Source organism: Fringilla coelebs, assembly GCF_963513975.1.
Source record: "Fringilla coelebs genome assembly, chromosome: 10".
Lineage (NCBI taxonomy): Eukaryota > Metazoa > Chordata > Aves > Passeriformes > Fringillidae > Fringilla > Fringilla coelebs.
Genome location: NC_140036.1, coordinates 6,580,203 through 6,694,384, shown reverse-complemented (window position 1 = coordinate 6,694,384; position 114,182 = coordinate 6,580,203). Strand labels below are relative to the sequence as shown.

Below are 114,182 nucleotides of genomic sequence, written 5' to 3'. Positions count from 1 at the left end.
CGGACAGCCCCTCCCAAAGCTCTCCCCGTGCTCCCAGGCTTTAATGAAATGCCGCGAGCACACCCTGCGGCCCAAGCCCCACCTGCCGTGCAGCCCCCGCCCCGAAGGGCACTGTCGGGGCGCTGAGGCCGGGCCGTTCCCGCTGCCGAGCCCTCAGCACCCCCGGCCCGGCCCGGCCCCCCTCCATTCGCACTGCCCGGTAACTTCCTCTCGCCTCTCTAACACCCATCAGGCACGGGCAGTGTAGTGCTGCCCCTGGGATCTCACGGAGATGTGCGAGGGGAAAGTGTCTGTCACGAAACCCATCTTGTCATGTATTTGCTCCAAGCTGTCTTCAAACACAGCAGGTCTAGAGATGCCATCGCTCCCGGAGCGCAACCCTCTCCGGGAGCTGGCGAGCTCTTTGCAAACAGAGTCCCGCCACATCAAAGCCGCGGAGTCAGGAAATTGGATCTGCTCTCCCCCAGCGGTAAACAGGAGGAGCAGGCCACAGGTCTGACTCGGTAGATCAACATAACACCAGAACCAGAAGAAAGGGAAGATAAAAGGCAAACAGTTCTAGCTAGAGACCTATTTTCTGCTGACAGAAGTCAGCATCTGCTGGCTGAACGGCCGGAGAAAAGTCCAGCTTGTCCTGCAAGACAGGGACCTGCAGGAACTGCTGAAAACCCTCATTGCTCTCTGAGCAAATGACCAGCATGAGCTGAACAAACAGCATCTCAAAGTGCTTTCCCAAGCCTGGACAAAAGGACAGATTTAACAACCATTTAACAACCATCTGGTCCCCACTGTTCAACAGAGGGCACTGTAATTTTGTCCCACTTAGCTTACAGAAGTCATCACCACAGCTGAATTTGAGAGGAAAGTCAGGCAGCAATAGAGGCCCCTCACAAAGTTGACATATAAGAAATTAAAAAAAACAAAAAAAATTAATCCGATCTCAGAGTTTACTGGTCCCATACTTACAGGTCCAGTAGCCAGAAACACTGAAGGAAACACCTTTGTGGAGAAAGATACACTTTGAAGTAAGACCTGTGCCCCTCCTTCTCTTACATCTTAAAAAGGATTTTCTGAACTCCTGCTCTTCAGCATATTCACAACCAGTAATTTCTTCAACCTTTCAGTATCTTCTGTATATTCTCAAGCCACCAACAGATTAGTAATAAAAATACCAGGGAAAAGCCTTCCCAGACATCCAGGTGCAAATGATTGACCCTCCCCCAAAGCTGAAATCACACAGAAATTATCCTGATCACAAACACCTGGAACTGGCCGGGTTCCTTTAGCAGCAAAACACCCAGTGCAGAGCAAACATTGTGCCTCTTGCAATTCAAGCTAAGGCGAGACACCTGTGACTAACGGACAGCACTGAGGAACAGGTGTGTTAGGGGAGAGCACTGATGGAACTCTGAAGTCAGCTGTGGTCTTAATTAACTGCTTCCAGCATCTTAATCAAGACCAGTTTACAGAAGCAAACAGATATAAGTGTGAAGTTCTTAATTCTATTTTGCAGAGTGTGGGGTGGGAAATGTAAGTGTATATTAATAAATGTGGGCATTGCGTTCCAACTTTCCAGGGAAATTTAAATCAGGGACACTGAAAAGCAGATTTAAAGTAAAAAAGAGAAAAATAAAACACAATTGGTTTTACATGCAAAATATAATTAGCTGATGCAACTCACTTCAGCAAAAACTTACATGAGATTCAGGAAAATATCTGACATTTACATGGATAATGAGAATATCCAGATCAACAAGAGAAAACAAAGTTTGCAGAAAGCAATCTCATTTCTTAGAGCATAAACCAACTGCTGCCAGATGGATGTTGGGAAAGGCTCCTCAGGGAAGGCTGCGCCATAATTTCCTCCTTAATTTTCCTGCACCTTCTTTTGAAGCAGTTGCCTACAGGAAACTAGATTAAATACAGACTCTGTCTGGACTTGTATTTCTGTTTGGCATTCTATATAGGGAGCTTTAAGCAATTCATTGACAGTGCACATTTATCTCATCTTTAATAATGGTTATTAAGCATATTGCTAGAAAGCTAACACTGTGTATCAGCATTGTCTATGGTGTGGGAGACAACTTGTAAGACATTTAATGGTACCGAAAGTGAATGTGAAAGCCACATGGGGACAGTGCAAGCACTGAAAAAATTCACTGGCTGAATTTGGTAAAGCATCAATGCAAAAGCAACCAAAAGGAAATAAAATCAGTTTTGCACAGTCTGCTGAGAAACTTTGATGAATCACCCATGGCTGCAAGCCAGCCTTCCAGGCTAGGATTTTGTTCACTGGCACTTCAAAGTCACAGACTCTGACACTGAATAAGTCCAGGCAGGCTGCATAAACCCTCATTTAAGCTCTCACCAGTGCTGAAAGCAACCAACCTTTTTATTGGGCAGCCCTGAAAGCAGAAGTCATGATATGGCAGACGTCCTGTCATCCTCTGGTAGCTTGAATAGGATCCAGGTGTTGTGTTTGCCCCATTCAAGGTGAATCTTGTAATAAGCAACAGAGATTTCTGATGTCATGTCCACTGACCTCAGGGCTGATCCCTGGAAGACCATGTATGAACTGAGAATATGCAGATTACTAGAAACTTAGGTGCTACATTTGTAATTGAAGCCAGACAACACAGCTCCTTTGTCAGCCTGTTCTTTTAATCACTCATCAGTTGAGGGTGAATTCTTGTCCTCTTCATCAGGTGTACTTTTTAGCTTCTGACGAGCAAACTCCTCAAATACAAGCTCTGCTTCACTGCAATAAAAGAAACACAGGTCTTGCAGAAAGATGTTACCCTGTTTTTACACCAGTAGGCTGTAGGCAACACATAGGATGAAAAGAGAGGCCCACAACAGACTAGTAGTGTTTCCTTTGTCTCAAAGTGATTTGGATCACATTGCCACAGGCACCATCTTCACTGGTGCTATTCTAGCTAAAATGAAAGGCAGTTGATTGAGCAAGCCAAGGCACAAACTGAGGACATTTTTCATCTGTACTGAATCATGTCCATTCCAGATACATATTTATCAGCTAGCTGAACAGCCTAGAGCTTGCAAGGGGCTTTGTCCAGGAATAAAATGTGAAACATTTCACCCTTATTCCTTATATACTAAAGTAGAGGCACATGGTCAAACCTAGTAAGTTCCTTACACTTCCAGCTATAAAGTACAAACACATCCCTCCTGGGTGTGTTTGTGCTGTCAGGCAAAACACTATCTCTTAATCTATCTTCACACATTCACTGCTGTTTAACTCAGAGCAGTCATTTGTCAGGCCACAGTAACTTGCTCACTTTGAATTTTAAGCTGGGGATTTTTGGACAGTTTTGAGGAGTTTTAAAAAGAGTCAATGCACAAGTGTAGCTAGAATGTGAAATACTAAAAGAAACTTACCCATCCTTCCCTGCAGTCACGAGCATGCAGCAAAGGAGGAAAAGAGACACACCGGATAGTCAGAACAGCAGATGGCTAAAACACTTGCAAAATGTTTAATGCAAAAAACGTATAGACTGACAAGTCAGAGCAGTGACAAGAAGCAGGATTTGCAGCAGTACAAGTAGAATTCCAGAAAGTCTCAAAATGTGCATAACTACACCTGATGAGGCAAATCTCGATCTCCCAAATGGAAAAGCATTCCAGCAACACTGCCCAAGCTATCTGAAGGGCTGAGGAACAAAGATTTTCCCATCTACACTTGCTCATGGTCACAGCTGTGAGAGACATCTGTGCACACACCTGGACTCTGAGGTGACAGTGCTTGCATCACCTGATGTCAGCTTTAATTGCTCTATCACTGTTACTGAACAAGTCAGCTTAGACTTAGATGAGAAGACAATGCTTTTGTTCAATAAACATGAAGGCATTAGAGGTCAAAGTACAGAAACACCTCAGGGATCTCTCATCAGATGGGTTAAGGCTTTTGGAGCAACACTCCTGATTTCATCTTGCCCTAAAAATGGTTTCAAGACTTTTGGCATTTGTGTTTCTTTAGTGGGATCTTTCCTAACCACACTATAACAAATCCTGCTTACTAGCAGGACTCCTTCAAAGCTGTTTCAGCACAGCCTAAAATAAGCAGGAGACTGTATTTGCAGGGATTTTATTGTTCTCACAGTTATTTTAGGAAGGCATAGTCACTTAACTGGCTTACTTCTCAGGGCTTTGGGTCAGGGAGCAGAGCACCCTTGTTCCACAGAAGCAAAAATCTGGGGCACTTCAGTGACTGGATAACTCACTACCTGGAGACTTCCCATCCACAACACACACTGACTGCAACCAAGGGCAACACACACTGCTGGAAAAGTCAGCATTAGAAGTATGCCAAAGGGGGCCACTCCAGCCAAAATGCCTCAAAGGATGGCTCATGTAAAGACACTCCTGATGGAATCTCTCCAGACCAGGACAGAAGCCAAGATCAAGTCTGGAAAGTCTCAGGGCATGTATGCTTGATTGACATGGATTTTAAATGAAACATTTAGAACTTCTAAAATTTCCAACATATAAAGCATCATTCTCATTCCATTTTTTCTCCTGTAGTCTGCTGTCTTTTCCCTCTTGGAGGTACTTTCATTACTATGGGAACAGTGATATCGGAGATGTGGGTGAAGCTGAGCAAGATCCCCACCAGTGATATGAAACTGATTTTACAAAATGGAGTGAGGGGGGAAATAGGTATTGTTTCAATTGGGCATATACTTAACTGTCAGATAAATGATTACTGAGTCAATACACAGACAGTGTGGCAAAGAGTAGTGCTTATAATGTACCTCAGATGGAATATTACATTCAAAGATGCACCACTGCACCTTCAGGCTGTAACACTAACTCCAACATGCTCCAATTGCTAGCAGGAGTTAGGTCCACTCCAGAGTTTTCTGGCTGTCCTGTGGCTTATTTAATATTATAATATTGAAAAATTCTCAGGAAATGGGTAGACTTTTGCTTCTTTTAATTAGCATTCCAGCAATTGTTTTGAGGGTTGGGAAGGGAGGGGGATTGATGAGGGTCCAGAATACCATCGTCCTCTCAGCGGAGGGTTTTCTGGAAGCTTTTATTATGCAGCCACAGAAATTATTCCATATAATTCAAGTCATAACATGTGGTAATTTTCAGTATAAACTTTCTTTTAACCTCTCTTAACTTGATGGGGGAGAAGAGAAAAAGAGTGGGTTTTGTTATTTTCCAAGACATTCAGTGCTTTAAAGTGTCCTAATTTCTGAAAGTCACAATACCAAAACAGGGAAAGTATTCCTTTACTTTACTGTTAGAGGGACAAAGCATTCCTGGGTTTCTTGAAAACAGCCTTTTTGTGCAAGTTTAATCAGGGAGCAGAAAAATGACCATTTGTTGAACAACAGCCAAAACAAAGGCCAGTGTCCAAGACATAGGCCCACAAAACGTAAAACATCAGAAGATTGTCAGGAAAACCCCAGACCAAAGAATTCATGCTGAGACCACAGCCTTGAGGAAAACTCAGCAGGAACTTCTGGGCTAACTGCTGACCAGGAAAAGTCTTGGAAGCATGAAGAGACACAGCCCAGTTTGAATCTATCTTTAAAAGAAACAGATCCTTACACGTTTTTTGTCAACAGGCAGAACAGACAGACTGCCAATGTGACAGGAGCTGCTTTGCCTAAAAATAACCACATGTGAACCACATGGGTCCAAAAACAGTCACAAAACCAGCACACATGAAACATGCAAATCCTGGCCTAGCAAAACATGAAGAGAAGGAAGTAATAAACACAGGGAAGGAAAGGTAGAGAGCTGCTTCTTTTCTGTCTCCTGCAGGCACAGGGAAGAAAGATCAAGCAAGCTGCAATAGCCATGCACTGTGACAGACCTGCTGTTTACTGAGTGATGAATGCTTCAGAGCTTGCTCACAGACAGCTAGAGAGGGCAAAGCCATCTGCTGTGAAACAGAGCATACAGCACTTGCTCACACTTGCCCCAGCTTGGCCCTGAAAAAATTACCTCATGTTCTTGGAAAGCTTATGTTTCTGAGGTTCCCTGTACTCCAGTCAGCCCTGCATGATTAAATGCATTGATGCTACACATTTTAGTTCTGCCATAAATAACCTTGCCTAGAGAAAAGGATATTCCCCCACTGCAAAATAAATCACAATATGTGGCATTTTTTAATCCCACTCCAGCTTTAATTCTATAAGATGGTTGCTCTGACTTTCTGTTCTTCCAGCTGTGCCTTAAGACAGTCAAGTGAGCAGGAAGGTGCAGTAGGCAAACTGGTCACTACTGACTCATCAATAAAAAAAAAGGGAATAGAAAAAGAAGATAAGGAGTGATCTCAAAACTCCCAGTGCATGTACCTCTGCCTACACTCACTGCAGAGGCTGCTGAACAAACCAACAAAGAAAAATTCCATCTTTTGGGATCTTCGAGATTCCAAACACTGTTTGTTGAAGCTCCATCTCTGCAATTAAGCCTGGATTTGCTTGATTCCAAATTAGATGGTATTTCACTAATTAAACACATTATGTTTCTCAGAGTTCATGAGCTAAAGTGGTAGAAGAAAAAATTTAAAAGCCTGAACTCACAACTGGGAAAAGTGATAAAGCACAGTGCATGGAAAACTACCAACCAATAAAGCTGAAAAGTGTTTCAGTTTACCAGCTTCATATGGGAGACTGTTTTATTCCCCATAATAAGTTCAGACACCACATTCCAGCACAGTTTTCAAGTCAGCTATTCAGGCTTCAGAGGAATTTTCTGTTGTGTTAGAGTATCTGTTTTTAAGAGAAAGCATTTATTTCCTGTGTTAACCATTTGCAGGGCTTTCCCATGGGACAGCTCCTGAAATTACCTGCATTTTTTTCAGTTTATAAGAAACCTGGTATTTCCATCTGTACAAAATGCATGGAACATAGCTGACAATTCTGACAGCAGGCTCCTAGAAGACTTTGATGTAGCAAACAACACGTGGGCTGTGCCTCTAGTAAGAGGATGTGCTGGGGGAAGTGATCTGAGAAATATTGCAGGTCTCCATTTTCCTGTTAAAGTCTTCTGCTCACATCCTTTTGAGTGTACTGTATAAAGGAGTACATCATCCTTCCTTTGAAATGATCTTAGATGGGAGAATTGCCTGACTTCCATTTTTCCTCATATTACAAATGCTTCTGCCAGAAGTATAAAGTAATAAAAAGGGGTTGTTGACATTTTTAACACCAAAAAAGTAGTGTAATAAAAATTCACACCACTCTAAAAATGTAAAATTCTTTACAGTCGCCAAAACCTTTGGATGAGCCTTGTTAGAAGTTTTCAAGCTTTCCTTGGTGTCCATGAAAGCTCCTGAGCTGTCCAGAGGCACTAGATGGTCCTCACCAGCCACACTCCTGGGATCACCAGTGCCATCCCAGCCTCCACCACTTCTATGCCAAGAGAATGTGCTGGCACTGTTCACAGCAGGGGCTTTAGCTTCCAATAGTGCAACTATTACAGGAGAGATAAAAGCTACCTTTGCCCACTCCAGCACATCCTTAATTAGCAAAGCCTGATTCCCAACCAGAGCATCTGAATGTGGAGTGGATCACCAGCTCTCTTCTCATTGCTCACACTTGATTCCTCCAACAATTTCACACAGTAAGGACTCAAGTCACCCCCTTCTAATGCTTCCAGTATAGACCAAAGCATTTATCTCAGGATAACTCTTCTCAAAGCTTCCACTGTCAGTTTCATGTCAAAGTTTCAACTTCTTAGAAACAGCAGCTTTGAGTCAGTTTGGGCACAATGAGAAAATGAAAGGAAAAAAAAAAAAGAGCACAAAAGCAGCCATGGCTTTTGTTTGAAACCCACTAAACTTTGTCCCAGTATAGAGAGTAGGACAAGATAGCTCATCTGTAACAACCCCAGCAGGAAAGGGCTGAGTGTCTGGTGGTCAGGAGAGGCTTCAGATGCTGTACCGGAGCTTCTGATTTGGTCTGAGCACCTTACAATCTCTGGTGCTCACCAGTGGTGAACAGAGCCAGCCAGGGCCTGAGGAAGTGGGAGGATGCTCTGACAGCCTGTGGTTTTGGCATCTGATCCCAAGCCTCAAGATGCCTGGGTAAGGCTTGCTCCTCACACTGTTATAGAGGTCCCTCACTTCCACACAGAGACCTAACATTGAAGAGATGTTGGTCTTGGATAACCACTGAACAAGAAGGCCACATCACAGACACCATGGCAAATGCCACATCAAGATAACAGGGACTCAAGAATCATCAGTAGTTTTATCACCTCTTCACTTTGCTTAAAAGTATTTGGCTTTTTACAATGCTCATGAGTGCTAGGTATTTTCTGTGTCAGATTCTTTATTTTTGCTTATACTGCAATCTGACTGGGAATTGCTGACAGCTTCATATAGGATATTTTGCACTGCAGTCACAGGATTTAACTGTGCAGAGCCTCCTCAAACCCCTGTTCTCTGAGCTGTGATTCCATCCATGAAAGATGAAAGGGAACACGACTCTTTTCCATTTTCTCCTATCTTTGCATCCCTGCTCTCTGTTATTTAGTGCCTGGAGGTTGATACATACATACACACACACAAACACACACATATAGACACACAAACACACAGAACAGGTCCATACTAAAGCCTTGTAGGCTCTGAAGGCTTCCTGTAACACAAATCACTCTAAGCCTTACAGTGGTAAGATCTCACCAGAGCCTGTTAATGAACAAAGGCAAAAACCAGGTGTAACTGACCTGCTGGGTTCTTTTCCTCAGGTTTGGGGTGCATGAGACGAAATGGCAGCTCTGTGCCCACTTCACTTTAGGGAGAAGAAAGAATGCATCAGATCCACAGCTCCACACACATGCCTGGTTCAGCCTCCTTCCTTCTTAGGCCAGCCTGAGCCCTCAGCTCCAGCTTCACCCATTCTTCCATATTTTTCTAATCATAATTTTCCTCTCAAAAAAAATTAAGCTCAAATTTCTCCACAAATATCCCAGGCATATTCACTTTCATAGACTGGGTTTATTTCATGCTGAATGTACTTGCATGTATATAAAATCAAAAGATATTTTTGTAATAGCTTCATTTTCACAGGAAAACCACAACTGCTTAAGGGACAGTTGCTTTTTTTAGGGAGGTGAGAATGGCAATAAAAAAAGAGTATAAAGAGATGAACTAATAACTAGGACTGCATGGTCTGAAAAGGAAGATGACATTTACCTGGAAGTGAGGTCTCCCAGTATGCTACAAAAGAAAACAAGGAGAAAAACAAATAATATTTAATGTCTCTCTATTCTGGTGCTCCTAAAAGTGCTGTTTAATTGGTGGACTACTGGAATAACTTTCCTCTTGTACTGTTCTCTACTTGCCACAAATTCAACTGAACCTGTTTTTGAAAAAGGTAGCCTTACTTTTTCATGTCATTCCCATGGACAAAGAGTCTAAGTTTTTGAACTCCTGACCAAGTGTTGGGCATGGCCCTTTTCCAAGAGCCAAAAGGCAAGTGGATGACCACAGAAAGCAGCAGGCATTTTATCACACTTTAGGCAAATCTTTGATGCATTTTTATACTAGAATAAAGCATAGATAAATGAAATACAAAGGTAAACAGTGACTAGCATCAACTGAGAGTCACTATCCTGGTCCTTTTTTTTGCACTGTATCCTGGATCTAACTCATGTTGATAACATCAGCTTTACCCAGAAACCCAGAAAGGTTCTCTACTGGCTGAGTACAGAACCTGAGCTACAGTATTTATGACTCTCAGGCAGATGTTTTCACCTTCTGCTCTGGGAGAACAGCAATGCCAACATAAAAGGTTCACACCAAGTTTCACCTCACTTCTCACAAAATAGCTTATAGCTTTGAAATAAAAATTGCAATACAAACCAGTAACACAAACTGTTTGGCTCAGGATAAGTTCTATGGATAGGCCAAGGCTGTTTTCCAGGCAATTTATGCTTTACAGGGAGCTTCATATCCTATAACATGGGCCCCTTCTCTTGGGGCGGACTGTTCTGGTCTCTCCTCACCCATCAATACAAACACACTCCCCCCTCACTTAACTCCTGGCACATGTAGCAAAAAGTGTGTTACACTTACCCTGGAACAGTGAGCTTCACTTTGATCTTGTAGGAAACCAGAATCCCCATCACTGTCTTGTCTATTCCATCCTTAATGCTGCCAGAGGAAACAGAGAGCAGGGTGAGGTGGCACAGCAGTATAGCAACAGCACACACCTGGAGCAAGAACTAGGGGAACATCCTGGAAATGGGAGGGCAGGCAAGCCTCAGGTACAGCCAATACCTCTCCAGATCTGTGACCCTCATTCACCCTGAAGGAACATGATGGCTTTAGTAATGGTGCTGCATGTATCCATCTGGGCACAACAAAGTCCTGAGGGAAGTGTCTCCTCCATGCTCCCCTCTTCTCTATAACTCTCCTACTACCTGGGGCCATTTAAAACTCCACTTACATGGTACTAGAAGCCAAGTTGGTGTCCTCATCCTTCAGTTTTCCATCCAGAGCTATTTCCCGTGTCTCCCGGTTATTTGCAAGCAAGGGCAGAACTGTCAGTGTCTTGGTCAGGCTACTGTTTGGCTGCACCTTTTCGCTGAAAATAAGAAGGGAAGTGATACACTGTGGTTTGTTACACACCCAACTAGGAGAATTTCAAAGCAGATTACAAAGCTGCCCAAAAGGAGAGCAATTTATCTGTGCAAATTCAGTGGTCCACCTCTAATCTAGTCAGCAAAATTCCCTTTCTAATCAACAGAGAAAAACAAGCACTTATAGAAAATGCCTACTTTCACATTAAGGCAGAAAAGTAGGTCAAAACCACAGAATAATGGAATAGTTTAGGCTGGAAAAGCCCTTTAAGATTATCAAGTCCAACCACTAACCCAACACTGCCAAGGCCACCAGTGAACCATGTCCCTAAGTGTCACATTGATTTTTCCTAATATCTAATCTACACCTCCCCGAGTGCAACTTGAGACCACACCCTCTGTGCTGCAAAGCTCTGAATTTGGACAAAATGAATCCTAGTTGAGAATACCAATACTGAATGGAAAACATGTTCCTAAGCTACAGAGCAGAACACCAGACAAATATAAAGTACCTGGCTATACTGAACCCTCCTCACAGTGTGAGCTTCAGAGCAGTACTGCCAGTACAGCAAAAAGAAGCAAGAGGCTCTCTGTAACATCTACAGACTCAAGGTTTCTTTGGGCTCTGTCAGGTCAGAAGAAACCAAATGAAATGCTCTTGCTCAAGCAAGCGTGTCCATGATGTCCAGTCAAACAGCAGCACCTTTCAGAAAAGTTTTGCATCTCTATTTAAATATTTCCAGCAATTGGAAACCTTCTGCTGCCACCACTAAGCTCGTCTAGCAGATAATTATTCTTCAAACCTCTTCTGCAACATCCCCATTCCCTGAAAAAGCACGAGGATCTCTGCTACTCTGTGAAAAGGGACCAGCTGCATCTAAAGAGTATGAGTGGTGTGGCACACACAAGGTAAGAGGAGAGAAAACTGTAACAGCAGGAGACTGCCAGACCTCTCATCACTGATGATGAGGGTAATTAAAATTGTGTGAAGGAGCAGGAGCATTCACTCACTGTGCTTCCTCAGCAGCTACCACTTTGGTGTAGAAGTCACTGGAGTACAGCACAACATTGGCCACCTGCTCCACTGTGGGAGAGAGAAGAAAGCAGACACTCAGGTGTGTGCATGCACCACAAACAACACAGTTGCCCCCACCCAAGTCCCAGGAACAGGAAACATGGTGAAGCAGAAAACCCCATCCATTTAGAGTCTGAAGGGACCATCAGGACAGAAAGCCTGACCTGGACAGAAACCAACAGCACACCAATGGCCAAAGTCTGTCTTCCCTGAAAGGCACCTGGCCTTGATTTGGAGACAACAGAAAGTCAGTAACACACAGTTTCTCTTGGGATCCTCTCTTTCCATTATAAAGCTGTCCCTCTTCCTTCTCAGTTTGGGTCTGCTTTTATCTCTGGTCCTGATATCTCTTGTGTGCCTACAGCCCATGCATGGGCATTCAGGAAGCAGCATCAGCACAGAGCCTGGGATAACAAATGGCTTATGTTCTCCAATCCTACACAAAAAATCCCAGGGTAATTCTGACTGAAATACTGAAGAGGAGAGAATTCTGGACCAACAAGGTCTTTTTAAGCCTAACAGAGGCATAAAAAAGAGCCTAAAAATATTTGGGAATCACAGTACATCCCAGACTGGCAGAAAAACAGCTTTCTCTGCTACAGTTCTGTAGGAGCCTCAGCCATTTTGTTCTCTCCCTGCCTACTTTTCTCTTTCCCATCCTTTGTCTTCCAGACTGTCCTCCCCAGCTCTGCAGCTTGTGGGATGAAAACATGTAGTGTCACATATAAAACACTGGCACAGCAATGAAGCTCAGCCCCTACATTCAGCTTCCTCAAGAGGAACAACACTGTTGCTGGCAGAGTTTCTCACTCTGCCAGAGGTTTCTGAAATGCCAGGCAAAGCTGTGTGTTATCTAGGCACATTCACAGTTAGCAGGAGCATCACACTGACAGGGAGCCCTTCCCACTGACCTCCCAATAAGAATGCATTTCCCCCCACTTTTCCCACACCTGCATTGCCTACTGCAGGAGCCAGACCCCTTCTCTTTTTCTAGGGGGGAAAATCTGGTGCCTCAGATTAGGACATACAAGTAACCACAGGAATCAGGAGAAAAGCTACAGCACTTCACTTGACGAACAGCAAAGAAACAACACCACACAGGGGGGAGGGACAAATTCCTGATATCCCCAACTGCCTTCTTAAACTGTTACAAGCACTAAATTCTGTCTCTCTTTCAGACCTATTGCACTCAAAGAATTCCAAGCAACAGTAAAAACATACCCTGAACTTTGATCTTCTTCACTGTTTTGTCTGTGCTGTTGTTGACAGTGACAGTGACTGGAATGGGCTCACCATGGTAGTATACCTAGAAGGAATGTGATGCTCAGAAATCCAGCCAGGGGACTTCTTCTAAGCCCTAACCCCTCTAGTTCCCCCAGATTACACCTCACAGAGGCCAGACAGGGGAAATGACCCCTCCCAGCGATTCATGACCCCTCCTTCAATGACTTCAAATGTGTTTGGTAGGGCTTCAACCACCCCTAGCAGTAGCCACTGACAGAAATTACATTAGAGCCCTTGAGTGCTGGGACAAGTCAGTCTCAGCTGAGAAAGCAGCAAATGCCCATTGGCCTGCAAATACCATGACCCTCAGCCCCAGGCAAATGCCCCCTCACCTCTTTACTGAGGCAGGCTTTCAGGTGCAGGGGCTTGTTGGACATGAAGAACTGCCAGGTGGTCTCTGCACAAGGCTGGGGTCCTGGTTTCTCCGGAGCATACTGCACCTTACGGATCAGCAGACGCGCAGAGTTCCTGGGAAGGAGCAGAGGACACCATGGTGACACCCAGTGCCTGGCAGAGGCAGGAGTTCTGCATTCCCATGTGCTTACACCCAGGAAGTCACTGACAAGGGGGCAAAGCTGAACAAACAACCAAGGGGCATCACTGGACCACCCATCCCCTTAAGGCAAAGCTGAAGAGAGACACATCCTGTTACCTCCTATGAATTCTCTCTTCCACATTTTCTGTTGAGAAAGCTTTCACCTCAAAGTCCACCCCACAAGTCTGCCAGACAGAGAAAGGACAGCTGTGAAATCAGGATCAGAAGACAGGAACATCTGCAGATGCATCAGTGTCTTTCTGCACACAAGAAATTGGCAGACTCCTGCCAGCTGCAAATTATTCTGGCCTCCCACCACTGTCACAGACATCCCTGACAACTAGTGTTGGCACATTCACCTGTTCTACAGTGCTTCTGATAAATGAGACCTAATCCCAGCCTCTGAGAGATGACATCCCTGCTCCTGAAAGGCTTCCTGTGAGAACAGTGCTGGAAAGGTCACATCATAAGACTGACCAGAGTGCTACACTCTCTGGCCCATCCTGGGTTTCTGAACTGAATTTCTGAAATGGCTTTGTAATGCCAAAACCAGCATGTGTGGAGTGGAAGCAATCATGCCAAGCTAACCTTTGCTTTAACAGGTTTATAGCATCATGGGGCACCTGTGTGAGTCCCAGCTAATTCTCTACAGAGACATTTTTGCAAGAATATAATTCCCTGGCTTAAAAGACAGGTTATCCTTTTTGCACTAGATTCTATGACTCTCATACCACTTTGCCTGGCTGATTGCCTAGTTCTGGTGTCCAGACAAGCATCCAGTCAAGTATAAAAGGAATATTTTTAACAGTATCAGAAACCTTGCAGAACATGTAATTATTTAGTGACTTTTACTACAGGGTTTTTGTTCTGTCTACTCATACGTACAAGCCAGCTCTTCTCTGCATTTAATTCAGGGCAGGTCTCAACATATGTTATTTATAGCAATCTGTGAGATTTTAGGCACTTGGTCTCCTTTTCTTTCATGCAGCCTCACAGCCACAATCATTTTATGTGCAGCCAAACCACAAATCATGTGATAGCCTTAAAGAAGCTACAACACTGCAGATTTTGTAGTCTTGCTGCTATTTGTTTAGATTCCCTTTCTTATTCTGAGGATTTCAACTCCAATTCTGTGACACATACTTGTAGTCCTAAGTTCCTGACATTTGTAAAATCAGTATCACTTTCTCCTACTCTCAAGCTAAACAAATTCCCATGTTTTTTTCCCATCTAACTTTCCTTAACCACAATAAGCACAAGTGTCCCACTGGCCTTACCTTATCAACATCACGAGGTGCAGGCTGCAGACAGACTGAGCAAGGCAGGTAATCTGGGAACTGTGGGAGGAAGAAGAGGAAGCAAACCAATGGTACACAGATGTTTTAGGTAACATAGTGCTCACAAAAGCAGTGCTGAAAACAAGGGGTCACTCATTGTAATGCTGCTGTAACCCTTTGGAATTCTGGCTAGTATACTTGCCTTGTATGAACAAATCCCTTTCTTCCAAAAATACTTTAAAAGTCAAGGAAGAAAAAAAAGTCCATTCACAATGTGAATCTTCCTCAGGAACACTAAGACATATGACTGACAGCACTAGAAGGATTTCCTGTTAGAATTTGGCACTCAGCTGTCATTTGTCATCAGCTGTCAAAGACCTCTTCATCTCCTTATTTGATCCAAAGTTTTTAAAGGAAAAGGATTTGGCACTGGAACAATGGTAAAAAGTATTCCAGCCCCTCAGGAACAGGAAGGCAAGAATATATGGGGCTGTTGCTAGCATAAAGCCATTGCAAATTCCCTTGCCTTTTTTAAGCAAACACTTCTCACAGTGGTGTGATCACTGCACAGTTAGGATCTTCTTGCACTTTACCTCTCAGGAGTGCAAGGAGTAAGAAAAACATTGATAACACCACCTGTCACTCAAAACTGGAACTTGCAGAACATGAATTCATTGTAAATTCCCATCTTCAGTCCATCACCAGGCCTCAACAGCCTGGTAACTACAAACAAGAAGCGAATCAGAGGCTCTTCTGAAATACTTACTGTGAAGAAAAAGGGATAAGCATTTTTCCCCAGCTTCTTTAGCAGAGATTCCTGCAAGAGGGTGAGAGACTCTGGCTTGTCAGCAGGCGGGTACACCTGGACCCTGGAGAAGAACAGGTCCCGGCGGAAGGCGAGGCCGATCACGTCGATGTCCTCCTGGCCGTAGCGGAACACGCAGGTCAGGGACACAAACACTGGGGAGAAGCACAGGACAGGTGAAACAGGCAGTGGGAAAACGGTGAAGCCAGGCTGGGATGGGGACACCTCCTGCCTCAGGGAGACATGAGAACCCATTTCAACACTTGCATAACCCAGTGAGTACTCATCCCACCTGTAACAACAGACACTGCATTGATAAGAAGCCCATTCACTGAGGCAGAGTTACATTTGTACCCTTCAAATGTTCTACCTTAGCATCTCGCTCAGAAGGACAAACAATTTCTGAGACATACATTGCATAAAACCTCAAACCTTTTTTCCCCTTGATAATAGCAGGATCCACCAATACAACGCCATCTGAAAGAAAGGGAAAAAAATGAAGATTAACATAGATAAAAGCAGGGTTGAGAGCAGGAAGAACAGCACATAACCTCTTGGACTTACCTACAGGTTCTACATTCCCTATGTTGTCAATGTAGTCCCGCTTTCCCAGGTAGATGGTCAGCTGTGGAGAGAGGATGACCACAGCTGAACTATAAAATGTTTGTGGTTGTTGAGGGAAGGGGGACACAGACATCGGAGAGCTATAAATTTTGCAAGATCATTTTAAATGGAATATTTTTTTTTCCAGCAAACATGCAATCCCCACCAGATCCAACAGGATTACTCATGTGCAGTACATCAGAACTGAACACCTGATCTAGACCAGCTCCCAAAGATACAACACAAATACTTGTGCATGGGATAAAGAAGTGTAGATTTAAAGATTTTTGGTGCTGTCAGGTTGGAAAGACAATGAATCAGGTTTGTTTTAAACATTTACCAACAGAAGTACAACCCAGGAGGAGAGTGAGGTGAGCTGCCTTCTCATGTATTATAACACATGAAAAGTTTGCCCTAAAAACTGTTTACATCATCTTCTCAAACTTAGTAGTAATATGGGTCACCCTCCTTCTTAAGGAAAAAATAAAGGGGACAGGAAGGAGCTTTCTAATAAGTCTTCAGTCTGACTACAGGTAAAACTCAAACCTAAATAAGCACATTATTACTGTACTCACAGCTTTGTCACGGGTGCTTTTTCTGAAGATAACTTGTTTTTGAGGAGAATCAGCATTCTTCCCACCAATCCCAGTCTTTTGAGACTCAGGGCAGCTCATGGTCAAAGACAGGGATGTGACTGTGGGTGAATGAAGCTTTTCTGTCCCAAAATATCCTGTGCCAGATGCCTGGGAAAAATAGGTAGATGAGATAAAAGCAGTAGGTAAAGCACTGTACTCCTGTGCTGTTTCAGACCCCCTCACACATCCAAATGGTGGCTCTGTCTAATAGCTACCAAGGTAGTTTGTGTTGATAAAGAGTCAGACCAATCCCCAGGTAAGAACTCATCTGTGCTGTAGCATTTTTCTCAATCAGAACCCAGTGCAACTCATTATGGGCAGAGCAGCACTGAGCTCAAACCAGAATGCACCACAAGGATAGAACAGTCCAGCCACCTGCCCAGAAAGGCAACAATTATACTTAGTGGTAGGGAACTGCTTGCACCTGAGGGGTAGAAAACATATGGAATAAAAAATATGGAATAAAAATTATTCAGGAGGAGAAAAATAAGGAGGGAGAGAAAAGAGCAGGGGGGAAGAGAATGGGGGGAAAATAAGAGAAGCAGTGGAAAAAAGAAGAGAAGAAAAGAAAGGGAAGACAACAAGGGCACAAGAGATAGCCAGAGAGACAAGTCCAGAAAACCTAAGTGGTACAAAGTAGAGAGATGAACTTTTCATTATGTTGTAAGTCACAAAATAGCATCCAGTTAATGATCAGACAGCAAATTTAAAATAAGGTGAAGCTTTTCCCCAGTTAACAGAAGATTCAAGGTGGCTCTGATAATCACAATATGAATTGAATCACAGGAATAGACACATTCACAGGGAAAAAGGCTTTTGGCAGGGGTTGGACAAGGATCCCGAAGCAACCTTAACCCTGTAAGATTCTGAAGCAGAGGAGCAGCATCAGGAAAGGATGATGCCACACAGGCACCATGCCGTCCTTACACTCCTCACCATCAGAACTGTGTGAATGAGAGCACTGTGTTAGACAGACCCCAGCTCTGATGGAGTATGACTGTCCTTGCAATTTGCTCCAATTCTATTTCTCAGCTTGCTTTCTCATTTTAAAACTGCTTCAAGAGTAAAACAGTTTCTAGGGCCTATTTGCAGACAACAAACCATAGAAAAAGGAAACACTTGGCTTCTTGGAAAGCTGAAAAAAATGTAAGGCAGACATTAGAAACAGACCATACATATGTAAGCATTTCTATTTTCATTAAGTAGGTTTTTCAAGCCCAGACCAGTATTTGTTGCTGACTAGACATGCTGTAGACTCAAAGAAACACACCAGCAGATAACATTAAATACCTTGCTGTGTTCCAAGCGGCACAGGAACTTCCAGGGACAGTGATGGGAACTTCTAAATTATTGAAGAAAGATGAATTTTCCAAGGCAGCTGTGTCCTATGCTTCTTTGCACCTACCAGAGGGAATTACTGCCCTCTTCACAAGCAAGGAAGACAATTTGTAGGGGATTGGAAAGCTCATCTCTAGTTGCGTCCATCCAGGATTTCAATAATTAATCCCTCTGCAAGAGCAAATATTGTACCTGGGCTAAGATTCAGCTGGGAAGTGGTTAAGTCAGCAACAACAAAGCATTACCTAAGGACACTCAGGTAGTCAGTGAAGAGGGCTACAATGTCCTGTTCACAGGTTTTGAAAAGACTACAGACTTATGTAGCACAGGACAGCTACTGAAAGCAGTTTATTCTAAAGGTCTATGTCCTCCTTCCTAGGGCTGCAAGACACACAGCCTAGTAAGAAACTGAACAGACAAGAGCCATTTATGAAAAAGGGAGTTTTATAAAACACTAAAATGGCATTTTGATGGCCTGTCAAACACTGAGAACAATGCACAATTCTCATGATCACTAAGCAATTTATCTATTAATGCTTCACCAGCAGCTGACATGCTGATGCAAAACAATACACTGCTGGCTTGTACAATCCCCTCCTCAATTTACTTACAAAAGCACAACATCAGGGATTTAAGAAAAACAGATATTTCAATTAACTTCAGCTTTGCTGTTCCTTAATCTTCCAAGAGTAGCTTCCCCCCACCAACAGTGAATTTGCCCCTGGTATTTTGCACAACAGTATATGTTAACTTTTGGCTTGTGAGCTACAGGAACAGCTGTAGCTTTCCTCTGGCTGCATCTGTTCATTTGATTACAAGGATCACATGGTATCCTGTCCACTTGCCAGCCTAATAGCTCCCTCCAGCTCAAGCAACCTTGCAAGTCACAGATCAAGCTTGCTTTTCAATAACAATCACTGACATTTGCCTGAATATAGCAGCCAGGGCTACACAAATTACTCAAAAAAAATGAATAACAAAGCCAATGTTCCTCAGCTCTTTCAGGGTTCCAGCAACATTTTATTAACTGGAGGTGGATTATTTGGAGAGCTTAATCAATACTCTGTCTAATCAACTCTAGCAAACACAAACCAGCCAGGCTGGAACCACAGAAATTCACACGTGCCTGTGCTGCAGAAGGGAAGCCAGGTCCTTATTGTAGGAAGTAAGGAAGAAACTCCAGAGATGAAACTCAGTCACACTTTGCAAAAGCAAAAGGGAGGGAGGTGGTTTTGTACAAGTCTGTGCTGCAGCCACTGCAGGGTTATTAGTTCTCCAGGAGAGGATGAGCATTCCTGTTGGCACATGTACCACTGCAGACATCTTCAGAGGATCTTGGAAACAAGCTTCTCTGTAACACATGCTCCTAGTGCACCCTTGATCTGGAGAAAGATGCCCAACCCACCCCCAATTCTACCTGAAGGGCAGCTCCACCACTGGCAGCAAAACTGCTACCACCACCTCTGCACTGTAGGTTCCTTCATTTGCTCTTCTCTCTGCAGGCTGAAGCAGAAAAGGAGGCAATAGAAATAATCAAAATATAGGAAAAAAAGAAAAGCTAAAATTGGTCACTAGAATTTCTTATATACCTTGGTGCTAAGGAACCTTAATCTAAAATGCTAAAGGATTTAGCTAGCTGGCTTTTATCCTTCAACATTATTAACCTGCTTCATAACAGCAGTAATGGACCTAACAAACCCCTTTGGGTAAGATCTGTGTCCATGCTCTACAAAAACACAAGTGCAGCAGCCTAAATTATAAACATCCTAAACCCATTCTGATCCTCCTCAGCAGAGCCTGCAGTTTTTATTATGCTAATCTCTCAATAATCTTTCATCATGCTGACTTGCCACTTTGTGATCTGCTTTACTGCAGTAAAACCAAGGTCACCTGGACTCGTGGCAGGTGCCTTTTCAAAGACCATATGCCACTGCAAGAGGCAGAAGAAAAAATACCTTGTCCTTAGAAACTGTTCAGAATGCCAACTTTCCATTTCTGCTACAGTTCTCACATCCATGAGCTGAATAAAAACTTACTTTCTTATGAAGAACAGAGGGTAGCCAGTGACAGCTATTATGAAATTTGTACACTGAAGAGCTGAAGACTTTGCTTCATCACTCTGAAGCTGGAACCAGAGCAACATCTTCAACAGGGTTTTTGTGTTTTTAAAGAAATGTGCAATTCCTATTCCTGTCTTATAAACTTGACAAGCTAGCAGTCAAAGCCTCACAGCAGAAAAAGAGACCTATTTTTAGCAGTGTTTGAAATACAGACCCTGATTTCGTCCGTTCAGTCATTTATCTAAAACATCCAACAATACATCAACCTTTCAAGGACAGAGACAGAGGCACTTGTTCAATGAGGCAAGACTTTCTTCAGTCTCAAGGCAGGACTACTGAGACAGTGCAAGCCCAGGCTGCACCTGCAGGACATCTAGCCCCAAGCTAAGAGCATTATCCTTTTTCCCCCTCGACACCAAATTCCACAATTCACAAGGAAAATGGTATTTCAGATCCCCCTCTGCACTTATTCCAAACAAGATCTCGCACACAGATGCACAAATAAATAAATCAGAGCAGTGTGGGGTTTTAAAAGCAGAACACAAGTTTATTTACAATCAAGTTCTTAAGGGCAGCTGAATAAATAAAAACTTTGCCCCACGTACTCTAATTCCCCTCTGCAGAAAGTGTCTGAACGAAAGGCTGGGTTAGAGGGAACCTGTCAGACCAGCTCCCCCAACCCAGCCCCTCCAAAGAACACACTTCCATAGTAAAACACTATTGGGAAAGAAGAAAATAAAGTGCAAATAAAAAGGCAGTAAAACGCTGGTGGCTTGTCTTGAGGCCCAGATGATGTGGAAAGGTTTGGCTGGATAGATATGCCAGGTAGCTCACACTCAGACACATCATGGTTTAGGGTGCCAGAAGAGGGACAGAGCTGAGACACCGCTCCGTACCACAGAGGGCTCCAGCGCAAATGGGAATATTGCACGTGTGCTCAAGAACGGGGCAAGTGGCCTGGAACTGCCAGCACCAAAACAATGGATTTGGGATTTGACGCCACTGCTCCCCTGTGTACTGACAGCCGCCAGGACAGGACGGATGAACAGAAAAAGGAACCAAACATCTGTATTCCAGGACTGAAGTCACAGGATTACTACATTCCTCATCACTGCAGCACAACTTCTAGAACAACCTCATCAAGCTTAGCTCTCTCCTCACACCCACTAATCAAACTGCCTGTGGTATAAAAAGATTAAAAACCTCCTATTTTGTGATGCCCAAGCTATTGAAGGGCATTTCAACACAAGGGTGCAGAAGTCCTGAAGAATAAACCGTTGCCTCAAGAACCGATACACAGAGTTCACAGGACAGTGCTGGAGAGCCTGTGCCAGGATCAGAACAGACCTAAACTGAGTTGATGACTCAAAGGCAGAGCTGTCAGAGCCATGGGAGACCCTCCTTAAAAGCTGTTTCAACACTTCAAACTGCCTAGGATGTGTTTCAGGATCTTCTCACCCCATGCCTGAACTAGGCCACCAGAACAGAACACAGGAGACAGAACATGCTTTAAGTCAGCATACACAATGACTTCTTTCCAAAGTTTCCACCTCAGAAGTGCTGTAGATACATTTGTGTGACAGGATATTTGGCACAGCTGTCTGGTGAGGAATCCCGCTAGTATCTTCAGCTCCACGTGGTGCACAGATACTGCAAGTAAAGGCATGACTAAGTAGAATTCTCCATCTACAACAGCTAATCCCATTCTGAGTCCAAGTGCCACAGTGCAGTTAGGGCCATGAGAAGTCTCTGACTCAGGCTCCTTTCTCCATTGCTTTAGAACTTCCCTCTGGAAAGCAAAGCCCATGTGCTTGTCAATATCCTGACTCTGGATGGATCTGGGCTCAGGTCTCCATGCTGTGCAGCCACGGACCAGCACCACCACATTCAGCCTTTCACCCTCCGTCAGTCAGAACTCAGACCACAGCACAGCCTTGTTTCCTTTGTCCACACTGACCACGTGGGCACCCGATGGTGACCATGTGACTGCATTGATAGAAGAACTGAAAGGGAAGGCAAGAGTAAGTTTAAAAAAAGCTGAATTCCACAACAGCACTTGGCACTGGAATGAAATACCGTAATACTCTTACTAGCAATTTTTAAAACCCCCACTTTCTCACATCTCAAGAGATTTGGGCTTTTAATAAGTCTGAGGGAGGTACAATTTTTACAAAACATAGTGAATGCACTTTACTAAAATCATATTTCAGTTTAACAACAAATCTAATCTTAATTCAATCTAGAGAATAGTGCCATGAATCCACAAAGACTTTGCATATTAATTATTCTCACATGCCAATAAAAGTTGCAAAGCTGTACAACTCCAACTTTTTGATAGCTCAGCAACACCCACAACCCAGATCCCCATCCTAGGCTGCATGTCCCACTTCCCTCACCTGTGATGCTTTGCAAGAGTCCTCTCCAATTTCCCAGTAAGCACATTCCAAATGTAGAGGGCCCCATCAGCTGAGCCAGCAGCCACATAGTTACCATCAGGGCTGTGAGATCAGACCAGGTGCAGAAGGCAAAGAACAATTTGCAAGTCAGCAATTTTCAGCACACATCATCATTCCACCCACAAATTCCTAAGCAAGCAACTTGGCATTAAATAGTCTTTTAGGAGTTATGTGTTATCACCTGCTAATACTAAGAAGTGAAAGCACTTTAAAATCAGAGCATTTCCAAGACATTGGATTAATATTTACAGATACACTCTGGCTTCACCAAGAGGTAACCTGGGACAAATTACAAACTCTGCCCCATTTTTCTTGCTGTAACTGGGGACCATGGCAGTCAAGCATCAGGAATCACTCCGTTTAGCTGGGGAAAGGTTTATCAGGTATCTTGTTTATGTCTGACCTTACCTGAACACAACTCTTGTCCAGTCAGAGCCACATTTGAATCCCTGGGCACTAAAAAGTTAGAATTAGATAACTGTTAACTCATTTATGAGAAGAGATACTTACTAAAGACAATGCTAAGGATTTCTGCATGGTTTAGAATAAACTCCAGCATCCCTTTATCCCAAATCATGTTTCTCATACACCCTTCTCTCAATGGGACCTGACGAAATTCTTTCCTTTAGAACACAGACTTCTAAGCCAAGCTCCCTTCTTTAAAGAGAAACATGTGAAGATCCATTAGAGCAGATCTTTGCTGCTTCTAGACATTCTAGAGAACTTTGCCATGTAGAAAAAAAAAGTAAGGAGACTGCTCTCTTCACAGAGGTCCTGGAAACCACTCCAGAACTAAGGGTATCCTTAGGTACAAGGTGCTGAAATTCACAGTGCTCCAGTGAGGAATACACCACCTGAACGTCTGCTTGACAGCACCGATGCGCAGATCAATGATCTTGAGTAGATCATCACGGGAACAGGTCAGAAGCTCTGTTCGCTCCGGGTTCAGGTCCAGAGCTGTGATTCTTCCAAGCAACTCCAGTTCTTTTACTATGCTTTCAGTCCTAAAGACGGAAAGAGGAAAGAAAGAAAGCTCTGAACTAGGGTCCAGAAGCCAAACTAGTGCATCAAAACGTTGACTTATCCCAATGTGTAAGAGAAGAAAAAGGATTACTGGTTTATTCTTACATTTCGTTTCTTTCCCAAGCTAGATCCCACCTTGTGGACAGCATTTCCAGCAAACAGTTAAGACATTACTTTCCTCACAACCCCACCCTAGAACAGCAAGTACTGACCAATGAAAAATACTTCCCAGCAAGTAGGCTGTCTTTTCAGAAAAGAAATGGCATCCCAAAAAACAAACAAACAAAAAAAAACCCCAAACCTATAATACCAAACAGCCAAAAGGAGTAACAAGAGTCTCTTTAATGGCTTTTGCCGCTTTTGTAACAGTCTCCCCAGCAACCAAACTCAGGAAGAAGAGCTCCCCACTTCAGATTAACTTGACAGCAAACCCATAACCACTAATACACCATAACCTCTCCTACAATAGTTTTACCTGATGTCCCAGAAACGAATTTTCTTATCAAAATGTCCACTCATTACACACTGCTCAGTACACACGATGTCATTGCAGCTAGATCCTGCAAACACTGTTTTTATACCTAAAAAGGAGAAACCAATGGCGACATGCTTAAATTCACATTGTCCAAACTGATGAAAACTGAGACAAAAAATAATCCCTAAACCCTCCCCATACAGTGGCCACACAGAGCAGTGCCCAAGGAGTGGCACAGGACAAACAGTCTTAAAATAATCCTGATTAAGTCTTAAACCTCTCTGCCCTTTCTCAATCTCCTTTGCTGGGACTTGAAAAGTTCCTATGACAGCTGCTTTACTTCCATTTCATATTTAGTCAGCTATAATTTGCTACTATTAAACAACATGAATCTGTCTCCTTGACCTATGTTTGCAATTCAGGTATCAAGGTAACTTTGACTCTTAAATGCTCTCTCAGTGCAAGCAAGTTTAAGAGCCACCAGTAGGAGAAAAAACCAAGGAAATAAGGTGTTGCTTCCAAAGAAAAACCTCTATCTAGAAATTCCTTCATTTGAGATGCTGAAATTTTTGGTATGTTTCCAAGAGACACTTCCATCCACCTCAGAGTTAAAAACCTGGCCTGGCTCCAAGTTTTCAGTGGAAGACTAAAATACCCATTCCCACACTGGTAAACAAAGAACACTCCCAAAAACAGCTGCCCTCAGTGTAATAGCATTAACAGTGCTTCCTGCACACAGGATTTCTTAATCCAGGTAACAGGCAGAAAGAATTCAGTTACTAAAAGAATAACAGAAAATGGGATGACTGCTAGCATTTTCTATTTTTATACTGGCAAGAAGATTCAATAATTGATCTGACACCAGACTACCAGGAGCATTCAGCAGAAGCACAAAACATGGATGAAAGGCAGAAGTTAGGCTTCCTTACAAACTTTGCTGCGGAGGTCCCAGAGCTTGAGGGTCCGGTCATGACTTCCCGAAACAATCCGTGCATTGTCCAGCAAGAACTTGGCTGACAGCACTTTACCACTGTGACCTGTAAGGGTGTGCTGGGGACACAAGATTGACATGAAAATGAGTATTTCTACTTTCTCAAATTGTAATTTGCATGTCTCCTGCTTTGCTTGGAAGAAAAAAAACAGCTATTACAGGTAAACAGAGATCACCATTGAGTAGGAGTGTTAATTATCAGAATCCAGCCTGGAACTAGGAAACACAGGTCACCTTTTGCTGCAGTTTCCCCAGTTACTCAGGAACCTGCCAGCTCCTTCCTCAACACTCTGAACACCTACATTTCATGGACAGATGGCAACTGCAACACAGCCTTGCAGGACAAACCAAGGGGATAAAGTATGCTGAAAATGGAAATTGTGCCTTTCTGCTTCCATATGGAGCTTCCCTCAAGGACACAACAGGGTATCGAGTCTCAACTGTTATTACATCTCAAAGCCTGAAAGCTGAGACAACCAGGGATTTCAGAAAAACTCCCTACAGCAGCTTCTTTAAGTGCAGAAGGAGGCTCTCTGGGGCTGAAAACATGAACCACATTCACTCAGAATTGCTCAACATTTACACAATAAATCACAAAATAGACAATGAATTACTAAAGTAAGAGTTATGAAAAACAAGACAGAAATCTTTGTAGATAGTTAAGATTTTTTTTTTTAAAATACTCAACAGAATATCAAATTACACAAAGCAATCTGGGCTTGGGGAAACACAAAATAAAACCCCTTAAGAATGGAAAGAAATGGGAGCTAAGTTTGGGGAAAACACCCAAAACCTGATACACAAAACACCATCCCAAAAAGACCACCTTGCCTTAAGGAAGGAACACAAACTCCAGCAAGGAGGATCTATCTTTCACTCTGCATCTCTCTTCTGCCCCTGCTGCACAGACATCACATACAGGTGTTGCATTTAGGCAGGGAGTTTTGGCAAAACTTACAGTGATTTCAGCTTTACTACCTCCTGTTTATGTGCAAGCCCTGAAGAGTCCACAGTGCTCACACTTGAATCAGAGAGGACTACTTCATCTTAGAAACAATGAGTGCACTCCAAAGAATTACAGGAAGATTATGTGAATGCCTGCAGGTGTAACTAACCTTTTGCAGTGAGTAATCTATGTCTGCTAAACTTGTATTCACTATAATCCACATCCAATCGTAGGTTTTGCAGCTAAGGAGAAGGTGCAAAAGAACTGATACTCTTCCCTTTCCTGAGATTTGACATCTCTACACTGAGAACTACCCAATGAATTACAGTGCATCTGCTGGTTATAACCAACACTGAAATCTCAGAAGATTTGAACATCAAAGTAGTATCTTACTAAAATAAAAAGTTGAGGAAAAGTGTACAAAGGAAATGACCATTTAAAAAGGCTCTTGGAAAGCTGTGAAACTTTTCTTTTGGTCTATCAAATGACTATTTTCAAATCAGAGCCAACTGTTAGAGAAGAATATGAGTACAAAGCACTTGGGAGGAAAGGAGGAACCTTTCAAAAGACATTCAGGATGATGTCCAACATGTTGAGGCTTGCTGTCTTGGACAGCCAGGCAGAGGGCTCCTTTTCAAGAATGCTGCTCCTGACTTAAAACAGAAGTCCCTCATTGTCTTCTGCAAAGCCCTTTTCAGCAGCCTGTCCTTTGAGAGGCTGAAACATTGAGATGGCTCTCCATAAATCTTAAGAAGCATTTAAAGTTTTGTACCCCCCAGAGGGGTACAAAAAAGTGTACACACACTTTATGTGGCAAGGTTTTTCTAGTGGGGGGTTGTATTGGGAAAATACACAGTAACTGGAGCTTCCTGCAAGGCTGTGTGGAGATCAACACTGTATTTTAGGTCTTGCTGTGAAGACCTTCAAGAGATAAAGAACCTCTCAACAAAAAGAACTATTAAAAGTGTCTGTAAATGCCCAACTTCCAAAACTGCCATGTCCCCATTAGACAAACTGAGAATACAAGACAGAAACAACCTTGCACTGCTTTACCTCACAAGACTCACCCGTAATCGATTGTCATCAACTGTCCAGATTCTGCTGGCAAAGTCATTTGAAGCTGCTAAGAGGTAAGAACCCTGTAAACACAAGATTCCTTTCAAATTCCTTCTGCTAGTCAATATGCAAACCAAATTAAAATATTTCCAATAAACCATTAAAACCATATTAGTGCTATTTTGTCAAAGGAAAAAAGGAATAAAACCAAAACCACAGTAGCAAATGCCACTATGGAAAGCTAATGTAACCCTCACCAAAGGGCTATGGCACCTGCTTCTCCTCAAAACAGAAGGGTTTGTACATGGCTATATTAGATTATAAAAAGAATAATGTATACCAATAACCAGACAGAAAAAGGACTTTCTCTTTATCTTTCTCTTCTACAAGAAAATGTGTTCTAGTTTACCCTCATCTGTTGTTGAGTTGTTTTCCTCTTTTTTGTATGTTTCTTTTTCTTTTTCAGAGGAAAAAAAGCCCTGCATCATCTACTCCCACTGCTTAGAAAGGTCTCAGAGTGGAATTAGCCTGATTCTTGCCATTTTTGTTAAAAGTCTAGCATTTTAAGCTAAGATCTCAAAAATTAAACCTGCCTGAGGAGAGAGAAATCAACTTCTTCATGGCTTAGGGCTTCCACAAGTCACTCATGATGGAGAATGGCCGCCACAAAATTTATGCTTGCACTCCTGTCCATCACAAAAGAATTTCCTGAATCCTTGTAAACCTTTGGTATCTCATCCAGGCAATTCTCATAGCAAGTGTGCTCAAGCAACTTGCCAAACCTCAGGACTAGTTTCTCCTGCAGATTAACAGCACATCTCTAATGAGCTGGTCAGTGTCCAAAAGAAGGATCCTCTTGGGTGTGTACCATAATTTAGCACATAGAATCACCAAGTGGCAGAAGTCGTATCAGTTTTGTGCTATGGAAGAGGTCTCAGCAGAAAAGTCAGATCACATGTCCAGTTAGACCAATCCAAGACCCCAAACTCCTTCAAGCAGGACTATTGGATGCTGATCTCAGTCATGTCTCCGCTGCTCCAGGTGAACATGACCTGAGCACATCTCATACTGTCAGCAAACACTCTGCCAGCCATACCATTGCTGTGCCATGGCTGGGGAGAAACTGCTGGGAGAAGAGGGCATGGAACTGCAAGTCTTGGGATAATCAGACCTTTTACTATTCATCACAGACCTCAGTAAAGCACTAATGGAAAAAAAAACTTCACAGAAATAAAGCCTCAGTGTATTTCATTCTTCTGTGCTGTTATGCCAGCTTCAGTGGAATGCTAATTTCTTACTTTAAACAAAAATCCTTAACATCCAATGTCTGAGCTGCATATCATCATCTGAATTGTAAGGCAAGGATCAGAATTACAGACTGCATCTTATCAAATAAAGGTCTTTTGTACAATTTCAGCTACTTTCATGTTTTAACTCATTTCCTAGGTAACTTCAATTAGAATGAAAACAATAGTAAAGAATATAATTGCATTAATTTATTCCCAACTACAAACGGTGGATATTGCACAGATACTCACAGCACTATCAAATTCTATGCTTGTAATCCCAGCGTTACTGCCAGAGAGGGAACCTTTGGGCTCACACCTATCTGCACAGAGAAAGATGAACAAAAACTTGAGCAATGGATTAGAGCAGAAGTTGATACAAAGTGACCCAAAATACGAATTTTTTTTAGCATCCCACCAGGCCCCAAAGCAAAAAGGTTTACCTCCCAAGACTTCCCAAAGCTTAACCCTCCGGTCCATGCCTCCTGTTGCTAGTAACCGGGAGCCAGGGCTGAACTGCACCGCATTCACCTCCCCATCATGTGCATCCTGAGGAGGGGAAGGAACAGAACAGCCACCCAAAAGGGAATTAGCATACACACCCATAACCCACAGATCAGAAAGCTACAGAACTTGAAGGTTACACAGAATCACAGCTGTGCATCTTTCAGAGGAAATAAAGCCACAGACTGAAACCCTGCTGTGGCTGGTGGGCACAGACAACAAAAGGGCTGATCATATCGAAAGAAAAAACAAAGTGAAGAAAAAACAGCAATAAGGACTCAGCAGCAGTAACAAACTACCAAAAGCCTTATAATGCTTCCTAAGCTTAGGTTCTTAAGTCACACAAGAAAAAAAAAAGGAAAGAACAGGACAAAAACCAGTTACAGGTGATGTGCTGCAGAAGGAAAGTAACTTTTCATTCCTCCATCTAGAAACAGCTATGGAACATGATCCAATCAGTTCATGCAACCATGGAACAATCAAGTCAGGCATGAGTTAAGCAGGTCTGCTAGGAAACAGCACAGCAGATGCACTGCATTCACTGGGTGTGTTGGTGATTCTGCAGTACAAGTGTGACAGCACCTGACTGGGTGTGTTGGCGATTCTGCAGTACAAGTGTGACAGCACCTGCTTGCAGAGGACTTGGGCTTAAGCTGTGCCTCCTCTCTGCAGATGCACTGACCCCCCAGCACCCCTGCTTCTCACAGCTTAATGTTCTGAATTCTTGAACTTTTAAAACCTATGATAATTTTAATAATAATTCATTTTTTATTCCTCTATTCATTTCACAGCTTTATACTACTTACCTACACAGTATTACCACCACAATTGTAATTATTCTTTAAGTATTCTCAGGGCCTGCTCTTTCAAAACCAGCTTTTCTGGAAACCTGTACTTTTATGGAACTTGTGGCTTGAATGTGATCTGCCAGCTCATATTTAAGGCTAATCACACTTCAAATCTGATTTTTCTGCAAATGCAGAGGACCCACTCACAACAAAACTGGTGAAAGGCCTTGCCTAGAAGCTATGCCTGAAGTGACTATCTTTTCCACCTCCTACTTGCCTCTCCAAAGGTAAGCCCAGTCTGCTCCCTGCCACAGAGCCCTTGCATTAATTCCTAGAATGCTCTGCCAGACCTAGATGTGTCTTGACCCTCCACCTGGGCTGAAAACACTGGAGCTAAAGCCTAATACCTCCTCACCTGATGCCCCCTATTCAAGCCAGCTCCAGCTGCCATTTCAGTCATGACCCTGCTCTCACCTGAGGTGACATTGCCACTCCCTCCATCCACAACTTCCACTACAGAATATGGTAACAGGGCAGGCAAAAATACACATGCTTCCCTGCTGCAGTGAGCCATACTGATACTCTGGATGACGAAAATCAGTCATTTAATATCCATGAAAAATCCAGGTCCAGCTCTGGAGTGCCTAAGAAAGCTCCAGAGGCATATTCAAACAAGCAGCTGCATTACAAGACAACTTCCTTTCAGCCACAAGACAATGCCCTGCACAGAAACTTAAGTTTTGTTTTGTAAGGCCAAAGAACACACAAAGGAGGTCTCAGCTTGAAAACCTTTGATCATGCACAGCCAGTGAGGACACCCCATCACCATGAGCTCCTCTTCACCAGGTTTGTTGGATTACATTTGGTGCCACAACTCCTTTTTCTGTGGAGAACTGGAACTGAATTAATCCCAAACTGTCAGCAATCTCTTCCTCCATCACAGCTCTGCTATGGCATGATAGAATAGGGACTGCTGGGAGCCAAAGGGTAATGGGGTGGAATTTCCCTGTGCCCTCAGAAAACTTCTTTGTCATCATCGACCTCAGTAAGACAGACATTGAGCACACTGGCTCTGAGAAACATGTGGGGTAAGAATTAAATGGAATAGAATGAATGCTTCTACCGAACCAAGAATTCCTTCCTGTTTGGCAGCGCTAACAGAAAGAGTCTCAGGATATCAGTTCCCACACAGGGGATTCGCTTCCTCCAAAACCAAAACAAAGAATGGCAGAGCAGAGAATTCCTTCTGTACTCACAAAGACACAAATGGCAGTAGTGGGCACTCTCACTTCTTTACTGGCACCTGGATGTGGCTCTGCATTATCCTGGGGTGCAGGGAATGAGGACAGAGAACGCCTCCTGAGAAACAAAGCAAAAACATTTTAAAATGAGAAATGAACACTGCTTCTCTTGAATTCATCCTGATGTCTACCTGTCAATTAACTACTCTGTACAGAAAGTAAAAAATGGGGAAGGTTCTTTTAACATCTTTTTTTTTCATCCCATCTTTCAAAAATTACATTTGTCATGTAACACTATATTCACTTATGGCTTTAGATATTTCACAGTTCACCACATAAGTTACCTAAACTGATTACTGACCTCATTTTGGAACAGTGTTTTAATGTTCTCAACAGGAAGAGAAACATGGGACTGGCTGCAGCTCCATTGTTACATCTAGGAACACTCAATACCATTTCAGCACTACATCCTAGGCAGCAAAATGCTCTGTTCCAAAATTTGGGCTGCTCTATTTAAGCAAAGACATCCAACTACTGCAGAGCTTAGCTTAGAAGGACTGGCTCCACTCTGGATACAAAGCACAGAACTCAACGACTAATTTTAATTAACCCTACTAAAGGAGCAAAGTGCAGTGGAAAGTAAGAGCAAAGCCCATATATTCTCCCCAGAAAGAGGGGCTCATTCCCTCTCTCACTGTTGATAGCTTCTAACCAGAGTTATCAACTGCAGAATCTAATCAGCACAATGCAGCTGGGTTCCATGTTACTTCAATGGAATACAATCACATGCTGGACTAAGAGTGGATAATGTTTTCACCTGGCAGTATCAGAAGACTGATGTCCCAAAAGGGGAGACTCAGACAGACTGGAGGGAAAGGTCAGAGGTCAGCACACGGCAAGATGGAAGAAACAGGAAGTTGAGGAGAACAAAAAAGAAAAAAAAAAAGAAAGGCAGAAGCTAGAAGGAAGGCTGGAAATACTTGTTTGCATTCCCTGCATCACCAAGATTTTGGTGTACATTGAAACCAATAAACAAAACAAGGAGGTGAAAGTGTTCTAACCTACCCAAAGATATTACTGATAGAGTCCAGAAGGCCTCCAGCTGGCTGGGAGAGTCGCTTACTGAAGGAGGGGAGGACAGGTTTAAACCTTGTGAATAGCTTCTCCACATAAAGATCAATACAAACACATTTCATAGCAACATGTCTCCGGAAAGACTCCCTCCCCTCAGACCCAGCCCAGAGACATAGAACACCAAGGCAGGCACCAGTGCAAAAGTCATCAGTAACTACCACTCAGAACACATTTTGTGGGTGAAGTTTCTTCAGTGTCCCTTGACCTCACCCTGTGAGTTGCTGGGTTTAGATAGAACAGTCTGCCAAGTCTAAAATTTCAATCAAATTAATCCATGATCTCACATAACTACCTCTTACTTTCCACTCACTGCTATTTTAGAGAAAGAACAAGATGCAGTTAATCTAGGTGAAGATTATTTTCAGCATTTCAGATAAACCCAGCTATTTGCAAATAGCTATTACTATTGTGATATCAATATTCACACTGATATCTTGTAAGGTAATGGAGGCATAAAACAACAGACATTGTAATAGCCACATTATTAACTATAGTTTTTAAATATTTGTTTTAAAGATTAAACAAAAATTTTTCAGGCACTAGGGTAATTCAGTTAAAACAGCAAAGGAAAACCAGCATGGCACAGAGAGTACAGTACATGAGTTTCCCAGTGCTCTGGTAGAAGCACTAAACTGTGTTCCATCTAAAGGCCACTAGAAACCTAAGTTACATTCCCAACATTGTTCCAGCTCTACTGTGCCCCTTGTTCTTCCTCAGTGACATGCTACAAGAACGTCCTGGTCACAAACCTGGACGTCCGGCTGACAGCTCGCACTGGAGACGTTTCCTCAGCTGTGTCAGAGGTTTCATCTGCAAGCACTTCGATGTCATCATCCCTGCTGAAGTGAGAGAAAACACCTCCTTTTCAATCAGCCACTGACAGCAGCAACTGACAGGATGGCACTGTTCCAGGGCCTGTCAGTTCCATGCCCAGCACACCCCAGGTTTCTGGAGCTGTAGCAACACACAGGTGGATCCAGATAATACACACTGATGCAACTGCCAGTGATGTAATTGAACACACAGTGTCTGAAAACAGATATAGACAGCAACTAAATTTCAGGTTTATTCTTTCCAGCTGCCAATTCCACTTCACTGACAGCAGTGCTGGATTTCCACATCCCCTTGTTTCTGTTTTCAGACCTCCTTTTCAGGTTCTCTTTACTACAGGCATCCTATTTCAGCCTGTAGCACTAACTACACACAGCATTGTAACAACCCACCACACTGGAGCAAGGCTTCACTACAGAGTGAATGATATTTGCTGGAGCAGTTACACAACAACAAAAGCATGATTTACTGCAACACCAAGTACAGGTGATATCAGCACCTTTTTTGCTGTTTCAAAACAAGCGACTGTTAAAGAAAGCACAAGAGGTTAATTGAATTTTCCTGCTTCACCTACACCAAAGACACCCTGATACTTTCTACACTGTTGTACTTCAGGTAGGGCACCATTAAGTCTGAGAGATGTTTTTGTTCACTCCATTAAAGTGTTGGTGGTCAGCTGAACACAAGTGTGAGGTTCCAACCCACGTACAATAATTTAATCCAGCTAAATTACCATGGGCTCTGACAGCCTAGTATTTTTCCCTTCAATGATGATTTTTCCTCCACTGCTGATTTTACAGGACAAACTATTTATAAACACACTTTACTAATGCCAATTCACTGAAGAGAATTCAGCATTTCAATAACCAATTTGTGCCATGAGACAACACTCAGCTGCAAAAGCATTTAAAAGGACAAAACCAACTAATCTCTCATTTCAGAATATAGCTGCACTTTCAATTCTAAGATTTTGGAGGAGAGTATACGTGAAAAGACTATAGAAAATATCAGGCTGGTGTTTCAAGAAAATACTATCAAGTTCTGCCAATATTCATTTATTAAAATCTAAAGTTTCTGCTATTAAAACTTTGTGTACCAAAAGAACTTTCCAAGTTAACAATGTATTTTTAAGTAAATATAAACACCAGGGCACACCCCCTGAAATTGTGCAGTTTTTCCCTTCAGTAAGCAGCACATTTACACAACACACTCTCAAACTAAAATCATCAAGAAGAAATCAAAGCCATCTCTGAAGCAGAGTTTGAGTAGCATCCAGAAGCAATTATGCTATAGGGTGTCTCATACTCCCTTTCCACATGCCCCTCCTCCCTCTCCCAGCCTTTTACACAGCCTCCCTTCCAGAGGGATGCACTGCTTCTGTCCTTTGCAAGGGCTTGCAGCACAGCACTTAATTTGACTCTGATGTGAACATAAAGAGAAAAGATCTCCAGAAAAAGCTTGCAGGCTGCTCTGGCATCACTCAGCAGGGCCCAGGAGCAGAGCATCAGATGCAGCTGTTCTACACTGGGAAAACACAAACACCCCGATCAGCCCAGCTCAGAGCACCCGCAGCTCCCACTGCCCCCTGCAGCCACCTGGTCCCAACACCACCCAGAGCCAAACACAGCAGGGCAAGAACAAGGGACTAGAGGGATTTCTTTTTATCTTGCCAGGTAAAGTGCTCCACTGTTTTTGCCTTAGACAATAAATCCCTGCCAGTATGGAAGCTGTGTATTTTCACCCAGGTTAAATCACTCAGTACCATTCCTACAGGAAACCCTTGAGCATGTTTGCAGTCTAATATTTTAAAATCCAGGCATCTCCAGAGTAACTGTTCATTATTTCACTGTTTCAGGAAAAGCTATCTTAAAGACCAAAGGCACATATCTCAGTATAAAAACATTCTTGTAACAACGTCTACTGACCATATGAACCATTCCTGGGACTTTCAGTCCAAGCATCTATTTTCAGTCCTAAAAGAGCTCCTTCTTCTGCAAGTTCAGGTAGGGAGAGTTACTGCACATTCCTGACTTTACACAAGAAGTGCAAACACTCCTCTACATCACCCAATTTAGGAGTAACAAAGGTACCATTTATCATGCTTCTGCATAAACCTGAGGCATAAACTGATGAAAGAGACTATAAATCAAGACTGCTTACGGTTCAACGGGCAAGGGTTCTTTGGCAGCTTCTGCCAGCTCCTTCTGCAGCCTGGCCTGGCGTCTCCTAAGAAAGAGAACCCAAGGTTATTAAAAAAAAAAAAAAAAATCCTTAATCCCATTCCAAAGGCTACCCTGCACAGTTTTGATGGGCCTCATAAGATTAAAGAAAAAAAAAAAAAAATCAGTCCCCTGCTCTAATTTTATCCTGATTTTCAAGATACTCTGAGCAGGAGAAACAGTTTTCTTACTGTGAGTAGCAAAGGACAAGATCACTCAAGTGAGGCAATGAGGCAAAGTGAACCTATAGCCCTTTATGATCCATATGAATACACATTAGCTTGGAGGGTAAGAACTTGCCAAAATAATGATTATGTTAGTGAGGCTAATACAAAGCTGCCAGCTACTGTGAGACTTGTAATATAGATCAGTCTCCAGGTATCATTAGCTGGCAAGTAAGCTGAAACAATTCAGAAGAAAAATTATTTTTCAAGTAAAAAAATACATAATTACAAATTACTTTTACAGTAAGTTTAACATAGCTAAGTCTCATGGCAGGTGCTTATTCTAGAGGAATGCAAAAAACACTGGACTTAGTCAAGTCAAAAAAGGGTAAAACTAGGAGCAGTATAAGATGCAATATGAACAAGAGAAGCCCAAATCTAATAGCAGCAAAATTCCACAGTTTCTATCTGATTTATGCTGAAGAAACAAAAGAACATGTTTTATTCATTTAAAAGACAGGAATGTTTTAATGCAGCGTCAGCCTGTGTTGGCTGGAAAAAGCAGGACTCTCACTGTGTTGTGCAAGAACAGAGATCTCAGAGGTCAAAACTAAATCTGGTTTTATCCTATGCACTTCTAACTGAAAAACATATCAGTTTTATCAAACAAAGGTCATGGATCTCACCTTGAATCCTTTTCATTTTCTGCATTCAAACGATTGGCTTCTTGTGCTTTCTCTGCCATCCAACGTGAGACCAGCTCCTGGTTGTCCTCAGTAGTTTTCCTTAGTTTCTCCTCCAAGGCATTGAAGGTGATCTGGAGAGCATCATATTCATCTTTCAGTGTCTGATTAGCCCGCTCAAGATCTTGCAGTTTGCTACGCAATTCCTGGCACTCTGTTTCCAGTTCGGAAATCTTTTGCAAATACTCTGCAATCCTGGAATGGCAACAAAACATACAAAACCATGAGGATCTCCTTTGGGACCTGTGCCATCTTCCTTGTGCTGTTTGCACAATGCCTCACAAAGGCATTTTTAGCCCTGGGCTAAGACTCCTAGAGAATATTATAACTCCAATAAAAAACTCCATCAGAAGTCTGGTCACAGACAAAACAGTTCTTACTCACTTGGCTTCATTCATCTGCATCTCTTTGTCCTTCTGCTGCATTTGGTTGTTCAAATCGATTACAGACTGGGCCAGCTGGGGAGAGGAGAAAACTTTCTTTACAAACTGCAGGGATGTCAGTGGACAACATACTGAGCAGCCTGCAGTACAAGCACAGACTAATCTAGCATTAAAAGCATGGATCACACGTTTCAGGTCTTTTTTACCCCAGCTTTCTATGCAGATCTGCTACACAGGTCATTAAATCAGAGAATCCACTTTCAAAAATAAATTGTCAAGAAGCTGCTGTCCTTTGATGTCTCGCTCTCTTCCCTCAAAAAGTTTCATTAATAGTCAGATCAAACAGAATGTATATTAGGAAGAAATTTTAGTAGTGGAAAAATCAATACAGAAATTAAAAATTGTCAAGTAAGTAAACAAATGAGTACTGACAACCAAGAAACAAATTAGGCCTGTTAGGGCCAGGACAGCCATTTCAGGAGAGACATAGCTCTCACTGTGAACACAGGTGCACCAAGAGTTTTCTCACAGAGGAAGTTGCTGGTGGAGTGCCTGCAGAGTACAGGGAACAGAGAGGCAGAGGCCAATACTGCCAAGCTGCAGCTGCCAGCTCACACTTTACCCAGCAGCACGGCCTCAGCTGCCCAGGAAGAAGGAAGATTGATTTCTGGGAAGAGTGCCTGCCTGTGTAAGTGGTTTTAGGACACCAGGTTGGAAGTAAAGAAACTATTCTGAGTGCCCTAACCACTTGGTGCACACCTCCTAGAGAAAACAGTCTCCTCTTTGGAAAGCTCAGAACTGCTGACAGGAGTTTCTCCACACCTCCAGTGCAGTGTAATCCAAGGAGCATTTTCCAGGCTATCCACACCTTTTCCCTATGAAAGTGTGCAGTCCCATCAGCTTTCAGACTCATTCAGTCCACTGCTGTGCTTTAAAAAACCCAATTCTGCTGCTGAAATTCCCTATCTCCTGGTCAAAAAAACTCCAAAACAGAAATCCAACACGCCTGGCTTTTCCTCTCCTCCAGGCCCAAGTTACAGAATGTGTCAATGTTACAGAACTCCTGGGCTCTGAACCAGCACTCCCCTTCCTACCTAGCACCATGGCTCTTTCAATCTTGGCTGGTGCTGCAAAGTGAGACCAGTAAAACCACAGCCCCCTATGCCCCACTCATTCTAAGTCTTTCCAAGTTACTAGTGGTCATATACAGCTCTGTGGCCCAGAGCTGTATATGACCTCTCCTCCTCTAATAGAACTAAGAACCTATTAATGAAGCAGAAAATTCAGACTTAATAATCATGCTATGCTGACAATAGAAGCTCTCATCTCCTGGTGACAGTATTACAGACCAGCCTCTGTCTGGTTGGTTTTAATCATCAGAAATTGGGGAAGCTTAAAAAGGCTCTAGATGAAAGGAGGAAAAAATGATGATTAATGAGCCTGGTAAAATCATGGTCAGGCTCCCAAAAGGCCACATATGGACCACAGAGAACATGAAACTTTCCAACCTCGCCACGTTTCTTGTGCAGCTCAGTCAGCTCCTCTTGGTGCTTTATCTTCAGCTGGGCCAGTTCCTGCAGCTGAGCGTCGTTCCATGTGCTATCGTGTCCTGGGCTGAAATTGGACAGAGAAGAAGAGGAGATGTCCCAAACTAGAATCCAGTCCTTTCTGTGCCTTTGCCAGGGTCCAGACATTGCCTCCCTTGGAAGCTCTGTACACCAAGGACACAGGTGATTCATAACAAACCAAATCACACAGTACTGGAAAGTTACATCTTCTGAGCACTAGATTCACTTTTTGTACATTTATAAACCGGTATTCAAACTCCAAAGGAAGATAACTAGCCTTTGTTTATATTTGCATGAAGATGATTGAGTCTTAAAAGCACACTCTCTAAATTCTGGAACAATTACAAATATTTTACCATCCTGATTTGTTCTGGAGGGAGCTGGTAGACCTTGAAGATGGAAGATGTCTGGAGAAGGTACAGAACCAAAAGTCAGGAAACCAAGGGAGTATTCCCAGGCTTTGGGGCTTACAGTCTCAGGTGTGGCAAGTCACTCCTCCATTGGACTGCCTATACTCTTTTTGTGCATAAGTTTTGAAGTGGTTACTAACTGTGTTTTTCAACACTATTACTGTGAGATAATCTTGAATTTTTACATATCAGAACATTTACATCACCCTTCAGCACAAGTGCTACTCCCAAGTTAAGGAGGAAGCTTCCCAAGAAATCCTATTAAAAAGCAGGCACAAAACACCTTCCTTTTGACATCTGGTGCTTATTTAGGACTAACACTTTGCAATCATGGTTTATTCTGTTCTACCCTTTCATGTGATGACACAGATTGAAAGAAACTAAGCCATTAAATCATCCTATACTCAATAGAGCAGAAAAACACTGGAAGTGTTACAAGGCAAACAGACCAGGAGCAGCAGCTCATTGTGGTCGACCTCTGTTCCATGAGTTTATGATAAATCAGCTTCCTTCCCAAACCTGGCCAGATCTTTCTGTGCTACATACTCTAAACCTATTGTAACTTCATAACAAGCTTAGACACAGTTGTAAGCTATATTTAGTCCAAGAGAATTTCAGTTTGTTGTGTGCCAAGTCACTGTAGGGGTCTGGGAGCTGTTTGTGCGCAGCATCAAACAGTGGTTTAGGTTACAAGGTGTACAACAAACTGCTGTTGACTAAAAAGGAGCGTTACATACCTGATCTCATGTCTGCCCTGCATGTCATATTTTTCTGCTTGAAGTTTATCAGCCAGCACTGCATGAAGGTCGGATTTCTCCAGCAGCTTGTTATCTGCAGGAGCAAAAAGTGCACTTAACACAACCAGAAAGCAAATCCAGAGACCCATCTTCTCCTGCCTAGATCACTAGCTGTGATCTAGTCCCTTTAATTACTGTGACACAGCCAAATGCTACATGAGCCTCCACCACATCACTGTGTTCTCTCTCCTCTTTGATCTTAACAGGTTAAGGCACCATCCACCTACAACCCCAGGAATTCCTCATTAATCCAGATGCTGTGTGGGACTGGTCTTATGAAAGCTTAATAGAGAAAGAGAGAGCAACCTCTCAGGTGCATTTCTATCTGCTAAGCAGAGAGAGTTCAAAGTTCACACTCTAGAGATCCTCAAAGGATGGCAACCAGGAGAACAGGCCTGGCAGAGAGGCCAAACCAGCTCTGCTGTTTGTTTTCTCCCACAGTGTGTGGGGACCCCCCCTGCCATCCTGACACAGCTGAGGCAGGAGAGGGGCAGGCAGGAAAGCCCTGAACAGAGAGTGCTGGCCCCTGGATAGCTCCGAATTTTATAAAAGACCATGAGCAGGGTCAATAGCAGCATTGTTCTCGGTTCCACAAGCAACTGGGCGGGAATTGTGCAGACAATTCAGACATTCAATCACTGTCCAGAGCACAAAGTGCTTCAGCCTCTCAGAGAACTGAAACAACTACATATTTTCCTCGATAAAGCAGAAATTCCAGCTTTCCTGTTATTACAAACATGTCTCAAACAGTCCCGTGGAAACGGCTCGGCCGAGGCCCTTGGGACCCAGGGCGACCACGGATTTCCCACTTTTGAAGAAGAGGAGAAATCCCAGAATGATTCGGGCTGGAAGGAAGCACAGCGGGTCCCCAGCTCCCACCTCCCTGCTCAAGCACGGTCATCCCATAGCACACGGCACCGGACAGAATCCAGTTCTGGAAAACCTCCAGAGAGGAAGACTCCACACCCTCCCCACTGAGCAGACTCTCCCTGCACATACTGATGGGCATCGGTGAGGGAGAAGAGAAGCGCTACTTCGGCCGCGCCCCCGCCGGGCCCCGCTTACACTGGGCGATGATCTCCTCGAAAGCCTGGCGCTGTAGCCGGTCCCGCCGCCGCAGCTCCTCCGCGATGTGCCGCTTCCAGGGGGGGAACCCGGCGGCGCGCAGCCCCGACGCCATCTCCGCGGCAGGCTGGGGCGGAGCAGGCCGGGGCGGGCGGAGCGGACCGGGGCGGGCGGCGCGGGGGGGGTCAGAGAAGCGGCGGGAGCCCCCTCAGAGCCAGAGCCAGGCCCAGGCCCGCGGCCGTGCCCCCACACCCGGCATGGCGCCGCGCTACGTCAGGGGCCCTCGCGTCTGTGCGGCGCGCCGCGACCGCGACAGAGGCTGCCCCGCCACTGCCTGACGCCGTCCGCCCGCCTCCGGCGCCGCCGACCCCAGCACCGGTGTGCCCAGGCCGGAAAGCGCCGCGCGAGATCGCGCTGCAAACGCGGAGGCGGGGTCGGCCTCAGGCGGGAGAACAGGCGCTTTCTGAGGCGAGGCGGTCCCGCGCCACGCCATTTTGTGCCCTCTGTTTAGGCGCCATCTTGAGAGTGGCCCTACGACCACGTTGAGCAGGGCCCTGTCGCCATCTTGAGAGTGGCCAACCCACCATGTTGAGGCCCCGGCAGCCCCGCGGTAGCGCATGCGCACAGGCTTCCCGCTGTGGGGGGCGATGGCCGGGCCATGTCCGCTGGGCCGGGCCGTGCGCGTGGATTCACAGAGCCCGAGCCTTCCGCAGGGACACCGCTCGCAGCTCAGTGTCACCGCAGGACCGGCAGCGCTGTGTTGTGCCAGTGGCACCGGCGGGGCTTTGGTGAGGTGAAGGGCTGGTGTCCACGTGACAAGGGGACTGTCCGGCCTCGGCAGCTCCCGCCACACCTCTGCCTGCCACTGTTAAAACACGGGTGTTACTGTGAGCGAACATTAAACATTTATTAAGGGCTCCGCAGAGAGCAGGAGTGTTGTACTACACTATGCAAATACAACACGCCTACAGTGCCATTTGTTGAGTGGTCTTGTGCTCTTTCTCCCCCTTTACCAGACACCACTCCCATCGCCTGCCAGGAATTGCGGAATAACGGGATGGGGTCAGGCTGGGAGGGGCCACAGTGACTCATCTGGTCCCACCTCCCTGCTCCAGCTGGGCCATCCCAGAGCGCAGGGCCTTGGATTGTATCCAGAGGACTCTGGAATATCCCCTGTGAGGACAGTCCACGTCCTTTCTGGGCACTCTGTTCAGGGTTGGAGCACTGCCCTGGGAAGAAAGCTCTGACTCCTGTGTAGGGGGAACTTCTTGGGATCAGTCCCTGCCTGTTCCTCTGATGCCATTGCTGGGCCCCCCAGGGCAGAGCCTGGGCTCTGCTCGGAGCCCTCCCTGTCGATAGGGGCAGACGGGTTTGAGCGCCCCTCTCGAGGCTGAACAGCCCCAGCTCAGCCTTCAAGGAGGGTGGTGGTGAAACTAAATGGAGCATGAGGCTTTCTAGGAAAAACGACCGATTTGGAACACAGTAGAAGCTACTATACAGCCCTTCCTGCACTCCCACCTTCTGGCCAGCTTCGTGAAAAAGCCACACGTTCTCTGCCAAATGTAAAAATCCATAACAACACTGCTCTACTTTCAACTGCTTAATGAGAGAAAAGATGTGTGCTTATGTCTTTACAAGCAATTGGATGGCTGAATGAATGGGTGTTAACATCTTCAGAATGGGCCTTGATGTCTCTACTGACTTTGGGGAGCTGGTTCCTTACCAGGCCCAAACAGTTTGAGCTCCTGGAACAGACAAGGGGCTGCACAAGGCTGAACTTTGGCGTAAAATGCCAGGTTCAAGGGGGGAATATGGGGTAAGTGGTTTGGGAAGGCTGAACCTTCCTAGCAGCTCAACCGATGGGGAAAGGAAGAGGGACACACACGGCTGGAGGTTCAGGATAAAAGGGAGGCTGTGCCTCTGAAGCCTTGAGAGAGAAAAGCCTGCGGATGTGTGGCCCTATAGACTCTCTCCCTTTATTTGAATAAAGTTGAAGGACTCCTCTGTCTCCTTTTTGGACATAAGCCTCTGGTGTTTGTGGATTTTCCTGACATTAACTTCCTAAGTAATGTGTTAGGTAACCATATTATTGTAATTTAATTAGAAGCAGGGCAGAACTCATAATGCTTTTTGTCTTGGACTGCCTAAATTGCTTTGTTTTTCTTTTGAGTAAGTAAATGAAGATGCAATTATGAAATCGTAACAGCGTGAAATAGATGATTCACTACATTATTAGACTGGAGGAGAGTGTGCTGCTGGTTGAGTTAATAATAGTTCATGCTCTGTCTTACAAAGTACACAATGCACGAGGTTATGTGCATTCTCTGTAAAGCTGATTTGGCCAAGTGTAAGCACACAGCCTATTTCATTCTACTTATACATCACAAAATCAAATTAGATGTTTATAAACTTAAAATTACCTGTAACTGTGTGAGAAACAAGTTAATAGGAATTGGCTTTCACAGGGTATTATATGAATTGATAATAAATATTATAATGTTTAATATTAACGGTATGTTATAAAGTGGTTGATATTGTTACAATGGCCTAGTTGTGAGGATGGTTTTGTATGTTTTAATGTGGTTTTATGAGTTTACATTGGACAAGACTGTTGCTAGCCAAATCTCTGAGACCTGACCTTAAAAGGAGTAGATCTCCATCCAATGATAACCTTGATGACCACAGTGACAAAACTTTCTCAGTGCAAAAAAGATGGGGCAGGACAGTATAAAATCAAAATAAATATGGGTAAAGCCGATGCAACACCAGGGGTGTAAAAGTTGGATCCGCCCTTTTGTGCACGAGCCTCTGGCATTTGGCCACACTCCCAGCGCTGTCCCTTTTGTTTTGTGAATTTTTTCATTGTTCTCAATAAAACTTTTGTAACTCTTTGCCACTCAGGGTCCGGGTCGTTTATAACAACTGTAAGGTTAAGTCCTAATTCTACAGCTATAGTTACTGAACTCCTGAAGGGCAGTGCTGAGAGAAATTCATCCTGTCAAATCTTTTGTCTATGTCTTTATCCTTTGCAGAGAAAGAGGAAAACAACTTGAAGCATGAGGAAAAGGGAAAGTCAAAGATACAAAAATACAGAGATCAGACTCAACTCTTGTCTTGAGGCTTCTACCTTGGCTTTAATATATAATCAGCCCCAAAGTTCCTCACTGAGTTTGAACTGCCAACCCTCTGCTTTTTTTTAGTCCCTCCAGATGAAATCCTTCAGCTAATTTTTGAGAGCAGGCTTTTCTCATTAAAACTGAGAAGGAGAATAATTGTCCCTTATTTCTTTCAGCAGGGCAGGAAAAAGAATCAGTGTGAATAGAAAAGACATGGGGGAAAAAAAAACTGTGTCCTCAAGCATTAAATAAACGAATTATAGCAAACATTTCACCTTTTACTGTTTACAGCAGCTGCTAGAATGTTCCAAGGGAAGGACTTCAATTAATTGTCATCTGTACATGTTTGAATTTATAAAAATCACACTACATTACGTATGTCTACCTTTCTGTAATCTGGGATTTCTGTAGTGGGCAAGACATTCTCATTTTCTTTACAGTACCTGCTAACAATGCTTTTCCCACTCCAATATAATATTCTTAAATATATCTGAGGTTTCTGGAATTCTTTCCAATAGCACATCCCTGCTCCATGTCATCATCTATCACCCTACTCTCCTCTTATATCACCAAGAACTGTAAGAATGTGTGACAAAACAGCTTGTTTTGGCTGAAAGTGGCTTTTTCACTTGAAGCACCTTTCTGCCACCAGCAGCATCAAAATCTGGCAATTTCTTCAACACTTAAATTCAGAGGTAAGAATTTCAGGCTACCAAATTAGCCTGCTTGTCAGAAAGCTCCTTCTGCAGTGAAGAAACAAAAACTGCCTCCAATGAATTTGGCACTCCACATCCATAGAGGGAAAAGCAGGACTTCTGGTGGAGACATGTCCAGCTTTAGCCAGCACGTTTCAGGAAGAACCGAGAATATCAAAGTAGCCCAGCAGGAATGACAAATGAATATAGGAGATTTGATCCAGAAGAAAGACTTGGACAGTTGGAATTGTTTACCCTAACAAGGATAAGACATATGGGAAACATGACAGCACTATGTAAATATGCATGTCAGAAAATTGAGACAATGCCCTGATCTGCTTGTTCATATGGGACAGGATTACACTGAAAGGGCCTAAAGGTAACTCAAAAAATGGCCACTAGAGATTAGGAAGGGCTGGTAAAAGCTGGTAAAGCCAAAACAGGCTGCTTGAGGCAGATGAGAATCTCTGCTGCTGGAGGATTATAAGGCCACTTGAAAACATGGTGAAGGGTTTTGTAGTTTACTCTTTGCTGGAGTGATGAATGGATTGCAGGGTCCCTGCTCTGAGGTGAGTGCTGCAGGATCTGATGGGATGTTTCCCTGAAGCTTGGTGCTCAGATTCACTTACTCCCTTCACTGCTTCCTGACTGGGAACCAGAAATGCTACTTTTCCAGGAAGATACTGGATAGTGTTCTTCCCAAAGTTAGGCACAATTTTTGAATTCAGCTTTGTTTTGGATCTTCAGTTTACCTTTGAAAAGAGGTAACATGTCCCACACCTGGTCATTTTTTTTATTCTGCAAGTCATAATGTCAAGATGCAAATTACTGTGAAGTATGGAGTAGACATAAATTCTGTGAAAACTTTCCATCCTTTCTGTTGCAAAGGCCTCTTTTTATTTTCCCGTCTCTTTGCTACCTTTACTTTCTTCCCTTGTCTGACCTTTTTCTATGAGAGAGCTTTTACCCACCTCCCTTTTCCTGGGTTTTCTCTCCTTCCCCAAAGTCTTTGTTAGTTGCTTTTCTGTAACCTTTCTGCATGTTGCCAGACTCCCTTATCCCTTTCCATCTATGCATTCTCTTTCCAGCCCAACATTTACTAGCTTATTCTGTGCCATCTTTATTAGTTATGATATAATCTAATAATTCATGATAAGAGAGACTAATTTGTTTTCTACGTAATCTAGACCAGACCCTGGGAAAAAATGCAGTAAAGTGTTAATAATAACTGTAATGTGTAGCAGATTACCATCCCTGAGACAGAATAGTCTCAGTTAAATAGAACCACACAAGTATGGAACAGCTGAGTCTGGATGGGCCTCTGGAAATTCTCCAGTCCAAGCACCGCATTCAGCAGACCCATGCCATGTTTTTGTGATGGCTTCTGCAATACTGGGGTTTGTAAAACAGTTCTGATCACAGTTTTCTGAGAGCTACAGAAAAATGTCAGTTAGTTTTGATCTAAAAGGGTACACTGAAGTATCCTTTAGTTTAGCTGACTTGGGAGCTAGAGCAAAGATTATCTGCAAATAAAATTAATGAAACTGAATAATGGTAATGAACTAAGAACGTAATGAACTAAGAACAGAAGTTCAGGGAAATTTAGTGATGCATAATGAGATAATGCTTTGTGATGATGCATAATAAGATAATGAAGAAAAAATATAGCAAATTACAGTAGGCAAAAAGAAATCTCACTCTTCTGTCAACCTGGGATTCAACTCTGAAAGAATTTCTGAGAAACTTCAGTAGTTTAACACAAATGCAATCTTAAAATACTTCTTATTAGAAGCCTCATTTGAAACAACACCATGCAACACACTGTAGAGTTGGGAGGATCTTTTTCATATTCATGTGAGTAATAACTTGATGTTTGCTTACATATATATTTAGAAAGAACATCTCGTACCTCTGCAGCTAACACCTTTCCTGCACATTGAAAGGAGTATTTGGATTATTCTGTAGCACTTGCATAACAAATCCTTCCATAGGCCTTGCAGGAATGCGCTGGGGACTGCAGCAGCCTTTTGGTGGCAGGTGTGACCAGCATGTGAGACAGTGCCAGCTGGGCACAGAGAACAGGCTAAGCCATTGACCCTGTCACTAAATCTTTCAGCCTCAACCACATGAGCACCGCACAGATGCAGTTGATGTAGTTGATAATCAAGAGGCTTTGCAGCACACATCACTTCCCCAAGCCCAGCCCAGTGGCTGCATCTTTGATCTGTGTTATCAGCAAGGAACGTCACAAGACAGCAGGGACAGAGTCTTGTTGGCAGATGTCCCACAAGGGGAAAGTGCTGATTTCTCTCAGGAAGAGATTACAGAAGTAAAAATGAAATACCTGGCTATTGTCTATTTCCAGTCCACATGCTGATACTGGTTAGGAGGTCTCTGGGAACTGTCCTGCGTCACCTCAGTCAGTTAGTCCCGACACCCACAGTTTATTCACACATAACTATCTGAGCCTTCACAATGTTATAAAAATAAGGAGCTTGGTCTGGGGGTGAATCAATTAATTTCTAGACCATGTGTCCCTTCAATCACGTGGGCTACTACTGTATTATCACAAGGACAACAGAAAAACATAGTAAAATTTTAGCAAACCTTTCATTTTAAAAACAAGTGGGAGGATACTGACTAAATGGTTAGTTTTAAGCTGTACAGAAAAAGGGTGCTTGGTCCCAGTAGATAACAGGCTTAAACAACATCATTTCTAACATCAAAATTATCCCCTTGCTATTTTGGAGTGAGTAACTCGCCTTAATTTGATTTTCCTTCTGTTTTTCCTCTTCCTTGAGCCCTTTTCTCTAAGACCATGTCTTTATCAGGAAGAAAATGTGTTGCCCACAACATCTTAGGAAAAGGCTTAAAGGTGCCCTGTGGTGGTTGTACACTGAGAGGACAAGGAAACCGGTGTTAGGTGCAACAGGTGCAGGCAGGAAGTGGAGGGTTTAAAACTTACTGTGTTCTGCAACATAACATCCTATAGCTGGGAACTTCAAGCATTTTTGACAGCTGGGTCTCCATGGAAATAAGTACAAAAGGACTCCAGCTATTTTAAGAACTTAAAATAAAGGATGCCAGAAGGTTATGGATAGATAATACATCTGGGGGAAATCAGTACATTTTTGGACAATTCATATCCTTCAGTTTATGTCTTTTGTACCAACTTAACTGGTCAACAGCAGAGAGGGTAGAGAAATGTGCCTAGTTTGGCAAGAGGGAGTCAGACTCAGGGATGTCAGAAAACGTAGCAGCTTATGTTCAGTTCTGCTTTCATGTGGTTCAAGACACAGGCAGTAAAACCAGTAGATATAATCTTAGAGGATTTGTGACAAAAATTAAAAATTAAATATAACAAACAGAAGGACCAGATTCATTCGTTAAATTCAATTTTCTTATATTCACATCTGCCAAGCTCCCACAGCTGTTGTTATCACTTCTTCCATCCCAAGGCACAGCCAGTCTGGCCACAGAGGCAAGTATTAGGTAGTGTCTCACCACTTGTCCCACTTCTCCACTCTGTGTCTAAGCTGCTCACCTGAGAAGACTCTCATCCAGAGAGGCTTCAGAAAGCTCTTTACAGAGTCTTCTTTTGAACACTGTCCACTTGCACAAAGCCTGTTGGCATTTGCCACCATTCCATCAGACTGTCTTTGGAACACCAAGTGGGCAGGCAATCCATTTTTAGCATAGGAATAGGAATGTATTTTTTTCCTGCTGGAAACTTGGAAGAGAGCTGCTTTTCTTCCCCAGCAACATGCCTTTCTAAAGGACAGGCCAAATTAAGTACCTGGATGGATTTTTATGCCTTAGCAAGTCCAGTGTTCTCAAAATCTGTTTGTCTGCAAATCTGTGCACAATTTAAGCAGCATTCTCAATTAGGAGAATGTTTACACAGGAAGCTATATTTGTTTTATATCCAGCTTTTAGTTTCTAAGCTTTGGGGAATATATTTTATTTTTTACAGTTTAGAGAGTCAGGGATAAAACAAAAAAATCTGAGCTTGTCTCATTGTTGAGAAGATAAATTTTTTTATAGAAAGCTCATCCCATTTCCATCTCCACACATAGAAGAACACAGCCCAAAATTACTGAGAGCTGATCTAACTCTCTGTATTGGACAGAAAGCTCACCTGCTCCAGGGAGGTTTGACTCGATGGCCACACAAGTTCTTCTGTAACCTGGAAAAGTGAAATGCTCCTCAGGGCCAGTAAAATACCACAGCTACTGAATTATGGTGATTACACAGAGAGGGTTCTTCCGAATAAAGCAAGAGGAGTGTAAGCTCAGAGTCTCTCTTGCTGATTTGTAGGTTGTAAAGCCAGGTGCTTCAGTAATGATGCCTTGAAACTCCAACCTGCATAGAAAAAAAATCATCTTTTCTTGAAAGGTTTCTACCTACAGGTTGTCTTCTTCCACCCATTCTCACAAGCCTGTGCTTGACCCCTTCTCCTCCAGTAAAATTACTGTACCTTTTCTACACTCACACAATTAGTAACTGTACCTGCTAGCAGGTCCTGTAGTTTTCAAAGCAGCTATATCCACAAAAGGTCTGTGCAGACAGACAGATGCATTGTCAGTCGTCCATGTCATGCCTTCCCTGCTCTCCTTGGTGCCTTTGGTGTTTTCTCTGGGCAGGGACTATTCTCACTGAGCAAGCTGGTGTAACACCCATCTAAAGCTGAATCATGTGACAGGTAGTTCTGAATTTTCAATAAAGAATGACCAGAAAGGTGACTATTTTATTATTTTTTAAGTAATTAACATGGAAACAATAACAGTGATTAAGTCACAACAGGCTTAGTCTAATAGTAACCACAGCATTAATACTTAACATGAATATGTTAACATTATTCATTCTCAGTTGATGAACAAAAAGTGTACAGTAAGGTCAGCATTAGTCTATTAAGAATGCTCCAAAACCAGCTGGCCAGTGTCCTCCAAAGCAGAGTGCTTGATGCCAGGCAGGCTGGGGTGCTGCTATCTGCCCCTGCAGGCAGTTTTACTCCTGGGCTCCCATGGGCCCTTCCTCTTCCCCTGTTTCTGCCTGTGGTTCTGATGTTTCCCTCTGTTTGCTGGGCTATCAAAGAAGGGCCTGCTTGAAGGAAAAGGAGCCATGGGCTGGCCCTCACTTGCTGTGTCCCCTGGGTGGTGCAGGGATGCAGCCCCAAGCTCCAGGCAAGGCTGGCTCCACTGAGGGTGTGTGACATGCATCAGTATTTGCTGTTCAGACTCTTTCCCCACCCTCCCTGACCTCCTTGCTCCATGGATAGGACAGGCTTTTGGAGCTGTACCGCTTTTAAGATGCTTTTTTTTTACATATCATTCTTTACAGGAATCCTGTAATACAAAACAGAAATCTTGCTTTTATAGGAAGGTTTTTTTTTCAATGCACTCTTTCCATCTCCTAGTCCTTGTACCGTACCATCCTCTTTTCCAAAACATTTACTAATGCATGTACTTGGCCACCCACCTTTACATGGAAGTACCAAAGTGACACTCAAAAGAATAACTTGCATTTGGTATTGTAGTCCTGGCCCCTCTTGGTCTGAGCAACATAGGATAAGTTTCTCAGCTAGAACATTTTCATAATCACAGGGAGGGCTGCACCCTCAAAAATAAAATTCCTCAGTCTTTTTTTGAACCAGACTAGAGGACATCAGTGTGAACAAAGCAGTAATCTCCATCGTTCTTCCCATCAGGATTCCTTCTAGAGTACCACCAGCTGCTGTGTTGTGTTCACTGTAGAGACAAGAGAAGACATCAGCTGTATATTGTCAAAGTTTTGATGGAGATAGAAAAGAACAACTCCTACAGCCTGCTCAAGTAGGCTTTTTCTCCCAAATGCACTTACTAAGGCCTCCCCTACTCCTTCTCATACAGCTATTATGTTCTGTTAAGAAAAAACCCAAAAAACAACACAAAACTAAACCAAACCACAGCAAATAAACCCATCAGCCCAGGAAAGTATATGTCTGATTATTTGGTTATTATAATGGTTTTGGACACACTGTTCTAAGTTGCTAAGCGTTTACCACTAACTACTAACTACTTTTAATCATCTGTTTATTACTTACAGCAAAGCCCATTGCCCAATACTACAGATTTGTGCTGTCTGGCCAGGATCAGCCACTTTCAGGAACAGCACAACATGCCCAAAACAAGACATGGCAACATACTGACTACTTGCATTCCTCTTGTGGACCACCAGGCTTAAACTGTCCAGAAGGTAAAAATTCCTGCAAAGCTAAGACCATAGTTTCACAACATGCCATCCTCTGCAGCAATATTGCTTTAGGATATTCCCTGACACCCCTTGCTCTGCAAGCCCTGTAGGTTTGTGGGTTGGATAGGAACCATGGAGTGAGGACTTAGTGACTGAGCCGATAGTACTGCAGTCGCAGTGACACCTCCCACCCCATTCCTTCCCCCGAGTAACGCACCGGTGTAGTTGTCCTGCTGACCGGGCCCTCCTCCATCCGGTGCTTCCCGGAGTGCGGCAGCTCTGAACTGTCCCGATAATCGCGGCCCTTGGAGTTCTGCATGTCCAGCACTGCCCGGCTCTTGGAGGGAAGGGGTGGCTTGTTCTGCTGTCCCTGGATGCTCAGGCTGACTTCAGCCCTTGGTGGCTTCACGAGTTTTTTGAGTGGTGCCGAGCTTTCCAATGGTGTTGTCATCTTTGGTTTGCCTTGACTCTTTTCCCCTGTATTCTTTTCTTCCAACTGGCAAGATGAAGTGTAGGACCGGAATCGCTGTGTGGGCACCAGGAAAGGTGGTGATGGCTGTTTGCCAGAGGTCTTGCTGCACTCAGACTCCTGTGGCTTTGTGAGATGAGAGCTCTGCTCAGGAAGTGGCGGCTGCTCTTTCCGTAAGGCCTTGGGATATTCTTGCTCTTTCTTGGGGGCCACCTTGCCCTTGGAGCTCATGGAGCCATACAGTGGGTTCTCGAACATCTCTGGCCTTTGCTGCCCCTCCTCCTGCAGCACAGGCTCTGCTGTGGATTTCCCCACATCAGGCGGCCTACAGTCATGGAAGTAGAGTGAAAAGGAGACTTGTGAAGAGCAGGCAAGAGATCACTGACTGATTTAGAGGGGACATAAATAGTAAATGAGTGTGAGCAAAGTAAACTAACTGCCTGAAGGGGCAACAGGAAAACAATTAAAATCAGGGAGAGAGAACAAAAGTGTGTTTAACAGAGAGAACAGAAGTGAGTTTTACTTTGTTTAGTCATTAGTAACATGATAGCAGAGAGCAGATATGCATAGCATTGGGTAAACTCCCTGCTAGATTGCAGTCCTGTCAAAGTGGTGTTTGGCTTCTTTTTAAACACCGATAAACTACTGAGCCAAACTGTGCCAGGTCCTTTGATGACTCTGCGTCACACACAAATCTGAATTTGAATATTAATCTTCAGATCTCACAGAGAGGATGGAAATTGTAGTCTAGATGCTTAAAATAAGAGCTCACATCATACTGTGGCATTTTACAACTAGGTCAATCTCCTCTGCTACCAATGCAGCATGGTATTCCTAAGGAAGGGATAAATTTTCTTAATGCACCCAAATGCACAGTGTAAGAGTAATAGCTCTGTATGTGAGACAATCCATATGCATCCCCAGCAGAGCCCTTTGAGCTGCAGCTCAGCCTGAAATGACAGCACAGCCATACAATGGGACACAGCAAGTCCTATGAGTTTGGGTCACTTGACCTGATTTGGCCACACTTTCACCTGCAAAGTACTTAAAAAATCAGCCACAATATCACTGAGTAGAGTCAAATAGAGGTGAGTGGCACATGTTCTTTCAGTGTCTTCAAATGAGTTGTGTTCCATGTCTCAAGCTCTTCTCTGGCAGTCAGCGCATGCAGGAGCAGAGAGCTCAGCCATGATGAAGCACTGCCGGGTACAGAACAGACTCCAGCAGTGCTGGCAGCTCTGACTACTGTGAATTTTGACTTCCAGAGTGCCACACCCATTTACCAGGGAGCTCCAGCCCAGCTCAGAGAGCAGCTGTCTCTTGGCTGTGAAGAGGTCTGTAACAAGGACACAGATTGCACACAGGGTGCACTAGGGTGAAGTAGCCTTGTCACCTCACTAAGCTGGGAAGGGATGGGATATTTTCAGTTGCCAGATGGAAATTCTGCATCAAGGCTTGTTCAGATGGGAGAAGACTCCAAGGAGTCTTCACTGCAGCCTTCCAGCACCTAAAGGGGACTGACACAAAGGAGGGAGAGTGCGAATAGTGACAGGAAAGGGGGAAGTTTTAAAACAGAAGAGGAGAGATTTAGGTTAGATGTTAGGAAGAAGGGTGCTGAGGCCCTGGCAGAGGAAAGCTGTGGCTAGCCCATCCCTGGAAGCATCCAAGGCAGGTTGCATGGGGCTTGAAGCACCCTGGGATAGTGGAAGGTGTTCCCTAGCCATGACAGGGGGTGGAATGAGATAAGCTTTAAGGTCCATTCCAATCTAAACCATTCTATGATTCTAAGATTCAATTATTTAATTCTAAGTTTAACTCATTATCTTTGGCTTTCCTTTCACAAAAGTCTGAGGAACTGCTACACTAGTTTTCTTTGAGAATGCAATGTCTGTACTTGTGACCTTCACTTATCTTTCTCATTCTAGAGATAAAATATGTAAAGAATATGCTGCACCTTGAACTCTCTAAACAGATAATGAAACAGTGACTGTGCAGAATGACAGGAGAGAGGAGCCCAGCCTCAGTGCAAAACTCAAACACTCACTGGTACTCTTGACTCCAATTACAAATGCTTCTGTTTGCTGTAGGCTGGAGGGATGGTTTTGGAGACAGAGGTGACAAGGAGGGTGATGTGGAGGCTGAGTGACTCTGCCCCATTAGGGAGGTGTTCTCTTTGGACTGCTGCTCATAGTTCCAGAGGGAAGGTGCCTGCTCTGATGAAGGTGTCTGCTTAAGCTGGCAGGTTGCAGAGGGCTGCTGAGAGAAGGAAGCCATGCCCAGGTAGTTGGGGTTGCTGATGTCTGTGGGAGTGGACCTGCTCAAGAGAAGAAATATTGTTAGGGAGGCACATGCACAAATATGTTTGGGGTTTTTTGTCTCCCTGCCAGCTACAAAGGAGTTAGTACCCACTGATTGCTTAGATTCAATACTACCTGCTTTTTTTTAACTCATGGGGTTTTTTTGTTTGTTTTGGTGGGTTTTTGTCATTGTTGTTGTTATTGTAGTTGGGTTTTTTTTGTCACTGTTGCTTCAGAATCGGAGAAAAAGTGGGAGTCCTGTTAGTGCCTCACTCCCCTTTGTCACTAGAGAAGAAGCAGCTGGGTAAAGACAACCTCCCCCACCCCCAAAATAGTTTCTGTAGCTGTAGCAGATGCTTCCCTTTCCAGGCTGCAGAGAGCACTCAGCTTCTCCAGCCACATAAAGGGCTGTCATGGGTTTCTGGGCCCAGCCAGAAGCTGTCTGCAAGGAAAAGCCCCAGTGAAAAAAGGTGAAAGGACAGCCTTACTCAGACTCATGCTATGACTCTTGGAAAGGAAAAGCCAGGCAGTTTGAGCATAGCTTCCCACCCCAAGCTGTCAGAGGTATGGTGGCAAGGTTACCGTAAAATATCCTCCTTTCCCAGGCTGTCTGGAGAAGTGACAGCACTCCCCCAGTAGCGAGCGATGGCTGCTGCCTCTCTGGCCATCAGATGAGTAGATTTTGACTTTCTGTTGGAAATAAAAGGGCCTTTTTTAAGATGGTTCAGGGACCCACTCTGGCTAATGCATTCTCAGCTTTTGAAGCTTTGGGCACAGGAGCATTGACCAGTCCTGACCAGAGAGCCACAAAGCAGCTTCCCAGTGCTCAGCAGCCCTGTTGATGCTGTTCCCACAGCAAGCCCAACTTTGCATTTATGGTGCCAACCATTTTCTTGGAACTCACTTACCCACTTGCCCTTTACCTGTTAGCTGGATCCCAGTCTTTGTTAGGCTCTAAACTGCTGATGTTCTTTGGTTTCTGACCAGTGATTTCATCACGTTCAATCTTGACAAAATCTGAAGGAAGGAAGGGGCACACATCTCTCCAGAGTCTGTCTGCTCAAGTTTTCTGTGTTCCCGTGTTCATTAAAGCATCTCTTTTTGTCCATTAAGGGATCTCTTTTATCATTAAGGCATCTCTTTTTGTCCCATTTAAAACTGTCCATCAGAGTGATGGACAGTTTTTAACTGTTGTTGCTGTTATGTTTTCAACGACCCACTGATACATGCCATATCTTCTTGACAGAGGAAGAAATGTGTCTTGAAATGCAAAGGTCATGACCCACCAAACAGCCACATACAGTCATTTTACTATGGAGGATAATTGTAAATATCATGAATAATTGTAAATAGCTGCTTCTGTACTCTGAATGAGAACAACAGATAGCGAGGTGAAAAAAGCAAAGTTTGTGATCTTCTAGCTAAGACACTACTCACTGAGAGCCTGACATACTCTTTGCTCCCCAGGATGACTGGAGCAAGGAGAGCTTGGCATGGAGTGTGCCATGTCACAAGTGGAAGTAAGGGATCCCCATTTAATAAAACCAGTGTGGGTGACAGACAGGGGGCTCTCTCAGTCTGCTGAATTTACTTGAATGATGAAAAACCCCACGGAATCCAATTGTTCTGTCTTCCTGAAAGAGTACAGGTATGCTCCTGAGAGAGCATACTCACACCTCCTTGCACTCAGCATCAAAAGCATTCTCTGTGACTACAGGCACTGCAGAGATAATTTTCAATTCCTTGACAGTTATCAGAAAGCTTTTGAGGTGAGCATTCTCTAGTGTGAGCATTGCAGAGATGATGATGTTCCTTACCATACAGTTTCTCTCTCTGTTTTCCTTGAGATGTTTGTAACTTGATTTCACCTTGGAAGATCCCCGTTTTCTCTCCATGGTGTGTGAGCACAGTATGGATAGGAGCTAAGGATTCTGTTGCTTCTATTCGCAAGGCAATGCAGCCTTCCCCTAAAAGACAACAAAGGAGACAATGAGGCTGGGACTCAACGAAGCACTGAAATGTTTTGTGTCATCTACTACCAATGCACTGACAGGTATGTAATTACTGGGAGAATCTGCTTTGGATCACAGTAAGGAGCATAATATCTCCTCAGAAATTAGGGGCATTTATTTCACTTCAGGTATGTGTGAAGGATTTGGGCATCGAAGTTACCTGTGGTAACTTCAGGGTTCTGAGCTTCCACTCCTGGTAAGGAAAACATGAGCCTATGCCTGATATTACTGTTAATGGGATTTAGGCAAAGAGCATGCTGTGGACAGGACTTCATTCTCTGGCTGGTGACAATCTGGGAGCCATAAGCACAGCCAAATACTTTTCTGTAGCCAGGAGAAATGCCTCAAATAAGTGCAAGTGAAACAGGATTTCTATGTTCTGACTAAATGCATTTAAACATGCTGACTCCTGATTTAGTTCCTGTAAAGGACTTTCTTTTTAAACCACTGCTCTTTCAGAACTGGTAAAGCTCACACAGGTTGTTGCTTTGAGTTCATATTCCTTTAATCATAATTACTTCACAAAATATTGCCCACAGTGAATGTATATTTCTGTGTATGTTGAGTTCTAAATCATAGATGTTCAGTCTATAGGAGTTACTTCTAGTCTCTCCCACTCTTTCAGTAGTTTGGAAGAATCTAAGTAGATTTTGACTCATCCAGAACTTTAGAGCTAAACACTTACCATAAGATTCATCACTGTCTGACGACTTAATGCTGATCAGGATATGTTGATCCAGTAGATATTCTGGGTCTGAAATAATTGGAGTCAGCTGCAAAGACAAGTTAAGGTGGGTCAATGCAACCCATGGTTGACAGGAGCACACTTCTCCCTGGGACTCAGTCCCAAATGAGAAACCCTCATGGTTTTATCCAGCAGGGTTTATCATGTCACCTCCAGGATCAGCCTCTGATAATATCTGGATATCTGTGGTAGAAGGCTGCACTCTTTGAGTCCCAGCACAATAAATGGAATGCTGCAAATCTGACACTCATGGGATGAGCTGCAGTTTTCTCCTGTAGTCCAGGACTGAAAAGTCCATGCCTGAGGAGGAAGGCATCTGGACCGTGATTACAGTCTGTTCCCAAAAATCTGCCTGGCTGTTATTGCAATTACTTATTGTAGAGCCTTTTCCCAGTTTCTCAGTGTAAAGCACTCTTTCCAAAGTCAGCACTTCTGGACTATTTAGAAGGGTATTGACATGCACATTTGCTCCAAATCCAGGAGCTTTCAACTTCCAGTTCTTTCAACTCCCACCATGCCAAAAAATTAAGAACAACTCTAATCTCAAGGACAGGACTTGTGTCTGACACTGACACTCAGAATACAACTTCTGGACACTGATGTTCTGTTTAACACAGGTAAAAAATAAAAAAACTAAATCAACTTTTCTAAAATATTCCAAGTTTTATCTGACCAGGCAAAGAAACTCCAGGGCAGAGTTACTCTTTAAGATGTTTTATTTTCCATTTAAAACTTAAAAAAAAATGGTCCTGCTCAAACCAGCAATATGTTCTCTTAAAAGGTGAGAAAAAAAGTCTTGGTCCTGAATGGCATAATCACATCAGTAAAATTCTTCATAGACATGTAAGGACTTTCATGTCAGTGTACTTTCCTGCTTACAACATACTCTGTTTAGCCTAAGCCCATCCTGCATTCTTACAGTCCCTTTAAGTATAAACAAGACCACAACAATGTTCCTAAAAGTAGTATTTATGAAAGGAAGAGAGCTAAGGTTGCTTATGGGATGAAAGTGGAAGCTTCTCTTCCATACAAATATGGAGGTATTGTCCCAGTTTACCTTTGGAAGTGCCTCGACGAACTTTACCACAAGCTCCCCTTCATTTCCATCCTCATTTTCTCCTTCCTGGCTCTTTACAAAGCCTGCAAAGGGACAAGAAAGGAGTTTACCAGGAGAGAGACAGCAAGAACTGGGCTACAAATCCTCTTCACTATGTCTCCAAAAAGCCTACCATTATTTTCCTACTTTTTAAATTTTAAAAGTATTAAGAAGCTTAAAGTCTGAGCTTTGGATGAATTTTTACACAGTAAATTTGCAAATGGTTTTGCTAGAGCATTGTTAAATGGTTTCATTTTGAAGTTAAACTTGGCACTGAGGAGATCAGTGCATACATGGACTGGAGGATAAGAACATGACAGCTCTTCCTACGCCACTCAAGATAGCATACTTTTGAAATTCTAATTTAAGATTCGTAATACACTGTTTCCATAGAAATTTATGCAAATTTTGATACAGCCAAAAAATAATCTTTTATGGAACTGTCTTTGACACAGCGCTCTGACATGCGATAATGTGATGAAGCATCCACCAAAGGCTTGCTGTCCCACTTACAAGAGCAGCTCTGTGATGGGAGATTGCTTTAAAAAACCCACAGCAAGGGCTTGTAGGCTTGTGTTACATAAACAGCTGAGACTCAGCCCCACAGCATGGGCACAGGCAGTGAAATCTGTGGTGCTGCGGGGTACACAGTCCCACTTACAAAGTCACATCACTAGCATTCATTTCCCTTTCAGCTGATCCTCTGACTTATTTTTTGTTAAACCAGGTAAATACAATTATTTAAAATTATTTTTGCTAGGATAATGCAGATGCTTCATTTTGAAATCACCTGATCATTTGTAGGAGGCACAATTAGAAATTTAATCAATCATATCTTTACTACGTAGGCATTTTCGGTGTGATAAGCAAGATATAGATGTTTCCCATCAAGAAAGGAATTATCAGACTGACAAACAAGGTGGAAAAACTGTTGGAAGGCTACATGTCTAAGCATGGATTACAGCTACCTTGGCTGTGGGGTTTGGAGTGTATTGCTGATAGTATAGAATGTCTTGCAAACTACAGCAGATCTTTAGGACATCCCTTTTTTTTTGCATTGGAATGAATGATCCACATAGCTAGTTTTTTAGATCAAAGAAAGAAGAAGGAGAACTAATCCAAACATGCAGAAAACTTTGACAGAAACAATAAAGATGGGCAAATCCATACTTTCTAAGCAGGTAGAATGAAACTCAATGTAGAACTTGGTCTGGGACTTGGTCTTCAGAGTAGCATAGCAGTGCAGGAACTCTATCTCCCCTTGGGAATCTGTGTACTTGGAGTCTAGGAAAGAGGAAGGGAAAATAATGTCACTTTCAGTAGGAGATAAAGAGAGGGCATTTTTGAGTGGACTCTTAAAGAATCAGCTTTTTCTCTCAGCATATACGAAGTAATGCATTCTGTATCCAAGGTGAAGATGGCACACATGCACCCAACCTGACTGACCGTTCTTGGAAACAAACTGTGAGGTGACTCCCACTTCAAAGGTGGCAAACACAGGACTGTGGTCACTTGTCATGATATCAGTGGTGCAGCCTGCCAGGAGAAAGGGAAGACAGTTACTGCCCTGCTCCAGGGAAATCACTGCCAAAGAAATATTTCAGTAATTTTCTAGAAAACTTAACATCTCTCTGGTAACTGTGTCTAGTCAAAAGTGTTTTTCTCTACATAAATTCCTGTCAGTACACATGAATGCAACTTTTCTGTCAGAATACAGGAAGATTTGGTTAAGGGACACCATTTTACTGTACTGTTTTGTAGATGATTGTCAGCGTTAGATTCCTCCAGTACAAAAAGCCCTTACAGGCTTCCTGGTTACCTCTGACATGCACAGCTAAGTATAGCTCTAATATAGCAGGAAATCACCCAAGAATACACTGGTGCTGCTTCAGTGCTACAAAGCAACTTCTGGCCCAAAGTTAACAGTGGGTGACCAAGGCCTGATTGGATCTAAACACACACAGAGTTCCAGCAAACCCAGTCATTCCAGAGAGGCCAGTTCAACCCCACACCTCAGCATCATGGGCTTTGTGATCAGATCAGCCTGCTTTATCCCTGAGAGACTTTCACAGCCCTGCTCCCAGTCTATGCATAGGAAACCATAAACAGCATACTCAGATGCTCAGTCCTACATATAGTTGATGACATTTCAGGAACTAGAATTTGAGTCTTTTATTAACAGGTTTTGTGGGCTTTTTCTCTTTCCTGAACTGCACTTTAGTGATGCTTCTCAGCAGGAAAGGGAACAGGCTCTTGGTACCACACCGTTCTTCTGGAATATGATTTGATACAAGAGATGTGTTTGCAGCTCCAGTCTCTGCAGACTGGACTGTGCACACAGGGTCTGTCCTGCTGGCACTCACTGTCAGGAGTTCCTGGTAGTGACTGCACAGGAAAAGTGGTGGTTGCTGCCAAGAAATTACTGATGTAAAATGATCCTACAGCGAGGTCTAAAGTTGGACAGCTGCAACTGTCCAGGTGGTGTTCTGCATATAAAAGAATAACAGAATGAATTCCCAGCCTGTAAGGTTACAGGCAGGGGGATTTTGGCTACACTCTGCCTCGTTTAACATCAGGTCCCTCTATGCTGAGTGCCTGGCAGTGCAGGGAGATCCTACAGACTCTGTTCTGAATCATTTCCGTTTCAGACTGGTTGCCTTGCTATCGACAATCTGTTCTCCACCCACCATAGGACTGACACACAACGTGCACCATGGGGTAGGATTTCCAGAGCACTCGATCACACCAGGATGGCAAGTTGTACTTCATCTGCAAACCAAAGGAGAAGTAATGTCAAGGAGAATGGAAAGGGCCAGTTTACAAAAGAACAGGAAAATCATTCACCCAAGCACCATATATTTGTGTCAAGACTTTTTGTTTATATTGACTCCTTTCAAAACACAAGGGCAGAAAACACAGAGATTGGTTTAGGTCACTTTCTTCTGCAGGAGTTACTGTTGCAGCTAAGCAACATAACTCTGAAGGGAAATCAGTTTTAACTTACCCCTGTGGCTTTTTGCTTGGTGTAAACATACTTCTCCCGGGTGCCTCTCTCAAAGCGGTAGGTTGGAGCAAAAGTAATCTCCTCTTCCTCTAAAACAGGAAAAGAGCTTGGTTACAGCTTGGCCATTGGGAACCCTCACCTGGGCAAGAGAGCCATTGCCCTGTGCACCCTGCCCCATGCTGAGGCTGGCAGAGAAAGCTGGTGGATGTAGCATAGGAAACTGCCAGCCAGTACAGGATCTCACCGAACTGCAGGAACACCTTTTGGTCTCTTCTCTCAAGGAGAAGCTGGTCGAAAGCCAGCAGCTCCGGATACTGCTGCTGCCTGATCTTCTGGATAATATTCTCTGCTTCCTGCCAACAGGGAAACAGCAGAGCTGCAGATGATGCAAAACCTCTTATACATACTCCCTTCACAGGTTAACTGGTGAGAGCTCCTGAACTGTTTGACAGAGCTGTAAGCCCCTGGCACTTCCCTGTCCTTCCCGTCACTGAAAAGCCCCAGCCTTTTTTGTGTGGCTGAACATTTGTCTATCAAAGCAGGTATTGAAATGCCCACACACCCCCTACACAAGAGGGCACACACTCACAACCATATGCACATCAACACCAAGCTTAGTGTTTTCTCCCACATACTGAAACCTATCCAGTATTTATGAGGGCTTGCCTGATCCTGAAGGCCTCTTTCAGCTATTCCAAGCTCACTAACCAGAGCAGAAAGGCAATCTCTGGATTGAGCCATTCAGGGACAGATGCTTGTTCACAGTGGGAAGGAAAGTCGGGAGGTTTGGGGAACCAAGGCTGCCTGAAGCAGCGAAGTGTGCCAGATGGCATTCCTGGGTCCATTAACCCTTAGAGAGGGCAAAAGGGATTTCCTTACTCTCCTTCAACTGGGGCCACACTCATGCCCTAGGGATCCCTTCTGTCTCCCCTCTTTTTGTCATGTTGCCCTAGATTGGAAGAAGAGAGCACTCCTATAGCAAGAGAGTGTGCTGTCCCTGCAGGGCTTCCTGCAGCGTCCCGCACCGTCGGGGGCTGTTCCACACGGTAGTTCAAGTCTCCCAGCCAGAAGAGATGAGTAAAGCGATGAGTGATGTTAAATGGACTCAGTTTCTTATCTCCCAGTGTCAGGAAGCGCAGGATGTTCGTGTAGTTCTGGTTGCGTCTGTTAAGACAAGAAAACATCTGCCTGACATCCTAAATTGCTGTGTAATTTCCAAATGCCTGGGATGGCAGAGGCTGCAGCTTTACCAGGAGGGAGCTGCTCCAACTCAGAGCTATTGAGGAGCAGATCAGAAACTGAGAACTTGCCACGCCAGCAGACAGGCCCAGAGAATGTGCTCCTGAAGCCACTTCTGCTGCCTTCTGGGGCTGTGCTTTTCTGAGCTATATGTCCTAGAAACCCAGCATTAGATTATTTCCTTCAGATTTCAGCATCAAACACATAACTAGATTTTGGCAGCTCTTCCAGGCCCTGAGAAACCCTTCAATAGAAGTTAACTTCATCAGTAGCAAAGACCCTGTGCAGAAATCCCGCACCATCTGTTTCCTGGACTGGGAAGGGATGACAAGGCCAAACTCTTCATTTCAAGTCCTCTTCACTTTCAAAACCACTCCTTCCAACTGCTCCAGCTCCTCCCAGTGTGGACACTGATTTCCCAGTGGTGTCAGGATCTTTGCCTTCCAGTCCTGTGCTGACAAGAACCTGCCTAATCCACAAACACTTATTTCGCAGCTGGGTATAGAGAATTAGTCACCGTGGGGATATTCCTGTTCTACACCTCCCTCCTGGTATTCCTGAGGGATCTTTCTCAGCTGTGTCCTAGGGCTCACAGGACTGCCTACAGTGAGAAGGAAAACAGTGCCCTTCAGCACATTATTTTGGGATGGGAAAAGCCTTCCCACATTTCTCCAAAACACTGTAGATCATGGAAGCGTTTTCCTCATGCGGTGGGTTTTCATGACACGTCATGAATGTGTTGTGTGAGGCTTTTACACTTGGCTCTGAAATAATTTTTCCATCCATCTCTCCTGTACCCGTGTACTGTGATCACATAGCAGAAGTCCCTTGTTTAAATGCCCTCCCAGGAGACATTGAACAATTTTTTTATGGTCAGGAAAACATGTTTGTGCCTGTCTGGTGGGCCCTCCTTCCAAACATGGCCCAGAGAATTTCACCCTGGCTCAACAGCCATTTTCAAGAGGGGAGGATGTATCTTACCTGTGTTTTTTTTCACTTCCTGAAGTCAAATGGCTGTTAACAAACCCAAAGGAGGTTCCATTAAACATGAATGACACGCCCACTGCTCCTTTATTACCTGGCAAAAGGGAGGCCAAAAATGACAAAAAAATTAATCCACCTCCAGGCTGAGTCTAGCAAAGATAATAAAGCACCTAGCACATGTGAAGTAAAGTGGAAGATGAAGAAGAGAAATTCAATCAACAAATCAACACAGAAAAAAATAGTGCATACAGCACAGATTGTGGGAACAAATTTTTAAGGGTGCTAAAAAATTAGTTGAAGGGAGAGAAGTTCAACTTCCTTGTGAAACCCAAGAAAGAGCAATCCAATAGCCAGTCAAAAAATGTTTGCTGGGAATGTAAATATATATATGTGCGTGTGTGTGTGTGTGTACACCTAGTATAGACACATACATTAGTATACACAAATAGATTTCCTCTCTTATAGGGTGAAATATAACCAGTGCTAGTGGGATATAACTTTAGGAGTGTCACATAAATGTTGGCCCAGGAGTGTTGTAGCAGAAGAGCTGTTCCCTGTGGGCTGAGCAGATGGCAGCTGCCTGGGCAGGCCCTGCCCGTGCCTCACCCAGCGTGTTTGCGATGCCTGTCTTCACATTGGCTGTGCAGATGTGGCTGATGCGGTTCTCATGCTCTGGCTTGGCCAGGACAACGATCCTGATGTTCCAGAGGGTATGGATGGCTATCTGCAGGAATGGGAAGGGTAGAGCTTGTATTTCTGCAAATACTTGCCAAGCTGCACTGTGGCTGCAGCCTTCCTGACTCCTTCAATAGCACGTCTACAGAAATTTTCTTGCTGTGCTCAGGATATGTTTTCAGTCATTTTAATCAATGCTGGAACCTTGCTATTTTCTAGTATTTTTTTCTAGTTAATCTTTGGATTATCTTGCTTGCACAAAATACTTTCCCAATCACAGTGAGAGTTAGCTTTCCAGATATGCTTAGATTTGTTTCTTGACATCACTGAAACCCAGGAATGTCCAAAGCTGGTCTTAATAAGGTTCAAGTTTCTCTTATGAAAAAGTTTCTCTTCTCAGCCTGTACTGTTACATCCTACTTTGAAAGTGCAATAGCCTAGGATGAGATTAAGCTACAACTGGCTCAGAAAGTTTAACAGTCTCCTCCTTTTTGAAAGTCAAAATAACACCCGCACTTGACTTGAGTGCTCAACATCTCCCTTTGCTCCTAGGCTGGCAGAGTCCCTGCTTTGGCCAGAGGGAGGTCACTGTCCATAGCAACAAGTCCATCTAGCCAGCTCCAGGGGGGCATCTGGTGGAGCTCACAGACATATTTAGCTCATTCTCCTTCACCCAAATGCAATGAAAATAAAGGGAGAGAAAGGGAGGAGGTACAGGCAAAATCCCACTTATTCTCATCTCTTTTATTTGTACAACATGTACACCCTCATCTCCTGTGTTCCATGCAATAGCTGAAATAACCGCTCACCACTTTGAAGCTGATACTGGTGATTTCCTGTAGAGACTGCCTTAGGGTCTCCAGCCATTCCTTCTCCCCCTGGGGATCCTCCTGGGTGCCAATCACATAGATGTCATGAGGGATGTAGTCAGCAGTGTCATCACGGGTCCTCCCCTGCCCCTTGGAGAGGAACCAGGAGGTGATCTTCTTTGGGGCTGGGGCTGCACCTTTTTTTAACATATCAAACACCAAAGGAAGTCAGAGCATGTCCTGTCAAAACCACGATGAAGATAACACACAGGGACAGAAATGATGGGCTTCATATCTCATATCACTTTTGTATCAGCCAGGGCACACTATGACAATGATGTTACCCCTGCCTGAGTCACTGAGAAAGAAGTGATTCTGCTTTCACCACCTTCCTCTTGTTGATCAGTTTTCCAAGGCCAAGGCTAGCCAGGAGTTAAGGCAGAGAGCTGGCCTAGCACTGCCTTGACCTTTTTCCTTAGGGAAGGTCAAACACAGATGCTCAACTCACAGCAGTTGAACCAGGCTTCTGTCCCAAAAGGGAGAAAAAAACCCTACATTCCAACCACACCTTGTCCCCTTCTCTAAGTACCACAGACACTGAGCTGTCTTCCCAGGCTGGACATGAACTGTCCCTAGTCAAATGACAGCAGCTGATGGGTGGTTTTGTCGCAGCATAGGTCACAGCATATGTGGCAGTTGAGACAGCCACGATACACAGAGCATCACCATACAATTTCAGAAATCTTCAACCCTTACACAATCACATCACCTCAGAAGGCTGCAAGCATCTGCCCTCCTTGTTCTTTAGCCCAACCTTTTATACCTCTATGTTGATGCACTGCACCTGCGTGCCCTCTGTTCCCTCTGGTGGTTGGTCAGTGCACCTGGGCACTCCCTGGCTCATTGCTGTCAGTGCTGCTCACCTGCTGCTCACAGCTGTGCCCACTGGGGATGAGGCTCAGCTACAGCCCCACTCCCAATTGCTCCTGTCCTTTCTGCAAGGTGGACAATGATGTGCACTGCTGCACCAGCCACACTTCCCTGTCACTTCAGCAATCCTTCAGAACCCAACAGAGAGAGTCTGGAGCTCATCATGCCAGCTGAGCACACATTTAGGCAGTGTCTGAAGGAGTACCCATGGCAGAAGGGAGCCCATACCCATATTCCAGGTGCCAATGAAGATGGTGATCATATCAGGCTCTGGTTGCTCCGAGTGTTTATTCTTCATCTGCTGCAAAAGCTGGCAGAACCCTTCTCTCTTCTAGACAGGGAAGAGCAGAGAAAATTAATGAGATACTTAACTCCTCTGACATGACCTCTTGAAAAACCTAATGAACCAGGAAATGCCCAGCACACTTGAAGGGCAGATTAGCTCTGCACTATCCTGAAACCTTCCAAGAGGCTGCCTTTCCTGTGGAGCTTTTTTAAGCATTTAGCTTGTGCACTGCTTTAACAAATGCTGAGCTGGTTAGGAAAAAATCTTTACCTCCCTCATTGTCTATAAGAACCTTTTCATAGTGGCCATCTTGACGTCTTGCTTCTCCCCAGTGCTTGCTCTGTCCTCCTGCCTGAGTGACAGCATTTAGGTGTCTAGTATCTCCCTTTAGACAGTATACTTGCTCATTTTCTGGATGTTTCCAGAACAAAGGAGAAATTTATTTTTTACAAAGGCAACTACTGGCCTTCAACAGTTCCACTTTCTACCAAGGAATGCCCCATGTTCCACTCCCACCCAAGTACCTGCTCCAGGCCGGCAGGAAACAAACACCATGTACATACCTTGGAATCAGAAAAAATATATTCCTTCCGCTGTGTTTTTTCTTTTTCTGTTTCCACAACAATAACCAGCTTGTTTGGAACCTTCTGGGACTTGATGAGCTGCAAGACTGAACACAGGCTGGGTGTCACGAGTTGCAGTCACTGAAATAAGGGTCCCACCAAAATGAACAGAAAGAACTCTGCTCAGAGGATTGGGATTTCCACGGTCTTTTCTGTCTGTGCAGTTTGCCTTGCAGACCTGCATTTCAAAGTTGCTTAATCCTGTTCCCAATAGGAACAGGTTTGGACTCCAAGTGAAGAGGACCCTCAAAACTCTTCTGCTTGGAGCTCTTTTCCATCCCAAGCCTGGCAGTGTGAAATAAAGCCTTAACTTTGTGCAGGCAATCCCCCTGTATCCTGAGCCAGCCTACATGTGTTCCTTCCCCATCTGTGAAAGAGGATGTAAGACCTCATTTGGTGGTAAAGGTGATTCCTCCCATCTAAAATAGCAGCTAATTATTATGAACACCAGGTGGAGAAAGCCATGCATGAAAGCTCATCGTTTCAATTACTGCCAGCAACAGGTTGATTTTCTAGCAGGAAAGAGCCCAAGGGTATAATCTACTCTCTCACAAATCTCTTTGTCTCAACTTCAGTGAGCTGCCTGTTCAGAAAGAAAACAGAAAAAAAGGAAGTTGTTTGAATCAGGCAATCACAGACCAAACTGGCATTGCTTGTGATGAGAGATACCAATCTATGTACAAAAAAATCAAGGGAAAGTCACTGAAGAATGTTACTGAAACTGAATGTCTGGCTTTTTACCATCAAAAATCATCACTGAAGTCAGCATGTTCCTGCAGAATGTTTTTTTTTTTTTTTTTCAAGTGGCATTGTTTTTCAGAACAAAAATGGTTCTATTGCAACCAGCTCTTTGGGGAATCTTCTACCAAAACCTGCTCCCTTGCAGTGCTGATTCCAATGTCTTCATTTACACCTGGAGACTGGGTCTAAAACAATCTGTGAAAGCTGGTAATCCCAGTACAGAGATATCTGTGTCTGGCTGACTGGTGCTCATGCATCACCCAGGACCTAGCAGAATTCCCAGAGCATTTGTTCAGCATTTGTGACATTAAGATGACATCTTACTTTTCTTGTGGGTATAAAACTTGTCTTCTGGACCATCCTTAGATCTCTTGATAATCAGTTTTCCCATTTCAACGTCCACTTTGAGTTGCATCTTTGAGAAAATTCCTAGGGAGTCAGTTTTTACCTAGTGGAATACAGAGAGGTTTTCCATGAGGGACCTTCTACACTTCAGTCACATGTATTACAAATGCAGCACTTCCCTCGATTCCTGGACACATATCATTATGCCAATCTCACCAGACATTTTCATGGTGCCAAACACCAATCTCTTAGGCATTTTCATGGTGCCAAACAACACCCAGAAATAGCTGTTATCTTTGTGGCAGCACAGCAGACTTCCCAGGAGCTGAAATACTGACATAAATCTGCATTACTGTCCTTCCACCTTATGATCAGCATCATTGAAGGAGTAAATTTACCTCAAAAGTGACAGGGGGGATAAGGGAGCGCCGGTGTGTTGAATCAGGACCTTCAATCAACAGTGTTTTCACCTGTAAAATAATTATGTGTAATTTATTGCATTTGGTGATTCTGCACTACACTGAGAGTCATAAAATCAGAACAAAGAAATCTTACTATGGCAGAGCACTGCACTGTTGATGAACAAGAAACACACTAGAAGCAAAGGAGAACTAGAAGATGATTTAAAATAGCTTGAAAACTCTACCTTTTCTTCAATAGAAGACAGCAAAGAAATCAGCTGATTGAGTTTCAGTACAATATTGACTGGACTTGCTTCACCAAGCATCTGAAACCACAGCACAGGAACAAAAAGAGAGAGGGAGATTGGTGATTACCAAGCTCACAGAGCACAGCCTAGAGTGCAGTCCCAGGAACATCTCACACACACCAAGGAGCAGCACCTTTGCCACTCTGATCTACAGCGGGCACCACAAGACCATGGAACATGCAGAAGTGTGGGAGGCTGGAAGGACAAATCTGCAAACATGTTCCATAGGGTCAAGGCAGCTGGCCATGCATGGGAGTCAGCTTGCTGCTGGGGGCAAGCTCACATGACCAGGCCTGGGGCTCAGCATACAGAAGTCCTGGACTTTTGTTTTTCTGTCAAGGAGAGGAAAGTCATGGGACTTATGTGGGCTTGGGAAAAGGAAGGCAGTGAAACATCCTGGAGTGAGGTTTATGGAAAAAGAAGTGTGCAGTGCCAGTCCACATTCTGAGGGAGGATAGGGAGGTAGGAGTCCTCAGGCAGTTGGTGGCACTTTCCTCTAGGACAGGAAGGGGGAGCAGGTGGAGAGGGCTATGGGATAAATGATACTGCGAGATAGAACTCACTGTGTGCCCTCTGCACTGCAGCAGAATGAGGCTAAAGAAAATACAAATGGCATGTGCCCAGCTGCACCCCACTGGCCATGGCTGTACACCAGAGCCATCCCTGCCCCCATTAACAGCCACCCACACACCTGTCCTGCTCTTCCCACCTCCCAGCCCCCTTACCTGGGAGCGCTGGTGGGCACCGGGATGCAGCTGCTGCTCAAACACCTTCTGGATGGACTCCAGAGATGGGAGAGTCCTCGAGGCCTCACTGGGAACACAGACACAGCACAGGACTAAGGCTGTGGCTGGCTCCCTGGCTCTGTTCACACTGGGACAACGCCACACAGACGAGATGACAGGCACATGTCCACAGTGGGCCTGCCCTCGCCAAGTGCCCCCTGAGCTGTGGCATGTGTGATGGGAGCAAATCTCAGCTACTTGGTGACATGATCAAGAGGGCAGTGGGAGTCAGACAGCTGACTTTGCCTTGCAAAGCTGGAACATGGCCATACTGGCTGCTCCTTGGGTTTTGCTTTGGAGGTTTTAACTTCCTAAATCTCCCCAGAAAGGTATCCCAGTCTGGGCAAAACCTGAAGATATGGTGTACAAGCAGCATCAACCCAACTATGCCAGCTCATACATCCAAGTGCACTCAAATGCCTCAGAGCCCAGCACAGTCTGGTGCCACTGAATGCTGCAGCTGTGGGAGCAGCTCAGTTCTGTACAGGACCTGTGCAGCTCCTGAGGACAGTGCTGGGGACTCCCTATGAAGAGGAAACTAATTCACAGATATTTCATCTCACATGACAAAGAAGGGCCAGGCCCAGCAAGGGGGTGGAAGAGGGAAGAGGCAGTCCTTGATCTCCTGAGCAGAACCATTTACAGGTAACAGTGACAATCCTCCAGCACTTCCCAATGAGATTCCACAGGATGCTCATTTGTTGAAACTCTGCTGTGTGAATTTGGCACAGAAGCTGCATGCTGATAATGACAAGACTTATCCCAGCAAGAGCAGCCAGGGAGCACAGGTCAAAAGGAAGGTGATGGTGGTCAGCAGCACTGGGATGCTTGCACTGTGTCTAGTCAACGGTGGATATTAATGATTTCCCTGACTTTCCTAAGTCTGAATGGACTGGATTTTATTCCATCTTTGTTAGGGAAAGTGTTCCAAAGCAAAAGCAGGCCTGCCTGAAGATATTTCTCTAGATGCTGAACCAAGGATGACTAATTGCCTAAATTAAACATTCATGTTTGACATTTCAGTCTAAAAGATTTGCTGTGGGACACACAGGAGTACAAGGCACATGTACGAATCTGGTTCTGGTAATTTTATTCCTCCAATGCCACTATTCAGCTCTGGATCACCTAGGGCCAGTGTCACTGCAAACAGTTCTGGCCCCAAATCCAAGTGTCCCGTTGATTTCTGCAGTCATGGAGTCAGACCCCAGGAGGCTGCAAGCAGTTGCAGGAACATTGGGAGAAGTTTAGTTTGAGAAGAGTGAAAGGATATTTACTGTGATGTGCAGGCCATCTCTTGAAAACACAGCAACAGCTGTTTGAAGCAACTCAGTGCCTGCAGATGAGAGAAGGCTGGGACTGGGTCTCTGGTTTGTTTGTTGTTGCTGCTGTTGTTGTCCTTAGCTTGTCTTGTTTTATATATTTATATATATATATATAAAGAATGTGTAAGAATATATATATATATATGTACACACATATATATTTGAGTAAAGAACTGTTATTCCTTTTCTCATATCTTTGCCCAAGAGCCCCTTAATTTCAAAGTTAAATAATTTGGATGGAAGGGAATCATATTTTCCACTCTAAGGGAGGTTCTTGCCTTCCTTGGCAGACACCTTTTTTTCAAACCAAGACGTGTCCCTACATTCAGGCTTGCACCAGCAGCAGAACACACCCAGCTCTGCTTTAGGATGTCACTTTGCAATGTCCAGTTACCAGAAATCGTACAGAAAATCCAGAAATGTTAAAGATGTCCTGGCAGTTGAGGGAATTATAGCCTTGCTGCATCTCCTTTCTTTCATTTCTCCACGTGCATTTATGAGGAATAGGGTTGTGAAACCCACATAAACTTCAGTAGAATAAGAAGTTGGAAATGGGAGAAACCAAACATGATTACAACAGCAGCATCAGAGGTATTTTAGTAACACAAGACTCTCACTTGTGATTTCATTCGATTTGAGCTTCCACTCTTCAGGTTTATTATTAGCTGGCCACCTGGGTCTCCCCTCCCTTGCATGTAGAGAAGCAAAATGCTCAGGCAGGGCGCAGAAGGGCAGCTATTGGAACAATCTCTCTTCTGTCCTCACAGGGGCTTGTCTGTGGGCACCTGGCTTCTAGGAGAACAGGATCAGGCCAGCAGCACAACCAGCCTCACCTCTGCATACACCAGAGAGAAGGGTATGGCAAGCCATGGAGAGAAGTGTGGAAATACGTGCCCCCTGCTACAGAGGGCTCCAAGAGCTCTGCACAAGTTTGGGCTGGTCCCTTTGCTTACAATCAGCAAGGGGGAAATAACATCCTTCCACCAGAGTAGGAGGGAACTCTGCAATGTTCTAGCACCCTGTCAGAGTTTTTCTATTTGTGACATGGAAGGTCTACAAACAGGAAAGGTAAAATTTGTAGAGTCAAGAGTCTAGGCTTTTTCCTTTTTTCATTTCAGCTGGCCTTCACCAACATCTGTGGAATCACTCCAAGTTCACAGTGCATTAGTGGGAAGGAAAATCAGTGTTTAAAATCTAGTTATACACTAATTTGTGCTTGTTTCCATAAATGGCTTGTGCCTGACAATCCTGTGGGTGTCATTTATGCATTACCAAATTATGCAGTTAATCGGTTAGTGCAATTTTTTGTTTTGTTTCTTTCTAAACAAAGCATAAAATATAACACTCTGCTGTCTGAAACCACCTAGAAGAAAACTTGATTGTCAGAGCTGTCTATTCTATATAGATTTCATATCTTTGGACCAGAGTCACAGGTCATGACATCTAAATATACTGGTTTTGAGGGCAAGGCAATTTCTTATGCCAGAAATGAGGGTTCTGAATGCATGCATGTGGAACATTTGTTAGACTACAGTGTTATTGCATTACTCTCTGAAAACCAGCTTCTAGTTACCTGAAGAGTCCTTTGCAAAGAGCTGTAAGTAATTTCTTCAGTTGAGGAAGATTGCTTGAGCCAGTCTGCACCATCTCAAAGTCACTGATGATGTGAACTCTCAGGTAATCCTGGATGAGTTTAAGATGCTCATCAGAGACACTGTGAAGTAAACAGATAGGTCAAAAGCCATCTCTTCTCTCCACTCCCAAATATCAAAGAGATTTCTTATTTTTCTCAAATTCCCACTGTTTAGACACATGGCTAATAAGCCAAGTTCTCTCAGATATTACTCATCCTTTATATTAGAAAACTATACCTCAGTGGAGAAAGTGTATGGGTGATTTTAATAATTCAGAAATGTATTTTTTCTAGACAACAGCTGGACTGTAAACAGCAGTCAATGCACTGTTGATCCGATTCTGTTCTTTATTTGGTAGTATAAATGAGGAGCAGTCTTGTTGAATCAAACAGATCCTCAGCTGTTCCAAACACAGAGGCCCAGCAAGCACAGAACTGGGCTGAAGGCTGGTTCAGCAGCCCTGTCACTTGCCCTTCCTTACCTGCTTGTGTCCTGGTACTGCAGTCGCTGGAGTAGTGTCTCAGAAAGGGACAGTTTATTCACGTCTGCCACCCGTGAGTTTTCGGGGAGAGAAGAGACCTCCTTTGTCTCACTGCCCGGCAGTGCCATGAGGATGTTGCGTGGGGGCAGGACAGGAGGTGTGGGTACCAGGTCTAGCAAAAAGGAAAGGAAAGGCACAGTCATTTCAGCACAGAAATTGGATCCCTTGTCCCTCGCCCCAGGCAGGGCAGAGCCCCCCCTGCAGGGGCAGTCTTTGCAGAAGCCATCTCTTCTGAGGTCTGTGGAGGGCTGTCAGAGCTGGGAAGCTCAGGGCTCAGCACTGGTCCAGCTGTGTTTCCAGGGATGGCAGTGGTGTGAGAGCAGTGGGATGAAGTGTCAGGCTTGAACCTCACATGCAGGCAGCACATGCCTCTGTGTTTGCCTCTGCCTGCAGTGAACCCCAGACAGTTTTGACTCTCCCATCTGCACAGCAGCTGTGAAGGTTAATTTGTTAAGTTGAATATAATGCTTAGAGAACATAGCTGTACCTCACCCATGTCATTCCCATTATCATGGGGATCTGCTACTGAGGCAGAATGGATAGAGGGACATGATGGAAGAAGCACCAGAAACTCCTAATAGAAAGAAGTGAATGACAAAAGTAAGCAAACAGAGATGGAGAAAATAGACCCCATAACCCAGTGCATATGGGCTGAATATCCTGCCTTGTCTTGTGGACATTGACTTGGAAGAAAAAAGGATTTTCCTGCTGCTCATCATATTTCCCTCTTCTGAGAGAAGAGTGGGTTCATCTCCACTGATCCCAACCATGGTTACCTTTCTTTTCATACCAATTGCTCCAACAGCAATTTGTTACACATGTTGTATTGTAGTAGCTGGTTGAGTTGTGAGGTTTTGTTTGGTTATTTCCTAATGGTGGAATTTGCATTACAAAAAGACCCCCAGGACTGACCCACTGCTTCTGGGCTGCTGCTGTGATTCAGAGCCACCACAGCACTGAGCCATGGGTGGTTGATCTGCAGGGTGCTCATCTTCCACCTTTCACATCTAAGATGATCAGACATCTGTAAGCCCTACATGGCTCCACCATGATGGCACCAAGTGCCTTAACAAAACTAAATTCTGTACATGAGCAGCCTAGACCCAGTGCTTATCTCTCTTCATCTGAAGGCTCTTAGTCTTGGATAGAACTTCATTCCCTGCCGCTTGCCTCTCTCTGTATTATTTTTGCTGTAGTTCCTTCCTCAGCCCTGGGAGCTGGAGACTCAGTACAACTGGCCAAAAGCCAGGAATATCTTTCCTGAGCAGCTTTGCAAAATATTGTTATATTTCTTCCAGAAAATTGCATACCAAAATCTTCTAGCTCCTGTTAGATATACAGTGGATTCCATCAAAGGGTTACACAGACTCTGGGTTGCACAGGCACATCAGTCTGCCCTAGTTCACAGGGCCTGTCTGCCTGTCCCAGGGATTGTGTCATTTAGACAAGTTTGATTGCAGTGCTTATCATTTCCAGACAGACATCACACAGGACAGGAAGGATGGCACTGTGGACATGACCTTCCTGCAGGAGAACTATGACGTATCCAAGGGGTGATCCAGGAAAAATCCAAGGAATTATCTGAAACCAGTGAGTGTTAGTAACCCACAGTGGCATTTGATATAAAATAGTTGGGACGATGCCAGTCACACCTCTTCATCATACACCTGCCTCTGTACATGGAGTTAGACTGTCTGCCACTGCCAGAGCTGTGCCTGCTGCTTTGGACTGTCAAAAATGTCCCCTAGGGCAGAGCAGCTGAAGGGTTTCAGATGCCCCTCAGCAGCTGCAGGTGCATGGCACAGCAGAGAAATGTGCTTCAAGCCCCAAGGGAGCATCTCTGTTTTGAGAAAGGCCCTACAGATGCAGGGCAAGGAGAGGGTGCAGAGGTTTGGGAGATGGCTGGACATAAACAGTTGGAGTCCAGATAAGGACACCAGATTAACCACCCCCACACCAGATGCAGTATACTTCCACAGAGGGTCTCAGTGTATCCCCTCAGGTGAGCTAAACTGATGCTCCATGTGCTATACCACAGGACACATGAGGGTTCACTGCCACAGGGCCTTGCCAGCTCAGACCTCTCTATGCTCTGCTCTATTTTATGGCACAATATGTTCTAATCTCCTGCCTGCACTGCATATCTCCAGTCAAGAGGTATGAGTCAAGGGTCTGCATCACCAAGTCACATCATGGGTTTCTTACCAGTGTCCTCCTCCAGTTCGTCAGCAGCCTCCTCCTCTTCCCGCGGCACTGGATATTTGAGGTGCCATACCAGACCCATGTTCTCCTTCTTGTAATACTCTATCAGTTCCTCCAGGTTCTGAAAATACTTCACAGGAACACCTTCCGATGCCTGAAACAAAACACTGAGGCAGTCATGGCTTGGGATTTCCTACCACACAAACATTGCCCCTTGCAGAAGGAAAAACAAAGGCATAGAGAGAGGAAAAAGCCACCGCTGCTGCCCAGAAGAAAACTTGCCCTGGTCTTGCTGCCCATCTGACCACAGGCTCTATGCAGAACAAACAAACAGATAAGCTCACACATTCCAGCCAGAGTCAGCACAGACACCAACCTCAAAGTCTCACTGAAGCCAAATGGAAGAGCTCTCTCACTGGGTTCAGGGTGATTGGGTTCACAGCAAAGGAAGATTTTAAAAACAAATAATTCTACTGGATTAATCTTTGTATTCTCTCCTTTACTAATCTCAAAGCCTCTAGACTGTGTTGTATTTTGTGGTATCCAGGAAGATTTTTCTGTGAAATTGCAAGGTAAACATGGCTAAATCCAGACATTAGCATCCCTTCCAGGATTCGAAGGCTCAGAACTGGGTTCAAATGAAACAAGGTGCCGCCCACACAGAAATGCTGGGACGGAGGTTTAAAGAGTGTCAAGGACTGCAAACGCACATGGCATGACACTGTGTGTGTCAGCTGAATTCTGTGACCAAATCTGTCTCAAGCACACCCTTGCCATTAATCTCAGCAAATGGTTACCCACAGAGGCCAAACATAGGGATAAGGTTTTAGAGGTGTTCAGAGCCAAAGCTTCAGTGTAATTATATCCATACATTGGCACAGTAACTCAGCCAGCAGGAACAGCTGCTATCCCTGCAGCTCTGCCCCCTTGCTTCAACCACAGACCCTACCAAAGACAGACACGGTCTCTCATGGCTCAGTACAGACCTTCTGACCAAGGGAAAGGACCCTGCATCACCTTCAAACTGCACTGAAGTACTGTCCAATCCCAAGGCTATAGCAACACACAGCCAAAGCTCTGATCCCTTTCCTTGAGGCACCCTTTTCCTGGCAGGGTGCTCCTTCTGGAAAACAGGTTTTCCCACAGAAACCAAACCAAGAAGGCCCTGTCAATATCTGCCATAAAAGAAGAGGGGGCAGAATGGTAGAGAGCATTTGTTTTCCATCCCTACAAGGCTGTTGTTCTTGACTTAAAAGATCAACACTGGGAACTGCTCACAACTGGGCAATCTGAAGGAAGACCTGATCACCCCAATGGCAGGCACTGTTTTGCATGCATAAAACTAGATTTTGCATAGGAAACATGGTTAATTAGTAAGGAATTAAAGCTGTGACTCCAATTTGACATAACATGTTACACAGACATTCTGCCTCTGACTAACAGGCAGGGTATTTAAATTTATTTTGGGATTGCAATGATTGCTGGTAAAAAGTAACACATACAAAGCTTCAATACATGTTTGAACAAGATTATTTACTTGCCATTCGTCTTTGCTTGGTTTCTTATTCTCTGTGAACTTTTATGTTTGAAAGGCAAATGTAGAAAATCCAAGAAATTAAACAGGCAAGATGTGAGCAAAAACCACGGCAGAACACAGGAAAATGTTCTTCAGTGAGTCCTAGCACCAACAAGATTTCTTTTTAACTTTTCCTAAAGAATAAAATCTCAGGCCAGAAATTGGGGCAGTGCTTTCAATGGTGAACTGCATTTGAAGTCATCAGTGCCCTCAGGCCTGCCATTAAAAATACTTTTCATTTTTAGCTATACCTGAATGTCTTTAAAGGCTCAGCAAGGCACATTTTCACAACAGACATGGGTGATGTTTCTGAGAGCTCTGCCTGTAAAGCCTCCTTTTCTGTCTTCCACATAACTGCTTCTGCATTTAACAAGATTTATTATTCTCATGCAGTGGAAAATGTCATGTTCAGCATGAAGGCAATGCTTGGGCAAACACTGGATTATATTTTTGTGAGGCCAGAGATGTTGAAACAAATCATTGGTTAAAACATCTCATGATCCTACCCAGTATAGGCCAAATCTTGCTCCTCTAGAGCAGCACATTCAGAATGCAGATTCTAGACCCTGCCCATTCAGAATGACTTCTCATTTACACCAATTAATGCAAATAGTGCCTGGGTCCTCCCAGACTCTACTGCTTCTTGGTGCCAAGTGTGAAGGTTGGGAATCAGGGAAAACCATAGAGAAAAACCAGCTCTAATCCATTGTATGAAAGGCTCCTGAAGTCACAGTGCTGCACGGGAACAGACCTGGAATAATTCAACCAATCTTTCATGTTTCCCTGTTCATCTTCCAGGCAGTACCTTCTTCTCTGAAATCCCCATTTTTGTGATTATTCATTGTCCAGCACCTCCCCCCGCCAAGCAGCCCAGAGGGCACTGTAAGCAACTCTGGTGACGGGGTGGCAGCACACTCAGCCTCTGTGACCTGCCCATGGCAGTGTTACCCACACTTCACCCCTCTGGATTCCTTGCCTGGGCTGCCTTCTGCCCACCTGCAGCCCCCACAGACGGGCTGGTGCTCATGAGGGACAAGGCTTGGGGTGGCTTGCTTTGTTGCCCTAAGCTTCCCTAAAGGGCACCTGGGAAAAGGCATCAGCCCCATCAGAGCACACACAGAGACCCTAAAACACAACAAGGACAGAGTCAGGGTTTGCCATGTGGGAGAAAAGCTTTGCTGTCAGTGCTCTCTCACCCCTGGAGTCACTGCAGCCTACTCCACTCCTCTTTCCAAACTCCTCCTTCACTTTCCTTTGCTACTTCCCCACCTGCCTGCTTCCCCTGGTCTTGCCTGATGGTGCCTGAAGGCCTCTGTCCTGTTACTGAACAGCGTCCCTGCCACCCTCAGTGCCCAAACAGTGTCTTCTTAGCCTTGTTCTGCCCCTCAGCTTCTGCTCTCCCAGGGTGCCTGCAGGAAGACAGACAGCTGTGAACAGTGCTTTTAAGGCCAGAGTCTTGATATACGTGGTAGGAAAGGCTGAATTAGCACTTTTTGCTGACAAGGATAGTTCAATCTCTGAAACTGTCCTGGTCTCTGTAGTAAGCAGAAGAAGGAGCATTTTGCAACAGGCCTCCTTCCTCTAACTCACTGCACAGTCCAAAGCCTATGTTCCAGCTCAAATTCCCCGGCATGGTCAGCCCTAGCTCTCGTGCAGCCTGGCTGGATGCCCACATGAGCAGAGAAGCCCTGCTGTTACACACCCCTTCTACTCTGTTAACTTGACCCACTGCACCCAGCCACCTTTCTTGATGAAGTCCTCCTTCTCCACCCTCAAGGAAAAGTAGAATTTGAGGCCATGTCAAGAAACTGGGCTTTGCATGCACCTGAATCCAAATGCTCATTCCCAAAGAGAAGCAGCCTCCATTCCAGCAGTGCCAGCTCCTCTGACAGCTCACCTTCTCCAAGTCCAGTCAGGAGAAAAAGGACCAACTCCCCATGGCACATAGTAAAATAAAGGACAGCATTTCACATTTTAAGACAGAATTCAATAAAGAACTGAACATGCAGCCCAAGCAGCTGCACAGAGATAGGTGAGAGCTGAAATAAGAAAATGGGGAACTGGCAGGGTCAGGAGCTCCAACCAGCCATGGCCAAGTACAGAGGGAAGGATCAGCAGTCTCAAACCTGCTCAGCATACACTCATGGTGGGGGTGCTTGAGGGTCCTTCTCCACACCACAAAAAGGCAGTGGCACCACCTTGCTACACATCAGCTCAGCTACCATGAAAGTCTGAAAGTAAAATCATTTGATTATTCTAATTCATTTACTTTTGTATTATAATTGGTATTATTTGCAAGGACCTCAACAGAGGAAGTGTATGAGAAGGGCTGCACCCCTGTGCACACACAGCTGTGCCCAGCTGCCCCCTCTGCCTTTTGCCTGCACTATGAAACAAGCTCCTCCCACTTCAAACACCCCCCAAACATCCCCACTCCCCACAAGAGAGCAGGGCACCCTGCTTTGTGCTGCCTCCCTTTGCACAGAGGCACAGCAAACACTACATTGCTTGAAATGGGAGAGAGAACAGTAAAAGCAAGACTTTGTTGCACTGGCTTCTCCCCTTGGGGAGGGGATGAGACCAAAGCCTACATGACAGACAACAGTCATGTTGTTTGGCACACAAGTGCAAGGTACTCAGATACTGCCTGTGCTGCATGAGCCCCTCCAAATCCAATAGCTCATTATTTTGCTCCCAGCCACAGAGCAAGAGGACCATGGCTGAGGCTGTGGTGTGACTCCAGCCAGCGCTGCCTGGGACTGCAGGGATGATGCCTGAGCAGCATCAGTTGAACCAGTTGAAAGTCTGGTTCAGTAACGTTGTTGTGAGTGCAGAGGTTGCTGGATGACCCCCCTGAGGGCTGGTCTCTGCCAGCAAGGGAGGAAAGCAGCCCAAATCTAGGACATCTGCTTTCTTCCCACTTGAACTTGTGGCAAAAGTTTATAGGTAGGGAAGGAAAAGTGGTGGTGGATAATGAAGTACAGGTATTGAGTCAGGTTGTAGATGGTTGCAGAGCACATTACCAAAAACTGGATTGATGGTAAACTATTAATAAACATCTCCAAACAACTGCCCTGGATGACAGGAGGGAGGCAAAATGCAGCCTAAACTTTACACAAGCTTGTTCTGGATTTTGAGACAGGAAGCAGAGACAGAACAGGGCACTGTGAACAAATCAAAGCAGGATGGCGCAGCACAGAGCAAGCTGGAGCCACCCCAGCAGAGCCAACAATGAAATCCACTTCCCGCCCCCCTGCCTGGATTTATTAAGTAACCGTTTCCTCAGGGTTATCACAGGATAGATCTTGTTTTAATTGCACAGTGAATTGTTTCAAGTCATTATAAACGGGGATGGCAAGTGTCATCTCCATGGCAACACACCACATCCCCAGAAATGTGCTCTCAGGGCCCATGGGACACTAGAGAGGTGTGGAAGGCAGGCTCTCCTTCCGTGGGGATTCTTCCATCATCCCTGCTGACACCTCAGCTTTGTGCGGATGGCAGCCACAACATATGGAAAGAAAACACCTAGTGAATGTATGCAATTTAGGGAACAGCCCACAAAACAGCAGAGCTGTACACAGGAATCTGGAGAACAGTGAATCAGAGACTGAGCAGCAATTTTATAGTGGGAAGCTACATCCAAAGCAGAAGTCTCTCCAAGATCTATTAATGAGAGCGTCATATAAGATGCAAGAAAAAATTCTTCTGCTGTACTTAGTTCCATAAAGCTTTAGCTGGATTGCTGTGGCCAGCTTGGGGCACCAATTCTTATGGAACTTATAAGTACCATAAACTATGGTACTTATAAAGTACCATAGAAAGCCCCAAGGAAAATTTCCAAGAAAGACTGAAGAGTTGGAAAATGGGTTTCACACAGACAGCTCAGAAGAAAGGGACTTGTATGGTCTGGCAAAGGGACAGCCTGGAGATGCCCCAGCAGCAGTCTCACAAGTTTTAAATTCTCTTCTAAAGAAGATGGCAACCAGAGGGACAGCAGTGCCATGCACCCAGGCACTCCTCACAGGCAGCTAGCAAGTGTCTGATCCTGCCTCAGCCCAAAACCGGGGCAACACTGGGCTCAGACACCTGCAAGGCCTTCTGCCACTCCAAACTCTGTGACTATGGGAAGCCCTCTGCAAATCTCCCAGTTTCCTTTTTCCAGATCTAGAACCCTTGAAGAGCATGGCTAAGGCTGAACGTGACCATGCTTTTCACCAGCAGCCCTGCCATTTCAACTGCATCCCTAACCACGACTTTCAGACCTTCCACTTCTGACTCCAGCCCTTTCAACTGTGAACCTTCTTTCCCATGGGATGTCTTGGTGTCTCCTGTCCCCCAGAGCCTGCCCCCAGTTCTGCATGTCCTTCCAGTTTTCCATTTCCTCCAGTCCTCTGTATGCTCACAGTACAATGGCTGAGCACAACTAGCTACAACTTGCAGAACTGGCTTCTAGGCTGTTCATTTCATAAGGACAGGTACAACTAATGCCTTTAATCACTAGCCTTTGGTTAAATCTTGAGACCCCCTTTCCAAATTCAACCACCTGAACTTTTCAACAGGTTTTTGTATAGCTGTTGACCAGATAATCTGGTCTTCCTTTGTATCTGGTGTATTCCAGTAATGCCATCTGGCCAAGAGAACTCCTTGCCAAAGATGCTCCAAACACGAGTTTAGTGAAGAGCAGCTGTGAACATGACTTTAAGAGAAGTTGCAAGTGGATTATAAATACATGAAGTAAAAAGATGAAAAGCCTATGCTAAACCAGGAGAGGAACTGGTTAACTTGGGGTTCATTACAACAATTGTATAAATAGATGGCACAGGAAGTCTGGGGCCCTCAGAAGGAAGAGGAAGTGTTTTCCTTTCCTGCGCCAAGGCACAAGGAGGAACTAGGAAACTGATCATCTGGTTATATTGCTTGAGGCCAAATTTTTCTAACTAGAGTACCTTAAAACAGGTATTTAAACACATACATTGGCATTTCAGTAACAGACAATAAGTTTTCAAAGTTACAAAATTCTTGCAAATAACCACCAGCTTAAATGGAAGCAGTAAATCAGGTCAATTCTACTGTGGTAAAATAGGCTGGCAGAAACTCTTCTTTTAGATTTGAAAAAATATATTAAATATATTATGTTTTGAGGTTTGGAAAAAAAGTTGTCTTCAAAACTGTCTGTTAGCTAGGACATCTAGGTGGCATTTTTAAATTTATATTTGGCTCTCATGTAGACAAGCCTTTAGTATTTCACTAAAGAAGTGAACCTAAGAGCTAAGGAATTCCTGGTAAATTGTTTTTAAAGTGTTTTTTAGCAAGTTGGCTGTGTTTCACTTTCATTTTGTTAGCAAACCTGCCTTATTTTTAAATCGAATCTTGTGGTAAGAAGTTTCAGGAGCATTTCACAAAAATGGGATTGTAGACAGGAATCACAGCTACTTTCCAAAATATAAGCCACCCAGAAATGTACTCTAATCTGAATACAACACCTGGGGCTTGGAAGAAATGGAGCTACCTAGGAGCACAGAGGGAGAGAAGCAAGTGTGTGCCTGAGGAAAAGAGGGCTCCTGTAACCTGGAAAGTCAATAAAGAAATGAACTTTTATAAGAGGTGAGAACTTGTGGGTTGGCAAGTTCTGCTGCTGGAAAAACTTCAGCAAGAGGGCTTCTGCCAGGGAACTAAGCATGAGAGAAGAGGTAAGGGGAGGAATCTAGGGAACATGGGCAGAGGATGCTGGTTGGTGACCAGAGCAGCACTTCCACACTTGAAAAAAGATCATAAAATTTTGTGGAGAATAGCACAGTGTAAGTGCAGTTATAAGCCATACACCTTGAATAAGGCTGGAGGGAATGGAAGGCAAACAGTTGCTGTCTCCTCCAAGGTGAGAGATGATGGAGGCTTTTTGTCTCATTCCACATTTGGTTTGGTCCTGATATTCAAGTTTGTTAATACATGTCACTTCTGCTACAGTGACCTTTTAAGACTTTGGGTGAAAATCATGGAATTCATAGAGTGCTGGGAAAGAGGGATTCAGAATTTCTGAAAGAGATGATTCATGGAAGGAAACAAGGAATTACAATTTAATAACAACTAAGAACATCTTACTCTAGCTCGTGATCCTGGCTGAAAATCAGACATAAAAAAAAAATCTGAGTTAAAGAAGGAAAAAAAAATTACTGTATTGTCAATCCTATAAAATTAATAAAAATCCTATAAAAATCCTCTGTTCCTCAAGTGCAACTGAAGGATGCCAGTACATACTACCACAAGCTCCATTTCTTTAAGCTGATACTGACTTAAGATACTCCGTGCATTAATTATTCACACTGCATCACAATTCTATTCTTATAAAAATTAGAAAAAATGGGACTGCTGAAGGTTTTCAATTTTGGGAAAGGCCATCTCACTTTTTTCCTATGTGCAGTGTCATGGAAAGGACTTGAGAAGCACAATGCATTCTTCATTTCAAATACTTAACATGTTCTCTGTGTGTGGAATGTGAGCCCAGTTGCAGTTAATCCTGAAAAAGATCCTGACTCTCATATCTGCCACTGTTGATTTCTTCTGGCTGTGCAAGAGTTCTCCTCTCTGTGATCCCATCCAGGCTTCATCCTGGCAGCCCAAAGACTAGTCATGTTCACAGGTAGGGAGTGCTCCCATGGCAGAATTGGGACATTTGCAAATTAGGAGAGTCTGATGGAGGAAAGGAATATTGAAAGGAGTTCTCAGTAGAGTATAATTGGCTGCCAGATTTTTATCTCAAGTTCCTTGCTAAAATTCTACATCCTAAAGAAAAATGTATTAGAAGCTCTCTGGAAGGTAAAGGATTTGTGAAAGTCTTTTGAACTGGCATTCTCAACCCATGTTAAAGACATAAATCATAAAACCAGTGTACTCAGATCCTACTTAAATACCCCATTCCACTCTGCTCCAGCACTTCACAGTTCACATAAAAATACGTTAATTGCCAAATATCCAGCTAATATAGTTAGACAGAAGCCAGGAAGAACACCAAACAATTCTGGAAAGCACCAAGACCATGTACTTGGGATAGTTCTTCACATACTTCACACTAAATAAACCATTCAAATTCTGGCCTTCAAAAAAGATTTTGCCAATACAGCACACAATGATTCAGCTTGTAGCACGAGGAGAACCCTGCTGAGCAAACAATCCTTTCAGCATTTCTCTGTGTTATAATAAATAAGATTTACATCAACAAAAAGCAAACAACAGTACAGTTCCATGATGGAACATGAAGGACTGGTATTAAATTTAGCTACAGGGTGCAAGTCAGATGAATTGATGATGAATGAGCAAGGACTGCAGATCCATGAGGATCTGATGCATTTTTTTTAGCACTTCTGTAGTGTGTAGGTGGAATTTAAGTTAAAGTTTTGGAGTATGCTACTTCTAAGAACTTTTGTGATTTTATCACAAGCCTTTTGCTTTTTGGTTTTCCACTGAAGAGCTTCAACACTTGAAGTTAAATGAAAAATTCCATTTTAATTTCTTCATGAAGTATCTAGCTCTAGTGCTTCCCAGGATAAGTTTGAAAACATGGGTCCCCAAGAGCTATCAAGGCACTCAAGACAGCAAATGTAGAACAGTCAGTTTTTCTGAAGGCACTTAGTGGAGGTCATCGTTGTGATTCTGTCAGTGCTCTCAGCTGACATTACCTGGACTGGAGAACTATTGCAGGTTACTTGTTTCTCGTAAGTTCCCAAGATCCCTTCAGCTTTTCCCTCTGTAGAAGGCAATAAATATGTACCCAGGCAACCGTGTGTGGTGTTCAGAGTCCTAGGAAAAAGAACTTTTCCCTGAAGCAGGTGAAGACATGCCCACAATGGCCGTGTATGCACAGATGGGCAAGATCCCTCAGCCCACAGCAGTCTTACACTGAGCTCCTGGGGATCTCCAACGTGTGCAGCAGACAGTGGAGGATCCATAGTCAGCTCTATGCTTTCCCTGTTGTCCTCTTGGCTGAATGAATCCCAGTTTCAAGTGTCACCAAGCACTAAATATGCATAAATTACAGAAACTATCCAGTGGGAAAGGAAAAACACAAGATTAAAAAGGTAATACTTATTGAAGATATACTGCTGAAGCAAAGTAATGCAGGCAGAAGGTACATGGAAAGCAGCTGCATGCACCACATTGTACTGCATAATTTTATGGGATTGCATAATTCAAACCCCTAAGCAATGCACAGTAAAGGTAGAAGCCTTAGTTACAATTTCCTGTCTTCAGTCTGCAGAATTTCTCAGGCTTTAGCTACAGCAACTGATTACAATGTTTGAGACACTAACGATGACCACTTGTCCTTTCTTTCAAGGGACTGTCCCTTATTTCATTCAGTTACTGCAAACTCTTAATCAGTTAGAAACTGTGAGCCATAGCTGCTGACTGAATAGATACAGAATCCAGTCTGAAGAAGCACCATAATTTAGCAAAACTAACCACAAAACTAAAACCAGAAAGAAAACACCCTTCAAACTCTCTACTTTTATGTTCTCCTCTGAACCATACTTCTGGAATAAAAATAGTGGATGTAACATTTTCTGTTACACTTTGGCCCCTAAAATTGGACTAAGGATTTCTGGGTTTGCATGCACAGGAATGTACAATGACAACAGGCTACCCAGTGCCTCTGTGAGCAACCAGTGCCTGCCTGTGGCTCCTGCCATGTCTGATCACAAAGAACACTTGGTACTAAGCCTGTTAAACAGCACAGGTCAGTACAGCCCCATCAAGTTTTGGAGAATAAGGCTTCATGCAGAGTTGCCTGGAAATTTTAACTCAGGCTTACAAGTCTGCTAACTGAGAGCAACCCCAGCCCGCAGGGAGCTTCACCATCCTTTGTCCATTGGGTTTGCTGAACCCAGCTGGGCTCTATGTTAATTTAAAATACTGCCGAGGGACAACTTCAGAATTCTGGGATGGAACAGACCTCAACCAGTTTAGACTTTCAGAGAAGAACCAAGACTGAAAACTCTGACAGAAGCACAAACTGAAGATATAAGAAGTCAGACAGCTGGGCAAAGCTCTGGGAACAACCAAAAGCTGCATTGTGACTTCATTCTTTCAGAGGGACTGAAACAACTGAGTCTGAGCTATCTTTGCTAAAGTTGGTTTCGTTTCCCTAAACTATTTTGTCATTTGAAATCAAGCCTTGCATGCATTTATGCAGCAATCTGAAAACTCAAGGATGCTAAATTTAATTTAAAAGCTGTAATAACTTCAACCAAAAGGTAAATTTGAAGAGTATTGGTGAAGCAGACCCTGTAAGTGGAACCAGGACAATACTTCCAGTTGATATTCAAAGGTGATTGTATCTTTATATTTGACATTTATGTCAGCAATATGCTGCAGCCCATGTAGGTTGTACCGGTCCCATTCCCCACAGGTGCAGTGCAGACTGACTGAATGAGATCTAACTGGAGCCTATGTGGCCCTTGTGCTGGGTGAGTTCCATGTCTGCAGGGAGAGGGATGCAGCCTGCCATGATCCAGCCATCAGCAAATCAAGGTAGATCTCTGAAGAAGAAAGGGTATCTCCTTGTCAGTATGGAGTGTGGAAACAATTTTGTAGTGACAGTGATACTTGTCATAAGACTCATGGTAAACAAATCTAGTATCAGTGTTTTCCAAGACTCATTCCTATCTTAAATGATCAAGACAAAAAGCCTTTTACAGCACCAACAATATAATAATTCCTCTGTCTTTGAGAAAACAACTCAAGAAAACAACTGCCTGTAAACGAGCAGTTTCCTCTGTGGCCCATCATCCCTCAAAGCACAGAAGCAATAGAACACGCCATTTCATTACCACACGGCTGAGAGGGAAAAAATCTGTTGTCTTCCTGAACGCCTGAAATTGAGTGATGAAGCTTCATCTGAAGTCTTTGGAAATATAAAATATTTCTAGTTGCTTCCCAACTAGAGCAGTCTATCCTTTGAGGACTGCACCCCATGGACAAGTGACCCATGCCACAACAGTTTAGGAAAGACTGTTTGTCCGTGGGAGGGACTCATGTTGCAACAGTTTTGGCAGGACTGCTGCTCGTGAGATTGGAGCCACGCTGGAGAAGTTCATGAAAAACTGTCTCCTATGGGAGGGACCCGAGGGCATAACAGAGAGAAACCTCCTCTCCCTGAGCGAACAGAAAAAGATCTTGGGTGACAAACTGACCAAAACCCCTGCGCCCTGTCTCCCTGTGCTGTCATTGAGAAAAGGGAGGGGCTGAGGGGGAAAAAAAAGCTGTTTTATAGGCTTATTTTACTTCTCATTATCCTCCTCTGACTCTGTTAATAATAAATTTATCTTATACCTTTAAATTTGAACTTGTTTTGCCTTTAGCGTGTTTTCTCCCAGTCCTTATCTCAACTCACGAGCCCTTCGTTAAATTTTTTTTCCCCTCTCCTCTGCCCAAGTGTAGCAGGAGAGGGTGAGCAAATGGCTTTCGTGGGTGCCTGGCATTTGGCCAGTGTCAAAAAACAAATATATAAAGGACAAGACAATCAAATGGATTGAACAATATGTGACTGTGATATGTGACAACACTAAAGCTAATATGCATCAAATTACTGCAAAATGAGAGTATTTTCTTGTTGATAATGTTGGTTGCATAAGTTTTCAGTTGTTTTTTCTCATCTGCCATGAGTTCCAAAATTTCAGGAAAATTTTCCTTTTGCTAGTCTAGGAGACATTGAGGTGGGTGTATCCTAGGGGCTCATCTCAGAGTTATACATGTTTGTAACTCGATTATTTACACACCCAAGCTCTTGTAACAGAGTGGGGGGAAGATCCAGCAGGGTAGGAAAGAGCTGCTGGGTGCGTGATTTTGGGTGGTCAAAGCCTTTCCAAAGGATAACAGGTGAAACAATTACTCTTCTAAAACTGCTTACTGTATAACAGCCTTAATCCTTATCTTTTGAGTCTGGAAGGATTTTGCACCTCCTGGAAGCTGCTTTGTACCTTCAGCAAGGACTGGCTATTTGCAATTTTCATTTGTTTGAGTGTGATGAAGGCTTTACAACATAACACAATTATTAGAGGGCAAACAGCAAAAGAAATTTATGACATTCATTTGCATTTCACTCATTAGAGGGAGATTTCATCTGACAGCACATCCAGATAAAAGGAAAAGGGATTTCACTTCATGGTATGCATTAGCTTCCAAATACCTGGTTATGTTTTCTGAATGTTGAAAAACAAAATAATATCACTTTAACTTGGTTTAAACCATATTCTCTGAATTTTTTTTAATATTTCAGGAAACTGGAAACATTCTGAAAGGGTTCAAACTAGACAAAAGCTGGATATGGTTTGTTTGTATGAAGAATTCTGTATACTGAGAGATTCAGTAACAGGAATGTGCATGTTTCAGGAAATACCTAGCTCTCTTATAAAATGCTGCTTCTTTCAGCTTTCCAAAACCTGTGTAGTGCATTAAGTTCATTCCTACCTCAGATGCAAGAATGGAAAAAACATTTGGATAGCTTGAAACATGAAATACATGGATTTTGCTAAGCTCTGATTGTAAAATATTTCCAGTCCTACATGTAAAGTGCTTTGCAAACTGTTTAAAATCAACATTAAATTATGCTGAAAAATATTCAAATTTTAGCATCTATATTTTTTAGTAATAAAATGAAGCTTAATATAATTAAATTATTGTTTTGGACATACTAGAAATGTGCTTCCCTAACCATGCTTCAATACATTGTTTATAAGTATTGTCGGATTGTTCACTTGTCCTTTCTATCCAAGAAAAGTGATATCTCTGATCAATCCTGCAGTTCCAACAGAGTCCCACAAGCACAGTGAGTTTTCCACGGTAACAGACAATTTAGGTGAATTCTCTTCTCATCATTATCTTTTCTTAAGACAGCCCCTGTGCAATCTGCAAGAAGCATTTTAGGCAGACCTGTGCCTGCCCTGTCTTCACTGCAGCTCATGAGGTTGCACAGGTACAAACACCTCCCAGAACTGTAACAGAAGCTATAAGAGGTGGATGGCTGAGCCTCACCTGAAGCATTTTACTTTGCTTTATCACTCAGCTCCAGAGCAATTTCCCAGTAGAAAGGTTTTTATCAGATACAGATGAATTATCAAAGTCCAGAGCAAATCACAAATTCCTGTTACAGAAAAACTTTTGGTGGCCACAAGAGCCAGAGTAGCACAGCACACTGAGATTACAGCGCAGCAACAAAGAGAACAACGAAAATTTTGCATCTCTCTGCAAAGGGCTGACAATGGACTTGGTAATGCAAATGGCACAGGCAGACAGTGTCTCTGACATTGGTGACAGTAGCAGTGACACCAGGACTGCAGGAACTGAACTAAACTCACAGCTCTTATCAGAGGCTGCTCACAGGACAGCAGCCAGCGCTCCAGAGCGGGTTTGCACACCGGATGGGGCCTCTGCCCCAGCCCCGCCCTGCAGGACTCATCAACAGAAGCAGAGCTAATCCTGCTCAGGAGCTGGCACAGTCCTGCTGACAGGGACATGACAGCCACCCCTCTCATTGTGCTTCTTGCCCATCCCAGGAGAGAAAATCTTATTTGTTCTGGCATATTTAGTCAACCCACATACAGGGTACAAATCAAGATAATTCCCAAAATATGTGTTTCTAGAAGTGCACTGGGGAGGGAGGGTTTCAGCAGAAAGCTCTATACAGTGTTTAGGGGTTCTCCTACCTCCTAGGAGCTGCAGAGCACACTGGTGATCTGCTCTTAGTGTCAGTTGGTGCCGTGAGTCACAGCTGCTGGCCTGCTTTCTAACTGCTCACATAGCACTACTTGTTTCCTGTTACACAAAGCCCCATGTCAGACTAGAAGAAAATTACCAGAAAAAGAAAAAAAAATAGCCAAATGATCACTTACGGCAAAACAGTGCTGCCAGGGTATCTATAATTTTCACTGAAGTTAGGAAACCACAAGTAAAAAGGGTCAGGCCCTCCCTTTACAACAGGTAACAAGTATAAATGTAAGTAATTTTTTAAAATAGTGAATTTCAGCACAAATGCAAGAAGTGCTTATGCACACAGGAATGATGATCAGGCACTATGACTGCAAAATGAGTATTTCCCATGTTTCCCCATGGAGCAGGAAGATGCATACACACTGCTGCCTTCTGTCAAAGAGCTGGGCAGCTAGGACAGCCCAGAGAGAGGAAGAGGAAAGAAAACCAGGCTGTAACTTTAAAAATATTAATGGCTTCCTTACTGTAATACAGTCTCTTGTGCAGCATGAGAAGAAGGCTGCTTTTCCTGATCCCTTCTCACAACAAGGTAATCCACAAAATTCTGGAGTTGGTGAAACAGTTTTGCTCAAAGCAAAGAAAAGGTTATTCAAAAATGAAGGGCCTCAGAGCATGTGCTATGCAAGGCATAGTCTTTGTTCAATACCCTTTCCCCCATTAACGTAAAAAAAGATGATGTATTAGGTTAGGATTTTTCAATTTTTTTTCCTCTTTCAGGGAATTTTCTCCCATTTGTTGCCTAAGAGATAATAAAGATGATACTTTAAGAGAGACAAAGACATAGCCATGGAGGAAGGGGAAGGGTGCAGCTCACTGCAGTCTGTTAGTTCAGGGGCTTTCTCTCTGGAAGTGCAGAAATGCCACGAGATTTTGGCTGGGGGATGAGGGGCTGATCTCAGCATCTCACTCGCTGTTGGGATTGGAGGGGAGATGCTGCTGGTGCTGCTGCAGGGAGAATTCGCTGCCACCGTGGAGTTCTGTCGTTCACTGGTTCTCCTTACTGTGGGTGAGCCTCTGCTCGTCAGAGCAGCCATGGGACAGGGACCTTGTTAACATCCAATCTCCCTGGGAAGGACCCTCACCATCTACCCAGGTACCTCAGGGGAAAACTCCTCTTCACTCCAAGGGAGTATCTCTGAGCTGCCTTCAAGAGCCCTGCTGCCACTGCACAGCCCCGGCCATTTTCTGCCACTGCTTCGGGGTTTTTGCTACACTTTAGCCCAAAACCCAGCACCCACTGGGACACCCCACTCCTTCTGCCATCACTTGGGGCTTAGTGCTACACTTCAGTTCATTGCCCCTGGAGGCCTGCTGGCCTCTGCCATTCCAGCCGCCGCCCCGAGGTTCCCGCTGCAGCCATTTCACCTCCGGAGGGCACCGGGCGCAGCTGCCCCTGCGGGAGTGCAAGGGAAGCCCCTTTTCCCTCTCTCCCGCCAACCCCCAGGGGCAGAGCAGCGGCCGAGCCCACGCCACAGCGCCCCCTGCAGGCGTGGGGGAATCATCGCCCCTACCCTGCCCGGCCGGGAGCCACCAGCGCCCCTGCTGGCTGTAACTGGAACAGCCGAGAGAAGGCCAAGAATATATACATATACATACACACACACATACACACACACACATATATATATATTCTAGTAAAGAACTGTTATTTGCCTGAAAAGCCCCATAATTTCAAAGTTATAATGACTCAGAGGGAAGGAGATCATATTTTTCATCCTGAGGGATATTCCTGCCTTCCTTGGCAGACTCCTGTCTTTTAAATGAAGGCAGGTGTCATGTTCAAAATTGCTTATCCAGACTATTTCAAAAAGGTGATCCAATTTTTCCTCCTGAAACAACACTTTTCTTCAACATGCTGGCAACACCATGATCTTGATATGGCAGGCAAGAGAAATTCCTTACCATGCTTACTGCTGCAGATGTAGAATCCTAATGGCAGATCACAAACCATGCCACAAAATGCTGGAAGGACATAAACCAATATTTTTTTCTTCTGCCTGAATGCAAAAGTGCACCTTTGCATACAAAAAATGTGTACTTCCCCTTCTTCCACCTGTCCTTGAGCAGTTAATTTAACCATGCAAAAAAAAAGACACTATCATCCCATTAGGGTGGGACCAGGCTTCAGAAAAATGAAATATACTCTCCAAGACTTAACAAAAAAAGTTATGCAACTTGCAGCTTTAAGGGTGAAAAAACTCCACAGTGTGGCAGAGGGAGAGCTGTCATATCACATGCGTTGAGTATGTAGCTGTGATATGACAGATCTTCTAAACCTGCTGTCATCAAGAAAAATTCCTGACAGACAGCAGTCCAGATCTGGACAGGAAAACAGCTCTTTTTTTTAGGAAGAAGCACTGTGCAGGTAAAAAAAAAAGGTCACATTGATAATCAGAGTTCATATTTGTAATCAATACAGGCTAATCTCAAGATTGAGTACTGAATCTTTCCTATATAATTTTTATAAACCCAGAAATTAGATGCATTTTCTGATTGCTGTATTAATTTAACACCTGATCTAGTTCCATAGGATTAGTAGACCCTTTCCTTTATCAATGGGATTTTTTAAAATGTCCACATTCCATCCTAGTCAACAGCTTTTACATCCTTGCAAAAAAGTAATCTTTTCAAAAATCTGATCTTTTAAGATACATGAAGTAGTTTTTGTTCTATCTAAAAATCAATAGACAAGCAACCAAAAAAAAAAGCCTGGCCCAGCTGGAACACTGTACCAAGAACAGCAGCCAAGAACACAGGACTGTTCTTCCTCTGAGCCTTAATTATAACTCTCACTGCATCTTTCTCTTGCTGGAAGAAGTCAGCCCCCTTCATTTGCCTCTACCTCAGAAGTGGAATAAGGCAGCACAAAGCAGGAGGTGTTGTGTCTTCAAAACATGAGTTAACAACACACTCTATTTAGCCTACCCCTGGTATTCAACCTACAGCTCCTGGCAGCCCAGCTTACAAAGGTACTCCACCACAGTCGCTCTGCATTCTATGAAACAGAAACAAGAGAAATCCCTTGCAACCACAACATGGGACCCAAGAGAATCTCACAAATTTCTTGTTCATAAACCTTGATCCAGCAGGAGAGCTGCCCATTGATACAGCACAGGGAAACAAAGATTTCTTGTGGCTGCAGTGCTTTGAGCACTGTACATATACAACTCTGCAGACGAGAGTTGTACATGAAAACAGGCCCTTTGTCACTGCAGAAACAATCATGGATCCAGTACAAATTGGGAAGCGTGACTCGCATCTTCCTGGATTGCAATGCACAGAACTCCCTGCAAAGACCTTCACTGGCAGGTGCTGTGAGCAGCCTGTGCCCCAGCACTCTCCAGAGAGTAGCTACACACAGGTACATTGCTCTCTGCTCGGGTTTCAAACTCTCTTGTCCCTCATGGCATCTGTGTACTGCTAGAACAGGCTCCAGGCCAAGCTGCATGTCCAGCATTTCTCACAGGATCTGCCAGCTGAGGGATGAGGAGGGGACACGGCTTGCCCAGGGCACAGAGGGACAAAGTGTGGGGCTGTGTGGTTGCCTTTGCAGACACCTTCTGGCCTGCCTTTCTTCCTCTCCCACACAGGAAAACCCAGCATAGGATAATTTCTGTGCTTTTTTTCCAAAAGACAAAGCAGCTGCCAAATTCATACCACGAAGTTATTCAGAATTAAGAGTTCTACAAGTTCCCTTCATCATACTGCTGCCAGTGCAAAGAGCAAGGACACCATTAGCAGTGCCAGGGTCCCATGCCAGCCATGCCACAGAGCTGGTGTGGGACATAGATAGTTGTGCCCATTGCCTGGGCCTCAGGTGTTCCCCAACACTCTCCCTGCCTGTGGGGCGCCATCTGTGAGCTCTCTGGCATAGAGAGACGCTGATCTCTGCAGCTCTCTGGGTACTGTCAAAGACAAACACCATATCACCTTCTGGGCTCTTACCACCACCACATCACATCAGCACAATGCACCCAAACACACTTTTTAGGACAGAATGGCTGGGATATATCAGATGGGGGAATATCAAGTATCACTACAAAGAGCCTACAGCACAGTGTGTGGAGCCAGGTGGGAATGGCAAGTTGGTTCCAGCTGGGTGCTGGTCCCAGGCTTGCACCCAGCTGAGCCTGCACAAGCTCCTCTGCACAGTGGCACCCAGTGCTCCATGAAGAGGGATGAACTCTGGTGACATGCCATAGTAACATTACAGACCCAGGTCATGTCCAGCATAGACTCCTGCTGCCAGTTCCTCCTCAGAAACAAATGAGGCAGAGGAATCTCAATGGCTCTGGGGAATCAAGCTGTCAAGGCCAACAGGGCCATAGTGGCTGGCCCTGGGCACACAGTCCTCTGGAGCACAGCACCAAGAGCCTGGAGTTAGCCTTGGAGGCAATACAGCTGTGTCTGTGCAGAGCTGTATCTGAGTGGGGCTCCTGAGAACAGCCCAAGACACCCAAAAGTAGGTCTTGAAGGAGCCAAGCTGGATGTGTGCAGCCAGGACACACAATCCACCATTCTTACCAAAAGCCCACAGCTGAAAGCAAACTGCCAGCACACAGCTGTTCTCACTAACTCATTACTAGTTTCAGATATGCTGCCTCTTAGCGGAGATCTCAAAGCAACTCTGATAATCCCAAAGCACATGAGGAAATACACAACTAACATGGCGCATGAGAGACGTATAAGCTGCTTATGAAGTTGGTAGAAATCTGATTTATAGTGTGGGAAGCTAGTTATCAACTGAAATGGGAAGGAATTATTGCAGAACGACTCTGAATAGCAAGGCAGACTGGGTAGCCTGGGAATTTCCATTCCATTCAGCAGGGAATGCCCATGCAGCACTGACTGTGCCAAGAGCATGAGTCAGCTGCAGCCCCCACTGTTGCCCAGTAAACCCATGCCCAATTCTTGGGGCTGTACGAGACCATGCCTCCCTCCCCACCCCAAATTTCATTATTTATATTAAAACAAAAAATAAGCTGAGAGTGGCACCGGAAGGGGAAGTGGCACCGGAAGGGGAAGTGGCTCATTTAGGCTCCTAAATCAAAATAGGAATAAACAGAACATCGGAAATTCCTACCCTCAGTCTTGGTACTTTCTGGATCCTGAGACCAGAACTCAATTTACATTCTCTGGGTGTAGGCAACTGTGCTGCAGTTTTGGATTGAAAAAATCCATGATGTATTGATAAGAAGTTGGCTTCAGAGGAGAAGTTATCCCACGTGCTGAGCTTCTCAGTTACATAAAACATGGCAGTGCCACTGAATTGGAGACATGTGTGTTAAAGAATGCTGATGGCCACAGCTGTGGACTGGACTGGAGACTGAAATCTCAACAGCACCACTGCTGGCCTGACATTAGTTTAATTCCTTATACCTTTTTTTTCTCTTGGTGTTACAATTACTTTGAAAACCAGCAGTTCTCAAATGTATTTTTGTGGGACAAAATAGCACAGAGATGGCTTACCTGGACAATTAGTTTATTTTCTTTATCAGGCAGAATTCGGTATGTATAAACACAATTCCGGTACCTGGAACAGACCACAGGTGATATGGTTAGACCATGTCCAGAAGGGAATCTCACTATGGCATCCCTCCCTGTGAGAAAAGACCTTGGAAAATCCTGAGACATATAGATTGCTTCATGCACAAGGGTTTTAAACCATTTCTCTTTCTTACTTTCTTTTCCTGGAGCCTGAAGTGTTCCTGGTCACTGAAACAGGAACATCTGCTTGCAGATGTCACTGAAGAAAGTGATATCAGCATTAGCTCAGAGGGAGTTATTCCACTCTTCTTCTGGCCAGAAAGAGAGAAAACACCAAGTGGCTCTAGCTGTCAGTAGAGCAGGCATCTCAGGAAGAAATTAAAAAGCAGAAATCCAAAAGGCAAAGGGCCAAAATCAGCAATAAATGAGTAAACTGAAGGGCTAGTGCATTGATTTGTATTGGATAAAGCAAATAATATATTTCAGCTGAATCACAATACAACATCTGATTGCCAGGCACATTTTTATCCACATATCCTAAACAACAGTTTAAATGAAAACCCATCTCACCATCCTGGTGTGGATGCACACTGTACATGTAGGGCACCCACTGCATCTGTAGGGCACCCACAACAAATACTTTGTCCCAGTTAAATTCAATTAGATACTTATTTAAGGGGGGATGGAGGAGTCTTGTGTTCAGTGGAGGGTCACACATCAACACACAGGAGCCCAAGGGAAGCCTGAACAGTGCTGTAAGCTTGACCTCCCTTAGCAGCTGCTGAGCTTTGTGTGGTTCACCCAAGAAGTACTGACTAGACAATATATTTTTACCTTTCTCACAACAAAAGATTGATCAAATCTTTTAAGTTATCTGCAAAGCACTTAAAAGATACAATATCACTTTGAGCCACCAGAAGGTGCAGATTCAACCCCTTCCTTCTCAAAAGAAAGAACAGAATCCACACTCAGATCTTCCTTGGCTGTAACAGAAACACTGCACTGTCTGTGGAATTGTCACAAAATGTGGGCTGAGGTCATCTCCCCAGCTGGGGAGATCAGGCAAATCAATAAACATCCTAATCACTCTTAGAGTTGTGATGTGAATTTATTCATCATACACCTTTCAAAATCATTCCACACAGGAGAGAGGAGACTGACAGGGTTTCAGGCAGCCTTATACAACGAGTCACAAAGAGACATTGGAAATGAAAATAAATTCCTCGCAGATAATAGCTGAGTTTTCCTAGGATGTCTGGAGGACACGTATCCACATGAGCGTGTGTCTTTTGATAGCATTAATGCAAAGGGCGCAGAAGAAAATTCAAGCTGTTTCTAGAACTCCTTTCACAGGCATCTATTTATTCACACATCTGGTACAGAGCTGGAAGTCACAGACGTGATCCTCAACTGTAGGACAGCTACAGCACTGCTAATTCCACCAATAACAGGGCAATCAGTGCCAGGTGAGGATATGAGCCAAGGAAGGGCATGGGGTTTGTTTTTGTGTGTCAATGCAGCCCTCTTACACCATTTACTCCTGCTGATATTCAAATAGAGCTAAGCAGAATTATTCTTGCAGCAGAGACAATTTGTGGGTGTGGAGATTATGAAACTGATAAATGAAGCAGCCCAATGGCTCCTGCTCACAAGAGGACTCTCATGTCGCCTTCACGGAAAGTGGCCCATCACACAGACAGTTCAGGGCTGTTCACATAATGCTTGTAAAGAGGTTTAGGCTGAGGACCAGTAAGATCAGTATAAGAGCAATGAAAGAAGGGTGGTTGGGTGAGACAGGAGAAGGAAGGAACACTCCTAGGATCAAAGGAGGAATCCTCCTTGCCAGTCCCTTAATTTAGTGCACGTGGATGGAGAAGACCAGGATTCTTACTCCATTTTTACCCTTAGGCTTCCTCTCATCAGCATCTGGACTGTCAAGTTATGTGGTCCCAGTTGCCACCACATTCTAAGTCCTCCCTAAAAGCTGGGTTGAGTTCAGAATTGTTCAGCCATTGTTCAGGCTGTCCATGTGGAGGGTAAATAAAACATCAGCCTCCAAGTACTTGTCATCTCCCTGTCCTCTCAACCAACCAGAGGAGGTAACAGTGTGACAAGGTAGGCATTTTCTCCTTCCTCTCCCTGTATGTTTTTATGCACAGGTGATAATGTGCATATTGGGAGTGTCTGGAGCACTGAACAGGGCTGCTGTACTAGGCCTGGTTCCCTATGCCAAATGCACCATAAGAGAGGCACGGCATTGGAAAGGACATCTCACAGGCAAGGTCCTCTTAGAGGCGTCCCAGAGCAGCAGCTGGTCCTTGAGTGTCACCTCTAGAAGTGTTGTTAGTCCTGCAGCTATTCATGGAGGAACTGCCAACAGAAGATCCCCTGGAGGAATGGTACCGGTTTAGGTGCAGGGAACACTAAGCAGGCTCTTTTGGATTTCAGGATTCAGGCGTTCCCCTCCAGGTGAGTAAAAGACCCCATTTCTTGTCAATAGACTGACAGATCAAATTATTTAGGCACAGAGAAAGGAGGAGGAAAAGGGCTTTGTTTCTTGCCTTTTATGGGGCAGTGTGACCAGAGCAGGGGACAGCTATGCAAGGGGAGGAGCATTCCCCAGCCTTTCACTCTCTAAATGCTGCTGCTCTAACTTTCAGAAAAGGAGGCAAGGCACTCTGAAAAGACTTTCCAAATACACCTCCTCTACTTGTCTATATTTATACAAACCCTGTTTTTCTAAAGCAGCTTTTCAAGGAAATCATTATTTCATTTTTTTATATTGCAATAATAAATGCTTTTGCTGGATCTTGATTGATCTGCCCGGTAAATATTAGAGCTTTGTAGAATATGACATTTCTTTTTCAGAGCAAATTTCATGTTTTTTCGTTTTCCTTATGTATACACAGTTGACACCTGCTCCTTTTCAACATAATTCTCTTTTGTGGATACAATTTGCAGTCAGCCTTTCAATTGCCCACTCTCCCATTCTTTGTCTCCAGCCTCTATTTTTTAAACAAAGTAACTAAAGAGCTAAAACTTCAAACACCTCCCAGTCAATAGCACAGCTGAAACTGATACATCTCTGAGGAAGTTTTCAGCTTCAGCAAAGGTGCCCATTTTGTGGAGATGACATTCAGAGGGAAAGACTTATTCACCACCTCTCCACAAACTCACTGCAAGCCAGCATAAGCTGAAAGCTTATGTCAGATCATTTGACAGCAGTCTGTGTGATGTTTCCCAGGCTGTAATTAATGCCAGCCCTTCGCACCTCTGATCCAGCTGCTCTTGCCTGGCAAGGCTGGGTGCTCCCCAATTCTTTAATCAAGCTGTTCATATTAGCTACCTCAGAATGCATTTAAGAATATAACCTTTGGCTCCCGGTTCAGAAAATCATGGTCATTATATTGTTTCTATTTCCTGATCCCGTGTCTCTCAAGTCACAAAAGGCTTTCAAAGCTGGCTGCATAAACATTTACAATGGAAAAACTTATGCAAATGCATGTTAGTAGGCCTTTTTGCAGCACCTTCCCTTTCTATAATCCCCACCATCTCTTGGTGAAAATATTTTGTGTACATACTGGTTAGAAGTTGAATCAGTGGGGTAATACTAAAATCACTAAATGGAAGCAACAGTCTGTTCTAGTAAATTGTTCCCGGACTGACCACTCGGGCCCTCAGCTCCTGTTACAGGATTTTCTCTCCTCCTTCCTGCTTGTACTGGCTGTTCATCTGCAGCTGCCCTTCTTTCTCTGCTCCTTTCAGAAACACAAAACTCTTCCCTGTGTTGTTTCAGTCACCTTATCAGGCAGGCAGCAAGGCTCCCTGTGCCTTTTGAAGACACCCACTCCCCAGCCACGACTCCCTGGCAGTCCAACACCTACGCACACAGGGCAGTTACCCAGCCCCATGGCACTCAGCAGCCAACAGTGCTGTCACAGAATCTGACCTCAGAGACAAGCAGTTAGCCCAGAGTTATAAACAGCAGCACCACCTTCACCACTACAAGAAATAGACTTTCAGACAGAAAATGAGAAACCTACTTGTAATGTTTGTAATGTAATGTGGGGTAAAGATTAAATTAGTTTCATCGATCTGCTGCAAAATGGCAGCAAAGAGGATCTGATAGGGTACCACAAGGGCTCTCTTGATCTCTCCTAAGAAAGGAGCAATTGCCTGATCTCTCTGTAAGACAAAGTTAAATGTCTCAGATTTTACCTATTGACTCCAGTCTCCTCTCACCCCTCCTCTCCTGCCTCCAGGAAAAAAACCTGCATCTCACAAACCCAGAGTAGGTGGCCTTGCTCTCTGGTTCCTGACCTAACCCAGAATGAGGGGATCAGGGCTACCAGCACTTCTCTCCCTATTCCCCACATGAAACGTTTACCCCATGAGCCACATAAATGATGCAGGTGGAATCACTGCTGTGCTGGGTATACTATGCACAGCTCCAGGAACTATTTCAAGCCTTTTGCTGAATGCAACACAGTACAAACAGGGAGCTCAAACATACACTGAACCAGAGCAAGAAAAGTGCCTGGGAGGTCACAGGCTTGAAACTGGGGTCACTAAAGATAAATATTTGACCCAAGTTGTTAAGACTCTCCAGAAGTTCAAGAGGTTATTTTCTCTCAAAACACAGCAGCAGTGCCTTTGACCATTCTCTCCTTTTGAATCAGGGGCAAGAACAGCGTGAGCAGTACAGCAGTACATAAACTATGGGTTTATTCAGCCTGGCTCCTAACCCTTCCCCACCCCATGGCTCAGTCTGGTGAAACCAGCGGTGCTCTGAGGAAGGCTGCACGTTCCCAGTGAGTGCAGCACCTGTTTGCCTCTGTGCTGGGGAGGAGGCAGGAGTGACCCCTGCCCAGCAGGGATAGCAGTGTGGGTGAGGGCGCGGTGAACGCTGTACTTACAGCACGCAGAGTGCATATGCTGAAGCAATTGACTCACTGGCCCGCACAAGGAAGCTGCCGTCCTTGCCTACTTTGGAGAGCAGGTCTTCGGCTCTGGAGCGAGTGATGTTACCGTGGTACCAGCACTGATCCATCGCTGGAGCTGGTGGAAACCTGAATGCCAACACAGGAGCTGCCAGAGCTGCCTGTGTGTCTGTGTGTAACGATCAGCCAGCTTCGGCTCACCAGCTTCCTGTTTCAATAGCACAGAGAGGGAAAGGAAACTCAGCCACGGACAACTTCCTCAACTCAAACAGCTCAGAGAGTGAGTGTGACATATCCCTGCAGCCCCCACTCTCCCTCTTCATGCTGCTGCTGAAGTGACTAGCAAGCCCACGTTCCCTGCCTTTCCCTCCTGCTTTGTGTCCAAAAGTCCCAGCTGGTGATCTCTTCTGCTCCCTGACAGATTCAGTCCCCCAGGCATTGGTGGCCTGCCGTCCAGTTTACGATCTCCTGCCAGATCCTTTGAGTTTTTGTCTTTTTCCTGTCTCTCTGTCCTACCCACTACAGGTCTCCATGGGGAAAAAATAAATCTCTGATCAGAAACACACTGTGCATTAGGATACATAGCACTGACTGCCCCATTCCTTCCTTGACTAGTCCTGTCTAACTAGGTGTGAGGAAGGAACTTCAAAGAATTGAAAAAATAAAATAACTACTGCATGTCTCCATGTATAGAAGCAGACTGAAAGGCTGATTTGTGCTGGGGATTTTTGACCAAAGCTCCCTGTCAGCTACTGTGAGATGGATTCAAAGATCTTTCCTACTCTAAATCCCCAAAGGTGGGATGGAGCAAAGCTGTGTCTGCAACCCGCATCAGAGAGGAGAGTACTGGAGCTTTCACTTCCCTTTTCTTTGTATGTACATCTGTCCCTCAGCTATGCTGTGTGGCATGCTTAGTGCTGCATCTCCAAGACATATTTGCAGCAATTCCAGAACATTCCTACAGGGGCACTGCCTGCATGACAATTTTGGTTGTCTATGCTGTACCTCTAACCACTCTGCTCTCTGCACATCCACATTTGAGCTATACCTGAAAGCAGCAGCTGAGCTGGGACTCAAAGTCCAGAGGCAGAGGAAAGGTGCAAACCCTGCTAGCCCTATGCAACCTTTGGTTCCCAGACCCAGGAGAAGTGCTAGAACCGCAGTACCTGGACTGTGCATGAAGTGCTATGCTGTACACTGCATGGACAGCAAGGCAGGAGAGAACAGATTGTCAGTGCACAGGGGGAGGCTAAAATGTGTGGGTGTGTAAATGGGAGAGTGAACCAGCATAACCCAGCATCCATCCCTGTAAGCCTTCTTGCTGCTTTCAGCTATGCAGAGGCTTGGTTTGCAGTGTCCAGCTTAACCTCTGCAGTAAGATGAAACTGTGGGCAGCAGCAGCCCAAAACTGTGTGGCCAGAACAGGGCCCTGCTAGATGAGCAGAACTGCACCGTGCAGGGCTTCCTGTCCATGCTGAGCAAGCACTGTCTGCACATGAAAATTAGCTCAGCTGAACCCGGCCTTCAGCTCCACTAACATCCACACAGGCCCTTAGCAGACAAACTCCTATGGATTCGGGTGCCTGAATGCAGTCAGACACAGAATGCCAGGAAGTGGATTTGCCAGTAGGTGTAAGCTATGGAATGGTTACAAACTATTCTCCCAACCAAACTTAGAGTCTGCATATGGCAAAGGCACCATGCAGCTGCTCTGACAACCCTGCCTGGCCACAGTGCACTGCTAACCTCACCTGCACCAAATCCTTGGGATTTCTGGTACCTCCAGAAGCTTCTCTGGAGTACAGCTGTGGCAGGAAACTGAAGAGCTCTGAATGTCAACCACCGCTTGACCTTACAGTACTCTCCATGCAACAGACATGTATCTGGATGCAGGCTGGTTTCTGTGAATATTTCTTGATCCTAAGAAAGCACAGTACAGCTTCAGCAGCTCAAAAGGTAAATCCCAATCCCCTAATATAAACAGCTCTATGATCCCTAATGGCTTGTTAGCTTGGAATAATATCTTATCTCCAAGACACTGTAATAGACACTTTATCTGAACTATTTTGCTATTGATGGCCAGGTAGTACTGTAGCAGATGGGTGCCCACGTACCAGCCTCTCCAGAACCAGTAAATAAATACTGGTGATGTCTGTGGCATCATTCAAGATGTACAGTGGTCACCCAACCCCTCCTCCCCACTTATATTCAGCCTGTGCACTGCATCAGCATGGGACCTGCCAGGCTTGGCCAGATAGAAACTTAAGTATGCATTTCCACGTCACAAAACTAAAGTATGCCATAGTACTTGATGAGGAGGTTAAGTCTATAGGGCAGCAGTTAGCTTTGCAGAACTCTAAATATACCATTCCCTAATTAGGCATCAGTGACAGGCTGTTGCCCACAAAGGTTATTTAGACTCTGGCCTACATCTAAAGAGCATATGAGTAATACTCAAAAAGTACTGGCTACCTGAGCCACTCTGCTACTCCAGCCCAGCATGTTACTGACCTGCTGCTTGGGAAAAGCTTCACAAGTTACAAGTGTATCTGTGAAGGTGATGAGATCCCTTCACTCCCTTGGCATCCGTAGCATCCAGGTGCTCTGAAACAAATCTCCATAGTGAGGAAAGTCAGGGCCTTTTTTCCCAACACCCATGAAAGCTGTCAGTAGTAAAAGGCAAGGGTAGGAGCACTGTGCAAGCAGATACTGCTCACAGAGCTGTGCAGTTACACTGCAAAGGATCCTATGGGACTTGGTAGTGTTCACCAAAGGGGATGTGTTCTGAGAGACCTCTGAAAAGCAGGAATTTTTCTTCATCGAGAGGGTGAAAAAACATATTTTCCTTGCAGTAATTGAACATGTACACACACACAGGGTACAGCACACAGGAAACAAGCACAGACTGGTTGATATGCAGAATTTTGTCCAGAGGCATGGGCAACACTTTGCTAGCTCCATCTGCTCTGATGTGTCTCACATGGTAGCCATTTGTTTCTGGTTGGTCCCTTGTCTAGTCATTGTATAATGCCTCTTTTCAAAACACAGTAGTAGAATAGTGTCTCTCTCACCAAAACTAGAGCTGTTTCATTCAGAAATCTGCTGAAAATCATTCTGCATTGGAAAGAAAGCCTTCCAGCTTGAGTGTTTTATGTTTCTCTGGCCTTGGTCAGTTTTCTTTCTTCTGACACTGTAGCTTTTTTGCTGAAAGTGGGGCAATGTTGTTTGTTTGACATAGCGCCTCATACGCCAATAATACTCTGTAATAACAAGACATGAGGTTGTCAACAATAAGAGTAGTTGCTATGTGGATCATAGTTTGGCAGTTGTGTTAGAAAGACCAGCAAGCACTTCCCCTTCTGACTCTAAATTGGGAGCTCCCTCTGCAGACCTGTCCTGATCCTGCAGTTTCCATATAGGCAAAATGCCATTTTTGCCACTTGCTCTGTCCCTCAGTGTAGAAGGGTCCTGGTGTCCTCACTGACTCCTACTCACACTGCCCAGGGAGAAGAAGCAGCCAGAGCACACAAGGCTGTGTTTTTCTCACACATGGGAAACTGCACCTTCTCAATGCAGTGCAAGCAAAAGGGCGAGTAAGCAAGAAAACACAGCATGGGAAATAAGGAGAAGGTTAAGTTAGGCAGAAGCCTCTGGGGTCCCTGGGAACTCAACAAGGCAGCCTCAAAAACACTGAAGAAGTTGGCATGAATATCTCAAGAGCAAGGCATCACATGGCCTTACTGAAATCAGGAGACAGAAAGCCCTGGAAATTACAGATGCCTGCATTCCTACACTGGCTGCAAGAAGCAGTGCTCCTTACCAGAGCCAAAGCAGCTTCCTGAAGAAGATGACAGTAGATATAGGGTAGTAAGCCCAGCGTCCTCTCTAGAAGTTTCTCCACAACTTACTAAGTACCACTCAGCATAACCCTGCTGCCATTTGTTCCCTTGCAGTCCCTGCACTGTCAGCACACATGTCCCTGATGATGTCTATCAGAGACCTCAAGGTGAGAAGCCCATTACAAAGGTCACACTTGTTTCGGGCTCTTGATGTGTAAAAAAGCAGCCAAAGAGAAAGGCAAAAAGGGAGAACAGGCAATAGAAAACAAAACCAAATGTGTTAAGTTGTGGTATGTTTAATGGACTTCACAATCTACAGACAGAATAAGCCAACACCAAACTATATGTGCAGCAGGAACAAAAAAAACCCTTTTGCTGAGGGATGAGAAATGACAGTAAAAAGCATCAGCAAAGATGGTTTTCGGAGGGATGCTGATGGAAAGGCTTGAGACTCAGTGTTCTGAGGGAAAGGCTTGCTTCAAAGTGAACATGACAAAAATCATCTCTTCACATTGTCTGTGGGTCCCATATTCAAAGAGGCAGGAGAACAAAGGTGAGCCATCGGGCCCAATGCCCATGTACTGCAGATCTGAATAAGCACACAGGCCCTTGAAGAGTATGCTGGGTTTTGTCCAGTGAGCTGGATTTAAAGGGCTTTTGTTGAGGTAAATTCCTAAATCTTTTCGACCCCTTGGGTCTGTAGGATGAGCGTAAAGTAACCAACTGTCTTGACATCTGGCATCCGTGGGAGGTGGGAAGGCAGTAACACTTCCATGGCATCCTGAGGGAGGTTCTATTAGCATTTCAACCCTCTGGCCTCCCTCAAAGTCCAGCCCGTGGTTATAGCTGACAGCCTGGATCCTGGCTCCCCTGTTGCTCCTTGCATTGCAGTAAAGGACCTTTCTGCCACAGGAATGCAGCTCTGCTACCTGGCACTCCACTGCGCTCTCCTCCCCTACAAAGTTCCCCTTCTCCCATGTTGTCCCATGGTCAGAACTGATGAAGCAGAAGGCATGAGGGGTGGGGTGTTGCTTGGGGTCCAAGATACGATAGGCATAGGCAGGAATCACAAGGCTCCGGGCCTCATTGAGCAATTGTAATCCATGACCTGGCCCCACCGCAAACGTGGCCCAGTTCTTGTACTCATTCCTAATGGTCCTGTCGGTGACATCCTGGGCAGCGCTCCAGGTGCGTCCTTGGTCCATGCTAGCGACATAGCAGAGACGTACCAGGTTGATCTTTGTCCTCAGCTGATGCTGCTCAGAGATCTTTCCTGGGACAGCTATGAAGAACAAGATGAGTTTTCCCGAGACTTCATCATATACCGGGCAGGGGTTCATAGATCGGTGGCCTTCCAGCTGTGCACTGACAAGGGTCTCCATCCTTTTCCACTGTCACAGCCCGTGGGAAGGGAGACAAGAATGGAACACACTGTTACACAGAGACCCACATTATAGCGCAAGGATGTCTGGATAAAAGCTACAGAAGAGCATGGGAAGAACAGAAGCAGGATAATGGATAGAGCAAGAAATGGGAAGACAATAATCTGGCATAGCCAAAGGCAAGTGAAAATTATTTTGATGACACGAAGCATGTACACTTCACCAAGCATGTGGGTTATGTCCTTTTCAATTACTACTCCTTGAGGAACTGATAGCTCCATATCTCAATCCAGCTGGTGGCTGATGACACCCTATAAAAAGCTACAGCAGCTGAATTTTCAGAAATCCTCACAAATTATATATTATATGGCACACAGACATTCCCAGTGGTCAAAGTGCGCTAGTACAGACGCTGTGCTGTGTCAATGTTTTTTAGGAAGTTGCAGAGAAACCCAAGCCCTTTTCAAGCATCCTGGATGATGACAAATCCCTGCTCATTCACGCTCCTGTTCCTCCACTTTGATGTGAATGTACGTGAATGGGCAACCCAGCCTACACTGAGGCACCTTGCTAGGGCTGATTATGTGACTCTGGTGTGGAGATTTGGACCCTGAGCTGTCTGACTCAGAAAATAGGTCATAGAGCTGGTAAAACTACCCAGCAAGCCGTGTTTTCTTCAAATGAATAGCACATAACGCAATCATGTTTCTAACACTAGTATTGCAATTAGCAAACTATGACTACATAGTGTTATTGGCTTGGTAAGCAAAGCAGTAGTTTTCAGTAAGGTTATATTAATTAGCTTTTCTGCCCTGATTTGTTGATTAGCCTTTTTGTTCATATCTTATCTTTTCCTATCCAACTAATATTAACTTCTATTGAAAATTTAGTATTTCCATTTTAAGAAACTCTAGCATGTGAACACAAATTATTAAGTTTATGACCAACTGAACCCCACTAACTGAATTACAGGGAGTTACACAAGATGTTACCTGAATGGTATGACACTGCAGGTGGGCTCAGAGGCTGCTTCTGCTAGGCAGACTCCAGCTCTTAAGAGCCTATAATCTAAGACAACCAACGAAGGTTTGGAATAGAAAAATAAAATCACTTTTTTCCCCCCCAAAGACATTCATGCCTTTGCATATGCAAAAAATTATTATAAATAGAGTTTCCACCACCCCCAGCCACCCGGCAGCATAACTGTTAATGAGGTAGCCCATTCACTGGCACCAGCAAACCAGACACTATTTTTGCATGGAGAGACTAACTATTCTCAATTGTTTTTCAAACCAGAAATTAGTCCTAAAATGATGAATTAAAAAAAAAAAAAAAGGAATAGTCACTGATCACTAATTTACTCCTCCCCATCATTCTGGCATTTCTTCCTCTTCCTTGAGGCATTTCTGCCTCTCCACCGTATTTTTCCTGCTACAACAGGACTTTTGTCCCATCTCTGTATCTGCATCCCCAACTCTGCAATGATGGGTCAAAGCCACCCCTAGAATATCTACTCCATTTTAGTCCCCCCAACAGCTGCCCATAGGGTTGAATCCCAGCAGTGATAATGAGACATGCATTCTTTATAGGCAGATTTGTCTCCTGTACCTGGGGAGGAGAAGCTGCCCTGTCCCTACAGCAAGAGGGCAAATACATTGCACTCACCGGGGGCAGGTGGGCAGAACAGGGGGCAGTGTCCCTCACCTCTCCCTGCACTGGTACCTGAACGTGCTGCGTGGCTGGGTTGTACATGCCTCTGCGCATGACTATCAGCTTGGCATGTTCATCCACCAGGTCCTCTCGCTCCTCAGCAAAGGCCAGGATCATGCTGAACCGCGGCAGGTAGAGCAGGGCTGGAATTCGATAGCTCCAGGTACCGTTCCGGAATAATGTTTCTTGCTCCAGGACAGGGAACGCAGCCATTGTGCTAGGGGGAAGAGGACAAAGCACACTTCATTTTGACCCAGCAAAGTGTCATGGGGCAGATTCCACTGCTTTTTGCTCTCTCTGCTCAGTGGGACCTGTCAGGCATTGAAACATACTTTCAGCTTTGTATTTTCCTTCTGCTTTTCAAAGAGAACCTATGTATAGCATAGTAGCTGGAACTCAGGCCGACCTTACCCCAGGAACAGCCTGGTTGGTCTGACTGGAGTTTCGCAAGGTAAGTACACCAAATACAGTTAATTAAAAGGCTGTGCTTTGTTTTGTCTTTTTAATTAAATGCACAGGCTGGGATTTGTTTGTTTGTTTTTGTTTACTCTAATTCAGAAGACTGTTGATAATAAGACATTATAGTAGTTTTCCTCAGAAGACCATTAATTTCTCTGTTGAGGTTGTATACAAAACTTGGCACAGAACTTCCGCTTTGCCAAACATGAGCCTAAAATCCCATATAAATGACACACTGAGGCAATCTCTGGCCCCAGGTGTGTCCCAGTTTGAGGATGGCAAGCACTGAGCATGAATAAGGAAAGGAAAAGAACACCCCTCATTCCGTAAGATCAAAAAACAGTCTGAATGGTGTCACATCACTTGGGATGCGAGCAGGCAGAAACCCTGTCCTCTTTACAATGATTTAATAGCGATGTTATGAAGGAAAGCAAACATGACAACTGAAGGAAGCTGCCTCTGTGTAACTGGTCTGTGCTATGCCCCCACACATCCTCTCTTCCCCTCCTCAGACCTACTTGTCCCTCTGTCCTCTTGCACCAGTGAGCCAATTTACCCCAGTATAAAAACTGGTAGATTAAGGGAATTGTGTCTCAGCAAATGGACAAAAAAAAAAATAGAAAGAAAAAAAGAGAAAATATATAGAAGGAAAAAAAATTAAATTCTCACATGATGCACCAGAAACTGAAGGCTTGGATATTCCCTGCTCAGCAGAGAAGGTGGGGAAGAAAAAAAGAAAAATAAATATTAAAAAATCAAGCCTTAGATCTCTGACGCATTGAGTGGGTAGGATGGCAGGAAGAAGATGACAATACACTATGAGTAAGAAATTCAAATGCCTCCTACCTCACTGAGGCAAGACTTGCTGCCCTGTTCGTTGAGGATTCTCCTATTTACCTAAATCTTAGAAAGATCTGTAGCAACTACCGGACATGGATGAGCTCCTGATGTTCTTGAAGGCTGCCTTGATAATTCAGGACCAGATATGGAGGCAACTTCAGGGTGCTTGTACCTACCTGAAGAATAGTTTGCCCTCTTCCATCTTAAAGATTATATTAGCCAGCCTAACTAACATAGACTTGGTCAATTTTTTTTACAGTGGTTCTTTATGAGTTAGGAAAACACAAATAAACTGAGTTTATCCTCCAGAAAAGTCTGAAGCACAAGGTGAGCCACATATTCCACTCTATCCAGATCCATAGCTAAGCAGCAAGTGTTCAAATATTCCTTGCTTTCACCTTCCAGGTGCTATAAATATCAGTGAGATTTTTGAACTCACGGCACTTCTCAGAAGGGTCTGAACTGCACTGCTCTAGCTAAAGCCAGCTGTACAGTCCACAGCAGGCCCCAGCTCCACTGCCACTCTGATCCAAAGGCACTGGAAAGGGAAGTCAATCTCCCAGAAGCAGCTGCTCCCTCCTCACTGTTGCAGATGATACAGCAGCGTGAAGAAAGGCAGCAGCACTGCTACCATATAGAGTGTTACCAGAACTAAATCACAGCTATCCATGCAATAACATGAAGGAAATAGGAAGACCTTCCTAGAACAAATAACTGTGTTGTTTGCTACTTACCAGCATGGATCTGTCTATTTATGGCTCCTGAAAGAGAAACTCACCAGTGTGCTTCCAGACTATTTAAAGGGAGATTATTTAAAGGGAGATTAGTCAGCCTGTCTAGTGCAGCACAGGTTCCCTAGTGCTCCTGCTCATAATGCCATCCTGATCTTGCAGTCCTGCTGCAGAACAGGGCAACAGGGAAGGAAAAGAAAGGGGAAAAAAAAAAAAAAAACCAAAAAGAAGAAGAAAGAGAGTGAGAGAGAAATCTGGGCTGGTCTGTGAATCCCTTGATGGAAAGCCAAGAGACCGCTGCCACAGGAGGCCATGCTGCTGCCAGCTGCACATGAGTCCCTCCTGTCTGAGCCTGTCACCTGCACACAGCTCTGCCCACACTCTCAGCCCCCCTGTGACATGCTCACTGTGAGTGTCACAACATCTTCCACTTACTGCCAAATGGGAATTGAGGAAATAGCTGAACTGGGAATAGCTGCCATAGAAACAAGCCTGAGGTTCCTGGACACAGCAACTATAATCAAGGAAAATACTGGAATCAAGTGACATTTCCATCTATCCAGAGACTAAATAGAGATATGTGTGAGTGTGTGTGTATATACACTTGTACATACACTCCCTACACAGAGCGTGGGTATTATGGCTGTATGCATATATATATATATATATATATATGTATGCTATGCATCCATCTGCAGAGAAACTTTTCCATCCTTTTTTAAACACACAAAGTCAGTATTCAGCTTTTTCTATGTTCTCCCTTGTGGATTCTCATGCAGAGATTGAGTCATAACAGTGTGAGTTTCACACAGAATCAAAAATGAAGGATCTTTAAATAAGCTTAAAGTTCATTATATATATATTAAAAGAAAGCAAAATAGTGCTGCTTTAGTTACTTGTCCAGCCAACTGAAAGGAATTGATTTTTCTTTTGACCCCAACCTGTATTCAAAGGCATGCCCACCAACTGGACCCTTCTGAATAAAAAAAAAAAAGTAAAATTGGCAAATCATTGACTGGACAGCCATTCGAAGAGTGTTCCAATGCTCATATTCCAGGACTGCTGGAATTCAAATCACACATGCTAGCCCTTCCAAGGCTATATTGCCAGGGGATGTGTGTGTCCATGATGCTACTCAGTTCCTAAACCTCACTGAAATAGCACTGGCTGGCCTGCAAGGAAGAAAACAGCGTTGCAGCCAGCACACCCCAAGGACATGGCAAGACAAAGATCACAGCAATATCTTCTGAAGCACTAAGAGCTAAACTGGAATACAAAGGCCTGAAACAGAAGCAAGAGAATGGAGAGCTGTACACATGAAGACAAAAATTGCTCAGACCAGTATCGACCCAACAAACTTGGAGAGAGAGTTAGTTGTACTTTCCTGATCTATAGGAGTAAGAAAGGGGAACTGGATGTAGTATTTCTTTTCTTAAGAGAAAAGAACATATCTGGTCACCTCTTTCTGGATGAGACAGGTGCTAGGGAGGAGAAGAGAAATTTATCATGTAGCCATTAAGCCAATATCTCCTATTGCATTCTGGTTTTTACTGGAGTCTTTAATTTATTTTCCAGGCTTATCCTTGCAAAGTGTTGTGTTCAAGGAGGCTGATGTTTACCTGCAATTCCTCTCCAAGGCACGAGGGAAGCTGCTGCACTGAGATCCAGTACTTCACCTCTGGGCAGGACTGGGCAGACAGGGAAAGATGAGCACACTGCAAACAGTAAGAGAAGAGGGAGTTAAACTGGAGGAAGCCATTAGTCATCATTTGCAAGTTACACAGCTGTAATGATTTCCAAAGCAGAGACTGTTTCCAGCACACCAGAAGAGTCAAAAGAAATAACAGTTGTCAACAAGGGAATTTATGTGGATTTAGTCCTTGGAAAGAGCCCAAGTGGTAGAAAGGAAAAGGCGCTGGTAGACACCAGGAGAGGGTACTTGTTCCTTCCACTTTTGTCCTTCAAGGGAGCTCACACAGACTTGGAGCAGGATGAGCCTCTGCATGTTTATTTGCTTTAATCCTCTCCAAGAAAAGTGAGTTAAAAGCATAACATTTCCACTGGCCTCAGCTTCTGTAAAAACCTGTTCTGAACATGATCAGAACCAAGCTGAAATTACAGCATGTCTTTAAAACAAACCAACAGAAATAAGGTAATATGCTGAACTCGATCCCTTGGTCCCTGTCCAAGAGCTCTACACTCCGTGGAGCAGGTAGCTTGTTCTTGAATGATTTCAGATAGGTCCCAAAAGAACTATCCAACTCATTAAGGGAGAGTCTGGGGGAAAAAACACAATCAAAATTCCAGAGAGGGTCAAATGCAAAACTCAACTAAAATGCTGCTTTTCAAGGCAAGCGCAAGAACCCCGGACTGGTCATTTTCTACTCCACATCAGACCTGGATTTCCCATGCTTTCCAAATGTATAAAGTCAAGCAAGCATTATGCCAAAACACACTCCTTGTCTCACTTCAAAGGAAATAAGACATTTCCCTTGGGATATTGCATAGAGGGGTCCCAGAAGTAGTCACGTTCCAAGCCCAGTTATACAGGATTAAGAAACAGAAGCCCCAGTTTGCTTCTAGAATAATTGCTACACAGCACACTCCTGCGTGGAAATTTTCCTCCCTCCTAGGCAGCATAGCTGTGCCTATTTCTGCCAAAGCCCAGCATCAGAACGCTCCATCTCCAGCCTGCTTATGCCCTTAGACCAGACCCTACACTAAATCTGGGCTATGGAATTTCTTAACAAGTTAAGCAACACACATTTATTTATCAACCTCAATGTAAAGTCAGAAAGATGTTATCAGTAAAAGCTGTCAAACAATAAACCTTAAACAAACCTTAACATTCAGAATTCAAAACTGAAGAAGACACAAAACTGGAATTACTTTAATCCAGCAGCTAATTGAACTAAAATTTTTAACCGCACTAGAAACAGAAAGTTTCTCTTGTGGTAAAAACATCATACCACATTTACAAGGGGATTTTCAATCATGCCAGTACATGCTTTCCTAAACAATCAATCAGGTCTGCTTTCAAACTGTTGTGGCTCAGCTTGGCAGTAGCTCTTGTGCCTTAAAGTGGAGGTTTTCTTAGCAGGAGAGAGGAATTACATGGAGCAGCAGTATTTTTCTTAAAATATATTTGGTGGAGGAATACACAAACTGCATTCCTACTTGAACCTACAAAATGTTGTATTTACCTTTTTCGTTCCTAGCAATGTCCTAGTTATGAAAATGAAAAAAAGGAAAAGGAAAAAAATACCTTTTTACTCTGTGTCGTCTGGAAGTCACGTCAAAAGGCAAAAAAGAAAAAAAAAACAGAACCAAAAACTACTCCTATTGGATTAGACAAAAGGGAGGCTCACCACATTCTTACCAAGTAATCTCCAATCTGCAAAATTATTTATGTTGGCAGCAATGTCAGCTGTCTTGGATCCCCAGGAAAAGCTATCAGCTGGCATATAAACACAAGCTTACATTTAAATAGCAAACCTGTTTTGCATATAAGGGGTGGTTCCATGGGAGCCAGACAAACAATAGGGAAAGACTTTTACATTATCATAGTAATTAAGCAGCATGTTTCTACTTGCATGGGCTGCTGCATTGTGACACAGCTGTTGGTTCTATACAGTTCAGCATGCTGTCTTATTTCTCCCCTGGTACTGAGGAAGGCAAAATTCCTCTGGTTGCAGCATGTGGACTCTCAATGCTTTCCCTCAGAGTACTGATCTCTGGGAAAGTTTGCCTAAAGAACCTATAAAATTGTTATAACCAACAGGTGATGGTGCTGTGATAATCTAACATTCTGTCTCCACACCCCTCCAATCCATCAACATGTTCTTTCTGGATAAGAAATGGGTTAACCAAGGAGTGTCCAGGCAGGAATGCAGGAATGACATGCTGATGCATTCAGGTGAAGCTCCCAGAGCCTCTGTGGAAGTGTTTCAAGACCAAACTATCTCAGCAGCTGCAGGCAAGGAGCTACTGGGGGGAGCCAAGCACAGGGAGGAAAGTACAAGCCTAAGGTCACCCTGAGGAAGAAAGGGATGGAAGTACCCCTTCTCCCTGTCTGGGGGAGAGTACCTGACTCTCCCTGTCTGGCTGAGAGTCAGGACCTGCAGATGCTGCAAGTACCCAAGCAAATAATGTCACAACTACATTGTGCTACTGCTGTCAGAGATGACAGCAGTATCCCATTTCCTATCCCATTTCTCAATGCATCCCTTGCTTTCCTCTCTTCTCTATTGAATTTTCATTGCTGCCATAAACACTTGTCTTTGAAGTGATCTGAAAGAATGAGAATAACAATCCTGTGAAGAGATATTTGATGGCAGTTGTGATTGATCTGTGCAAGCCAAATAGGAAGATGAAAAGGTGTGGATTGGCAACCGATCAGCTGAGCGACCAAATTAAGGTAATGCTTTTGTATTACTGTATTTCTCTTGAGCAACCCTGTATCCTTTCCTGCGCCCGCAAGAATCCTCATCTTACCTTGGCAAGCCACCAGAGGATATGAGACTAGCAGAAAATTAATCCAGGGGGAAAAAAAAAAAAGTGAACTGTTTCTGCTGGGTCATTGTCCTGGATTGCATCAATAAGAGTCCATCAAGCAGCAGAATCTGCAGTTGGAGCAGGAGCATGAAGCTGCTGTCAGGAAGAGCAAACACACGACTCAGACAAGCACTTAGTCATTGGATCTAATTAGCTGCAGGGTGAAACCACACCCTGTGTTTACGAACTGGGCAGGTAAAGTATGGCCTTAATTGGGGCGCACAAGAGAAGATTGAAGGCATTTGTATCTCACTGCATTACCTGGAATCAAACAATACTGGGAGGAAAAGTCCCTCCAGAGACAAAATCATTGACATCCACCAGATACTAACTTTTAACAGTGGCTCCTGGAGAAAATCCAGAGTCAAGTAAAGCAGCAACAATTAATGGAGGACAAAAGACATTGAAGAAGCTGCTAAGGTGCAGTCTGCCTGAAAGCGAGACATGAATGATTGCTTTATGGATTTCTTCCCATTTTTTCTTCTCCCTGGCTAGCAGCAGCGTTGTTCAGGTGATTTTCTCAGTCATACACTTGGCTTCTGCAGCCAGACAACCCATAAATACTCATTTGTTTAACAGAAATCACCTTTCCCAGATGCAGCTTAAAACTGGTTGTCCATCTCTTCTGAGTGGAAGTCCCAAGCGTGGCTTGGCGTGGTGGCAATGGTTCCACGGGCTATTGTGGAAGCATGCATATGGCAGAGTAGCTCTGCCTCTGGCCACCTCCCACCTCCCCTTACTGGCTCATCCTCTCTAAGTAAGATTCCACACATGTCCCTGCAGGCCTCTGGTGTGCCCCACCTTTGACCCACTCCCCCGCACCAATCAATCAGACATGGCTGTGCAGAATCCAACAGCTTAGAAAGACTAAATCTACTCCTAAAATGAAGGATGTGTTCTATGCGGTTAAAATGAGGGAATCCAAGTGCCTGTGCAGGACAGTCCCACAATAAACATGTGGGCACCCCACACTGCTTCCCTGCAGCCACCAACACCACTGCCAGCATTCAGGCTCCAGCACTGCTCTTCAGCCTCCAGCCCACAGCACGGACCTCTATTTGCAAAACCCCAGCCTTCTGATAAAAGAAAGAGTGCCTTTCCCAAACAACATGTTGTTCTGAAACTATTTTACAAAACTGTTCCTTAGTAACTATCAAAAATGGATGTCCCACTGTAGACATGCATAGCCTGATCCTTCCTCTTTCCTTTCAGTGTAAATCAAAATCAGTGTCACCACTGAAGTTTAAAACAGGTTTAGGTCTGAGGAAGATGAAAATCTTTGCTTCTATTGTTCCACGCTTACTTCATTGCCCTTATATCTGATTGTTGTAATGAAAACGTTTTTAAAAAGGTTAAAAAATGCAAATGGGGTGTGTGGGAGCATTAATAAGAGGATATAAAAATAATGCAGAAGATAATATAATGACAGAATCCTGAACAATGGAGCATTTGAATTTGGAGGACCATGTTCAGTTTTGGGTGTCACCTCTTAGGAAGATATGGCAATAGCTGCAAATGGAGGCTGAAAAGAATTCAGAAGATAATGCTCATGAGTATATGTGAAAAGAAATTAGTAGGAAAACAAGAAACGGTACATCTAGTGAGTGACATGCAATCCATTAAAATTGCCAATGTATATTTCCCTTGCAAAATGCTCAAACCTGATTCCATTGATTCCCAACATCACTAAAAAGGCAAGGCTAGCTCAGGTAATGCAGTGGTTTTGCTATGCTGTACAGTGTAGCTGCTGTTGTCAGGCAGCTGTAGTTCAAGTCAAGAGGTCTGTGGGGTCAGATCATGTGAAGCAGCAATTACACAGTACTGCAAATTTTAAGTTAAAACGTGATGTGCTTCCTTCCAGGCATTGGGTAACATGGTATCCTTGGTGCAGAAAATAAATCCTACAGACCTGGGCTTTGATTAAAAGTCTGTTCTGTCCAGGAAGGAAAAAAACGGCCAAGAAAAAGCTAAAGTAATAATAATTATGAATATAAGAAGCAAATGCTAATGGCAGAGCTCTTTGGGAAACACAGTCCCTTGGATGAGAAAACATCCACTGTTTTCTTTTAATTCCAATTCTAGCTAGGGAAAAGAGCCTCTGAGCACAGTTGAGGCCAACACCTCACTATCCTTATCAACTGTAGGTACAACAGGCAT

The 114,182-nt window shown here is 44.2% G+C and overlaps 4 protein-coding genes across 10 annotated transcripts; all 4 read right to left on the bottom strand.

Moving 5' to 3' along the window:
- Positions 1 to 1,848: 1,848 nt before the first annotated feature.
- On the bottom strand, positions 1,849 to 16,878 carry SAG (S-antigen visual arrestin). The gene is made up of 14 exons (XM_084212639.1): positions 16,718 to 16,878; positions 16,104 to 16,164; positions 15,972 to 16,016; positions 15,501 to 15,694; positions 14,735 to 14,794; positions 13,575 to 13,642; positions 13,255 to 13,390; positions 12,860 to 12,944; positions 11,575 to 11,647; positions 10,431 to 10,568; positions 10,058 to 10,135; positions 9,176 to 9,199; positions 8,707 to 8,771; positions 1,849 to 2,758 (listed from the first exon to the last, which is right to left on the bottom strand). The coding sequence occupies exons 1-14, from the start codon at positions 16,814 to 16,816 to the stop codon at positions 2,715 to 2,717; spliced, it is 1,170 nt and encodes a 389-aa protein (XP_084068765.1). The 5' UTR covers positions 16,817 to 16,878; the 3' UTR covers positions 1,849 to 2,714.
- Positions 16,879 to 20,715: 3,837 nt separating this feature from the next.
- ATG16L1 (autophagy related 16 like 1) lies at positions 20,716 to 40,506 on the bottom strand. 7 transcript variants are annotated; one of them, XM_084212631.1, is made up of 19 exons: positions 40,256 to 40,506; positions 39,131 to 39,224; positions 37,924 to 38,029; positions 36,417 to 36,490; positions 35,976 to 36,227; positions 35,067 to 35,132; positions 32,825 to 32,914; positions 32,007 to 32,063; positions 31,759 to 31,806; positions 30,957 to 31,059; positions 28,852 to 28,957; positions 28,661 to 28,731; positions 27,134 to 27,205; positions 25,059 to 25,179; positions 24,130 to 24,235; positions 23,486 to 23,635; positions 23,040 to 23,087; positions 22,572 to 22,673; positions 20,716 to 22,178 (listed from the first exon to the last, which is right to left on the bottom strand). In XM_084212631.1, the coding sequence occupies exons 1-19, from the start codon at positions 40,368 to 40,370 to the stop codon at positions 22,085 to 22,087; spliced, it is 1,875 nt and encodes a 624-aa protein (XP_084068757.1). In that variant the 5' UTR covers positions 40,371 to 40,506; the 3' UTR covers positions 20,716 to 22,084. The 7 variants fall into 7 exon arrangements, with proteins under 7 accessions (XP_084068757.1, XP_084068758.1, XP_084068761.1 ...); XM_084212632.1 differs by having other exon boundaries at positions 32,825 to 32,911; XM_084212635.1 differs by having other exon boundaries at positions 40,190 to 40,319.
- An 8,366-nt stretch (positions 40,507 to 48,872) lies between these two features.
- INPP5D (inositol polyphosphate-5-phosphatase D) lies at positions 48,873 to 98,632 on the bottom strand. Its single transcript, XM_084212132.1, has 28 exons — positions 98,487 to 98,632; positions 93,553 to 93,616; positions 73,749 to 73,899; positions 71,484 to 71,655; positions 70,942 to 71,082; positions 67,987 to 68,074; positions 67,199 to 67,279; positions 66,951 to 67,022; positions 66,532 to 66,655; positions 65,407 to 65,513; positions 64,786 to 64,888; positions 63,628 to 63,824; positions 62,750 to 62,867; positions 62,141 to 62,237; positions 60,946 to 61,084; positions 60,165 to 60,273; positions 59,921 to 60,009; positions 59,604 to 59,685; positions 58,363 to 58,452; positions 58,087 to 58,200; positions 56,878 to 56,960; positions 55,761 to 55,848; positions 54,881 to 55,030; positions 53,987 to 54,080; positions 53,646 to 53,753; positions 52,811 to 53,080; positions 50,515 to 51,091; positions 48,873 to 49,813 (listed from the first exon to the last, which is right to left on the bottom strand). The coding sequence occupies exons 1-28, from the start codon at positions 98,618 to 98,620 to the stop codon at positions 49,811 to 49,813; spliced, it is 3,645 nt and encodes a 1,214-aa protein (XP_084068258.1). The 5' UTR covers positions 98,621 to 98,632; the 3' UTR covers positions 48,873 to 49,810.
- Positions 98,633 to 102,801: 4,169 nt separating this feature from the next.
- On the bottom strand, positions 102,802 to 105,658 carry NEU2 (neuraminidase 2; the record flags this gene model as incomplete). The annotated part of the gene is made up of 2 exons (XM_084211932.1): positions 105,454 to 105,658; positions 102,802 to 103,740 (listed from the first exon to the last, which is right to left on the bottom strand). The coding sequence occupies exons 1-2, from the start codon at positions 105,652 to 105,654 to the stop codon at positions 102,802 to 102,804; spliced, it is 1,140 nt and encodes a 379-aa protein (XP_084068058.1). The 5' UTR covers positions 105,655 to 105,658.
- Between the last annotated feature and the right edge of the window lie 8,524 nt (positions 105,659 to 114,182).

Bases quoted from the DNA above. Each gene is read 5' to 3' on its own strand.
- SAG (XM_084212639.1), bottom strand. From the start codon at position 16,816: ATGAGCTGCCCTGAGTCTCAAAAGACTGGGATTGGTGGGAAGAATGCT. The intron at 13,643-14,734 runs GTAAGGCCAGTG...TCTGTCTGGCAG, and splicing joins CACCTCGTGATGTTGATAAG to ACTTGTGGGGTGGACTTTGA. The intron at 11,648-12,859 runs GTATGTTTTTAC...TCTCTCCCACAG, and splicing joins GAAGAAGATCAAAGTTCAGG to TGGAGCAGGTGGCCAATGTT.
- ATG16L1 (XM_084212631.1), bottom strand. From the start codon at position 40,370: ATGGCGTCGGGGCTGCGCGCCGCCGGGTTCCCCCCCTGGAAGCGGCAC. The intron at 28,732-28,851 runs GTAAACCTTTTT...TTCTCTGTGCAG, and splicing joins GCTTTGGGAAGTCTTGGGAG to ATAGGTGTGAGCCCAAAGGT. The intron at 24,236-25,058 runs GTAAGGAAGCCT...TCTCCTTTTTAG, and splicing joins GGACCTCCGCAGCAAAGTTT to GTATAAAAACAGTGTTTGCA.
- INPP5D (XM_084212132.1), bottom strand. From the start codon at position 98,620: ATGGATCAGTGCTGGTACCACGGTAACATCACTCGCTCCAGAGCCGAA. The intron at 93,617-98,486 runs GTAAGTACAGCG...GGTCTGTTCCAG, and splicing joins GCATATGCACTCTGCGTGCT to GTACCGGAATTGTGTTTATA. The intron at 54,081-54,880 runs GTAAGGAACATC...TCCTTCCTTCAG, and splicing joins ACAGAGAGAGAAACTGTATG to ATTTTGTCAAGATTGAACGT.